The sequence below is a fragment of the Mya arenaria genome, chromosome 14, assembly GCF_026914265.1.
Source record: "Mya arenaria isolate MELC-2E11 chromosome 14, ASM2691426v1".
NCBI lineage: Eukaryota > Metazoa > Mollusca > Bivalvia > Myida > Myidae > Mya > Mya arenaria.
In genome coordinates, this window is record NC_069135.1 from 12302946 (window position 1) to 12447124 (window position 144179).

At 37.8% G+C, this 144179-nt stretch overlaps 5 protein-coding genes and 1 non-coding gene across 9 annotated transcripts; 3 read left to right on the forward strand and 3 right to left on the reverse strand.

The window, feature by feature from the left end:
* The first annotated feature begins 2549 nt into the window (after positions 1 to 2549).
* Positions 2550 to 20949, forward strand: LOC128218148 (uncharacterized). The gene is made up of 8 exons (XM_052925706.1): positions 2550 to 2997; positions 4582 to 4605; positions 6378 to 6508; positions 16747 to 17043; positions 18641 to 18724; positions 19348 to 19392; positions 20134 to 20205; positions 20437 to 20949. Exons 1-8 carry the CDS (start codon positions 2568 to 2570, stop codon positions 20596 to 20598), a joined length of 1245 nt encoding a protein of 414 aa, XP_052781666.1. The 5' UTR covers positions 2550 to 2567; the 3' UTR covers positions 20599 to 20949.
* A 737-nt stretch (positions 20950 to 21686) lies between these two features.
* Positions 21687 to 28030, forward strand: LOC128218149 (deoxyribonuclease-1-like). The gene is made up of 9 exons (XM_052925707.1): positions 21687 to 21799; positions 21931 to 22138; positions 24339 to 24427; positions 25012 to 25086; positions 25255 to 25364; positions 25935 to 26050; positions 26326 to 26480; positions 27440 to 27536; positions 27896 to 28030. Exons 2-9 carry the CDS (start codon positions 21932 to 21934, stop codon positions 27941 to 27943), a joined length of 897 nt encoding a protein of 298 aa, XP_052781667.1. The 5' UTR covers positions 21687 to 21799; position 21931; the 3' UTR covers positions 27944 to 28030.
* A 2845-nt stretch (positions 28031 to 30875) lies between these two features.
* LOC128218603 (centrosomal protein of 41 kDa-like) lies at positions 30876 to 61225 on the forward strand. 3 transcript variants are annotated; one of them, XM_052926313.1, is made up of 12 exons: positions 30876 to 30923; positions 31053 to 31116; positions 34915 to 34962; positions 48060 to 48121; positions 48723 to 48771; positions 51813 to 51960; positions 52207 to 52349; positions 52851 to 52918; positions 54061 to 54175; positions 56373 to 56561; positions 57909 to 58054; positions 58279 to 61225. In XM_052926313.1, the coding sequence occupies exons 1-11, from the start codon at positions 30885 to 30887 to the stop codon at positions 58028 to 58030; spliced, it is 1047 nt and encodes a 348-aa protein (XP_052782273.1). In that variant the 5' UTR covers positions 30876 to 30884; the 3' UTR covers positions 58031 to 58054; positions 58279 to 61225. The 3 variants fall into 3 exon arrangements, with proteins under 3 accessions (XP_052782273.1, XP_052782272.1, XP_052782274.1); XM_052926312.1 differs by lacking the exons at positions 30876 to 30923; positions 31053 to 31116; positions 34915 to 34962 and adding exons at positions 39035 to 39607; positions 41171 to 41188; XM_052926314.1 differs by lacking the exons at positions 30876 to 30923; positions 31053 to 31116; positions 34915 to 34962 and adding an exon at positions 39036 to 39607.
* Positions 61226 to 83877: 22652 nt separating this feature from the next.
* LOC128216902 (uncharacterized) lies at positions 83878 to 97859 on the reverse strand. Its single transcript, XM_052923603.1, has 20 exons — positions 97422 to 97859; positions 97033 to 97169; positions 96534 to 96714; positions 96038 to 96239; positions 89496 to 89613; positions 89213 to 89287; positions 88971 to 89059; positions 88756 to 88829; positions 88446 to 88522; positions 88070 to 88153; positions 87887 to 87957; positions 87515 to 87592; positions 87285 to 87345; positions 87045 to 87102; positions 86637 to 86800; positions 86281 to 86441; positions 85822 to 86095; positions 85652 to 85717; positions 85246 to 85380; positions 83878 to 84429 (listed from the first exon to the last, which is right to left on the reverse strand). The coding sequence occupies exons 1-20, from the start codon at positions 97531 to 97533 to the stop codon at positions 84271 to 84273; spliced, it is 2376 nt and encodes a 791-aa protein (XP_052779563.1). The 5' UTR covers positions 97534 to 97859; the 3' UTR covers positions 83878 to 84270.
* Positions 97860 to 105347: 7488 nt separating this feature from the next.
* Positions 105348 to 120894, reverse strand: LOC128218217 (uncharacterized). Of its 2 annotated transcripts, XM_052925825.1 has the most exons (19): positions 120224 to 120894; positions 118623 to 118702; positions 118389 to 118436; positions 117456 to 117570; positions 116338 to 116412; positions 115990 to 116078; positions 114516 to 114589; positions 113415 to 113491; positions 111576 to 111659; positions 110803 to 110873; positions 110433 to 110510; positions 109007 to 109067; positions 108695 to 108755; positions 108273 to 108513; positions 107949 to 108094; positions 107678 to 107796; positions 106776 to 106853; positions 106359 to 106493; positions 105348 to 105880 (listed from the first exon to the last, which is right to left on the reverse strand). In XM_052925825.1, the coding sequence occupies exons 1-19, from the start codon at positions 120695 to 120697 to the stop codon at positions 105710 to 105712; spliced, it is 2277 nt and encodes a 758-aa protein (XP_052781785.1). In that variant the 5' UTR covers positions 120698 to 120894; the 3' UTR covers positions 105348 to 105709. The 2 variants fall into 2 exon arrangements, with proteins under 2 accessions (XP_052781785.1, XP_052781786.1); XM_052925826.1 differs by lacking the exon at positions 118389 to 118436.
* An 18304-nt stretch (positions 120895 to 139198) lies between these two features.
* Trnae-uuc (transfer RNA glutamic acid (anticodon UUC)) lies at positions 139199 to 139270 on the reverse strand. The gene has a single exon. It is a non-coding gene; the product is annotated as a tRNA-Glu (tRNA).
* Between the last annotated feature and the right edge of the window lie 4909 nt (positions 139271 to 144179).

Sequence of the window (144179 nt, forward strand, 5' to 3'; positions counted from 1 at the left end):
TTCCTTGCATAGTGACCATGAACAGGACACTCCAAAAGTGGTATTGATATGAAATGTGTTGGCTGGGCAGTGCTCGTTACAAGTCATATTGTAAACATATGTTTCAGCGGGGCATGCGTCAACACAGCTTGCATTGAACATATATTTTGTATTGCTACATGAAGGAACACAAACAAGTTTTTCATCAAATCTCTCTTTCAATGAACTGATTTCTGAACACCTTTCAACACATGTTTCATTTTCAATAAATGGGCGATCACTTGGACACGCACATGATATATTAAACGTTTTAGGAGAACACTCGGCATAACAGCTCCCACCATTTACTAAGACTTGGTGCGTTAATGGACATTCGCTTAAACATTGCTTTTCTTCAATCACGTGCACAGTTTTACATTCTTCAATGCAAAATCCATTACTTATATAACGGTTACAACTGTTTCTGCATTCCGTGTAGTTAAAACCATCGACGGTGATGTTAACTTTATAATTTTTGTTCGATGGACACCTTTCCATACATATACCTTTCCACCAACCCTGGCGGTCTAAGAACATTCTATCCGGAGGGCATATTTCAACACATTCCTTATTGAGAAGAAATTCATTAGCATTACACCATTGAACACATTTCTTATCGATGATAATGTCACGTCCAATGGCTTTTACGGACTCTCTATAATACTGATCATCATGACACTGTTCTATGCACACGCCATTCAAGCCGACAAACATTTCACCGCAGTCGTAGACACATTTGTTCCCATCCACATTGAAATTGTCGGGGCAGTTCAAAACGCACCCAGCCTCAGTACAGTATGGCTTATGGGCCGGACACGGCTTTGTGTCGTTGCACGAAATGATTCCATCAACCTAAGTTAGAAAATAGATACATCATATATTTATCTGTATATGCAAACCTGCAGCTTAAATCTAATACACGCTTTAAAATAAAATAATAAATAGTTCCACTGTTATCTGTCGTTGTAAAGACATAGCAAATAAGTATGCAAAGGACCTCGGACGGTTGCGACATGAACCCTTTCAAACCTGTCAAAGAATTCGAACAGACCTGCCTCATGCATTGCCATTTTATCTAAACAAATATGCAATTCTACACAATACGTCCCCGACCTTGTGTAAAGAGAAACAACAGTGTAAGTAAATGTGAAACGAAACATGTTATTTAGAACAAGCATGAAGCGGACTATTTGAGAAGTCAAATAACTGGAGCATTAAAAGTTCTGGCCTGTAGAAAACACAATCGTGGCTATACAGTGTCTTATTTTCGCCTCGCCACTTGGCACTTTTTTGTCTTGTAAATTGGCGAATATTCGCTAAGCAACTTGGCGCATTTTCGCTCCGCTACTTGAACCATATTCGCCCCGCCACTTGGCGCATTTTCGCTCCGCTACTTGACCAATATTCGCCCCACCACTTGGCGTACTTTCGCCCCGCTGCTTGACCAATATTCGCCCCGCCACTTGGCGCATTTTCTTCCCGCTACTTGACCCATATTTGCCCCGCCACTTGGCGCATTTTTGCCCCGCTACTTGACCCATATTCGCCCCGCCACTTGGCGCATTTTTGCTCCACTACATGACCCATATTTCCCCCGCCACTTGGCGCATTTTGCATTTCCGATTTGCAATAGGGAAAGCACGAACTTGCAGAAATCAGCCACCACGTTATGGTCTTTATGAGTCGTTCAATGATTGCTTTTATTATTTATTGCATTGTTCCAGATATCATATTTTTATGTCAACATGTACCCATTTCGAGTTGGGTTAAGTTCTCACTGTCATTATTTGCATTGTATGCCAATGTTACAGCATGTGTATGTTATATGAGGATCGCCGTACGGATTCTGATTTAATCATATTGTTTTCAAAATTAAAACAAAATGTGCTCTATTTCACCGAGAGCCGTTTGAAATGCTATTGGAAATGGAATGATTTTAAACTGGGATTTACCAAATTCTGTTTAATTTGAGAACCTGCAAGTTACTCTTTGGTAATTGTTTATCAAACAAAGTAAAAAGCCCAATTTTAACAATATTTATAAAGAAAAGTGCCACCATAAAATTTGTGAACGAGTCCTAAATAAAGTATAAAAACAGCATTGACGTATTTCCGGAATTTTGTCGTAGTTCAAAGTTCAATGTTATGATCAAAACCTTTCCTACTCTGCACTGGAAACTCAGTTTTATAATTTTTTAAACCGTGATTCATGTACGTATATCAAGACTTCTCTAAATATACCCATATCTAATAGAATTAAATATGATACGCGTTGTTTATTAATCTTATACGGCTGTACGTTATATATGCGCTTAAAATGTACATACCTTAGCAATGTATAGTGTTATTAAAATAAAAACTATTATGACTTTATCCGACGCCATATCTTTTCAATATTGATCAAATATAATAGTGAATGTAAATAGTTTATAAACATAATCAGCGTCAATCGATTGCATTACAAAAGCGAATTCATAAACACATAATGGCTTAAATATAACGTAGAAACTTGCCATAAACCAACTTCGACAAGTGTGTTCTTGAAGGAAAATGGAATCAGTAACCGCCCAAGAACTTCCCTATGGAAAAGACTACCACTTATTCGTGTGTTATACAAGTGCCAATTTGCATGAGGTTCGTACCATCGTGGATAATTTAGAAAACGCGGGATTTAAATGTTGCTACCATGAGAGAGATTTCACAGCTGGACAATCAGTGCTTGAAAATATCAATCAGTCTATGAATAGAAGTCTCCATATGCTTGTTATTCTCTCCGAAGCTTTGTCTACCCAACCATATGCTCTACATGAAATTGAGGGAGCACTGCATAAACGGATTAGTGACGGATACTTTATTATACCTATTCGTATAGAGCCATGTGCCGTTCCAGATTACCTCAAGTCCACTACGTGGATAGAGGCCTCCGAGGACGAAATCGATGAGATGCACATCAAAATTATAGATGCAGTCGTCAAACATGGTAAGTTGTTTTTATGAGAAACGTAAGTCGTTTTAACGAGATAAAAAGAATAACACGTATGTCTCCTCCATGCATCCTTATTTATATTGATATAATTGAACTATTGAAGAAATGAAAATTTAAAAGTGTAAGACTTCCTTTTACAGATACTTTTTTCTGGTAAAATATTTATCACAATTATGTGAGAAAGTATTTCAATAGTCACGTTTAAGTTTTTGAAACAACATGATGATAACTATTAAAACTGTTCTGGTTTCTTTTGTGCTTTTAATTTGAATTCAAGTACATTTATCGGATCGGAAAATATCGTATCGTAATGAAGTTTTATCGATACGTATCGTATCGCGTAATGACCGTATCGTCATTTTTCTACTCTGAACATATCTGATATATTTACCGTATAATATATGCAGTAACACACTGTAAAAGTCCAAAGAAAATTCCGATTTGCTTTAGGGTTAAGAGAGGTATAAATCATGTTGCTTTTTGTATTTGTTTGATTGTCATACCAAATTTTGGCGATTTACAGAAAAAAGAGCTGACTACTACGACTTTTGGCGTGATTTGTAGATCATTAATTGAAATCTCATTGGAATCTTATTTGTTGGTGCATTCCTCAGAATCGATCTGCGTAAAAGTAATGAACGGAAAAAAAAGCATCCTCGTTTGTCATTGGTTCAAACAAAAATGCAAACACCAAGTATATGCTACCTTTCAATACTGACACTAGTATATATATAACAAGGAAGCCTTGGTGGAAAATAGACGGACTGTTACATACTCGATGAAACTGTTTTTGGTGCATTCTTCAGAATCGATCTATGTAAAATTAATGAACAGAAATTTTCTATATGTATAACTTAAACTTCATACTTAAACGAAATCTACGCTTGGATGACATTCAAATACCGTAAATAATACTTAGTCAAAATTAGTCCATCCTCGGACAAATGTTTCATTACCATGATATAAAGATATAAACAATTTAAACGACTTACGTATCACGTAAAAACGATAAAACGACCAACGTATCTCTTTTACACGACTAACATATCTCGTTAAAACGACTAAGTAATTCGTCAAAACGACTTGCGTTTCTCTTTTACACGACTAACATATCTCGTGAAAACAACTTATGTATCTCGTTTAAATGACTTTCGTATCTCGTTTAAACGACATTATTGGCCAATCAGATTTTTGTTATTATATCACTCGAATTCGCTACCCTGTAAATATGGCTGATGCAAGAGATTATGTTAGTTTAATTTCTGTTAGGATTTGGCCTTGTGTCTTTATACATGGTCATCGTTAAATATTTGTCTACTGGGGTTGTCCCTGAAATCTGATTTAATTGTTTAAGTTAACAATATTATCGTAGAACAAAATTAATTGTGTGTTGTTTGTGAAAACGTATCATTAAGCATGGATTTCTGTTTATATTGTATACGTATCGAATAACGCTCATACAGTATCAGAATATACATTTAGGTACATTCACCTATCTATCATCACACTCCTTGTATTTGGTAAAGCATGAGTGATATGTGTTGATATTAAGAGATATCATTTATATGTTTTCTTTAGATATAGCATCTGGACGGAAGTACCGTGAGTCATTTTCTTTTTGTTCTCGTTGAATTATGTAGTAGTAGTATTAGTAGGAGTAGTAGTTGTAGTAACAGTACATTTCACTTCATTGGATTTTTTTCAAGTATAATCAAAGAAGCTAGGGGCTCTTTAACAGCACATAATATACCGTTTTAAAGTAATGAAACATTTTTATTATTTCTTAACGATGTGTTTTCACTTTTATTGCATAAAAGACTAATAAAGACTAAAAAATGTTTTTGTTGTATTCATACATTGACTAATTCAATACAGTTATGTCCTATTTCAAATTATCCGTATACAGATAAATATGGTAACGCTATCAACTCAAACGGTATGAAAGTATGAATATCAACAACATTTTTTCAATATTCTTGACTATTCAAACATCGCCGTTTGAACTCAATAAGTTAATATGTTTGGAATAATCTCTGTAGTAAATTTGCATCAAATGTATTGGGTTTACTTATGCGTTAATAAACACTAAAATAAATGGACCTTGTAGCAAAGATTCGATCACAGTCGGATTCGAATCAAATCAGTAGATAGTTGAGCGTGTGTTTACACTCCCCCACTTATGCTTGAAATTACAGAAGCAATCCTGATACATTAAATCGTAGGCCAAAACACAGCTAACCGGTCTGAAACGCCTCGAGAATTGCCTTGTTTATCAGGCCTCAGACCAGTTATTTTTAGTATATGTTTCATATAGACACTAATCTGGATTTTAACAATTGAATATATATGCAAAAAGCTACAGAAACATGCTCAGTAGCAAAAAGTTAAAACATAAACCCGGTTTAGTGGCAATGGGCAACGCCAAAGACATAGAACACAAATTCACAGACAAGAAACATAGAACAACACACAACTCTACAAACAGCACAGTGCATAAATACTATATATATATTTATGTATATATATATGTATATATATATAATTGGTATGTTTATCAAGAATTGTTAGGTACCGCCTTGGAACGGTCAGTAAAATGTAAACCAGTTTATGTGCACAAACCTCACTCTTATCCCAACAATTCTTAATAAAGATAAAACGCAAAAGATAAATCTTATCAAAGTATGCATTAACTTGAGGAAACTTATTAATAAAACAAATAATAATAATAAACCTAAAGGTAAACCCCTATTACTTCAATGATTAGAGATCCCAACTCTATCTGCAGACGGAGGGAAACAATTCAGAGCACCTAATGCAAATACTTTTCAAAGATACGAGGAAGCCCACGAAACGGCAGTTGTAAAACAATCCAAGAAACAAAGTTAAATCCTCATGTTTACCCTTACCCTATCATGGCTGTCTAAATGGAGTTTTAACACATAACCCTACGGTCATGTCGTTCTTGGGCTACAAACAACCAATTTACAGACTTCCAAGGCAATGATTATTACAATATTTACTCTTGAAACTATCATTTTTTTGCGATTCAGGGCAAATTGCAAAAATGCCAACTGTTTCTTCCTTTCATTCACCTTATATAAATTATTGATACTTTAACAAAAGCACTTTTTCTTCTGTATTATCATCTAACTTTTGATCAACGTGGGGCAGACACGTGTGGTCTTAAGCCAATGGAAACACGTTTTCTCGCCGTTTCATACTGGTTTTCGCAACATTTTTAATACCTTAAAGGGATGTCAAAAAGGGATATTACGCAATAATATTTTACATGAAACAATAATCAAAACATATATTAAAAAATGATGTATTGTTGTTCTTCAATTACCAAACTTATTTCATTTCTCAAATCACAGCTGACAATGGTAAATCAGAAGTGTTTCCACTCATGACCAGTGGTGGTTTGCGCAGTTTATCAATTCCAAGATTCCAGCTAAAACTAAACACTTCGGAAATACAAAGACGTTTATGGGAAAACGGATTTCAGGTAATGCAAATCGTAGGATGAGGTGCGCCCGCGTAAACAGAAGGGCAATGGCAAAGCATTCGATTATTAAATAGTTTTTAGTACAGATTGATCATACAGTTTACATATGCTTGTATTTATGTATTCACTCGTATAGTAGTTCAAAAGTAATACGTCAATGATTGCCCGATCATTTGTATGTTATTAATATATTGCATATTTGATAGTGAGTGTTGTAATAATTGTAATACGTGAGGCATATCACGTTCCACTGTATGTAAGTGAAATGTTTGATTATGGGTAATGTTGACTTATTAAACAAATCATTTTATAAACTGATAAATGATGAACCAGAATAAAAATATTTTTCTATTTGAAGAAAAAAAAGTTTAAATGTGCATTTTAATTCATAGGGTGTTGTCATAAATCGCAAAACAATGATCTTGTGAATATTGTCTTAACTTTACATTTATAACGTGTTTTTGAGGGAAGGCGCGAAACAAAGACTACGATTTCCAACTTTTGTAACAATTACCGCTGGTATGGTGAATTAAGCACTAAATATTGATTTAATAATATTTTATTTCAACACAATTTTTAGACCGACATTATAAAAGCAAGCATGCAAAGGGCCACGATTACTGAGCGGATGGGATTTTCGAGTCTTTTTGAAGAGATTTAATCGCTGGTCGGCGTATAGTGATCACAGAAATAAGAAGTGTTCTGCATCTTCTTCTACATTGCAATTAATACATAGTGGAGAGTCTCGAAGGTGGTTGTTAAACAAGTCGGAATTTAGGTCACTTCAAAGTCGCGCATGATATACCGAGAAGCGACGTTCTCCACAAGTATAATAAGATGGGATGGGGTTTTGTTTAAATTGATCTTTTAATTGACCCTTAACAATAGAGAGAGTTGGTGAGTGTCTTGTTTCTATATCTAGGTAATTCCACGATAACAAGGATGACGGTATCGTTCAACGATTATATATTTCTAGGCGTCTATTCATTGTATTTTTTTTTTTATTGTTTCTCAGATTATAAGGATTATAATTATTGACTGTTTGTGGAAAGTGTGCTGATAAATACGAAGGCAGTTCACCGTGGATATGTTTGTAAACTAAAATTAACTCTTGCATTTTTCTTCTATCCGACAATGAAATTCAGCCGATTTCCTTAATCTATCTAGCGATTGAAACTAAACGTGTGAGACCAGTCACAATTCTTGCTGCTTCGTATTGCAGTTTTTCCAAGGTCCCCTTTTCATAAATAGTACAACTATCCCAGACAAATGAGGCGTACTCTATAATTGGTCTTTAATATGATATATAAATTTGATGAAGTTTGATGAAATTTGATGAGTTTTACGATGAAGTTTATATTTAAGGGCTTGCATAGAACCAAGAACCAGCAGAACTAACGATTGAATCTATATGATGGTGCCACTTACCATCAGGATTCAACGTGACTCCTAAATGTTTGTGATGATCGCAAATTTTTAGCGGCGTAGTATCAAACAAGAGAGATGGTCGTTGCTGGTTAGTAAGTAAACAAATTATAGCTTCTGTTTTAAAGGGTTGAATAGTACCAGCCATTGTCTAGATTAGTCGGAGATTTTTTGTAGATCGGTATTAATTGTAGTTTCTATGTCAGCTGTGTTAGAAGATGAAACGGCGAGAGAGCTGTCATCCGCAAAAAGCCTAGTTGTGCTCCTAAGGGTATCAGCTATATCGTTCACGTAAAGAAGAAAGAGAAGTGGACCTAGAACATACCTCTGTGGGACCCCAGCTGTGACGGGCTTAAAATTAGAGAAGAATGTACCTATGAACACTCTTTGGGACCTATTCAGTAGATAATGAGACAGCCATCTTAGAACATAGCCTGAAATTCCATATTCTTTGAGTTTAAAAATAAGGCCTCTGTGCCAAACCCTGTCAAAAGCCTTCGATATGTCGCAAAATACAATGCTTGTGGATTGTTTGTCGTTGAAAGATTTACAGATTTGGTAATATATATCTATTAGTTGTTGAACCGTTGAGTGTCCGGGGATAAAACCCGACTGGTGCTTATAAATAAGATTGTTTTGATGCATATAATTGTAAATGTGTTTGAAAAGAATGCGTTCCATTACCTTTCCAGCACAACCTATCAAAGATATCGGTCTATAGTTGGACAAGGATTTCCGATCACCCTTTTTATGCAATGGCATAACATTTGTGAGTTTCCATTTTGTAGGATATAGACATTCTCGAATCGATCTTTCAAAAAGAATACAGAGTGGAATACACACGGAAGATTAGGTATTCTTTAGCATTCTATGACTTACTTCGTCAGGATCACTAGCATTATAAATATCAAGATTATTAAGGATGTATTGTGCCGTGAGTTTTTAACTATTAAACCCGTTATTTGGGCACTAATGGGAATTAGCTTTCAAGTCCAAAACAAAATCCTTTTCACGACACCAAGTTCTTTTCACGATTTTATTCTGTTGTTCTTTCCTTAACAAATACTTGATGCAATAACACAGTATGTGCAGTCTAAAATATTAACACCAAATGTATCGTATAACAACGACAACGCTAAAGTTTGCTGGTCTGATGTAAAACCACCTTCGAGCTCAGACAAATTTCAAGTGTCCGTGTTCTATTAACAACTTCCTCTCTTCCAAACATTTTAAAAGTCTGTTACCTTATATTGTGCGGCCCGGTCATGCATTACATAAATTAAACCAATAGAAAAACAGAATATACTTCAAAAAGACTGACAGCTCAGCTCAAACTAATTACTTCTGATTTCAGGCGTTTGCTAACCTGTTACAAACACAGTTGCATATTTCAAATAACAGATGTAAAAACATCTAACAAATAATTTGTAAATAGGCAAACGCTGAAATAAAGAAACTGGTTTCAATTAACAGAAACATTTTTAACACAAGAATGGCATAATGTACAGCAAAACATATGTCTTTTACTTCGGTTTCAATAATGTTAATGTGGCTTAGTTCACTATTTGTCTTCATGATTAAGTTTGGTTAAGGCACATTATCATCGTCGATACGCGAAATGGAAACGAAATAGTCATTCATGGAATTCGCCTTTTCTGTATCAGTGAAGGAGTAAGAATTATCAAACTTTTGCAATTGAGGTATTGCATTGATTTTGTTGCTGTTCTGTTTCACAAGCATTCGAACAGTTTTCCAATATAGACGAGGATTGGATGATTTAAACTCAATTATTTTGTCCTCTAGGTTACTCAAAAATAGTTCCTTTGCATGTTTAGTCATATTTGATACTTTATGTTTTACTTTTTTATATTAAATCCAATCACACATATTGCCAGGTGGTGTCGCTTTGATTTTTAGTTTGTCGCGTTTGTAAGATGTTTTTTTTCTAATTTCAGAGTTATACCATTGTTTATCAGAATAGCGAATAGATGCATAGTAGGTAGGGATACACTTTTCGGTAATCTTGATAAATGTTCTGGTAAAAAGATTGGTCTCTTGGTCGATATCTCCTTCATTTAAGGGGTTCCAATTGGTATTTCTTATTAGTTTGTTCATATTATTGAAATCTGCTCGTTTGTAGTTCCATACCCTTCATGTTGTGGTAGAGCTTGACAAAAAAACTACTTTTGATATAAGCATGAGCACAATAACGATCACTTATATGTTGAGGAGTTTCAAATACACCAAAATTTAATACGTTTATGTGCTGTGAAACGACAATTGGGTCTAACAATGTCCGCGTTGAGCGTTGGGGTGTTTATAACATTTCGCAAATTATTAATTGTCATAATATCTCGAAATTTACGATTTCAATGGTTAAGTTGGTCTTCGTTTATATCGCCAAGAATATCTATATTGTTACATAAATCGTGTGCCTTTTCTAGGCAAATGTTCATTCTATCCCAGAAATCAACCATTAGATGAGGATTACGTGAATCGTGCCTATTTCGTTTTTATAATTCAATGCAACCCATAAAGATTCAAGTAAATAATTTTTGTAAGTCATAATTGCGAATCGGTCGGAAGTATGCTGGGCGTACATTAAAAAACCACCAGAGTGGGACGAATTATCTTTTCTAAACATAAATTCGTGACCACCAATGTGTAGAAAATCGTAGTTCACTCGTAAAACACAAAACGTCAAAGTCGGTTAAATGACTTTTTATGTAGTCCATTTTTGAACGAATACTTCGAATGTTTTGATGTAACATTGAAATACACGAAGCCTGGTCTGAATCGGATACAGGATATGATTCTATGTTACCTGACAACATCAATAAGATAAAATAATATTTAATAATATCAAAAATATGCCAGATTCAAACTATTGTCAGAAACAACAGATTGTTCAGCTAATATACATCCTGTTCATATTTTAAAAACTGCCAAACCAGATAATCATGTAGCCATGTTCGATAACATGGTTTTAAAACTATCAGTGAGACACGTACGTATTTCAAAAATAAATTAGCATAAAACGTAAGCTCGCGGCTGTGTCCTTGAATGGAGTTATACGGAATGTACATATACTGGAAGTTCTAAAGAGTCTTGCGTTGTATACCCCTATGGCAATTCTATAAGAATTTATGTCAGGCGCTATACTGTTGACTACTTAATGACGTCAACTATCAAAAGTGGTTGCCGTAGGAATAAACATATGTGCAGATCAGTAAACAGGAGCAAAGAGAAAGATAAAAAAAATCGAAGAAAGATAGAAGATTGAGAAAAAAACGAGCATACAAGTGATACCATTATTCGCAAGTAAAAGTGAACTGAGATGCCCGCTAGTATTTACTTGAATTCTTGAAAACGAATAATTATTGATCGGTTAGTAACATATTATGTATCTGAGTGGAGAAGAATAACTGTATGTTATAGCAAAAAATGCTTACATATCTTAAGAAAGATACTGTTGTAAAATTAATATATATATATATATACATTGAAATATTAACCTAACAGACTATTGTCCAAGGGAAGTAACTAGCAGGTTTGACCTAAACTAATTTAAAGCATGGTCTCCCATTGTCATCTTATAATCAGATCAAACAGATAATATAATAATAAACGTCATAGTGGTGTAAAAGTGCTATAAAAAGATGCACTGGGTTGTGACAACAACGTATATCAGTAATTGACAGATACATTTAGCATTAACCGTTATAGGTTACACTACACTGGTTAGTTAGTATGATCATTTCACTTCATAAGGTAATCCAGCCATCTCTATTAAGAATAAGAATAAAAATCAAAAATGCTTCAGGTCTACCTTTACGGTGGCATCTGTCAATGCCAGTAGCCTTTAGTTCGACACCTGCTTTGACACAACAGTCAATTATTTTATTTTCTACAGGCTCGTCTGAGGAACCGGTATTGTCGGGGATGCCGCATACGTCTAGGCACATCCTCCTACTATACTCGGCGAGTTCATCGTGCTCTGAGCGAGCTACTAGGAGCTCGTTGTAAAGTTTGGAGTTTTCCTTCTTAGGGAGTCAATCTCGTTTTTCAGAGGTTTTGTCGTAATGTCGATTGTAGCTGCGATTTCCTCTCTGATTACCGTCAAGACCTCGTGTTTAAGTTCAGCTCGAATATCTTGGACAATAAGAGGTGCAAGCAGGGCACCCAAAGCTTTCAGGTTCTCCGTGGAACATTTGGTCATGTTTGGAGCGACGGGTGGGGAAGGGTCAGGTGTACTCACAGTTTTTATATCAATCTCTTTCACGAACTCGGCAATGTTTTTGTTCGAGTCTAGGTACACGGACACCTCACTATCACTTTCCCCAGATTGTAGATGTCTGTGTTTTTTAAAAGAAGGTTTTTGTCCAGGTGAAGATTTGGTTCATTTACGCCGTCGCCCAAGCATGTATACAGGTAGACAGTTGAAATAATCCAATCATCCAATCATCGACTGTTTTTCAATTATTCCATATTTTGAACAGTTAATATATCAAATAATCATTGCTAGTTCGTTTTTCGTTGATTAATCCAGGCTCAGCTCACATATTTTAAAGAAAATTACATTTTTATCAGCAGTTCAATATCACCACCATTTGCTTGGATATGCGCACGCAAAAATCTATTGATGTTGTTGGAAGTCAATGCATCCTGTCATCCTGCAAGGGTCATTCAGCATATGCTAGCAGATAACAACATACGTGTTTCGATTAACCTGCATAGTCAATATCTAACCTTTTCACTCATGCGTAGCTCGTCAGATGAGGGAGATTATTCAACAAAGTCACATACACAGATATGCGTTTTCAATGAGGTCTTGCAACAATTGCTGCAAAATTTGCACATATAGATAACTGAATTTAAAAAAAATCTCCTAAAAGGTACTTGTACGTGTTGTTATAATCCCTATGAGTAAAAATGTGATACAAACTCTACTGCTAACTACGTGATATTTTGTTGTTAAACGTACTAAGTAAAATATCTACTTTTATTTTATGTAACGTGTATCTTTTTATGTTTATATTTACAACAAGATTTCCTAGTCTCAGACCGTATTTAGAGAGGGATGACGCACTACGGACAATGCTTTATTTTTTTGCATTAGCACAACGCAATTGATCTATAAAGGGCAGAATTCTGTTTGTGTTATTTATGGATTTTCAACAAGCTTTTGATTGTGTTTATAGAGTACGCCTATTTAATATATTGTTAAGAAATGGCATTGCCGGATGACCATATTCTGCAATAACTTCGATGTAAAATTGTATGAAAGCCCGAGTTACCTCATGTGTTATCTCAGGCATTTTTGTTTGTCCAAAAAGTTTAAAACAAGGATGCGTACGTGGCCTTTCCAGTTTTCTTTATATAGTTTATATGTTTATAAATGACTGTATAACCTTATACAAACACAAAATACAACGGAACACAAATCTTTTAAATTCTTCATTCTTTGCTGACGATCTTACTATACTAGCGGGTTCCCTTATGTGGTACCCAGCGTCTACTTAATGCAATGACTTTTGTGACGAACATAAACTATTTGAGAACATAAAAAAATCTAAAATCATGGTTTTTAAAAATGGTTGCACATTATCAAGAAAAAATGGTATTATCGCGGTGAACCAATAACTAGTTTTACATATGTCGCCGTTACCTTAACGAGGCTGTTATCACTACCGAAAATGGCAAGAGAACAAGCAAAAAAATCGCAACGAATTCTAATATCTTTTTTTTTCAAAACTATATGAGAATGGCCAATGATCTAAATCACCATTTAGTAAGACATATGATAGTTAAGTTACACCAGTATTGTTATATGGTTCCGATAGTTGGGGTGTAAAACGATTATGTGTGGTCGAACAAGTCCACATTAATGCCTGGAAGCGCTATATGAGTTAACCACTAAAAACAACAAATCCTGCTGTATAAGGCGAGTGGTCGTTTTCCTATGTATGTTGAACCTGAAAAGCGTGTTGTTGATTATTGAATTAGAATTTTGAAGGTAGGAGATGATAGATATATTGAAAAGGCGTATAATTTGCTAACGATGGCAGACCAACATGGTCATAGAAAGCTCTTGATTTGGATAAGTTTATTATAATCAACAAAGTATAAAAGGAAAATCAATTTATTGTTTTGTTGAAACATTCACTTAATGACCAGTATTGCCATTAATGGAATTTTTCAATTTTAGATTCAAAAAAATACACTATTTTTTTAATTAAGTTTGTGTCATGATATTATCTAAGACTACGTAAATATACACACAGAAAAATGCTCTTGCTTGTTTGCCGATGTTTATCGAATAACCTCGAGATGGAAAATGGTGGACTACGTAAATATACACAAAGTAAAAATGCCCTTTCTTGTTTGTCGATACTAATCGTATAACTTTGAAATTGAATATGGTCGATTCTCTGTTCATCGAGATCAAAGGTTTTGTTAATTTTGTAAAGATGATGTTAAAATAGAAAAACTTATTTTGGTTAAATGTCATATTTAGCTCGACTATTCGAAGATTAAGGATGGTTTTTACTACTCGCCCCGGCGTCCCCGTTGGTGTCGGCATCCGGTTAAAGTTTTAAGGCAGGCTGGCATTTTCACTAACTTACTTATTCCATTAACTTAGTACTACACGAAGTTGTACAGGATCATCACACAATGAGGTTACATTACTCCATATAATCCTTAATACAAATTATGACCCCTGATTCTCTTAGGTTAAAGTTTTAGGGCACATTTGGTCAGGTTAAAGTTTAAGGGCCAGCTGAGATTTTCACTAATTACTTTTATACTCTTCATTCAATAGACTTAATACTTCACGCAGTTGGTTACGGCTATAACACAATTTACTGACTCCATATTGACCCTAAATACAAATTATGGCCATTGATTGACTTTTTTCATTTCAATTCCATTGCTTTTGACAGGCTCATATTTGTATTGTATATTGTATTTTTGACCAAAGTGAAACCTGTTTATTAGAATGAAGTATGCCGTTGTTGGGGCGGACCGGTATGAGGGCGGCGTCAAACTCGCCTATGATATCGAATATTTAAGTTAGGTTTGACATATACATTGAAAGGTTTATGGAGACCTATCATGGGATCGCATTTGGGGTCGCTAGGTCAAGGTCAATGTCACTGTAACTAAAGTTAAAAAATGGTGGGTACGGAATTACTTGAGTTAGGGTTGACCTAACTTGGTATAAAGGAAGAGTTAAAAGAGACCTTTCATGGGATTTTGTTTTTGGCAAGGTCAAGGTCACTTTTACTAAACAAATGGTTAGTACAGAATAACTTCAGTTAGGATTGACATATTGAGACCGGTTTTGGTAAAGAGAAAGAGTTTATTGAGACCTTTCATGGGCTTTCATTTTTGGCCCCTAGGTTCAATAACTTAAGTTAGGGTTCACGTGTTACTACCAAACTTTCTTTGTAGGAAGTGTTTATGAAAACTTTTTATGGGATGGCGTTTGAGGCCTCTAAGATCAAAGTCAAGGTCACTGTTACTATAATAGATAACCGTTTGGTACTGATTAACTTAGTAAGGGTTGACATATTGTGACCGAATGTGGAATGTAGGACGAGTTTATGGAGGACTTTCATAGGATTGCATTTGTCCCTAGGATAAGGGTCAGAGTCACTGTTACTAAAAAATAGAAAAATAGAAAACAGTTAAAGCTGAACCTCACAACAATTTTTTGTATTCATTTCAAATGACAAATCGGTGTATAGTCGAGCGAGCTGACCTACGACAGCTCTTGTTATTCTAATATTCGGGGGAAAAAATACTTACAAAGAAATATTATGAAAATGCTACATTTTACAAGTGTATCATTTTGATGTGTACATAAAAATGAATATGTCGGATATTGCTATGTATAATATATGTTGCTATGCAACATAGAAATCTTTTACTTCAAGCTTTGTAAAAATGTTATAAATATCGTTAATACTTATTTAAAATATTTAGTTATTTTAGTCATTTGAGTATTTTTGTACGGTAATGATTGTAGTTGTGTTACTTCTGTAATTACTTGTGATCTCGGGGGTCATTGGGGTGGATTACTGTCATAGGTTTGATTGACCATCGATGGGTACAACTAAATCAACCGCACTTGCGTGAGTGACTGTCTCGATAACTTAGTTGGGAAGCAAGATATTGAAGCGTTATTTTTGAGTTGAAATGCGCTGTAGGATTTTGTATAAAATTTGATTACAATGTTTACTCTTTAAATCCATTCTATTTCGAAAAGGTATTTAATGCATGATACTCATTCAAACTTGTATTCAGACTTGTACTTCCTTATTTCTTTAGATTTTTTGTAACTGTGCTTGTATCATACTTTGCACATTTGTAATATCCATATTTGTTTGGACCGGTGGCCTTTGGCAAATAAATATTGAACTTCAAATTAATATTGTGTCCATCCAATTGCATTGTATAATGTTAAATCGTTTTTGTATTAAAGTATGAAAATAAAAAATATACATTACTGTTTTGATTTGTATTTAAATTTAAAACACAACTAAGTCAACCCTCCGTGATATAATAATGCATCTTTGTACAACATATTTGATCGAAAGCAGCACAAGGCATATATACCTTAGTATGGTACTCATACATACAACTAACCTTTATACTTAATGTATTATCTGAGAATAAATTATATTTTCGAAAGCTGTAAAACGTTATGAACAAGTTTACAATGTACTTTGTAAACAGAATGTCAAACGTTACCTATAGCGGGTTAGTCTTTGCTTTATATGATGTTGTTTCTTTTTCTTTAATTCCAGCTGAGTGTAGAAGAAATGGACGACATTGAGCGGATGGTAAATGGTTCATTTATTGTGAAACACTTGCATATTTTACATTTCTTTTGTCTGATAACAATGCTGATCTACGTTGCTCTGACCGTCGGAACAGTTTCTATCACGATGTTGCTGGTGTACTGTTTGTTTGGGGATAGCCCAGAGGAGATGGAATATGGCTATACAGTGGTGGTCGTGTTCAGCAGTGTTGCGTTGCCAGTGTGGCTTGTCCTCTCTTGTGGTATTGGACGCATTTATGGAATCCCAAGAGTACTCGAAAAGGTATACATGATTTTTGAAAGCTGCGTAATAACGTTAACTGAGTAAGTGGAAACATTATTTCATTCGCCAGTACCGATTAAGATCAGAAGTGTAGGGGTCGCTTAAGGATTCACGCATTGTGCATGCACGGCGGCCATTTTAGATGACGTCACAAATCGGCAGCAAAATTTAAAAAAAAATCGGCGGCAATTTTTGACATTTGTTTCTGTGTTGTTTTTTTAAAAATATGGAGAACTTTTGTATAAGACAGTAACGAGACGTATCGAGTTTCCCACTAAGCAACGTGTTTTCGCAATTAAATGAAATATGTACAAAGTATTATAATGGCGTTCTTTTTTAACATATAGTATTAGTCAGTATACTTTTCTAGACAATCTTAGTTTTAGTTTCAAAAGTATACAAATAACAGCTGACATGTATACACGTTTTGGGCTTGATTGCGAACATTGATGGTCAGGCCTCGATCCTATACGGACTTGACATAATGTCCGTATGCTCAGAGAGTAAAACTAAAGAGCCCCATGTACAATTGTAAATTTGTCCCAGATTTGTGATGTTACAAAAGCATCGGAATCATGTGCGTGAAGTAAGCGGCGTCGCTGATATGCTGCTAGCAGCTTGCTGCTATATTTCTTTCTTTCATTGAACTATTTATGTTATAACATATGGTCCTATTTTTCGCTAGTAACAAAATGGATCTCTCCAGTTTAGGGCTCTATTTTGGGCTGCTCAGGAAAAAAGCTGTATGTGCCATTTCGTAGGACTGGTCGCATAGTTCCAGTAATTGGTCCCATTTTTCGATTTTACCTCATATTAAGACACTTGGTTAGTAGTATATAGAAAATATATATTATTATAATACAACTATATTTATGTGCTGCTAATTACACGCATATGAGAAAATTCGCCTCTATCTTCGACTTGGCATTTTACATGGAATAGACGGTGTTATTTAGTGGAAATCCAAACACTTGATTTGGCTATAATCTTGAATAACATCGAAAATTTGTGTTATCTCAGGCAATAATAATTTCATAAAATGTAGAGGCTACATTCCTACTTACTTATTTAACATACTGATCGAAATACCCAAATCTGAAAACTATCGCAACATCAAAGAGATGTGGGACAGAAACTTGTTAAAATATAAAAAACATATACTTTTAACTTTGCCAATCTTTGCCAAAAGTACAAAAGCTTCAATGTACATGTTAAAACGTAGAGTGTAAGTATGTAATGTCTAGGCCAAAACTATTGATATGAATAAAGAGTTCTTCTCCTGTATTGTGTGTCGGCTAATTGTAGGATATAAAAATTAAACTTGTGTCGCATGTTCTACACATCGCATGTTGTCTGTTGAAGGTAATAAAGTGATAATACCATGTACGCTGATGTTGAGGCTTCCTTTTCGTGTTCACTCAATATCTCATGTTTTTACTTATGAGACAAATGGTTCAATAGACTAGATGGTCACTTTTTTACAAGCAGTTACCTTGGGATTGAGTGGAACTATCTGAAATGCATTAAAGGCGGCGAATCAATGCTTTATTTTTTATATTTTTTATTTGTTTGATAATGTATCTTTATTTTCTCTCAGGGACAAGAAGAGATATACAAACGATTGTGGAAAATAAACAGTCAATACAAAACAAAAAATCTATTTGTTTTGTATAAACATGAAGTATCCTTTGTGTACAGATCCTTGTATAATTACAGAATATATGAAGCTATGTGCTATCCACCAGTCTTATTGTTTGTTGCACTGGTTCAATGTATTGTTCTACATAAATAAATACGAAAAGTTGTGCAGTTTGAGGGTATAAAGAAGTTGAACCCATTTTGCAAATATCGTCAAATAAGTATGTAAATCCTTCAACAAATGGATATCGGCATTACTCGTTTTAATGTTAGTTGCAAAATTAAATTGAATTGCAAATTGTATCAAACTTTAAATCTCTTGACCGTCAAGATTATTTAACTCTCTTTTTTCAATTGTATTGCTCCTTTTGTTGTGAAGCAATGCATTATTTTTTGTATTTGTTTTTTTTTTGAGACAAGTCGGAATGTCGAGTCAATTAGACGCTGATTAAAATAAAAAATATTTGACGTACATGCGCTGTAGATTTGGTAGGAACAAGGGTTGTTTCATATGTTATGATATCAGATCTAGAAAAAAACGGAATATTGATGAAATAACCAAATATTTTATTTTTCTCGATTCTGTTATCATTCAGCGATTTGCTAAAAGAAGCAAATCAATTTCGACCTAACATTTTTTACTTATAACTGCCTTAACATCACCAGATACGAAGTGTAAAGATTATCAAATACAACACTAAACCCTGTAAGGTAGGTTTGCTTTTTTCAAGAAATATTTCATTATGTACATTGACGATATATTTACAAACTGGTTGTTATCATATAACGTTCCCTAAAGTAAATAAAATGTTTGTTGCCAATTGCGCCCAAAAATGTAAGTGGTACATTAAAACCGACACCATTTTGTCTGAATTAACGTTAACAAGAGCGCGTTTTACATTCGGAACACTTCGGATTACGTGTAAAAGGACGGTTTTCAATGTCAGGATTTTTTACATTTAACTACGCTGCAAGTAGATCGCGTAATTATTTCAATTTAGCAGTTAAACTTAATGACTTTACCTTTTATAAATTTAATAATGTATGAAAACATAAACTTCACTGACAATCAATTTAAACTTATTACTTAATATTAAATACGTGTCAAAACACTACAATAAATTAATACTATTATTTATATTTTACGAACTACTTCTACTTATATACAGCATACATCCGAGGTTGTTTTCGATGGAAAATGGCCGAGGTGTTCCACATTCGCTCTATAAAAGCATATTTACGCGTCTTAGAAGCAAGAAACTACCGATAATATTTACCCAAACAAAGAAATATATGTAATTCTGAATAAATTTATCCGATGGCAATGAATAAGTTAGGGTCAGACAGAACACCAAAAACAAACAACCTTTTTCTACGCCTTAATCAAGTCTTCATTTTCGTATGTACCCTCTGGCATTATACAAAATGACAAATAGTGTATTGTTTATTCAGATATATCTGAAACGATTATTTGGAAAGAACGAGAAATTGAAAAGCAAACTGGTGCATGAGCATGATGTAGAGGTAATACAGTTGATTGGGTTTTGTATGTTGTAGCTAAAATTTATTTTGAATACTGTTACTAGTATAATTTTTTAAATCTAAATAACATATCATCACTGCATCCCTAAAACATAATTATGGTGAAAACATGATCATAAAGCTCATATATAATTATAAAGTAATACCAGTCGGATTTTCAGCAATAACAATTAAGTTAAGAAAGTCATTAGTATGGATTATTTTCTATTTCAGAAAAGTATTGAGAAGCTTTTCGAAAGGATCGTCAGAAGTAGATATATTGAGAAGGTTGACGAAATGTACGGGAATACGAGGCATCCTTTAATAGGCGATTTGCAATGCCTATGTGTGGGAATTGAGCAAATCATTCAAACGGCTCCCGACCATGTCTTGTAGTCGTAAGCGATACATTTCTATTCGCTATAAACGTTAGATCCGCTGACGAGTGATATAAAACACGCTGCCTCGTATATTCTTTTATAAACAAACAATGCAGAGTTTTGTTCAAGATATATTATAACATGTCACCCTTATACAACTTTAAGATAGTATTATCAAATGTATCATTTCCAGTGTGTATATTTTTTATACATATTGTAATAAATATGGCTTATAGAAACATACAGAAACAGCATCATTCATGCCCAAAATTTGTTCAGAAAAACGTTTTATCGGGACCAACAATAGTTTTAATAACAGTGTTATTTATTAGTCGAACGTTCTAAAGCGTTCTAAAGCGAAACAAGCTTGAGCAGTTACTGTCATTAAGCCACATACTTAAGCTTGATTTCACTTAAAAACTCAAAAAATAGTTAATCGTGATTATCATCAAGTTCATAATTCCTTTTAAGTCCAAACACCCTTAAACATTACACAAATTATACCAGAACAAATATGGTGAGCTACGCTTTATCCTCTTATGGGGAACTTAAGGTTTTTCGAGAAATTGCGGCCGGAATGTCCTTTATTTTTTTTTAAATTCAGTAAATAGTAAAAAACATTTATTTCGGTTCCAAATCACTTGTCATGAGACCCTTAAGCATTCTTTAATATGCAATGCAGATGAGGAGTTTTAACCCGTTTACAACCCGTCCGAGTGTTTATGTTCAACAATTTATTACTTTTAACGATATGGGTGTTAACTTTCAAAATCATGCTTTACTCTCCTACGTTCAAGAGAAGTTTCATACCGGGGAGATAAGAAATGACCCTGGCCTAGACACCAGTGACATGACAACATATTTGTAAAGCAAAAATGACAATCCAAGACAGACACAGTACAGCATGTCTTTAGAAATGATAAATTTAACCAAAACGGAGAAACAAAATGCCATAAACCCTCATGTTTTAACAATTACTTTCTTAATTGTGTACGTTGAATAAAATTTCGATTTGATACTTTACTTATCACTATTCTACATTTACAATACACGTTCGACTTCATTTTAAAACGATATTGTGCACAGTACTAATTACTTTCACAGGCTATAGCTGTTATGTATACTGGAGATAAACGTTGGGCCAACTGCGGCCGAATATAGAATAGTCTCGATAAAATATGGTCTTGGACATGCTGACCGTATAAACTTCTGATCAGGTAAGTCCAAGGTTGAAACTTAAAAAGATATAATTCAAAGACAGTTATAACATATCATTAACACTAATTGGATGTAATATGTTTTTGATATTCGAATCACTACAATACACTATGTGAGAACATTTATTCAGAATGTCTGCGTGTCTGCAATTTCTTGCGCTGTGCCTCCTGGTCGGAAGTTACAGTTGTCTGCCGGCCGTGAACGCCACTTCCGGTGCTCATGCAGTTCAGGGTCGGGCGGCGCGGCTCCCGCGAGTGCTTAAGTTCGGTGCTTTCAACATCAAGATTTTCGGGCGGAGCAAAATGAGCGACCCGGTCATGGCCGCTCATATTCGTGATGTAAGCTGTGGCTTTGTTTTATTTGTTTGACTCTAAAGATGATCGTTTTGTGGTATTGCACATTTGCATTATGATATACTCAAAGACAAAAGAAAGAAAAAACTTCCGATTTTCCCGATGTCTTTATTAAAATATTCTAAAGTACAAGGGCAAAAATGTATCATGGAGAGGTGTTTATTTTCTTCAGACAGGGTTTCATTCGGATTCGTAGAATATTGCAAAACAAACAAATCGAAATATACAAATGAAGGTTGCTAAGCGTTTTCAAAACAATACTCCTTTGTTATTATTTTTTACAATTATTCATAAATGTTGGGACACGTCTGAGGTTGTGTCGAGTGTAACTGGGCCCGTTGTTTTAAAAGTACTATTAAATCATTAGCTCACCTGAGCACAAAGTGCTCAAGGTGAGCTTTTGTGATCGGTCTATGTCCGGCGTCTGTCGTCCGTCGTCCGTCGTCCGTCGTCAACATTTGGTTATAATCATCTTCTTTTCCTAAACCGCTTGAACAATTTTGATTAAACTTCATAGGAATGATCCTTGGTAGGTGCTTATTCAAAATTGTTCAAAGAAATTATTTCCATGCAGAACTCTGGTTGCCATGGCAACCTAAAGGAAAATGTCAACAATTGGTTATAATCATCTTCTTCTCCTAAACCGCTTGGACAATTTTGATGAAACTTCATAGGAATGATCCTTGGTTGATGTTTTTTTCAAATTTGTTCAAAGAAATTAATTCCATGCAGAAGTCTGGTTGCCATGGCAACCTAAAGGAAAATGTCAACAATTGGTTATAATTATCTTCTTCTCCTAAACCGCTTGGACAATTTTGATTAAACTTCATAGGAATGATCCTTGATTGGTGCTTTTTTAAAATTGTTCAAAGAAATTAATTCCATGCAGAACTCTGGTTGCCATGGCAACCTAAAGGAAAATGCCAACAATTGGTTATAATCATCTTCTTCTCCTAAACCGCTTGGACATATTGATTAAACTTCATAGGAATGATCCTTGGTTGGTGCTTATTCAAAATTGTTCAAAGAAATTATTTCCATGCAGAACTCTGGTTGCCATGGCAACCTAAAGGAAAATGTCAACAATTGGTTATAATCATCTTCTTCTCCTAAACCGCTTGGACAATTTTGATGAAACTTCATAGGAATGATCCTTGGTTGATGTTTTTTTCAAATTTGTTCAAAGAAATTAATTCCATGCAGAAGTCTGGTTGCCATGGCAACCTAAAGGAAAATGTCAACAATTGGTTATAATTATCTTCTTCTCCTAAACCGCTTGGACAATTTTGATTAAACTTCATAGGAATTATCCTTGGTTGGTGCTTTTTCAGGCAACTGTGACAAGTCCTGTCAGTGATTATCCAGGCAACATGTGTATATCTTGCCATATGTATTTGACACATAAAGGCAAGATCAACTTTTTATGTACTTGTTCATAGGTCAATGTCACATTCGGAGGCATTTGTCACATCACCACTGTGACAGCTTTTTTTCAATATTCTTAGAGAAACAAGCTATATTGATAACAAAGGTTAAACTTTTTTACTCTGGTGAGCGATTTAGGGCCATAATGGCTTGTTTAATTTACACTTTAGTTTTGTCCTTACAACAACGGCTTAGCTTTACCGCAACTATTTTTTAGTTAATGCAAAAATCCGTATAATGATATTGACCGCTCCAACTGTTAGAAAAAGAATCGAAAGAATGTCAAAAACAACAACATTCTTTGTAAAGCCATGTTGCATCGACAGCTTTCGAAAGTCTTAAAAATATTTATAAAATGAATACTTCCGATCGAAAGGTATTTACTTAAAATTATACCTCAAAACTAATTTTATTCAGGATTGGCCTTCTACAGGAACAAATGGTTTCAATTTTTCCAGCTCCGGTTTTTAAAATATATTTGTTTTGTTTTGTTTCCGCTCGTTCGATACAAAACATAACGGACAAAATCCGTAAAACAATCGAAAGAGTTGGTGTGGCCTAAACAGAGTTAAAACGATAACGGAACTTATCAAATTTGAAACAAAATCAGTTAGTATTTCCATGTTGTTGTTTTTTTGTCTACGGGTGAGAAGAACAAAGTCAAGTAGTTGGGTAAGCTTTTAACTTAATCAATTCGTGAATATTAACAAATCTTCTGACCAAGGACGCGAATGGTGCGCCAACTTACTTTCGTTTACAGATTGTGCGTCTGTACGACGTGATGCTCATCCAGGAGATCAGGGACGCCACAGGAGAGGCCATACAACAACTTTGGGACATGGTCGGCAGGTCAGGGAGTTCAGTAGTATACTGTTACAGAGGTTGTTTGTATACGTCGTATGTAATGTATGTATACAACTATGGGACATTGTCGGACGGTATTGAGATTAAAATTCAAGAACGTTCAGAACCTTTTGCAAATGGTCGTCAACGTATCGTTAGTAAATACAGGGCGATACACTTACATCATTGTTCTGAGACATGGTAGGGCGACACACTGATTTTGGATCTGATGGCAGCAAGTAAGATTTAAATCGAAGTCTTTGAACCGTTTAGCCATAAACCAACCTTCTTGGAAGTGGTCGATGGAAATAATAGGCAGATGTCATTGGTCTGAATGGTAGTGCATTTCATAATATTGTCGAACATCATTCAGCTTTATCCAGTTATAAAATGGACACTTAACATAACTTAATTATTGAATGAGTTAAAGGAGGATAAGTTCATGAACGGAATATAAGAAATGCACACGTATCTCGGAAGTTATCGTGTCCAGTTGCCTAAATGTATACGTCTGAACGTCATTTTGGAAATGGAATTATCACTGATGAATATGTTGTACATATTCACTCAGACAAGAAATTGAATTACAGGTTAGAGTACGGCATGGTGATCAGTGAACGTTTGGGACGGACAACGTCAAAGGAGGAATACGCCTACTTCTTTAGGTATTCCTTGTCCCCAAGTTAAGATCTTAAATTACAGCGCTTCTATTATTTTTCTATATTGCATATATTTTAGCCAAATAAATATTGCGAACAGTATGTGATAAAGTCCTTTTATGATAATACTACCGTGTATAAGTTTGCACCACTCACGTGTATCGCCCCCTCCAGACACAGCACCATTTCCCTGATATCCACCCACCAGTACGACGACGGACCGGACGACAACAGTGACGCCTTCGAGAGGGAGCCCTACTGTATCCTGGTCAGGCCCGTTGGAGGTGAGGTCTCTAATCGCACAATTGTCCAAATGTTTGTTCAATAACAATGCGTCATTGATGATTCCCCGAGTGTACTTAACCTCGTACCGGTACACGTATAACAATATATATAATACAAATACAATGAAAACTACAGCGACAGTCCAATAGTCAAACCTTTAAAAGGATACCCTTGGTAGAGCCACAAGATAAAGGCCCAATTGACACAAAACTACATAGATCATTATACCACAATGATTTGAATATTGACTTCCGGTTTTATACCCGAAGTCTGATTGACGTATAGTCGAATATCATTGGCTCGAACTCCCAGGGACCGGCGAAAATACATCGAGCCTCGGAAAAATCGAGACAAGCGGGAATACTTGCCTTCAGTATATAGATATCGGTCTTTTACATTCAGGTCGAGTCAACGAGAAATTCGAGCTAGGCGAGATGGAATCAACAGGGTTCGAGTATAGCATAGTTGTTCGGATATCTGATTGAATAAGAATTATAATTGTCCAATCTGAGCAGGAAGTATTTCAACCCTACTTTTGTTCGTGATTCCTGGTCCTCTTGCCTCTACAGGTACCTACGACATTGCGTTGGCAGGTGTTCACATCAAACCCACCGAAGCCGTTGCTGAGATTGACTCGCTGATCGACGTATATTACGACGTTCTGAAAACGTGGCCGGCTATTAAGGTGGGTTTTAAGCGGAAGATTGAAAATGAGAATGAATAGTATCCTATCTAAAGAATGCCAAGTACGGCTATACGAAGAACAAGCAATAGAGTTCGGAGTAAAAATAATTATTCGACACAGTTTTTACCTTCAATTAATTCGCTTTCATATTAAAGAAACATAATTTAATATGGGAAAACTACTTTTAAACATACCCCTGTTGAAGTTGATGAACAATAGCGCTACTAATGTCATTGAATAGGAGAAAGTAGAACACATTTCGTTGTTTTTCTCAGGACGTGATAATCATGGGCGACCTGAACGCGGACTGTAGTTACGCCTCGGAGTCCGACTTGCGCAAACTACCCATCTATAATGAGCAGCTATTCTACTGGCCGCTCGGCTTTGACATCGACACCACTGTCTCTTCAACAGATTGCGCTTATGACAGGTCCGTGCATGATCTATAGTGCAAAAAACTGATATGGCATTTTACGCAATAATCGCATGTCAACCTTGGTTTTTACTTCCCAGGCTAGGTTCATGCAAGAAGAAAATATACTGACGTCGTACTAACGCCGTTGGCGAATCCGTGCTGTTCGATAGCCAATCGCGTTGCTAAGTATATGTCGCATGTTAGGTCTCGATATACCCATTCAATTTGAGAGAGTCTTCTGCAGAGTGGGATCACTCTAGATGTCATTCATCGCAGGTTTCGCGGCATTTTGGGTACAAAATTACTCCTTTGGCGAATAACCCATCAACCGATGGGGGTAAAACTCCCCCCTTGGCTTCAAAATTCTGTTTAAGTCACACGTGGGGATGTGACGGGGTCAAGCCATAATGCGGCCATTATAGGGCGCGGGCAGACCTTTATAAACTCAACAACAACAAGAGTCTTCTGCAGAACGTAATCGCAGACCGAGATCATACTATCTGTTCGGACAAAAATGGTGTAAGAACGGTTCATACCATACGTAACTCAAACAATTTTAGCACTTTTGGAAAAGTAAAAACTGTGTTTGGACATTAGCTAAAGATGACTGCTTAGGCCGGGGCTAGGATAAGTTAAAAGTGTTGAACGTTTCATTACTGACAATTAACAGTTTTAATCTTGCATTTTAACGTTGTATTTAGTTTGTGATTCCAAGTTATCTCCCTGCAAGATTTGTTTATAATCTGTGGCATGTCTGAACAAGCAAGAAGCTACTGTCGAACATTATTTAAGTGTTGATGTTTCGGTTTGCACGGAACGGGCAAAATAGGCATACGAACTTTGAGACGATCGTCATCGACATGCGGTTGCAATTCTCTTGCTGTTTCCAACCCCGGATGATTCACATGTAAGCTATAACTTCTAAAATACGGCATCGCAGAAAAATATACAACATATGTTGCCTATTTTTGCAGGTTCATTTTGTCCGGTCCGAATATTCGTTCTGCTATCATCCCCGGGAGCGAAGGGGTGTTTCTATATGATGCCCACTTCGGAATGTCCTACACCAAGGTATTCTTGATAGCGCATAACATCAGGCCTTTCATTTGCTGTCGGTCGAGAATTTAAATGGAATGTAGCGGATTAAGCAACCATTGCATATGATACTATTCTTTCATGTCGTATCTTGTATGTGTACTGTATGATGTTTGAATAGTTTGAACTTAGTACATCATGTACGCTACAATAGCTATAGTGATTTCTTTTCCCAACTGCCATGTCTTCATATTTATATAGGATATAATGACCGTTAATGCAGATCTAGTTTTAAGTAGTTTGAGTTTGTATTTCTCGAATTATGAATTCCTTATTGTTCTATCCTATATAAAAACAAATGAAAGTGCTTGTTTAGTTGTCCATAAAAATTTCAGGCATACGATCTGAGTGACCATTACCCTATCGAGTTGGAAATATGGTGACATGCTGGACCAGTCCGTACTCCCTATTCGTATTTTGAACATAATATGTACACTGTGGAACTTTAATAAAAGAATTGTTTTCTTTTTGCTGCAAACGGTTTGTTAACTATATCTTGCCACGCGTCTTATGTATGAATCGATAACATATTCAATGCTCCATTTATAAATCAGATTATAATATAATGTCGGTATATTTCTGCAGTTACTCGTTGAGACTAAACAAATTGTATGTATCTTATACAATAACCAGAAATGTGTACTTCTATCAACAGTGCAATTGGTAAATAATACATGTAATAAAAACATCATTGTAATACAGGTGAGCATTTTTAGTTAATAATCCAGAGATGGATCATACGTTTTTAGCATTTTCTGACTTAAAAGGTTTTATACCTTTTAAGGGTTGTTGGCAATAATATTTAGGTATAATGATTTCTTCAATACATACAATTGACATTCAAAAATAAATAGAAACTCGTCTTCAAGTGCATATCATATAGACATAACATATAGGACAAAGTCGTTCTATATTATCTGCCCACGTCTACGTTCAATCTATGCAGGGCGTTTATGTTTTGTGGTCCATTATCTAGTTTAGCTTATTCATTGTTTAGTGCAATTATATATCTTGAAATTTTCAATGCTATTCAAATAAGGTTTTTAAAATTAGTATCAATAAAATTCTGATTTCGGATTCTGTTAAAAATAAATAGTTTCCAGTTTCATGGGAACAGGGTGTTATATCCTCAATGATTCAATACATACCAGATTAATTACATTTTATCCCACTACAGCCGATCATCCCATATATTGGATGATGATAATGATGTCTACTCTCTGCACCAAATGCATGCTTAATTAAAGTACATAAACAATTCCTTATCATGACCCTAAAAGCCTACTGATTACTGGTTGGCTGAAATGTTGGTTATGTGTACATAGTATACAATTGATACTGCTGAAGGTCGTTTCCAGATTGAGCCTTACATGGGTGCCGTTCTTGGTCAGCACGATTTAGGTTTAGGTGGCGTACTTGACCTTGCCGAGCTACCCCCATATCGAAATTATCGTATATACGTTTACACTCTATTTACATGCATAAAGACTCTTAGAGAGAGTATCTGAAATGGGCATTGGAACATTGGAACAGTGCGAGCGAAAATAGTGTACTTCTCACTTGTGTCTTAATTATGTCCCTTGCTAAAGCTAACAATAAGCACATTTGACTATATAATTATATGACAATCATTCCCTGCTTGTTGAATGGAATGACAATAATGAAGTCCACATTGCCTAAAATTGAAATCCACTTACGCCAATCAGCCGCCTCAGAAGATAGTCAAAACAAGATCGGCGTTATATTGAGATAGAACAAACCAGTCTTGTCAATGAATACAACTGTTAGGTGGACGGAGTCGACAGAAAGGACCAAAACATTAGCACATATAGGATCTCTATCAGATCAAAGAAGAGGCGGTGGCCATGTTTCGCATTCATTCCAGATATGGTGATGCAAAACGCACACCTGATTTTGTACAGGATGGAACCACGTTACCGTAATGTACCATTGTACCTTAGGGACTTATAATTACGACGAAATGTCTGTAAAATATATCTGATGAGATATTATCAAAGGGTACCTGCTGACAAGATCCATGTATCTTTACAAAAAAGACCTCTGGGTACAATAAGGCGTGATAGTATAAATCATTTCATTGCCCCTATACTTACACAGAAGGTTTGTGAACACTGAAGAGGCAAATCCACCAGAATTTGGGGAATGTGTCCAGTAGAAACCCACGATAAATACTTTGCCGCATTGTTATGCGCTATTTTTTACAAAGTTATGTAGACGATGTCATATTGTTTTCTAACTAATTCAGTGGTGTTATGATTCGCATACCATAATCGTGCTGTAGGAATATGATATCAGTTTTAATGATGTATTACTCAACAATGACCAAATGCAGCTATACTAGTTTTTGCAGCGTATAGAAACTATAGTACAAAAGGATTGATGCAAAAGTGTACTTTTTAAATATGTATACATGTGCCTCACAACCCATTCGTGACTAGTATTCCATTTTCGGAATGGGATAATAGATGATTAAAGGCCGGGGTGCATGACCCCAAATATCCTACCGGACAGCCATCGGTTTATGAGGTCTGCTCACAGGGCTTGTTGTATTGTGTGCTCCTGATAGAGTGGTACAAAAGAATTTGTCCATTGGTTTCTCATTTGAGAATAGATAAATAAATTTCATATACCATGACCAATACTTCCACAGATGATTGTGGTATAATAAGCCATTTGATAGTATATATCAGCCAAGATAATGGATGTTTCCCACCACGTGTTAGTTAACAGGATCTGGTAGTGAAACTCAGTTGGCTGTTAGAGGGTCGTGAACTTTAAAAAAAAACTGTCAATTAACATTGCTGGGTAAATTGAATTTGTTTGACAGTTATGAAATAAATATTTGAAAGTAGTATTTTTAACTGTTTGAGAAACTTGAGATTTACAAAATATGTTTACGATACATTAAATAAACCATATGACAAATTTAGCAAGTTATGTATGTAAATTTCTTATTTATTTGATAAAAGTACTAGCAGACAGCTCTTTGAGGTCAAATAAAATAGCCATTTTTCTGACTGTCTGCTTTTTATGCTATTACCCCGGCCTTTAAAAATGCAAACTACCTGTTTTTCAGCAAAAGAAACTCAAACTACAATTTCGGTTACATTTAAAAAGTATGTAATGGTCAAACTATACATAACTCCCACATTCCGATTATAAGCTTACCGGTAAGGGGAGGTCACTGTGTAGAAGTCTTTTGATTGGAATGCCTTTTGCCGCATTTTAAACATGTTCTTATTCAAAGCACGCGCGTCAAGCGTCTGCGCAATCGCACTTGCATCGTTACGAATATATACAAAGATGTCTTCCGTCAGTACTTCAAGAGCGAAGAAATCGGATGTAAATATGTTTTTTGAATAAAGTAATAACAACATATTATCAATTCTAAACAGATCCATAGCCTTGCAACGGTTTTCTATCAAAACTAATTTGTAAAATCTGTTAAACTGTTGCATTTTGCTTTTTCAGCCGATGAACCGAAAAATTCCAGAGAATCCAAAATACAAACATGTGCGAGCCACAGTCGATACAGGTACATCTCATTTAGTTCTGTGCGAACGTAAACTGTTTTAATTGTCACTGTTGTTTAGAACTAAATGGTTGAGAATTAAGTATTCCCAAACCCTGCATATCATTTTAGGGAGGTTGTGGAACAAATCTATACCCCTATTAATTTTATTAAATTTATGTCAGAGGCTGCACACCAGTATAGTCCAAATAATTGTACTTTGGCGGATTTTTTTTTAGATTTTTGATATGGCAAATCCTTCACGTACAAATTGTTTAGTATCAAAAGTGGGTAGTTGTTCCGATCAGGATTCCGGGTTAAAGCATATAGAGTCTATAAAATATCATAAAAACAAGAAATATTACCAGATAATGTTATTTTATATTAGTTCCGTACACAAAAAATAAATATCCAACTTATAATTATGAGTTTGACGGCTTTTTTTCATTTCATTCTGTCAAAACATAACGATATATACATACATGCCATATTTTCTGGAGACCATTCAGGGGGATTTGTTCAAAAGTCTGAAAATTCAGGGGGATTTTGGTAGTATTCAGGGGGATTTTTTAGCAGGTCTAATTCGACAAAATTTCAAAGTATTTTAAGACGCAAGTGCAAAAAAAACAAATTGCCATAATTTTGAAAGGCTCCCGAGGGGATTATGTCCAGAATTTAAGGGGATTTGGGTCACATACCAGAGAATTTTCATCATCGCCATGTAGCATTACGGGCATGACACACGTGCCAATTTACCTTGTCTACCCCTTTTTCCAGCACTTCATCTATATTTTTATGAGACACAGCCATATTGCATAATAAAAGCACTCAATTGCAAAATAGAATACTTCACAGAAAAATATGTTTCAGAGACAATTTAATGGGCTTACCTTCCTCTAAAATCGGATACAAAATCTGCTCATTATGATCATAAATGATGACTTTCAGACTAATAGAGAGAATGGAATGAATTATCAATATTTTTCATTTCAATTCCCAAATAGTCAGATTTGTTTGCTTCTGATAAAAAGCAAATGCACAATTTATTGTTTAAGTTCATAAACATATCATCTTTTGGCATTCATCAAAAAATAAAAACATCACCACCATAATATTAAAATAAATAAAAGTCATTTCATCCGAATTGTCTACTTTCAGTTTCTCTTCTGGAAGTTCTGTTATTTTCCGATATTTGCGATGAAGGTCATGTCATGTATATAAACATATTAGTGGGACATAACAAAGAACAGCATTGTCTTTTAGTTATTTTAATCCTTTTCTTTACTAAATAATGTACTGTCACCTTTAAATTATAAATCCTTTTGATGACAATGACACTAGTCATTCTAAAATGCCGTCCAGGCTTTTTTTTAATGATGGTTAGCCTGGACTAGACAATGACACGTTTTGAAGAACACTTTAATTTGTTACATCCTCTCTGATTGGATAAAACCTATAGTTTTAACCAATGAAAATCGACCTTTTATCTGACCAGTCTAATTGACATTTCTTACCAAATTCTGTCAGTTTCAATCAAAACAATGCATGAAATGTGCCCTGCTGATTTATTAAGTGTCACCCAATAGGTGTTGTTAAAACACACCATCAGTTGATAATCCAATTAAGACAGGAAGGGCATTATAACTGTAAACAGGCATATATAATTAAACCCTGTGATAATTTTGCATAATTTTAAACACACTTTTTTTAATTCCGGGGGATTTTCACCCCTCTCCGGGAGACCGGGGGATGGGTCGAGATTCCAGGGGATTTTTTCCCCCTCCGGGGGATATGGCATGTATGTATATACATGAAGGGCACCTGCAAGGCTTCAGGGCACAGTTTTAAATCGCTCAGAACATTTCGGCCATGGCTGAGTTGTTACGATTGTATAACAAGGTCTATCTCGAAGCTTTGTCGGAGGAGGGCGAGTTATTACGATTGTATCGAGTTGTTCCCCTTCGCATAATTGTTTTCTTTGTCAGTCAACTTTCGTTTTGTTGGAAAGGTAAACAACTTGTTTAAATGCATTAAATGCTTGTTTAGTGCAAAATAACTTTTCACTTACATGGTAAAATGTGTATATAACTCTTTATGATCAATTTCAACCATAAAATACTTCACTTCCATATTTTTAAAACACCCTCTTTTTTTGCACATTCCCGTTTAGACGTTAGGGATTGGAAGAATCCCGTATAACACGCCTATTATTTTAGACTACACACCAGTATTGAGCAGGGATGTTATTTCATGACATTGTAAATTTATACTTCTGGGGAACAATAATCTGGATCTGAGTTCCTCCGAGTGGCTGGCTTACCGCCGAGTTTAATATGAAAGATAGCGTTGGAAATCCACCTATTTATGACCCCGCAGCGGAACTCCGTGTCTAATCAGATAGGCAAGAAATCTTTCTTGTTCAGAAGTTATTTGTTTATATGCTTATGCACATTGTTAATCATAAAAGATTCTAACCAATGTTTAATTTGTATTTGTGTCCGTAAACGCCAATTGAATATTGTCTTGAAAAACAAACATTGAATCATAAAATATTGCCAGTAATTGTATTGCATCATAAAACAGTCGACATTTTACATGATTCTGAACCATGAACATGCGCTGTGAACTTTGAATGCATGTTTAACCTCCTGATTTTCCGAAAATGTGTAACCGTAAGGGAAACGGAAAGTGGGTCTAACTCGTTGAGTGTACTTTAGCATCCACTGTGCCAGGTTAAAAAGTTTTGAAATTGCGTCACCAAAGTGGCATCACAACATAATGTTTATCATATGATTTTTCAAATAACACCTTTTTATTGTCATGAGCACAGAAAATAATACCTTTTCTGAAAAGATTGTTTTGATCACGCCCAAAAATATCGATCTTAAACAAAATTCAACAAAAATCTGCTATATGTCACTCCATGGACCAGGATTACAAACAGTCTCAAGTCTAAATTCAGACTCAAGACTCAAAATTACAAATCTTCATCTTATCTTCTAGCAGAGCATGGATGGTGAACTTTGTTGAATTATATTATTATTTGAATGAATTAATATAACTTACATATATATATATATATATATATATATTTGTTAAAGAAATGGAATAAAGATTATTTCTTGTACAAGATTAAAGAACCATAAGCTCATTGAGCTATTTCCAACATAATAATAAACATATATCATATGACATACTGTATCAAAACATAACAATGAGCTTGTGACTTGGAAATAAAAGCATATAGTTTAAAATATTGGAACAAGTACTGCTGTTCCTTATTATATTCATGCATACAATTACCAAACGTGAGAGTGTCAGATGGATTAAAGCATTGAAAACAGTGATAACACCAACAAGTTATGGAAAACACATTATTACATTTACTTTATTAGATTTGCCTTAAATGGTTTGTGTAAGAAAGAACCAGCTGCCTGGACAGTCCAAACGTGCAAGGATTTTCATGCATCTATGAAATGTTTTAAGACAGATGTACAATCAAAAACCTTATAATAATTTTTTGAATTGCACTTAATTGTTCCTTTTTAAAAATGCTTTTCTGAGTCTAGTCTCAGACTGTTTGTTATCATGTAGGGCCTGTATTACCCTGTTATGATATAAACAGTTTCTGAACTGAGGCTGAAAGAGTGTGGTATGCAGTATACAGAAACTGGACAATATTCAGTCCTACAACGATCCAATTATGCAAATAGATATGTAACATGTTTAAACAAAACATTTTAGAGCTTCAGATTCATCAGTTCTGGTACAATGAATTATGATGGCCTCTGTTTTTTTAATTTCTCACAAATTTTCTTCCAGGTGCCAGCATTACAAAGTACATGGAGAAGATTGAAGACATTCGAAGTAGTAAGTTCAATAAGTTGTTCACTCATGGTACAAAAACAACAACATAATAATGAGGGGAAGTTACAACTCATGAACCTAAAAGCATCTTGTACAGTTTATCTCCCTTTATGTGGGAGTTATTTCCCTGTAGTTTTATTTATTTTTTATCCTGCTCATAGTTCAATTTGATTTTTGTTGACTGTCATCTGCCCTGATTGTTGTTGTCATGTTTGTTGTTGGCGTATGATGCAAGCCTTGTATATAGCAAGTCAAGCATTCTGACTTAAACACTGTCTATATCCTGTGTTATTACAATCAATTATAGTCAACTGAGAAAAACAAAGGAGAATTGGCATCCATACTTGTTTCATCACAGCTCGGAATTTTATTGTTTGATCATTGAGTGATGTCACTTAATTGTGTTCAATCATCAATGTTCATTATTGGGTGAACAAGCCTGAATTCTTGCACTAAATTGAAAAGCTTATAAAATATCAACAAACACTGCCATATAAAGCCAAGAAAGCATTGTGTTTATTTTTGACCACTGTAAAATGTGCCGTGACAACAATAGAATATTAAAACTTGACTAACTTGAAACTGACAATGTGTTATTTATGTGTAAGAATGTTAACATTGTTTTGACGTTTGTGTATGTTTGTTTCAAGACACTGTTTACTTCCTTATCGTTATGAGCTTTGAGTTGGCACAAGTGAGATTGTACTAAAACATAAAGTGACATTTAGAAAACAATGAACCTCATGTATGAAATGCAGTACTAATAACTAATTTATTACTGATTTAGATCACTGAAAAAATTATATTTCATGATAAATTCTATTTTAATGACACAATCCTTTTGTTATGCTGTCATTTTAACAACACTAAATTATAGTAATGTTATGACATGACATCAGCAAAGTGGAATACGGACAAATATATTTTGTGATATGGATTGTCCAAACCATGGAATGTGGCTTTAACAACAAAACACATTATAGTTTGCTGAAAGTTAGAATACTGGTTGATATTAAACATTGATAAAGTTTTTTCACGAATCAATGGTTATGCTTATGAAATTCTCAGGGTAACATTCAGGGCAAGTACAATTGTACAAGTGGTTATATTCATTAAAATAGTTACCATGGCTGATGGTGACTGTCTCCCACCCAACTTGAGTGTCGATGGTGCGATGGTCTAGTGGTTAAGGTGACCGTCTCCCTTCCTTGGTCCATGGTTCAAACCTTTTATGACTGGAAATGGTTTCTGCCAGGGATGAAATAATTCAAGTGAATAGCACACATGTATGATACCAGCTTAAGTGATGTTTAAAATCAGTTTATTTTATAGACCATTAAGATTTGCAAACAAATGGCATTCAGTTTCATGTAGTGTTGATTTTCTTGTTTTTCATGGTTTCAATTGTTGTTAATTATTATTTTTGGAATACAAATGTAAAAACATTGCTAAAATGTTGTGAAGGGGTGTTGTATTATGTTAGAAGACTGTTTTTAGATGTAAGATGTATTATCATTCTTCTGCTGCAGCTAGTGTTAGTGCCGTTTGGAGGCAGTAGAAGTCATTCACTGTAGTTGTTTATTTTCTGGTCGATCAGGAGTAAATACAATACAGCTTAGTTATATCTCCCCCATTCATTGGGAGACATATTGTTTGGCCCTGTCTGTCAGTCAGGTTTTAGTCCAGCAAAAAACAATATTTAGTAAGTTATTGCTCAGGTTTGCTTTGACAGTGTTAATGCATTTATATTATCAATAAACATCTAAACAAAAGCTGAAATTGCAACCTTCATTCAGGTTCTCAGCATGTCATGTTATGTTAGTTCTAAAGAATAACTATCCTGATTTCGTTATTAAGAGTCGGCAGTGATGCAAAAGTCAATGGAGGGACCAAAACTTTAAATGTTTTAAAAAATCAACTTCATTTTAGTTTTGAGGTTCAATATTTAACAAGCATGACTTACATATCCGATGCAACATGAAAAGCTGTAAACATGACCTACATTATGTATGCTTAATTACAGACTTCCGAAGAGGGACAACGCATGTCAGTACAAGAATGTAATGATTAATTCAAATTTGAGTTGCCTCCCTTGGACTAAAAAAACGGTTTTAGGTTTTACCATTTGCTTTTTCTAAAATTGAACTTAAAATACAGCAATATGTGGTATTTGAATAATTTATCTCCGGTTTATACTTAAAAAAGACAAATCAATTATGTCTGATAATGCAAGGTATAAGGAAAATTAAAAAATCCTTACAGGGCCTCATGCAAATGAGTGCGCGCGTGATGACGTCATCCCTCGCGTGCAACTTACAAGGCCAGAAGTGTAAACAATGTTTATTTGGGTCGAATTCCACATAGTACTTTCATTTGAACGCAGACAACAGCTGATATCTGTCAGAAAAGATGCCGCAATGAAACGCCAGACTGATTTGTGTAAAATATATTGTTTTGACTGGTTTTAAATGGGTGGGCGAAAAAGTGGCACAGGCGAATAATAGGTCACTAACCAGTATGCATTTTTGTAACCCAGAAATAAATTTCATCAACAAAATTTCATTATTTTTCTGAATAACTTTCTTATTTGACAAGTTATCACCAAGATCTCTCAATACATTGTTGAATGACAGTCTGGGGCATTTTGACATAAAAACCAAGTACTAATGTCATCAGACCTTTCTGTAATAATGTGAGTGCTTTTGGATCCAAAATCTGTTAAAATCATTTTTTGTAAAATTTGTTTAACTCCGTACTAAACCAAAACATGTTGGCAAGAATAAATGTTTCACTCTCAAAAAAGATAGTTCCCCAAAGCTAAATAAAACATGTATTTTTTAAACGTTTTAGTTTTTGACCTTCCCCACAAATTGCATTGCTGCCTACCCTTAAAGGCCATGGGCATCTTCTTCTACTGCATTCAAAGCTTGTAAGCTGATGACATTTATGGGCAATGAAATTCTTATTATAAAACAGTTGACTGCTCCTTTTACTCAACTACATTTCATGCAATTGTATTTTATATTTAAGTAGATTAATCATTTGATATTAACTTGGCCTTTGCATTATTTATATTGAACTTTAAATACCAGCTTAGCACAAATGTTATGATAATCCAGATAGGGTGTGTAATATTTGATCTACCCGACTGAAACCAGTCAGGTTTGGAGAGGGATTTATTTTAATTTTTATTTCATGAATAGTTTATTATTACACTTACTGTATTTATTTAACAATAATTCTTTATGTTTATCAAAGTTTTTAAAAATAATTTACAGAGAAAATTTATCTTGGTATTTAAAGCTTTATTTAGTCATATTGTACCATTAACTGAAATTTAAGATATTTCAAAGTTGATCTCTTAGAAATAAGAGTATTGTTTAAGAATTTCCGAATTCTTTATTTACTTGTGAAAGAAAAGAAAGTCCTGAAAGTTATTAAAGACTCAATAGCAATTGAATTAACATAAGTTTAAAGTAAATTTTGAGCAAACAAGGTGTGGTGTACAGTTTGTATACATGTTGGCCTGTGTGAATGAGTCTGGTCCCGCCCTGCCTGCTGGAACACTGCCCTGTGTGTCAACACCGGCTGACTCTCAGTCGTAGAAGGTCTTATCGTATTAAGGACATACAAAAATAATGGTTGTGGTTCTGGTTACATGCAGACAAAGAATATGAGCTAAGTTTGTAGGGATACCATTTTCTTTTTTGTAAATTATTTTATTGCGTTTTATTACAATTTGTATTTGTCCAAGCAATTTCTATACTTATTTTACTGATTTTTCTAAAATATAGGTTGGGATGGGACTGATATCAAGGTCAGTCAGGTAACTGGAAACACAGCAAAATTTTTGTCTTGCCTAAGTATTTAAACATAAGTTCCTTAGATACTGCCACCGTTGGGTTTTCATGTGTTGAGGCCTTCATTGATTATGTATGAAATTTTAATGACAAATTTAATTGTGTTACATTCGGCTTAGATCTTGGTTTAGTTTTGAAAATTTATTATGCAATTACATGGATTGCCACTTTCAGAGATAATCTGGTAGTCATGTCCTACTGGAGGTTGTAAATTGTGTTTTCACTGCTTCGAGCGTTGTCAATAAATCTGAATTGAAGTTTATGAGGATCTGATTTGGAATATTATGCCATTATTTTTCTTATAACCGACCAGTGAACTTGTTTTTTATTCTATAAAGAAAGGGCTTAAGATATTTGAAATTTGATGAACACCGATTGTTATTTAAATCTACAACACCTGATACATATTGAACAGCACATAAAAATTTCACTAACATTTAATGATTATTAAAGTGTTGGTTTAAACTGTCCAATAAGTAAAAATTTATAGATGGAGGAGAAACAGGAATAACCGTGCATGCATTGAAGTAATTATAACAAAAGTGAGAGTGTTAAATGAGTGATCACCATATAAACCTGAGAGTAACGAAGACATTGTAGCAGGTGGAATTACCGGAGACATTGAAGCACGTGAGGATCAAGGTTCAGCATGCCCAAGAAAGGGAACCCGACTGCCAGTGATAGCAACTTCAAGGAGCCGAAGCCAGTGCCCCGGTTAAAACTGTTCAAGGAACATAGACTTAACCTCTTTGATATCCTGAAGGATGCAGATAAGCCTGTTAGCAATGGTAGGTCTCTGAAGGATGCAGATAAGCCTGTTTACAATGGTAGGTCTCTGAATGATGCAGATAAGCCTGTAAGCGATGGTAGATCTCTGAATGATGCAGATAAGGCTGTAAGCAATGGTAGGTCTCTGAATGATACTGATAAGCCTGTTAGCAATGATAGGTCTCTGAATGATGTAGATAAAGCCTGTTAGCAATGGTAGGTCTCTGAATGATGCAGATAAGGCTGTTAGCAATGGTAGGTCTCTGAATGATGCAGATAAGGCTGTAAGCAATGGTAGGTCTCTGAATGATACTGATAAGCCTGTTAGCAATGATAGGTCTCTGAATGATGTAGATAAGCCTGTTAGCAATGGTAGGTCTCTGAATGATGCAGATAAGGCTGTTAGCAATGGTAGGTCTCTGAATGATGCAGATAAGGCTGTTAGCAATGGTAGGTCTCTGAATGATGCAGATAAGGCTGTAAGCAATGGTAGGTCTCTGAATGATACTGATAAGCCTGTTAGCAATGATAGGTCTCTGAATGATGTAGATAAGCCTGTTAGCAATGGTAGGTCTCTGAATGATGCAGATAAGGCTGTTAGCAATGGTAGGTCTCTGAATGATGCAGATAAGGCTGTAAGCAATGGTAGGTCTCTGAATGATACTGATAAGCCTGTTAGCAATGATAGGTCTCTGAAGGATGCAGGTAAGCCTGTTAGCAATGGTAGGTCTCTGAAGGATGCAGATAAGGCTGTAAGCAATGGTAGGTCTCTGAAGGATGCAGATAAGGCTGTAAGCAATGGTAGGTCTCTGAATGATCCAGAAAAGCCTGTAAGCAATGGTAGGTCTCTGAATGATGCAGATAAGCCTGTTAGCAATGGTAGGTCTCTGAATGATGTAGATAAGGCTGTTAGCAATGGTAGGTCTCTGAATGATCCAGATAAGCCTGTAAGTAATGGTAGGTCTCTGAATGATGCAGATAAGCCTGTTAGCAATGGTAGGTCTCTGAATGATCCAGATAAGCCTGTAAGCAATGGTAGGTCTCTGAATGATCCAGATAAGCCTGTTAGCAATGGTAGGTCTCTGAATGATGCAGATAAGCCTGTTAGCAATGATAGGTCTCTGAAAGATGCAGGTAAGCCAGTAAACTGGCCATTAGAAAGACATGATTAAAACTATATGGTCTACTTTCTTTAGAGGGGACAGTTGGAGTAATTTTTAAATAAATTTTGGAATTAAGTATTCAGAGATGACCTTTCTGATGGTTGCTCTGAAATATAAGTTTAAACTTTTTATTTACATGATATTGACAGTCTTTGTTTTGCATGGCTTCCTGACTTGCTGAAAACAAATATTGTTAAGTTGTTCAACTGAATATTGTTTGCATGATACAGTGTTTGATAAAGATCTTATGAAGGATTTGTAAGACAGTCTGTCAGAGTGCTGACTGGAAGATTGCCATAGACGTGCTGATAACTAATGATCATGCTTCAATATGTACACCTCACCACATTTGTATGAGCTCTTAATACCATTCCCGATGTTATACTGTCATCTCTTTATGACATGTATTAATTTCATCAGGCCACAAATGGTACAGAGGTAAGTATTTGTGATAGCTGACGGCCTGAACATGCTGTAATTGATTATCTAAAACTCGTTGTGTGACAGCTCTATGATAATGAAAGTTTAACAGGACTTGTGTTTGTTTTGGACAAAGTTGCCATCTAATTATTGGTTCTAGGCCAAACTAACCAATACCTTGGTCATGGCCTTCTGCTCTGGGCCTTAAATGTTGCATGAGAACCCATCCCCCTAAGCCCTAGCTGTGCGACTGATACCTGATTATAAACAGGCAAAATCATTTTCCTGAATAGGCAGTCTTGAAAATGCCCTAAGCTGATTATTCTGTTATTAATTATGTGTGTACATGTAGACTAATATTTGTTTTTCTCTAAGTATGGAGAATGTAATCTTATTTATGTAAGACATGTAATGGATTGTTATGAGGTTTGTCTGGCATAGTGACAACCCATTGCACTATAGTGGCCATTATAACTATTGTAGTTGAAGCTGTTAAAACAGTTATTATTGACCTTGGTCATGTTGTATGAAAAACAATTCAAGAGTCAGGTCTATTTATTGTTTTTTTTCCTTATTGTTTTGTTATAAGGAACCATGTGTTTATTCCCCCCCCCCCCCCCCATAGCCAATGCAACTCTGCTTCTCAACGTTGTCAGCTATCAAGTTAAATCTGTTAAAGTGATGATAAGAATTTTGGATTAAGAGATTAATAACATTTCAAGGCTAAAAATTGGATTCATGTGAACATAAAAGTTGATGAGGATTTTTATATAGATGACTATGATATGTTCGCTTGTAAAAAATTAAAATCACTTAGAAAGAATAAAGCGCTACAAGTATGTTGGGCAGATGAGGAAGAAGTCATCAGGGCCCTATAATCTGACTGGTGTAAGCTGTTCCAGGCCATGCAGAAAGTATTAGTTGTTCTGCCGAGGCCATGAAGATAGTATAAGTTGTTCTGCCCAGGCCATGGAGACAGTGTTAGTTGTTCTGCCCTGGCCATGGAGACAGTGTTAGTTGTTCTGCCCTGGCCATGGAGACAGTGTTTGTAGTTCTGCCCAGGCCATGAAGACAGTGTTAGTTGTTCTGCCAAGGCCATGAAGACAGTGTTTGTAGTTCTGCCAAGGCCATGAAGATAGTATAAGTTGTTCTGCCCTGGCCATGAAGACAGTGTTAGTTGTTCTGCCCTGGCCATGGAGACAGTGTTTGTAGTTCTGCCAAGGCCACGGAAACAGGGTTAGTTGTTCTGCCTAGGCCATGGAGAAAGTATTAATAACAGTGTCATGCCACGGAGACGGTTGCAGGTGTTCTGCCCAGGCCATGGAGATGGTTTCAGTTGTTCTGCCAAGGCCATGGACATGGTTTCCGTTGTTCTGCCCAGGCCGTGGAGATGGTTTCAGTTGTTCTGCCCAGGCCATGGAGATGGTTTCAGTTGTTCTGCCCAGGCCATGGAGATGGTTTCAGTTGTTCTGCCCAGGCCATGGACACGGTTTCCGTTGTTCTGCCCAGGTCGTGGTGACGGTTTCCGTTGTTCTGCCCAGGCCATGGAGATGGTTTCAGTTGTTCTGCCTAGGCCACGGAGATGGTTTCAGTTGTTCTGCCCAGGCCATGGAGATGGTTTCAGTTGTTCTGCCCAGGCCATGGACACGTTTTCCGTTGTTCTGCCCAGGTCGTGGTGACGGTTTCAGTTGTTCTGCCCAGGCCGTGGAGATGGTTTCATTTGTTCTGCCCAGGCCATGGAGATGGTTTCAGTTGTTCTGCCCAGGCCATGGACACGGTTTCTGTTGTTCTGCCGAGGTCGTGGTGACGGTTTCAGTTGTTCTTCCCAGGCCATGGAGACGGTTTCAGTTGTTCTGCCCAGGCCATGGAGACGGTTTCACTTGTTCTGCCAAGGCCATGGAGACGGTTTCACTTGTTCTGCCTAGGCCATGGAGATGGTTTCACTTGTTCTGCCTAGGCCATGGAGATTGTTTCAGTTGTTCTGCCCAGGCCGTGGAGATGGTTTCAGTTGTTCTGCCCAGGCCATGGAGATTGTTTCAGTTTTTCTGCCCAGGCCGTGGAGATTGTTTCTGTTGTTCTGCCCAGGCCATGGAGACGGTTTCAGTTGTTCTGCCCAGGCCGTGGAGATGGTTTCCATTCTTCTGCCCAGGTCGTGGAGATGGTTTCAGTTGTTCTGCCCAGGCCATGGAGACAGTTTCAGTTGTTCTGCCCAGGCCATGGAGACAGTTGCAGGTGTTCTGCCCTGGCCATGGAGATGGTTTCAGTTGTTCTGCCCAGACCACGGAGACGGTTGCAGGTGTTCTGCCCAGGCCATGGAGATTGTTTCAGTTGTTCTGCCCAGACCGTGGAGATTGTTTCTGTTGTTCTGCCCAGGCCATTGAGATGGTTTCAGTTGTTCTGCCAAGGCCATGGAGACAGTTTCTGTTGTTCTGCCAGGCTGTGGAGACGGATTGGTTGTTCTGGCAAGGTCATGGAGATTGTGTCAGTTTTTCTTGCAAGGCCTTGTAGACAATATTATTTGCTCTACCCATGCTGTGGAAATGGTGTCAAACGTTCTGGCCAGGTCATGGGGACAGTATTAGTTTTTTGCGGATGCCATGGAGACGGTGTCAGTTGTTCTACACAGGCCTGAAGATGGTTAAAAATGTTTATGCCATGCCATGGTATTGTTGTTCTGGCCATGCCATGGAGATGGAGTTAGTTGTTCTTCCCAGGCCATGGAGATTGTGTTAGTTGTTCTAGCCAGGTTATGGTGACATTTTAAGTTGTTCTGCCTCGACTATTTAGAAGATTTTTTGTTCCTCTGGCCAGGCCATGGAGACAGTGTAGGTTGTATTGGCCAGGCCATGGAGACAGTGTAGGTTGTATTGGCCAGGTCATGTAGACTTTTTATGTTGTTTTGGCCAGGCCATGGAGACAGTGTAGGTTGTATTGGCCAGGCCATGGAGACAGTGTAGGTTGTATTGGCCAGGCCATGGAGACAGTGTAGGTTGTATTGGCCAGGCCATGGAGACTTTTTATGTTGTTTTGGCAATTAGGCTATAGAGACAGTGTAGGTTGTATTGGCCAGGCCATGGAGACTTTTTATGTTGTTTTGGCCAGGCAATGGAGACAGTGTAGGTTGTATTGGCCAGGCCATAGAGACAGTGTAGGTTGTATTGGCCAGGCCATGGAGACAGTGTAGGTTGTATTGGCCAGGCCATGGAGACTTTTTATGTTGTTTTGGCAATTAGGCTATGGAGACAGTGTAGGTTGTATTGGCCAGGCCATGGGGACAGTGTAGGTTGTATTGGCCAGGTCATGGAGACAGTGTAGGTTGTATTGGTCAGGCCATGGGGACAGTGTAGGTTGTATTGGCCAGGCCATGGAGACAGTGTAGATTGTATTGGCCAGGCCATGGAGACAGTGTAGGTTGTATTGGCCAGGTCATGGAGACAGTGTAGGTTGTATTGGCCAGGCCATGGAGACAGTGTAGGTTGTATTGGTCAGGCCATGGAGACAGTGTAGGTTGTATTGGTCAGGCCATGGAGACAGTGTAGGTTGTATTGGCCAGGCCATGGAGACAGTGTAGGTTGTATTGGCCAGGCCATGGAGACAGTGTAGGTTGTATTGGCCAGGCCATGGAGACAGTGTAGGTTGTATCGGCCAGGCCATGGAGACAGTGTAGGTTGTATTGGCCAGGCCATGGAGACAGTGTAGGTTGTATTGGCCAGGCCATGGAGACAGTGTAGGTTGTATTGGCCAGGCCATGGAGACAGTGTAGGTTGTATTGGCCAGGCCATGGAGACAGTGTAGGTTGTTTTGGCAGTTAGGCCATGGAGACAGCGTAGGTTGTATTGGCCAGGCCATGGAGACAGTGTAGGTTGTATTGGCCAGGCCATGGAGACAGTGTAGATTGTATTGGCCAGGCCATGGAGACAGTGTAGGTTGTATTGGCCAGGTCATGTAGACTTTTTATGTTGTTTTGGCCAGGCTATGGAGACAGTGTAGGTTGTATTGGCCAGGTCATGTAGACTTTTTATGTTGTTTTGGCCAGGCTATGGAGACAGTGTAGGTTGTTTTGGCCAGGCCATGGAGACAGTGTAGGTTGTATTGGCCAGGCCATGGAGACAGTGTAGGTTGTATTGGCCAGGCCATGGAGACAGTGTAGGTTGTATTGGCCAGGTCATGTAGACTTTTTATGTTGTTTTGGCCAGGCTATGGAGACAGTGTAGGTTGTATTGGCCAGGTCATGTAGACTTTTTATGTTGTTTTGGCCAGGCTATGGAGACAGTGTAGGTTGTATTGGCCAGGCCATGGAGACTTTTTATGTTGTTTTGGCCAGGCTATGGAGACGGTGTAGGTTGTATTGGCCAGCCAGGCTATGGAGACAGTGCAAGTTGTTATGGCAAGACTAGAGAGACATTGTAAATTGTTCTGGCAAGGTTATTTAGATTAAGTTGTTTTGATCAGGCATTAGACAGTGTTAGTTGTTCTGGCCAGCTTATGGTGACAGTATTAAGTTGTTAGCTTGTCTGATGAGTTTGTGGTTATAATTTTTCATGACTTAAAAGTTTCAGTATACATGTATATTAACATTGGAGACCTAGCTGATGTCATTAAGACTTCAATGAATTTCTTACTTTCTTCATTTTCATATGATTGATGTATTATGAATCGTGCTGACTCAGAATGTGTGCATTATTCTATGTTAAGGTCTGCCTTTGAAAGTTAAGGCTCCTCACCTAGACTCTTTTGTTCACCAGTAATTCTTTAGTGGACCCATGCAGATTGGGACTCCATTATTTATCATGCCTCAAGAGGCTAGGGATAACCCTTACTTTGAACTTTAAGTATGTTTTGGCATTCTGTCCTGTGAAATGTAGCTTTCATTGTTTATCAGCTGTTAAAAGCAGTTTGTTATGCAATGATTAGGTGGCACTTTGATTGGCAAGCTCATTTGTCATTCTGCAGAAACATAGGTATGTTAAATACAGGAGACTAGTGTGATGTTTGCATTGTAATCTGGCAGATATAATGAACAATGTGAGATATTTCACCTCTTTTAATGCATTGGTCTGATTGGCTTTGTTACTTAGCTACATGTTGCTATATTTAACATGTCTGGTATGCTGCATTCTATGTTTTTAACCTTTAAGCTGGGCCCATATTCAAATGTCATAAAATGTCGTAAATAATCTTTAATATCGGCATTTTGGGCAGAAATGTGTACATAATTGTTAAACATTGGATATCAAATGTATATGGCCAGTAAAACCATTATCACTCTTCTAATAACAGCTGTGCAATAAGAAGATTTGCTGCTGTGAGTCCCAAACTCCCATGTTAATGAATATTGCTCCAGGCCTCAAGCTGGCTTGTTCATTAACACTGTGGTTAATGAATATTGCCCAAGCTAGCTTGTTCATTAACACAGTGTTAGGTCTACAACTGCCTGCATATTGCCCCAGGCCTCAAGCTGGATTGTTCATTAACACAGTGTTAGGTTTACAACTGCCTGCATATTGCCCCAGGCCTCAAGCTGGATTGTTCATTAACACAGTGTTAGGTTTACAACTGCCTGCATATTGCCCCAGGCCTCAAGCTGGATTGTTCATTAACACAGTGTTAGGTCTACAACTGCCTGCATATTGCCCCAGGCCTCAAGCTGGCTTGTTCATTAACACAGTGTTAGGTTAACAACTGCCTGCATATTGCCCCAGGCCTCAAGCTGGATTGTTCATTAACACAGTGTTAGGTTTACAACTGCCTGCATATTGCCCCAGGCCTCAAGCTGGCTTCTTCATTAACACAGTGTTAGGTTTACAACTGCCTGCATATTGCCCCATGCCTCAAGCTGGATTGTTCATTAACACAGTGTTAGGTTAACAACTGCCTGCATATTGCCCCAGGCCTCAAGCTCGCTTCTTCATTAACACAGTGTTAGGTTTACAACTGCCTGCATATTGCCCCAGGCCTCAAGCTGGATTGTTCATTAACACAGTGTTAGGTTTACAACTGCCTGCATATTGCCCCAGGCCTCAAGCTGGATTGTTCATTAACACAGTGTTAGGTTTACAACTGCCTGCATATTGCCCCAGGCCTCAAGCTGGCTTCTTCATTAACACAGTGTTAGGTTTACAACTGCCTGCATATTGCCCCAGGCCTCAAGCTGGATTGTTCATTAACACAGTGTTAGGTTTACAACTGCCTGCATATTGCCCCAGGCCTCGAGCTGGATTGTTCATTAACACAGTGTTAGGTTTACAACTGCCTGCATATTGCCCAGGCCTCAAGCTGGCTTCTTCATTAACACAGTGTTAGGTTTACAACTGCCTGCATTTTGCCCCAGGCCTCAAGCTGGCTTCTTCATGAACACAGTGTTAGGTCTACAACTGCCTGCATATTGCCCCAGGCCTCAAGCTGGCTTCTTCATTAACACAGTGTTAGGTCTACAACTGCCTGCATATTGCCCCAGGCCTCAAGCTGGATTGTTCATTAACACAGTGTTAGGTCTACAACTGCCTGCATATTGCCCCAGGCCTCAAGCTGGCTTCTTCATTAACACAGTGTTAGGTCTACAACTGCCTGCATATTGCCCCAGGCCTCAAGCTGGCTTCTTCATTAACACAGTGTTAGGTCTACAACTGGGCCGCTTCTTGTTCTATAATACAAAATGGTTATGACAAGGCATGGCCAATTCTGAAAAACTTGCATTAAGAGATAGCAAAGTAACTTCCCCTCATTTTAATTCAATTTATATGAAAATATTAATAACAGTTCTAGTGAGTTCTGATTGCTTTTGAATATAATTTTGTACTGAAAAAATGTGTTGTATTTTCTGATTTTTTTTCCGTTTCCTTGCTAATCATGTAAGATTCATGCTGATTTAGATCTGTGTGTGTTACAGACTACCGGTACAAGAAGGATGAGATCTTCAAGCGGATGAAGATCACCACATTTATTCAGTTGGTGAGTGGGACCTACTTACACTGTCATTGCTCTGAACATAAAACAGAGCTGTTAGAAGATTGGAGCATAACTCTAGTTATTATCTCCAGGATCACTGTCAATAACTTAAGGCTTTTTGTATTAAAGGACAAACAAGTTTATCTTCGATTATGTGAAATGAGCATATTACATCAAGGATTTAAAGAATACACAGTGTTCAAACAGAGAATCCAACCAAAGCATTGATCGATATTGTTGGCAAGTAGATATATCCAATCTTGATGCTTACCTGTATGACAATATTCTGGTTAAAACAAATTGGACAGAATAAGGCAATGAAGACTGTGAATGATAACTGTTGTACCGCAAAAAAAAATTAAAACCTTACATTACAAGGCAAATATCATAACTTGATTTCTGAAATGAATGGTGTAGGTTGAGATATATGATGAGACAAGAGTCTCACATCAATTCACATTGCAAGGTCTCACATGAATATAGCAATCGGATTAAAAATCAATAATGTAAGCATCAATATGCCTATTGTACATAGGAGTATTTAAAGTAATTAATACTGAGATATTCTACACATACAAGTCCTGTACATGTATATGTGTTGCAGGTTGTGCAAGTTGCTGAATATGACATGGTAGGGACTCCCTCAACTCAAGGTAAGGCTGCTCAAATATCTAGCCTCTGGGAAATACAGCCCACTCAGTTCAGACAAGACTTTCATATTATCAAGCATACCATACAATTGCCATATATTTTTAGCTTGACTATTCGAAGAATAAGGAGAGCTATACTACTCACCCATGCAGGAGTTTTATATAGAAGCATAACCATGAAGCAATTGCAAACAGTAGCATAGTCAGGCAGCAGTTTTATACAGTAGCATAGCCAGGCAGCAGTTTTATACAGAGGCAAAGCAATGAAGTAGTTTTAAACAGTTGCATAGCCATGCAGGAGTTTTATACAGTAGCATAGCCATGAATCAATTGTAAACAGTAGCATTACCATGCAGGGGTTTATACTGTAGCATAGCCATGAATCAATTGTAAACAGTAGCATTACCATGCAGGGGTTTATACTGTAGCATAGACATGAAGCAGTTGTAAACAGTAGCATTACCATGCAGGGGTTTAAACTGTAGCATAGCCATGAATCAATTGTAAACAGTAGCATTACCATCCAGGGGTTTATACTGTAGCATAGCCATGAATCAATTGTAAACAGTAGCATTACCATGCAGTAGTTTTATACTGTAGCATAGACATGAAGCAGTTGTAAACAGTAGCATTACCATGCAGTAGTTTTATACTGTAGCATAGCCATGAATCAATTGTAAACAGTAGCATTACCATGCAGGGGTTTATACTGTAGCATAGACATGAAGCAGTTGTAAACAGTAGCATAGCAATGCAGGAGTTCCATACAGTAGCATAGCCATGCAGCAGTTATAATTATACAGAAGCATAGTCATGAAGTAGTTGTATACAGTAGCATTGCCATACAGGAGTTTTATACAGTAGCATTGCCATACAGGTGTTTTATACAGTAGCATAGCCATACAGGAGTTTAATAAAGTAGCATAGCCATGCAGGAGTTTTATACAGTAGCATAGCCATACAGGAGTTTTATACAGTAGCATAGCCATGCAGGAGTTTTATACAGTAGCATAGCCATACAGGAGTTTTATACAGTAGCATAGCCATACAGGAGTTTTATACAGTAGCATAGCCATACAGGAGTTTTATACAGTAGCATTGCCATACAGGAGTTTCATACAGTAGCATAGCCATACAGGAGTTTTATACAATAGCATAGCCATACAGGAGTTTTATACAGTAGCATAGCCATGAAGTAGTTGTATACAGTAGCATAGCCATGCAGTAGTTTTATACAGTAGCATAGCCATACAGGAGTTTTATACAGTAGCATAGCCATGAAGTAGTTGTATACAGTAGCATTGCCATACAGGAGTTTTATACAGTAGCATAGCCATACAGGAGTTTTATACAGTAGCATAGCCATACAGGAGTTTTATACAGTAGCATTGTCATACAGTAGTTTTATACAGTAGCATAGCCATGCAGGAGTTTTATACAGTAGTGTGCCATGAAGTAGTTGTATACAGTAGCATAGCCATGAAGTAGTTGTATACAGTAGCATAGCCATGCAGGAGTTTTATACAGTAGCATTGCCATACAGGAGTTTTATACAGTGGCAAAGCCATGCAGGAGTTTTATACAGTACTATAGCCATGAAGTAGTTGTATACAGTAGCATAGTCATGCAGGAGTTTTATACAGAACTATAGCCATGAAGTAGTTGTATACAGTAGTATAGCCATGAAGTAGTTTTATACAGTGGCATAGCCATGCAGGAGTTTTATACAGTAGCATAGCCATGAAGTAGTTGTATACAGTAGCATAGTCATGCGAGAGTTTTATAAAGTACTATAGCCATACAGGAGTTGTATACAGTAGCATGGCCATGAAGTAGTTGTATACAGTGGCATAGCCATGCAGTAGTTGTATACAGTACTATAGCCATGAAGTAGTTGTATACAGTGGCATAGCCATGCAGGAGTTTTATACAGTAACATGGCCATGAAGTAGTTGTATACAGTAGCATAGTCATGCGAGAGTTTTATAAAGTACTATAGCCATGAAGTAGTTGTATACAGTGGCATAGCCATGCAGTAGTTTTATACAGTACTATAGCCATGAAGTAGTTGTATACAGTGGCATGGTCATGAAGTAGTTGTATACAGTAGCATGGCCATGAAGTAGTTGTATACAGTAGCAATACATTATTTTAGTACTGTTGCATATATATATTGTCACTTCACATATATTCAGTACTTTGCTTAACATTTTCTGGGGTTCTTCTTTTAAGCTGTGGAATGTCCACACTACCTTTCTTTAAATGAGCCAGTACTTTTTCATTATTTCAAACCATATTTGCTAATGGCACATCACTGGCAAACTACTGATCACCATTAAATTTAATGTCTCAGAAAATCTTATAAAGTATTTTAAGAATAGAATGACATGTTTTCTATATTCGACTTTTGATGATCGCATTAGTAATTGCAGCCTGTCAGATATATTCTGAAATTGGAATCAACGAAGAATTAGTTATATTAATGTTAAATGGGGGATAAGAATAAATTAAGAGGTTACAGTAAATATGTCTGTTTGAACTGGGAGATTAAAAGATTAGAATTGATTAAGCTTCGTCACCAGAATTAGAATACATACCGTAAACCACCTCAAGGTACTCACTGTATGGGGTTATATAAATTTCGGCTTTTAACAGAGAATGTTCTCAATAATAATGTTATCTTAAAAATTAAAAAAAAGGGGGAAAAAAGCCATATGTATGACAATAAAGTAAATATATTATTTTATTCTTCAGTTTCACTGCAAGGTTATTTCTGTTAATTGATTTCAAATATTTATACTGCTTAAAATGTTTATACAAAGAATAAATGGCAGGTTAACATCACAATACACACAACACACTTAGTTTTCTTTCATGATATATTAATTTTTTCAATGTCATATTTGTTCTCTGCTGCCAGGTAGTCTCTTGTCATTGCAACGCAAAGAAAGTATACTTGTTCACATTTTTGATTCCATTGACATATTTATACTATTGGTAAAAGTTCACATTGCTTCAGTCTGACCTATTGTATGGTGTTACAGATGGGTCATACCGGCCAGACACCGCTGATGAGGAAATCCTGCGTATCCAGCGTGGGGGCGGTGACCGATCCCCTGCTCCCTCCCTCGCTCTTACAGAGGGGGACTACGGGGCCCCAGCTCAAGCCACTGACAGATCTACATTAGCGGGGTAGGCTTGGTTCTTATCTGTTTCATGTAGTAAGTCATCTTTAGTTGACTGGATACTGTTTGCAATATAATTGTTTCGTAATACTTATTTTTTAATTCTCTAGAGTGGGATTTTCAATTGCAGGCCTGATATTTCCCTGAAATAAAGCTTTCTATAAGAAACATGTTTGTCTTTGACGCAGCTAAATGATTTTAGTATAGAAGAAAAAATAAACTATTCTTAATCTTTTATTCCTTCCATCTCCAGAGTCATAAAAGGACAGGGCGAGCTAGATCGGCCCGGGCCCCGTAACAATGGGTCCCTGGAGAAACGGGTCCTGGAGGGCTGCCCCTACCTGCTCCTTGATGTCCGGGATAAGGACAGCTTTGATCAGTGCCACATCATCACAGGTACCACACCCATGAGTTTTGGAGCACAGGCCCTAATATCTCAAAACTTCACCATTCAAATCATACTGATTAGTTACTTTTAAACACTTCAAAATAAGAAATTTACCCAGCATGTGCTCAAACAAAAATAATGAGCTTAGCTTGATCCTGTTGTGAAGGATGTTTGACAGCGCAGATTGATGTACTCTTCAATAAGAGGGTCTCTTGTCTGTACCTATTGTACATATTCCTTAAACACTACATATGTACCATGGGAAAATAAAGAAACAATGTTTGAAAGAATTTTATTTAAAAACTGATATTAGGACAGCTAGTTGAAAATGGCAAAGGTTGAAGAATTAACAAAAGCAAAATCGAACAGAAACTGAGCTTTAAGAATTAAAACAAAATAAACTAGCTTAATATGTTTAGTAGTTCATTCAATACAGGCCAAATGTTGATATATATTTGTAGATTCATTACTGTTACATCATTGTACTTGTAGCTTTTGTTTTGTTTCAGCAAAGAGTTATCCATCAGCTATGTTGTCAAGAGCTTGCAACTATGAAACTAAAGACATGCTAGCCTTTGTATCCTTTCTGTGGACAAATTCCTGAGGAATAGTTGTACACTCATCGAACAGTAACTTTGGTAATTAATTCTAGTTAGAATAATGAACATGTTATATGTTTTGGTAAGTATTAAAAAGGCTTGCTCATTTACCTATTAGCTGTTGACTTGCTCAATGACCTATTAGCTGTTGACTTGCTCAATGACCTATTAGCTGTGGACTTGCTCAATGACCTATTAGCTGTTGACTTGCTCAATGACCTATTAGCTGTTGACTGCATCAATGACCTTTTAGCTGTTGACTTCATCATTGACCTATTAGCTGTTGACTGCATCAATGACCTTTTAGCTGTTGACTTCATCAATGACCTATTAGCTGTTGACTTCATCAATGACCTACTAGCTGTTGACTTGTTCAATGATCTTTTAGCTGTTGACTTGCTCAATGACCTTTTAGCTGTTGACTTGCTCAATGACCTTTTAGCTGTTGACTTCATCAATGACCTATTAGCTGTTGACTTCATCAATGACCTACTAGCTGTTGACTTGCTCAATGATCTTTTAGCTGTTGACTTGCTCAATGACCTTTTAGCTGTTGACTTGCTCAATGACCTTTTAGCTGTTGACTTCATCAATGACCTATTAGCTGTTGACTTCATCAATGACCTATTATCTGTTGACTTGCTCAATGACCTTTTAGCTATTGACTTCCTCAATGACCTTTTAGCTGTTGACTTCATCAATGACCTATTAGCTGTTGACTTCATCAATGACCTACTAGCTGTTGACTTGCTCATTGACCTATTAGCTGTTGACTTGCTCAATGACCTATTAGCTGTTGACTTGCTCAATGACCTTTTAGCTGTTGACTTGCTCAATGACCTTTTAGCTGTTGACTTGCTCAATGACCTTTTAGCTGTTGGCTTGCTCAATGACCTAATAGCTGTTGGCTTGCTCAATGACCTACTAGCTGTGGACTTGCTCAATGACCTACTAGCTGTGGACTTGCTCAATGACCTACTAGCTGTGGATTTGCTCAATGACCTACTAGCTGTTGACTTGCCTTATGTCATATTAGCTGATGACTGACAGCAACACTATTTATTGTTTTATTGACTTAGATGTATTGCATGCATGTATTTTCCTTGACTTTCCTGTGTAGCGAAACCAGGCAGGTAAGATCATCATTGTTTATGACGAGACAGAACAGTTAGCGCCAAACTGTGTTACCACACTGGTACAGAGGGGATATGATAACATCTTCCTGCTCTCTGGAGGTTAGTTTTAAAAAAATATTTATAAGCTTGTCTGTCTTGGGGTTTTTTTTGTCATTGGCCTTTGCGTTTTGGTTGTTTGAAATTTTAACCTTTGCAGATCCCCTAAGTGTTCAAAATATTAAAATAAAAATGGGTAAACATTTTGGCAGGCAAAATATGTAAAGTAAGTAAACCAGCTTTGGTGTTGGTTCTGGGGCACCCATGTTTACCTTGACATTGAGTTTCGAAATAAAGGAAATATTATATAATAGGGTTATAAGTACTGCGTTTTGATCAGGAAGGTTGTTCAACTCGAGTGGATTTTTGCAGATTCGGATTTCACGAGGCGCAAGCCGAGTGAAATAAAAATCTTCAAAAATCCACAGAGAGTCGACTACAACCTCTCGGCTCAAAACGCAGTACTAATAACCCTTTTATTACATACATTACTGTTTAGATCGCTTAAAAGCCACATGTTTTCATAATAAATGTGATTTTAACGACACACTTTTTATACGCCCATCTTACGATGGCCGTATTATGGGAACACCCATGGCGGGCGGGCGGCGGCTCCACAATGTTGTCCGCTCTCTAACTTGAACATTTCTCATCCAATTTCCACCAAACTTCATGAAAGTGTTTGTTGGTGAAATATCTAGGTCAAGTTCGATAAGCAGCCAAATCGCTTTAGGCACTCCAGAGTTATGGCCCCCTGAATTTGTCAAAATTGGCCATTTTAGCTTTGTCCGCTCTCTAACTTGATCATTTCTCATCCAATTTCCACCAAACGTCATGAAAGTGTTTGTTGGTGAAATATCTCGGTCAAGTTCAATAACCAGCCAAATCGCTTTAGGCACTCCAGAGTTATGGCCCCTTGAATTTGTCAAAATTGGCCATTTTAGCTTTGTCCGCTCTCTAACTTGAACATTTCTCATCCAATTTCCACCAAACTTCATGAAAGTGTTTGTTGGTGAAATATCTAGGTCAAGTTCGATAACCAGCCAAATCGCTTTAGGCACTCCAGAGTTATGGCCCCCTGAATTTGTCAAAATTGGCCATTTTAGCTTTGTCCGCTCTCTAACTTGATCATTTCTCATCCAATTTCCACCAAACGTCATGAAAGTGTTTGTTGGTGAAATATCTCGGTCAAGTTCAATAACCAGCCAAATCGCTTTAGGCACTCCAGAGTTATGGCCCCCTGAATTTGTCAAAATTGGCCATTTTAGCTTTGTCCGCTCTCTAACTTGAACATTTCTCATCCAATTTCCACCAAACTTCATGAAAGTGTTTGTTGGTGAAATATCTAGGTCAAGTTCGATAACCAGCCTAATCGCTTTAGGCACTCCAGAGTTATGGCCCCCTGAATTTATCAAAATTGGCCATTTTAGCTTTGTCTACTCTCAAACTTGAACAGTTTTTATCCGAATTTTACCAAACTTGCTACTATAAATGTTTGTTGGTATATATTCTTGGCAAAGTTCTATAACCAGCCAGGCTCTTCAGGATTATGGCCCTTGAATTGGTCAAAATTTGCCATTTTTGCTTTGTCCACTGTCTAATTTGAACAGTTATCATCTGATCTTCACCAAACTTGCTGAAAATATTTGTTGGTAAAATAAATCGGTCAAGTATGATAATCAGCCAAATGCCCCGAAGCACTTCAGGATTACTGCCCTTGCCATTTAAGCTTTGTCTACTCTCTAACTTGAACAATTCTCATCTGACCTTCACCAAACTTGCTGAAAATAAAAAATTTCTACTGTTAATGCCATATTGTGCCAAATCATTTGCTTCTTGAAAAGCTTGCTTCTCGCGCAACGAAACATGTTATGACATGATGTCACTGGAGAGGAATACAGACCTTCGTATTTTGCGATATGTATCGTGTGTGTATTTATGATGGGTATATAATAAATAGGAGTATTACAAACACTGATCTTGAATGTTATATTATGCCTAGCTCAAAACTAAATTTGACTAATTGTTTTGCACAGAAGCTGTTTTGCAGAGTTTACGTAGCAACTTTTCTATTCCCAGGGTTTGGAAACAAGATTATGTTAAAGAGCTTATACTAAGAGTCTTCTAAATGTTTCTAAATTGTTTTGCTGCTATTTAGTGAATTGACTTACCATGTCTTAAAGCAATGTATAGATTGGCATTGTTTTACTGTACATCAATGGAAAGGGTGTCTGAAACTTATTGCCTTCTCCTTTTGCAGGTATGAAGGTGGCGTACAAGATGTTCCCGGAAGGTCTATTTACTGGTCAACCCCCTGTGGCAGTGACAGAGACCCCACGTAACACAGCACGCACTCCGGACATGGCGAACCGGGACAGATTCTCCATGGAAGATCTAGAAAAGATAGGAATTTACCTGGACAACGCCCTCTGTGATAAAAGTTCAGGAAGTGAGTATTAGCAAGTTAAAGGTGTACAAAAGAACTACTATGTAACAATTATGTTGGTGGTAACATTAACTGATACATTGCTGTGAAAGATGTTGATTCACAATTTAATATTTACTCTCCTATTGTGTTCCCAGGGATGAATGCATATCCTTTCAATTGCATTCATATTCTGATGAACACAGCTTCTTCAGATTACCTCTGGCCCCCAATATCAAAAACATATCAATATTTAAGTCAGATCTCCATCTCAATCTCAACTCATTTTACCACACAAAAGCACTGTATGATAAAAAAAATCTTGCATGATTTTATACTTTTTGAAAAAGTATTTTCTCATAGAATGTGTTGATAAAAATATTGTGCCAATATTTCATAAAGAAATACTTCTAGAGCAAAACATATACTTGAGTTACTGTTAAAAAACAATGAATTGTACTCAGATACATCTTTGGCTGTAGAATATTTTTATCTTTGAATCTTGACCACAGGCCTTAATCAACTCATTAAGTGTTAAATGTCATAATGTGCTTTTAATAGGTGTAATTACATGTTTGACTTTTAATAACTTTTGAAGCTATGTGGTAAAATGAGGTGAGACTGAGTTTGAGATTTGATTTAAGTATTTTCGTGATATTGGGACCAGATTGAACTAGAACAAAACTCTTAACTGGCCGTTAAGGACGTTTTATTAAAATGAATGTGATGTTGATGAAACAAGCGACATCTTTGACCACTGTTCAAATTGCCAAATTAATTCTACCTCCAATATTGTTTTAAAGCCTTATTGTCAGCATTGCAGATCTTGGATTATCCTAGAGAATTGTTTTCATATTATTGGTGTAAATCACTGGCCTTTTTTTCTGTCCATCTCACAGGTCGGACTGTCTGACCCATTCCCAATGCCAAATATGTACAATTTTTCCCAATTTCTTAAAAGAAACACCCAATGCGATCATTTTTTTGTCACTTAAAGTCTGGCTTCTAACACCATGCCAGCATTATTGCAGAACCAGAGTTATAGCATGGGAACAAATCTTTTGGAACATTTGTTCATTTATGAGTATAAATACATTTATCAACATTTATAGTTAAATACACTAATTTCACAGAGAAAGCTGCCCAAAATGATGATTTTATTGATGATTTTTATTTCTAATATTGCCAATTATTGAATCACTTAAAAGATATTGCATCTGCTTAATCCCAGAATTGACAAAAAAATGCCTGAAATTTCAAATTTTCCCACTTTGTTATATTTAAGAATTGCATTCCATCCATGATTGTGCTGCCCAGCTGATACTGACAGTCATAACTAATGGTACAATTTCTTGCCTTTCTCATTTTCAGGTCGGTTATCAAAAGCCAGTACAGCATCTAGTCGTATGAGCAACTTCTCCTCATCATCCAAACTCAAGACTCCGCATTCTGTGGCCCAGGGACGGGCATCACACCAGACACCATTCAAATGACCACTCTAGGGCATGACTCACTGAGTATGTTGATGATAGACTGAATTATTAAGAAGGGTGTTTATAAGAAAATCTTTTCAATTGTATATTATAGCAACTAATAAACCAGTTTTTCAATAATTTTGTTGAAGTGAAATATTTATTTTGTTGCTTATTTTCATTGCATAAATATTATAGAATAAACATGCAGGATTAGTTTTCAAGCAAATTTTAGCTGTCCTAATAATATTGTATTTAAATTTTTGCAGCGCTGGTTAGGGGAGTGAACTTGCCTGGGCACCTGCAAATACAACAAGAGTTTCCTTTCTTGGATGTGCAACATTATCTGAAGCTTTGTGTGAAGTGTTGGGCAGTGTTTACATTCTACTGGTGATCCATCTCAATTCTGCACCTCATCCTATATTCTAAAGATTGTGTTGTCCTGCTTCACATATTCATCTCAAGTATTACTGATAAATCATAATGCACTAGTTAAATGTACATCAAACAAAGCACATTCCGACATATATTATATGTTAAGCAGTTATTTTCCTTCATATCTTAAACTATGTACTTTTCAATATTGTAAACTTGCAAACTGTCTGTTTGTGTGCTGGGTGCTGGTTGTCAGTATTGTATGTTCACATTATGGGTCTAGTTAGGAAGTCTAGTATTAACTCAATTATCAGATGTGTAGACACTAACTGTCAGTGGTTTGGCCATGATATTAGTTGAAAAGTAGCTACATGTAACTAACTAATGTGATGTGAATATAGATGATTTCAGACACGGTGAAGGCGAGTTTTAATGTTTTATTTTAATAAGGCGACTTTAAATAAATTGCTAGATTTTCATCTCTTTTTTCTGCCACCCCTTAAAAATTTTTGACTCTAATAAAAATGTTGAATGAGGGACTGTATTTATGTATCTGTCCGGTACTATCTGGGAATGGCGTTTATTCATACCTACAGCGTTGATGTATTGTGATCGTGGTTCGTCTAGAACACATGCATATAGTCCCTTATGCTATAAGAAAGAGCATGAACACATATTCAAAGGTGAAACAGTCATCGATGAAATATTGGAAGTCTAAACCCCACCCCAATTTACAAAAAGAAATTGATGAAACTCTAGCAATTAATGGCCTAAGAAACATTTTTTAACCTATTAAATTATTAAAAAACAAGAGGTATGGCCCCTCCATTACATGTATATGTTATTGTTGTGCTTAAATGGAGGATGGTGATTATTTATTGTCTGTGTGATATGTTTTACTGATATGTGATATGTACATTTATGTTTAATAAGATTGCATAAGTTATTGAAGGGAGTGTACATACTTTTGACATTTTGTGAAACAGCTTTTTATTCTTAAACATTTTCATATACATTCCAATCGACTTAATGGCACTTTTTGATGTTGATTGGAAAATGGGTTTAAATGTGCTTTTTGTAACAGGTAACTGTTAAAGCTGCTAGCTTGAAGCTGGTATTAGGTAACAACGAGTACATTCAGTAAGTGGTTTATTTCTATGAAGTAACTGGTTCTACAATGCAACTTTACTGATTTATTTTATTGCATAAAATCAAATTTCCATATATAGTGTTTTCTTATGAATCAAGTGTAGGATAAAATTGCTGGATATGATTCTCATCCCACACTGTGAATGTGTCCATCTATTTATACCACAAGTGCGTCGATCTTTTAAGATATACATTATTGCATGCTATTCAATCAATCTCATTATGTTTCTTATTTTTTCTGATTGTCTCGTATTCCTGCAATGATTCATTTTAGCTCTATATTCTTCTGCGTTCAGTGGTAGAATCCCATCTGTGCTTGATGCTGTAATTACTTGCAAACCCACCACATGTTACATCCAGGATTTCTATTGGTCAATGTAATCCCTACATTATTGTATTGTTAGCAGTGTTAAGTCCACATTCCTACCAAGAACGATCTCTTCTAAGCAAATAATACCCTCTATGTAACATCTTGTGTAGTTGCTTAATGATGCAAAAACTGTTAACTTCATTGGAGTTTTTAGTGAACTCGTATTAAATAATGTTTTGAAAATTAGCAAAAAATAAAATCTTATCCAAATATCCATTCACTTTATTGAAGTGGTCAATTCAGTGCCTTATTTTATAACTTCCAATTTCGAAGGGTTTATACAGGAGAACATTATCTTGTACTACAATTGTGTTTATCAATGAGGTATCCTACATCAAACCACTTACTTTATTTCACTTGTTTTTGAATGTTAGGCTGTATGGTATTATTCTGCCAGTGTACATGTAGGGCTGTGGCACTGCATTGAGCGCTAAAGGGCTGTGGGGGTTTACATGTACTCCTATTCCGGTGCACATGTAGGCTTCTACTAGTCCACAGGTAGGGCTCGGCAAGTACACATGTAGGCCTCGACTGGTGTACACACATGCAGGCCACTGCATGTTCACATGTAGGTCTTAGTAGGGCTCTGCGGGTGTACAAATTGCTCTCTGCAGGTGTACATGTATGACTGCATGTGTACATGTTGCGCTCTGCAGGTGTACATGTATGACTGCATGTGTACATGTTGCGCTCTGCAGGTGTACATGTATGACTGCATGTGTACATGTATGACTGCATGTGTACATGTTGCGCTCTGCAGGTGTACATGTATGACTGCATGTGTACATGTTGCGCTCTGCAGGTGTACATGTATGACTGCATGTGTACATGTATGACTGCATGTGTACATGTTGCGCTCTGCAGGTGTACATGTAGGGCTCTGCAGGTGTACATATTGCGCTGTGCATGTGTACATGTTGCGCTCTGCATGCGTACTTGTTGCGCTCTGTAGGTGTACATGTTGCGCTCTGCAGGTGTACATGTTGCGCTCTGCATGTGTACATATTGCGCTCTGTAGGTGTACATGTTGCGCTCTGTAAGTGTACATGTTGCGCTCTGCAGGTGTACATGTTGCGCTCTGCATGTGTACATGTTGCGCTCTGTGGGTGTACATGTTGCGCTTTGCAAGTGTACATGTTGCGCTCTGCAGGTGTACATGTTGCGCTCTGCAGGTATACATGTTGCGCTCTGCAGGTGTACATGTAGTTTGACTGTTGATTCCCCATCTGTTACTATGCTCATGTTTCTGTGTTCAGAAGTGTGAAGTTTTTATTCAAATACAAAGATATGTTTTGTCGATGGTTTTGTGAATAAAGAAAATGTGAATGTATTTGTCTTCATGTCTGCTTTCCGAAGAAAGGTCCAGGTATTGCCTTGGTATTGGCCTAGTCCGGCAACAGCTTTACCCTTAATAATCTTAATAATTAAACCATTCTAGGTATTGAAATGAAACTTGTGCATACCACACATGTTACCCGTGACAATACGCACGTGGGTACCATGGCCTGTAACTCCGGCTTGGTTGTCGATTCCCCTCAAACAAATGAAAATTGCGCGATGTTTAGGTGATCTTGAGATGTTTTATATTCATATTGAAATAAATATGGTGTGGTATTTTTAGAAAAGATCATTACAATGAAATCCCAGATTTTTCACGATTGGTTATAGCATGACTTACAATATGGCGTATTTACTGTCGGCTGGTATAACAAACATATGTTAAGTTCAGACAGAATGTTAACACAGAAACGATACGTAACAATACGGTAGGTCAAAGACTTCTGTATGTTTTAATGTTTGCCTGCAATACAAACAAAACTGTGTCCATTTCCGCTCGTCATAAAATATTATGCAATAAGGATATTCATCCGTCGTCCCAAACGTTTTAAGTCTTATTTCGACATAAAACAGCCTATTAGGTTACTCTCATACAATTATTTTCTGAATGTGAAGCGCAGGTATGTGAGTTTTGTGTCGACAGTTTACAAAGCTACTCTATATTGATGTAAAGCTGTTTATACATGTGTGCGAAGATCATTTCTTTGACTGTAATGGAGTCAAATATTATTTTAAGACGAGGTTTCTTTATTCTTTACTAAGCTGAAAATGGGATTAAAAGTTCGATTGAAGTGTGTATCGATCATAGACAGCTTGCCTTTTCAGCGTTTAGCGGGCCTGGGACAGTGTGGGCATTGGGCAAAGTCGGATCGGATTATTGGCGGCATCTTTTACTGACGTCTGTAAAGCCTGAAATACGCAATGTCTTCACAACGACATTAATATCCAATTAACAACAGTTGCTAATGTTAAGCTGCTTAACGCAATGCCATGTACTCAGTAATATGTTGCACATTGCGTAGTTTGTATGCACAAATATATTCAGACGTAATTGTAAGTATTGAAAAGTAGGCAAAATGTATTGAAGTAAGGACTCAACGAAGATAAAGAGCGGAAGCAAAACACTACGTGTACGTTGGCGTGTAACTACCCCGGTAAAAGAAAACGTTGCAGTAGCAACCCCCGTACAAGTAAACGTTGCAGTAGCAACCCCCGTACAAGTAAACGTTGCAGTAGCAAACCCCGTACAAGTAAACGTTGCAGTAGCAACCCCCGTACAAGTAAACGTTGCAGTAGCAACCCCCGTACAAGTAAACGTTGCAGTAGCAACCCCCGTACAAGTAAACGTTGCAGTAGCTACCCCCGTACAAGTAAACGTTGCAGTAGCAACCCCCGTACAAGTAAACGTTGCAGTAGCTACTCCCGTACAAGTAAACGTTACAGTAACTACCCCCGTACAAGTAAACGTTGCAGTAGCAACCCCCGTACAAGTAAACGTTGCAGTAGCAACCCCCGTACAAGTACACGTTGCAGTAGCTACCCCCGTACAAGTAAACGTTGCAGTAACTACCCCTGTACAAGTAAACGTTGCAGTAGCTACCCCCGTACAAGTCAACGTTGAAGTAGCTACCCCCGTACAAGCAACGTCGCAGAAGCTTCCCCTGTACAAGTAAACGTTGCAGTAGCTACCCCCGTACAAGTAAACGTTGCAGTAGCTAACCCCGTACAAGTAAACGTTGAAATAGCTACCCCCGTACAAGTAAACGTTGCACTAACTATCCAAGTAAAAATTGACGTTGTAGTAGCTACCCCTGTACAAGTAAAAATTGCAGAAGCTACCCCGATACAAGTAACCGTTCAAGTAGCTACCCCAGTACAAGTAAACGTTGAAGTAGCTACCCCCAGTACAAGTACACGTTGCAGTAGCTACCCCTTACAAGTACACTTTGTAGTAGCTACGCCCGTATAAGAACAATGTTGCGGTAGCTACCCCCCATACAAGTATACATTGAAGTAGCTACCAACGTACAAGTAGACATTCTAGAAGCTACCCCTTACAAGTACACATTGCAGTAGCTACGCCCGTATAAGAAAAATGTTGCGGTAGCTACCCCCCATACAAGTATACATTGCAGTAGCTACCCCCGTTCAAGTAAACGTTGCGATAGCTACCCCCCCCCCCCGTACAAGTACACATTGCAGTAGCAAACCCCGTACAAGTATACATTTTAGTAGCTACCCCCGTACAAGTAAACGTTGCAGTAGCTACCCCCATACAAGTACACAATGCAGTAGCTACGCCCGTACAATTGAACTTTGAAGAAACTACACCTGTATAAGTACACATTGCAGTAGCTACGCCCGTACAATTGAACTTTGCAGTTGCTACCCCCGTACAAGTAAACGTTGAAGCAGCTACCTTCCTAAAAGTAAATGTTTATGTAGCTACCAACGGACAGGTACATGTTGTAGAAGCTACGCCCGTACAAGTAAACGTTGCAGTAGCTACCAACGTACAAACAAACGTTGCAGAAGCTACCCCCGTACTAGTAAACGTTGCAGTATCTACCCCCGTTTATGAAGACGTTGCGTCAGATACCCCCATACAAGGAAACGTTGCAGTAATTTCCCACGTAAAAGCAAACGTTGCAGTAGTAAACCCCGTAAAAAAAGACTGTGCAGTACCTAGTCCGTATAAATGAACATTACAGTAGCTTACCCCGTTCAAGTGCACGTTGCAGTAGCTACCCCCTTACAAGTACACGTTAAAGTAGCTACCCGCGTACAAGTTAACTTGGAAGTAGCTTCCCCCCTGTACAAGTACACGTTGCAGTAGCTATCCCCGTTCAAGTAAACGTTGCAGTAGCTACCCCGTACAAGTGAAAACGTTGCAGTAGCTACCCCGTTCACATACACTTTGCAGTAGCTACATCCGTACAAGTAAACGTTGAAGCAGCTACCTCAGTACAAGTAAACGTTTATGTAGCTACAAACGTACAAGTACACGTTGCCGAAGATACCCCCACACACGTTGCAGTAACTCTTCCGTATAAGTAAACGTTGCAGAAGCTATCCCCGTACAGGTATACATTGCAGTAGCTACCAACGTAATAGTAAACGTTGCAGTAGCTTACGCTATTCAAGTACACGTTGCAGTAGCTATCCCCGTAATAGAAAGCGTTGCAGTAGATACTAACGTACAAGTAAACGTTTCGGTAACTACCCTCGTAAAAGCAAACGTTGCAGTAGTTACCCCCGTTCAAGTAAACGTTGCAGTAGCTATCCCCGTACTAGTACATGTTGAAGTAGCCACCCCGTACAAGTAAACGTTGATATAGCTACCCACGTACAAGAAGACGTTGCGATAGCTACCCCCGTACAAATAAACGTTCAAGTTGCTTACCCCTTACAAGAAAACGTTGCAGAAGCTTCCTTCATACAAGTAAACGTTGTAGTAGCTACCCCGATACAAGTAAACGTTGCATTAGCCACCCCGCACAAGTAAACGTTACAGTAGCTACCCACGTACAAGTTAACGTTGCTGTAGCTACCCCTGTACAAGAAAACGTTGCAGTAGCTGCCCCCCGTACAAGTAAACGTTGCAGTAGCTACACACGTACAAGTACACGTTGCAGTAGCTACCATCGTATAAGTAAACGTTGCAGTAGCTACCCACGTACAAGTAAACGTTGTAAAAGCTACCCCGGTGCAAGTAAACGTTGCAGTAGCTACCCCGGTACAAATAAACGTTGAAGTAGCCACCCCCACACAAGTAAACGTTACAGTAGCTACCCATGTACAAATATGCGTTGAAGTAGCTACCCACGTACAAGTAAACGTTGTAGAAGCTACCCCGGTACAAGTAAACGTTGTAGTAGCTACCCCGGTACAAGTAAACGTTGTAGTAGCAACCCCGTACAAGATAACGTTGCAGTAGCTACCCACGTACAAGTACCAGTTGCAGAAGCTACCCCGTACAAGTACACGTTGCAGTAGCTACCCCGTACAAGTTTACGTACGTTGAAGTAGCTACCCCCGTACAAGTATGCGTTGCAGCTGTTACCCCCGTACAAGTCAACGTTCAAGTAACTTACTCCGTACAAGAACACGTTGAAGTAGCAACCCCGTACAAGTTAACGATGATATAGCTACCCCCAGTACAAGAAAACGTTGCAGTAACTCCCCCGTTTACATTCACGTTACAGTGTCTACCCCAACGAAGTACACGTTGCAGTAGCTACCCTGTACAAGTACACGTTGCAGAACCTACCCCCGTACAAGTACACGTTGCAGTTGCTACCCCCGTACAAGTACACGTTGCAGAACCTACCCCCGTACAAGTAAACATTGCTGTATCTACCTCCGTACAAATAAAGTTTACAGTAGCTACCCCCGTACAAGTAAACGTTGCAGTAGCTTCCTCCGTACAAGTAAACGTTGCAGTAGCTAATCCCGTACAAGTAAACGTTGCAGTAGTTTCCCCCGTACAAGTAAACGTTGCAGTAGCTGCCCCTATTCAAGAACCAGTTGCAGTAGCTACACATTACAAGTACACGTTGCAGTAGCTACCCCCGTACAAGTCTAACGTTGCAGTAGCTACCCCCGTACAAGTACACGTTGCAGTAGCTACCCCCGTACAAGTTATTGTTGCAGAAGCTACCCATGTACAAATATGCGTTGCAGTAGCTACCCCCGTAAAAGTCAAACGTTCCAGTAGCTACCCCCGTACAAGTAAATGTTGCAGTAGCAACCCCCTTACAAGTAAATGTTGCAGTAGCCACCCCCGTACAAGTAAATGTTGCAGTAGCTACCCTCGTATAAATAAATGTTGCAGTAGCTACCCCCGTATAAGTAAATGTTGCAGTAGCTACCCCCGTACAAGTAAATGTTGCAGTAGCAACCCCCTTACAAGTAAATGTTGCAGTAGCCACCCCCGTACAAGTAAATGTTGCAGTAGCTACCCTCGTATAAATAAATGTTGCAGTAGCTACCCCCGTATAAGTAAATGTTGCAGTAGCTACCCCCTTACAAGTAAATGTTGCAGTAGCTACCCCCTTATAAGTAAATGTTGCAGTAGCTACCCCCGTATAAGTAAATGTTGCAGTAGCTACCCCCTTACAAGTAAATGTTGCAGTAACTACCCCCTTATAAGTAAATATTGCAGTAGCTACCCCCTTACAAGTAAATGTTGCAAAAGCTACCCCCTTACAAGTAAACGTTGCAGTAGCTACCCCCGTACAAGAAAATGTTGCAGTAGCTACCCCCTTACAAGTAAATGTTGCAGTAGCTACCCCATTACAAGTAAATGTTGCAGTAGCAACCCCCTTACAAGTAAATGTTGCAGTAGCTACCCCCTTACAAGTAAATGTTGCAGTAGCTACCTCCGTACAAGTAAACGTTGCAGTAGCTACCCACATACAAGTAAATGTTGCAGTAGCTACCCCCCTTATAGGTAAACGTTGCAGTAGCTACCCCCGTACAAGTAAATGCTGCAGTAGCTACCCCCATACAAGTAAATGTTGCAGTAGCTACCCCCCTTATAAGTAAATATTGCAGTAGCTACCCCCTTACAAGTAAATGTTGCAGTAGCTACCCCCTTACAAGTAAACGTTGCAGTAGCTACCCCCTTACAAGTAAATGTTGCAGTAGCTACCCCCTTACAAGTAAATGTTGCAGTAGCTACCCCCTTACAAGTAAATGTTGCAGTAGCTACCCCCTTTCAAGTAAATGCTGCAGTAGCTACCCCCTTACAAGTAAATGTTGCAGTAGCTACCCCCTTACAAGTAAATGTTGCAGTAGCTACCCCCTTACAAGTAAATGTTGCAGTAGCTACCCCCGTACAAGTAAATGTTGCAGTAGCTACCCCCTTACAAGTAAATGTTGCAGTAGTTACCCCCGTACAAGTAAATGTTGCAGTAGCAACCCCCGTATAAGTAAATGTTGCAGTAGCTACCCCCTTACAAGTAAATGTTGCAGTAGCTACCCCCGTACAAGTAAATGTTGCAATAGCTACCCTCGTATAAGTAAATGTTGCAGTAGCTACCCCCGTACAAGTAAATGTTGCAGTAGCTACCCCCTTACAAGTAAATGTTGCAGTAGCTACCCCCTTACAAGTAAATCTTGCAGTAGCTACCCCCTTACAAGGAAATGTTGCAGTAGCTACCCCCTTACAAGTAAATCTTGCAGTAGCTACCCCCTTACAAGTAAATCTTGCAGAAGCTACCCCCTTACATGTAAATGTTGCAGTAACTACCCCCTTACAAGTAAATCTTGCAGTAGTTACCCCCTTGCAAGTAAATGTTGCAGTAGCTACCCCCATACAAGTAAATGTTGCAGTGGCTTCCCACGTGCAAGTAAATGTTGCAGTACCTACCCCCTTACAAGTAAATGTTGCAGTAGCTACCCCTTATAAGTAAATGTTGCAGTAGCTACCCCCTTACAAGTAAACGTTGCAGTAGCTACCCACATACAAGTAAATGTTGCAGTAGCTACCCCCCTTATAGGTAAATGTTGCAGTAGCTACCCCCGTACAAGTAAATGTTGCAGTAGCTACCCCCATACAAGTAAATGTTGCAGTAGCTACCCCCTTACAAGTAAATCTTGCAGTAGTTACCCCCTTGCAAGTAAATGTTGCAGTAACTACCCCCATACAAGTAAATGTTGCAGTAGCTTCCCCCATGCAAGTAAATGTTGCAGTACCTACCCCCTTACAAGTAAATGTTGCAGTAGCTACCCCTTATAAGTAAATGTTGCAGTAGCTACCCCCTTATAAGTAAATGTTGCAGTAGCTACCCCCTTATAAGTAAATATTGCAGTAGCTACCCCCTTACATGTAAATGTTGCAGTAGCTACCCCCTTACAAGTAAATGTTGCAGTAGCTACCCCCTTATAAGTAAATGTTGCAGTAGCTACCCCCGTACAAGTAAATGTTGCAGTAGCTACCCCCTTACAAGTAAACGTTGCAGTAACTACCCCGTACAAGTAAATGTTGCAGTAGCTACATCCTTAAAAGTAAATGTTGCAGTAGCTACCCCCTTACAAGTAAATGTTGCAGTAGCTACCCCCTTACAAGTAAATGTTGCAGTAGCAACCCCCTTACAAGTAAATGTTGCAGTAGCTACCCCCTAACAAGTAAATGTTGCAGTAGCTACCCCCTTACAAGTAAACGTTGCAGTAGCTACCCCCATACAAGTAAATGTTGCAGTAGCTACCCCCCTTATAAGTAAATGTTGCAGTAGCTACTCCCTTACAAGTAAACGTTGCAGTAGCTACCCCCGTACAAGTAAATGCTGCAGTAGCTACCTCCTTACAAGTAAATGTTGTACCCCCGTACAAGTAAATGTTGCAGTAGCTACCCCCTTACAAGTAAATGTTGCAGTTGCTACCCCCTTACAAGTAAATGTTGCAGTAGCTACCCCCTTACAAGTAAATGTTGCAGTAGCTACCCCCGTATAAGTAAATGTTGCAGTAGCTACCCCCCTACAAGTAAATGTTGCAGTAGGTACCCCCTTATAAGTAAATGTTGCAGTAGCTACTCCCGTACAAGTAAATGTTGCAGTAGCTACCCCCTTACGAGTAAACGTTGCAGTAGCTACCCCGTACAAGTAAATGTTGCAGTAGCTACCCCCTTACAAGTAAATATTGCAGTAGCTACCCCCTTACAAGTAAATGTTGCAGTAGCTACCCCCTTACAAGTAAACGTTGCAGTAGCTACCCCCTTACAAGTAAATGTCGCAGTAGCTACCCCCTTACAAGTAAATGTTGCAGTAGCTACCCCCTTACAAGTAAATGTTGCAGTAGCTACCCCGTACAAGTAAATGTTGCAGTAGCTACCCCCTTACAAGTAAATGTTGCAGCAGCTACCCCCTTACAAGTAAATGTTGAAGTAGCTAACCCCTTACAAGTAAACGTTGCAGTAGCTACCCCCTTACAAGTAAATGTTGCAGTAGCTACCCCCTTATAAGTAAATGTTGCAGTAGCTACCCCCTTACAAGTAAATGTTGCAGTAGCAACCCCCTTAGAAGTAAATGTTGCAGTAGCTACCCCCTTACAAGTAAATGTTGCAGTAGCTACCCCCTTACAAGTAAACGTTGCAGTAGCTACCCCCTTACAAGTAAATGTTGCAATAGCTACCCCCGTACAAGTAAATGTTGCAGTAGCTACCCCCTTACAAGTAAACGTTGCAGTAGCTACCCCCGTACAAGTAAATGCTGCAGTAGCTACCCCCGTACAAGTAAATGTTGCAGTAGCTACCCCCTTCCAAGTAAATGTTGCAGTAGCTACCCCCTTACAAGTAAATGTTGCAGTAGCTACCCCCGTACAAGTAAATGTTGCAGTAGCTACCCCCTTACAAGTAAATGTTGCAGTAGCTACCCCCTTACAAGTAAATGTTGCAGTAGCTACCCCATTACAAGTAAATGTTGCAGTAGCTACCCCCGTACAAGTAAATGTTGCAGTAGCAACCCCCGTATAAGTAAATGTTGCAGTAGCTACCCCCTTACAAGTAAATGTTGCAGTAGCTACCCCCGTACATGTAAATGCTGCAGTAGCTACCCCCTTTCAAGTAAATGTTGCAGTAGCTTACCCCGTACAAGTAAATGTTGCAGTAGCTACCCCCTTACAAGTGAATGTTGCAGTAGCTACCCCCTTACAAGTAAATGTTGCAGTAGCTACCCCCGTACAAGTGAATGTTGCAGTAGCTACCCCCTTCCAAGTAAATGTTGCAGTAGCTACTCCGTACAAGTAAATGTTGCAGTAGCTACCCCCTTACAAGTAAATGTTGCAGCAGCTACCCCCTTACAAGTAAATGTTGCAGTAGCTACCCCCTTACAAGTAAATGTTGCAGTAGCTACCCCCGTACAAGTAAATGTTGCAGTAGCTACCCCCTTACAAGTAAATGTTGCAGTAGCTACCCCCGTACAAGTAAATGTTGCAGTAGCTACCCCCGTATAAGTAAATGTTGCAGTAGCTACCCCCGTACAAGTAAATGTTGCAGTAGCTACCCCCGTACAAGTAAATGTTGCAGTAGCTACCCCCGTATAAGTAAATGTTGCAGTAGCTACCCTGTACAAGTAAATGTTGCAGTAGCTACCCCCTTACAAGTAAATGTTGCAGTAGCAACCCCCGTATAAGTAAATGTTGCAGTAGCTACCCCCTTACAAGTAAATGTTGCAGTAGCTACCCCCGTACAAGTAAATGTTGCAGTAGCTACCCCCGTATAAGTAAATGTTGCAGTAGCTACCCCCGTACAAGTAAATGTTGCAGTAGCTACCCCCGTACAAGTAAATGTTGCAGTAGCTACCCCCATACAAGTAAATGTTGCAGTAGCAACCCCCATACAAGTAAATGTTGCAGTAGCTACCCCCTTACAAGTAAATGTTGCAGTAGCTACCCCCTTACAAGTAAACGTTGCAGTAGCTACCCCCCTTACTAGTAAATGCTGCAGTAGCTACCCCCTTACAAGTAAATGTTGCAGTAGCTACCCCCTTACAAGTAAACGTTGCAGCAGCTACCCCCTTAGAAGTAAATGTTGCAGTAGCTACCCCCGTACAAGTAAATGTTGCAGTAGCTACCCCCGTACAAGAAAATGTTGCAGTAGCTACCCCCGTACAAGTAACTATTGCAGTAGCTACCCCCGTATAAGTTAATGTTGCAGTAGCTACCCCCGTACAAGTAAATGTTGCAGTAGCTACCCCCATACAAGTAAATGTTGCAGTAGCTACCCCCCTTACAAGTAAATGTTGCAGTAGCTACCCCCTTACAAGTAAATGTTGCAGTAGCTACCCCCTTACAAGTAAATGTTGCAGTAGCTACCCCCTTACAAGTAAATGTTGCAGTAGCTACCCCCTTACAAGTAAATGTTGCAGTAGCTACCCCCTTACAAGTAAATGTTGCAGTAGCTACCCCCGTATAAGTAAATGTTGCAGTAGCTACCCCCGTACAAGTAAATGTTGCAGTAGCTACCCCCGTACAAGTAAATATTGCAGTAGCTACCCCCGTATAAGTAAATGTTGCAGTAGCTACCCCCTTAAAAGTAAATGTTGCAGTAGCTACCCCCGTACAAGTAAACGTTGCAGTAGCTACCCCCTTACAAGTAAATGTTGCAGTAGCTACCCCGCACAAGTACACGTTGCAGAACCCACCCCCGTACAAATAAACGTTAATGTTGCTACCCCCTCACAAGTACACGTTGCAGAACCCACCCCCGTACAAATAAACGTTAATGTTGCTACCCCGCACATGTACACGTTGCAGAACCCACACCCGTACAAATAAACGTTAATGTTGCTACCCCCTCACAAGTACACGTTGCAGAACCCACCCCCGTACAAATAAACGTTAATGTTGCTACCCCCTCACAAGTACACGTTGCAGAACCCACCCCCGCACAAATAAACGTTAATGTTTCTACCCCCTCACATGTACACGTTGCAGAACCCACCCCCGTACAAATAAACGTTAATGTTGCTACCCCCTCACAAGTACACGTTGCAGAACCCACCCCCGTACAAATAAACGTTAATGTTGCTACCCCGCACATGTACACGTTGCAGAGCCCACACCCGTAAAAGTAGACGTTGCAGAAGCTTCCCTCGTACAAGTCAACGCTGAAGTAGCTTAACACTCCAGAGGTAACAACAAAACAATAATCCACACATACAAGTTTTCCCGTAACCCTTCACGTGTTTCGCAACCGCTCTATTAATTGAAATGTTTAAGAAGGCGTTGTTTGTGTGTATGTGTGTTTTCTAACAAACGTGTACAGTGCATCAAATTTAATCTCGTGCAACATTGCAACACTAATCGTAACACCTGGCAAATGCAAACACTACCCTGCGGAGCAAAATCGAGCAAAGATTAGTATGTGCCTTAAATAAATCAAGAAAAGTGACATAACTCCTGCCAGCGGGACCCCTGGACTCGGGTGTCATCTTTGCCGGGGTTGAGTTACCGCGTGCTATACGGAATCATTTGATACTGTCCCATATGCTTGGAGATAATAATGACGCAGGTCCAAATTGAATTTTCATATTCCTACACATTGGTGGGATCTTAAACATAGCTTACCATTGCTATTGTTGACGCTGAAGACAATTTAAGACTTCAGCACTCGAGTACAGAAGCCTCTAGTTGCTCAAAGTATGCACGGTTGTCATGTTTATCGTCTTATGTTTTTCTAAAGACACATCAGTCCAGAGAGTAAAAGACAGAGTGTGAATTCAGACACAAGGAGATCAGTGCAGCACGTATATCTTCACCTTGGCAGCAGCTTCTCTGTGTTATGCTGTGCTATGACTGACTACCCAAAAAGCTTCTTAATTTCGAGTGCATAAAACTGCATGCAAACTTACATTGAGACCTACAGTATAAAACTCACGCATATTTCTATTCATTACACTTGGTAGTATCCATCAAAAGGAGTGACTTCTTCTGTTGAGGCTTAAACAGATAGAAGAAGCTCATAATTGAAATCTAAATATCTGAGTTCAAATTGCTTCAGTTACTTTTTATGCAAATGGTTCGCACTAGGGCGACCGAATACACACCATCACTATGAAAGGCCGGGCTCCATCCTCGTTGAGTGTATCAGTGCCGCCTGTAGGAGCACAGCGGGGGCTGTCAAAGGTCGGGCATCACCTTTCAACACATATAGTATACTGATCGTAAGCCGCCCTTCAATGTTTTGGTTACTTGACTTTTTTCGTTATTTTCCAACCGTTCTTTAGGTATTTACATGCTTGTGTTTTACGAACATCTTGGCTAAGTGCTATTGGACTACTTTTTCAATTACTGGGTATGTTACTCCGTAAGAACACATATTCTATACAAGTATACTTACTTTTCATTTTATAATTAAAATTACTTAATGAATGAATTGAGCGATTGATATGAACGCAGATGGGCTTGTTTAAGTGCGCGTGGAGTCCGAAGATTGTTTATTGTTTATTCAGTGTGCTGTGTTTTGTCTATTCTTCAGTGACTGTTATATATGCTTGTTACTCTAGACTTTAAAAATATGTGTTTTTCTTGCCATTTATACACTAGTGTTGTAAAATGCATAGTTTATCAATTTTCTGTGACCTCGGTGCATGTACCAGCTTATCGAGTGCAGGTGAATTAAAGTCTTTAATTTAGCCTCATGTTACGGTCCGCTGTAGGCGGCGGATGTGCGTTCATAATATAACATTCCGTTATAGACGGAAGTACGTTCATAGTACGTATGTTTACTTGGTTGGTAATATGCAAATAAGCAAAGCCCAGGTTCTGTGTGGATTGAGAATTTACTGTTTATAAAGACCAGCGGACCCCCTAATAGTCGAGGATGCTTTTCTCTGAAGGGATCTGTTGGTGTTTGTTGGCTCGCACGTTACACTTGTAACATCTAATTAAAAAAAAAACAGTCAGGGGCGTAACTGACTTACGCCTAAAAGTCCGGGCATGCACAATATTTTCCCGATTTTATTTTTATCCAATTCAATTATTTATTATTTAAAATACATGAATGCTTTCTGTATAAATCAGAAGTCACCATTTTCATTCTAGGGTTTCAAAATTTTACGTGGGGGGGGGGGGGGGGGGGGGCATCGCGCCTGTCATTCAAGTTGCACATAACTTTATAGCATAAACGCATTACCCGCAAGAATATCAAGATATGGGGCCAAGATATAGTCAAATGGAACAACACGGACAAGCTCAATCGTAACAACTCGGCCATCTCCGGCAATCTTCGGGATAGTCATTATGTAAGATAATGGCCGACAGGAACAAACTAGGCCGCACACAGTCGGTATTATTAATTTGCGATAAGTGTCAAGAAAAAAAAAATGTGTCTGTAATGATAAATAAATAGTTTGTTTAACATTCTCGTTCAATAAGACAAGGCTATGATCAAATCTTAAAGGAAAACCACAGAAAAATAACGCATTTAGAATAGGTTTTATCTCATTAATTCAAATGCTGTCAAGTATATCAATTACATGTACAAATAGCTATTCAACGTCAAATAAACTTATACATAAAAAACAACATTAATATCCTTTACGCGAATTTCGTGACGTTTCGTAACATTTCGTGGCTTTGGAGGTCTATAAGCCTCCAAGCTTCTCATAGTCATGTTTAGAAATGAAAAAGAAAATCTAAACATTAATATAAATATGACATATCATTAGCTGAACGTTGGTTGTGAGGACAGTTCTATGATTACCACTTGAAAGCGTTACCCAATTATTAAATCCCGATGTTTTTATTTAACATTTCGAAAAAATGGTTTTCTGATTTTGAGTTCCGTTTCGGATTTAAGACCGTTCGTTTACATTGGCCCTGTCGGCAACCGTTCAGTTAGATGTATATAAAACCCGACAGCGTACACCGCGTGCTTCCCGACGACAACATTACCCTTACCAAGGTACCACCTGGGGAGATTTGCCCTGATTTAGCCGCAGGCAGACTTGATCTTTGCAGGGAAAAAATATTTAGCATCACCTCGTCGTCGGAAAACAGCCGATATACCTCGTAGAGAGCTGGCATACCTATTACTATATACAGAATGGAATCAGAATTCGGAAGTGATAAAGACAGTGGGTGATTACATTTATACCAAACACAATATAGACATAAGACATGCTAACGGCCACGTGGCCACATAGTTCATTCATTGGGAAATAGAGAATCCCAGAATTTAGAGAGGACATGTTCTTGTGGCTAGCTCAGTCTTATCACCGCCATCGATCACAAGTTCCAGCATTATAGCATTATATTCTATGATCAGCTTTTAATTTTCTCCTCAATATCAGCAGAGTATTAAAGCGTAACTAAGTTTTTTCCATATTTGGTGTTAATTAGGTTATGGTCTCCCTGATTAGTCAATGAAGCGCGTGCGCGAACTCTCTCACCTCACGAGCACACTTTCCCTGTCAATATCGAGCAAATGTCTGGAAATCAAAATCGTGCATGTTAAAACATTTACATTAAAATGCAGTAAACAGTAAACAGAAAACAGTTCCGGGTTCTGAATTACGTTTGCTGGAAAATAAAAAGTAGAAAAACTGATCTTGCTGTATGCGTCAGGATAAGCACTAAAACAAAGAACAGACACTTTACATCGTTTTGTAACCTGAATTCAACAAGCAACATGGTACCCTGTCTACCCGGAATGTTCTCGACACACTCTACATTTTAACTAATAAGAATGTCTAAAGGGTGTGCTTTAGACTGCCACGTGACAGCATTTATACACAGCCGTGACATTTAAAGTGCATACTTCATTACAAACTTCTATTCATTAATGCACTGCGCCCAAATTCGGTCGTTGTTTCTTAGGGACGTCAAAGTCTGACGTAAAGGTTGCCCATGAACAGTTGACAATAGATGATATAGCATGGGTTGCTGGCACTCCTTACAATTGTATACGCATCATTAACAGAAAAATGAAGTCTTATACAATCAATATAGTCCTGTGTGCAAGTAAAGCCCTAGTCACATATAGCTTAACGTGTGCTGTTATTCACTGAATGTGAATGTTTAGAAAACTTCAACAAGGTTATTTTATGACTGTATTTTTTTTAATGCTCCTCCGGGTGGGACCCCCCCCCCCCCCCGCCCGCCCATCTCCTCTCCCCTCCCACTACTACCCCAGGTGACACTTTAGGATACAATCAATGATACCGACACTGCTTGAGTACAATTAAAATTGGCAAGGTACGCCCCTGTCTATATGTGTTTTCACAACGCGCTAAGATTACTAGAGTGACAGAACTGCTTGATCTCAGGAGAAAACTATTTAAAAAGATAAAGCTATTTAAGAATATATATTTTCGTTTAATTAAAACTTGTATTATTTCGTTTTTATATCATATTGTTATTATAAATGTTTAATGCATTTCTTGATTATCGTGGTCAGGGTTTTGTCCTTTAATTGTCTGTGTATTTATAATTGTATGCAAACTGGACGTTACATATATATATGTATATATCTTGCTTACATATATTTCTAGTTATTATTGAGAACAATGGTGAAAAGAACATACGCATTTTTGAACATTTTTTGTTCAACTTTACTCAACCTGTCTTGGCGCTCTGTAAGTGCTCGTAACGCGCCCAGATAACAATAGTTTTCTCCATAATCAGATATTTGGTACATGTATATGTGTCTGTACGAGTTAAAATTATAAAACCTTTTTTGATGGTCAATTCGAAAACCACATAGGATCAAGTTTTTGAAACAGTCATAAGAAATCTTAAATCACGGACTTTACTACAAACTGTAGTGTTTAAATCAGAAAAAGATCTGCCAAGGTGACAGATGATCACTCGGACTACCGGACGTTAATGCTGACGTTAAATTGTATTCAATTATAAACAATTGCATATGTTACCACGGATCTTTATACGTATAACAGATTTTCTTAAGGCGTTATTCATTGGCTATTTCAATTAAGAATTCAGTTTTAGCATCGACCGCGCGACACCAGGTATACATGAAAGGCCGGGATTTTCTGCCGAATGCTCACATCACTGTAATAACCCGCGGATTAATAGAAACACTCACACACGTTAAGGCAGCATTAATTCAAATCTGTTACAAGTGCTGACACATTTGGTGGTTTTATTTGGCTGTGAATACAGGTATATAACTGCGGTAGAGTGCGAGCCACGTCTCCGTTCCAGATTGGTCCCGGCTGTCGTACACGTGGTCACGAGGAGCGGGCTGTGCTGGGCTTCCTCAGGGTACTCCTGGCAGACCAAGGGTGGAGGTCAGTAGTTTCTTCCGGAGACTGTACTAGTGCTGTTGCTGTCTGGTCAGGGTGTTTGAAAGGGTCAGTCAGACACAAGGGGTTGCTCGCGGGTATGGGAAGAAGCCGGCATGGCAACTGGCCAGGAGGGAGCCGGAATAGAAACTGAGGCTGCTTCGTTGGGGACGTGGGATTTATACTGCCCTCATGCTTGCATGTAAGATTATTTTTACATTGTTTGAAAATTTGAATTAAATTATTTAGTTTTTTTAGTGATAATAATTACAAAATATTGGTAGGTAAGAAGTAAAGTTTATGCTAATATTATTGAAAAATACAAATCAGGATTGTCATATACATGTAAAGCCATGTAATATTTCCTATCCCTCACTCTCTCTTTCTCTGTCTGTCAGGATCTGTCATGTTAAAGCATTTAGACTTTTATCATTCTGCAGCCATAATGTTCCCATTCACTCGTACTCTATACGGAGCCCATTTTTATCAAGCCTTTATAGTCGTACATGCAATTAGCTGAATCTCATATTGATATTACATTTACCTTTAATGGTCTAGCAAAATCCCACGTTTAATAAATCTGTTTTTAAGTGACAATGATACAATACACAGATAAATGTAGCTCCCAGCAATACAATGACATTGTTTGGTGATGTATATTCAATAAAACAAATTATGGAACAGACAGATACTAATTAGTAAATTACATGATAAAACCTGTTAGTTAAATTTCTCTTTTTAACATTTCACTTTACGAAAACACTGATTTTTTCAGAGATTAAGAGAGAGTTTCCAGTTATGTATGGATATTAATGTAAGTACAACTCTGTTTAAAGAAGCATATTTACCGAAAACTGTGCATACACTATCTCATATATATTCGCATGGATTGTTTATTAAGGCATTTGATTTTTTTCATTGGTCATTATATTAATAAAATAAGCAGAAGGATTTTAAAGTGACAAAAATTACTTTCTTAAACTATATTACACTACATGTGCAGCAGATCTCGCCAGTGTTGTATGTATCAGTCATTCAAACGCGTATACCGAGTTCATCCCTATGTTTGATCATAAACATTTATTCAATGCAAAATCAATATAAATTTTAATTGGAATATTCAGTTTAACCAAAATCATAATCATATAACGTCAGAAACTCGTGAATTCTAATCCGTTACGAATTTATGATCTTTTCTTACGAACAGAAGTGAATACTGCAAAAGGCAATTGGTTTTATATGTTTAGAAAAGTTTGAAATATTCAGTAATCATTCAGGTGTAAAATTTAATTTGATGTGGTATTGGTGTTCTAACGGAAGCCGATGCGGTCCGCTGGTCCAGGTGAGCGGCTGTATGGACGCTCTCCCGGCGCCTTTCTTCCAACCTGAATATTGATAGGCATGGTCTATAGGCGCGTCACGTGATACAGTCAATCAATATAATATCATATTATTTTGACCCTCAGCTCTATTCAGAATCTTAACAGCTAAAATATTTCACTTGAAGAAACATGAATGAACATTATACTGAATACAAATGCATAATTTATCCCGATTTAGTTTCGATGCAAAGGCATACATTTTAGATTTGATGAGAAAGTGATGTTAAGTGAAGAACGCTGAAATATTAAGCCTTTTTGAAGCGATCCATCATAACCGTGTCTGTGTTCGAAAGGGAGATATAAAATATAATAATACCACTTTTAATTAGTATTATCAGTACCAAGAATACGCAACCACGTGGAAATAAAACTAGAAGAGGTCGGAAAGATGTACGGGCACACACAGAGCTTGTAACATGGCTGTTGAGACGGACCGCCCAGAGCGCCAAGGTGAAACACTACATGGATGGCAAGTAGTTCCACCATATATATATACATTTGTTATCTCAATTATATAAACAAAATATATACTTTTTGTGTAATAAGAACGTTTCCAAGCCAGTGTAGACGTAACGAATATATAATTCTAAATCGGAGGTAAATTTACACGTGAGCATTTTAAATATTATTGTATGTATTGCTTCTTACAGTGGTTTAAAATGCTTTAACCGTGTGCTAGATAGCGTTACTTCTTAAACGGTTATGTATTTAAAAATCTCAGGGTTAACATTTACAGCTTTTCACAAAAATATTGCAATTTTATAACAAAACGTTTATATTACTAGTATATCTAGTTTACATAAGAAATAAATAATAAAATCATGATAATTCTTTAAATAATCAGCAACCTAAAGGCTTCGAAAAGGCTTATCATTGTTTTCCTTCATTGACTGTTCGACTTGTAAGAGAAAAAATAAGCAACTTCGTCAGCTCGTCAGCAAATCATTAATAATATTTTATTTCCATTTCTGATAGTTTCTGAAGTATTTCCATTTCGAAAAGGACCCATTATACCTGACAACGTTGCACTGCTTACCCAAAAGAAATGTTATGTTACCTGATAAGAACTCAAAAGCACAATGGGTTGCCATTTTTGGAGACATACACCAAGAATCAATGTGAAATGGCAGTCAAATGTGTACGGGTCCAATGTGAAATGATTTAGTAAATCACACAATATTTCTATCTTAGGTTTCTTATTGAACTGCTGTCTCTTCAACGACATCACTTTGATTATGCAAACAATAATGATAATGCAAATGATAATTATAATAATAACAATAAAATAAATTAAATTAAATAATACTAATACTAATACTAATACTAATACTAATACTAATAATAATAATAATAATAATAATAATAACAACAATAATAGTAATAATAATAATAATAATAATAATAATAATAATAATAATAATAATAATAATAAAATAATAATTAAAATAATAATAATCTATATTTAAGGTATAGTACATAATTGTTATCAAATTATAATCTTTTTGAAAAATATTGATGTAGGCGTAGTGCCGAAATGTTAAGATATAAAAAGTTTTAAAACAAAACGTGTTTGCGTGATTTGTATTTATTAGTTGTGATGATATGTTTATGAATCATTTATTACCAGACTACAATCCCTATACAACCCCTATACAACCCCTATAGCTGCGAGAACCATGTAGGCGGGCGACTCTTGTGTAACTCTATTTTTTATCATGGCTTGTTAACATAAAATAGTCGTAAGCTTATTGAAACTTTATGCTTTCAAAATATATTTTATTTCAGATGTTATTTAATTAAATTCATACGAATGATTGATTCATACTTAAAAGCTGTTTAAACAAATGAATTTAAAATTTTAAATATATGGAAGATATTGTTGATTACGTCGTAATGCAGTTGACATTGTACGCAAACAGTGAAATTTCAACGATAGTTTTCAGTTTTAATTTAGTAAGCTTATCGTATTGCTGTATAACTTCTTTAATGATAACAGAGGATAAGGCAGCTCAGTTTCGGCTGTGTATGTCAAGGTGAAAGGTGAAAAGTTCCTTCCCTTGTCATACGATTTATTCATATATATATATATATATATATATATATATATATATATATATATATATATATATATATACATATATATATATATATATATATATATATATATATATATATATATATATATATATATGGTTGATTTTAGATCTGTAACTGATACGATTTCTGGATTCTTTTACAAACGAGGTTTATTCTTACACACATGGACAAGTAATGTCTTGAAAATTATTAAACTTATCTTAAAAGCTTGTGTTCATAATGATAACAAACGCAGCTTATAATTTTCATAACATCTAAGTCTACAATTAAATGAGCAGACATCGACTTGTCTAAAATAAAATGCCGTTTGACGTTGAAATTTAATGAATTATATCACTATTGTCTCGTAATCAAAATGCAAACTGCAGTAATTACTAAACTAAATACGTAAATATACCAGTACACTTCAATAGATTTAACATTGCATTTGGCTTTACCCATGAGTCTGTGCGTTGTCAATATCATAGATGCATGTTTAAACAGAAAAGAACAGATTCAATGGAAGAAGGGCGGAAATGAGCTTCAATAATGAGGTAGATATAAGAATGCACTAGCGGATCAAGGGGGGGGGGCACCCGGCCCGCACGCCCCTAAAATGGCCCAAGTTTACTTTTCATTTCAACATGGGAGAAAAAAAGTAATAAAATTCGCACAAAATCACCCATTCGGACAAGGCTTGAAATTGTTAAAAAGTAGTTCTCCAGCCAGTATGAAATTATCAAGTTATCATTCACCAATGTATCAGTCTTTCACCCATACATGTACGCATGAAATAAACTGTAATGTATACTTTCCAGGACTTATTTTACAACCTCAGGATTGTATCTAATTCTATAAATACCACTTCTTGCTTCAAGTTTTACATTTACAATTTAGTGGACCAAAAATACAGACTACTTTGTGTCCACATTTTGTTCCGCCACGGCCAAGCCTACCCGGGATTTCACTGTCGCATTTCAGCAACAGCTGGCGATCTATTGACGGTCTCTTAACATGACTCTCTGCCGTTCAAATGTGCAACTGGTCGATGGCATACGCAATGTCTTGGTACCAGACTGTGCGGGAAGTGCAGCGTTTCATTACAAATCTATATATTGTATTTAATGTTGTGTCCATGAAGTTAAGAAACATCTGGTTTCCATGTTTCTTCAGTCTTAGAGAGCAGTTCAAAATTCTTGAAAACATGCGATCTGTGTGGCCACTATGAAGGCATACTACTAGGAGTTTCCTGAAACATTCATGATGGATACATGTCTGCTTGGAGGTTTAAGCATACACGTGATACATCGAAGCACGCTCCACTATTTTCCGTGACAACCGTAGACTTCATCAGAAATTACCGAGGTGTTGCAGATAAGTTTAACAAGAATTACACTTCCAGCGAATTCGAAGATAAACAGGAGTAAAAAATCATGTTTAACTGTTTAAAATAGTTTTATTATGATACCATCATTTCACAGCAAGTCAATTCAATACAATTCAATTCGAGAAAGGTATAACTGAAGCATTTACCGAAAATGATATGATATAACACAGCAGAGAAAGTAGTATTAAATATAGTTACGTATATCAGAAGCTTAATGGTACCAGATGAATAACACAGCAGAGAGATCAAGTTGATATTACACAGCAGAGAGATCAAGTTGATATTACACAGCAGAGAGATCAAGTTGATATTACACAGCAGAGAAAGCAGGACAGGAAAACGTATGACAATCCTTAACCGAACAAGTTGATATGTTATAAACAGCAGAGAAAGCAAAACTAGAAAACGTATAACCTAAACCGAGCAGGATGCTACTACCCAACAGAAGAGTAAAAATAAAGAAACGGACGCCAGACGCCTCAACAGTTTAACGTAACACAGCAGAGAAACTAATACTAGATCTTGTATTAAAGCAGAAGCATTAACATAATAAGATGATATTGCACACCAGAGAAAATAGGATAATAAAAACGTAACGAAGAAGTCTGAACCGAATGAGAAAATACAGCAGAGAAAGTAAGACTAGAAAACGTACAAAATTCCTGAAAAAGAACGTATTACAGAGCAGAGAATGTAAGAAAAGAGCAACCATAGACGAAGCCTTATTAAATAATATCAAATAAGTAAACAACATGTTATTGTTGTTGAACCATTTTATATGAAAGATAGGATGGCAATTTTTGAACACATGGAGTAAAGAGTGTAAAGTGAAGGGATATCAAGAGAAGCAATTCTCCCCATATTTTGATTGTTGCTCAGAAAGCCGTGATTTGTTTGTGGCGTTTGGGCTGCAATCAAACACTGACGGAGATTTGACAACAGCTGTAGTATAAATGTTACAATGGAGACAACGGGGAGTGTGTGGAACAATAAGAGGACAACAGTGGAGCGTACATGTAAGCAACAGGACGGACGAATGTTTGAGAAGCAAATATGACGGAATACAAATGGACTAAGATGGTTAACAAAAGATAGAACAGTAAATGCACTATTTTTGCAATCATTGCTTTAAGCCTCAACGTGTCGCTTATATATTGTTTTATGTCAGTCTGTTTCGTTTCCTTAGAATTATATTAGGTTGGAAGCCTTAATGACATTAAATGTTGACTTTTCCCGGCATGTGTTGCGAAAGTCTTTCTTCCTGGAATAATAAGGCTGTCCTTCTGAATGTCAGGTCTCGTTTCTTCATTATTGCCAATACGGTACAGTTAAATGCATGAAAAGTCGACAAGAAAATCATTTTAGACTTTCCAGTTTCTAATTATTAAGTTGTTTCGATCGGCATTCATCAACTTAATAGAAAAATACCCTGCATAAAAGCCGTAATTGAGGGATTAGCTAGCATCTCTCCCGGCAGAGATGGCTGTCGTGAGTAATGGCTGGCTGGAACATTCGCTACTTAGCAACGGCTCACGTCTGGAGCAAATGGTGGATGCAAATGATATTTATGACGTTGAAACGGAATGGGTTAATTTTATCTTCTTTGGGTTTTGAAAAGTTTAATTGACTGAACAAAAGGTAAAAAAGCGCTTAGCAATGAACAAAATGTTTTATGAAAACGTATACACAGATAACCGAACTAAGTTAAAGGTATGGAGAACAGACAAAAACGTTCCGTGACTGGGTGAGCGATCTGTAACATATAATAAGAGATACGTACTACATGTTTGTATTTGAATGTATTCACTGCATGGTAGCGGCAGTTTCCGGTTGGTAAGAACATGCATTGACCTGCTGCAGGTCGACACACTGGAGCGAGATGGGAGTGAATACAGCTATTTATGTGTGGATGAAGTCAGGTGTAGGGAATTTAATCCATGGCTAAGCTTAACAGAAATCTGTATTAATTGACAGCAATTAATGTTTTTCAAATTATCTTAAAACGTCGACGCATCCAACGCTGCTAGAATGTGTGAAAAAGTATCAGTTTAATACATAATAAAGTAAACACCCCGTGCCGGTATGTTTTTGCTCGTTTTTATTTATATTATAAAACGACGGTGCAAATTTATTCACATGATACATGACCTGGATGATCCGGAATACCTAGTGCAGTAAGTTAACTAGCAAATGTTCTATCCATTGGTGCAACTAACACGGGTCTCATAGTTACTGTCATCAAGCATCAAGCTATTGTGGTAAAGCGGTCGACATATGCTGACGTAAAATAAGTATAAGGTACACATACATGTATGTCATATATATAATAGGCTACATCTAAACAGCTCTACAGTGGATGGTAAAGTAGATATTGGCGCTAGAACACATCTGTAGTAGGCGAATGATATCAGAAACAGATCAACCCCGTCTCCTCTTCCTCACGTATAGATATTCTGCGACATTGGGCGGTCGCGGTCGAGGCGGCCTGAGCGGACGTGGGAAACGGTGTCGGTGAGCTCGTACTTCCGGTGGGCGTCCCAATCTACGGACACCTGCAAGCTTTCTTGCAGACTGTCATCACTCGGGTACGGGCACAGCTGAAGGGGAGAGTTAAACCACTTGTTAGATGACATATTTTCATCAAGCTCAGGTCTGTGCTATGCGGTGAAATGTGTATTTAAGACCAATGCAGTTCTGAGAAGTATTTAGTTAAAGACATGGTAAGGACACAACCTTGAACCTTTTGGTATTTAAGTTTTTCTCCCTGGTAAACGTGCCGAAAATGTGCGAATGATCGGATTGACCATGACGAAATTATGTTTATAATCCGATGAAAGGCGAAATAAATTGAAATTAAATAAGCTTGAAGTGATGACTTTTGAGTCCTTTAAGGAAGATGAACAGTACGTATCGTCCTTAAAGGTAGCTGATCATTACATGATAGCACTGTAAGTTTTGACATTAAATGAAGCCCTATAAGTTTAAAGATATTGCATTTAGCCCTTATCATATCCAAACATAATATATGGCCATTTAAGGCATGTGCACATGTATCCGGACATTACATATGACCTTTTAAGGTATCTGAAAATTACTTTAAGCACTTTAATTTATTCGAACATTAGATATAACTTTTAAGAAAATGCAAATATTGAAAACAAATCTTGTTTGTCTTTGGAAGATTGAAATTCAGAATTTCAGATGAAATATAGAACAAAAAACCAACGAGGCAATAACTTTAACTTCGGTGCATTTTCGGTGATTGATTTAAAGTATAAAAAAAACAATGATACCAAATGATTCCTACATTAAATGGTGTCACCAGGGCTATAAAGTAACATTGTCATCAATGCCTCAATAAAATGACATTTCTTTGTACGTCGAAAAGATCAGTACACTGGGAAAAGGCTTACATCTTGTTTGAGCTGTCTCTGCAGCCCCTCGGAGCAGTGTCGACTGTAGAAAGCCTTGTTGATGAGGACACAGTCAGCGCCGTTACTCACCACCATGAAGCTCGGCTGGGCCTCCAGCATCAAGTCGGCGAGGCCCTAGGAGGGGGATAGTGCGGACAACAGTTTGAAAATAGTTAGTTATGAACCTTTGTTTCAAGTACTTTTTGGACTGTTTTGTTTGCATTTTGATCGGACATTATTTATGGGCACTGGTCATGAATGGTCAAAATTAAATACGTGTCATGTTTTCTTTGACTTAAGGAGCTTTTTATTTACAATAACTCTTGTCAAATTATTATAAATGACAGTATTTCCCTGTTTCCTGTTTTGCTTATATAAGTAAAGTAGTATAAGCAGAAAAACGTACCCATACGTCGCCTTTAATCAACGTCTGTATTTGAACAAACTGCGGATTTAGGTCTGACTCCGAAAGCTGAAATAGTCCATTCATTTATGTTTTAACTTAAAACGGTTATTCTTTATGAAAATCATATTGTTTTTGCAATGGAGTTATATTTATGAATATATTTTCAATACCGTTTCATAGTAGTTCTCGGCCGCCAGACGCTTGAGTCGCTCGGAGAAGACGCTGCTGGTCGTCTGCAGCGAGGCCTCGGACGCTTCCGGAGACAAGATGGACCGGAGAGATATAGATGAGTCTGGGCGTGACCGTGCCTCCACTGTCACATCCGGTGGTAATGCGGACATTGAGCGCGTGATGGGGGCTGGGGCCGTGGCGGGAGGCTGAATGTCCGATGTAGTACCCTTCTTCTGGCCAGCCGCACCTTTACTGTTGTCAATCTTCCTTTGCCTTTAAACATACCCATTATGTATACAATAAATATATAATCGTAATCAATGTTTTCTTATTCAGTTTTTAAATTGTTGTCAATGAGTAGTAATTTAGCGTTTATCGACGCAATTGACATCAGTACTGAGATGGATTTAGCCCGGAAATCAGGATACTGCGTTACGCTGCATTAGCCTTGTTCTTACCCTGTGCTGGACATGATGTAGAGAAACTGTTTGTTGATGTTGGAGAAGGCGGTGTCATGCTCGTGCTCCTCCTTGTCTGCCCGGGAGAACGTCCACAGGTTCGGGTAGTAGTACTTGCCGCCCTTCCGCTCTTCCTCCAGGTGCACCTTGATGTCAGGGTGCTTTAAAGCGGATAAATGTGACGCTGTTGCAAAGTACTACCAGTAGGTATATATTATTTTATACCAGACTACACCATCTGTATTCTTTACAAACTCCAGCCATTCCACAATGAAGACTAGTCTTTAAATCTCAAATTTAAGAAGCAGAGTGTTGCTTAAAGGAAAATGACTGTTTGAAGACAGTCCGTCTCTTACTGTAAACGCTTTTGGTCGGCCATCCACTCGCTCCTCGACTTCCTCTACGTCCGCCCGTGCGCGCAGCGGCAGCTTGAGTTCCGGTAGCACGTAGCGCCGCCATTGCTCCTTGGCATTTTTCCGATCACGACGCTCCTTCTCCGTCAATGGTTTGATGTCCGACTCTGATTTACAGCAGATATTTTTTATACAATTTGAACTTAACATAATGTCAAGAAAAAGTTCGACAGGCAATTTCATTTTTTATGATTTTTTTTTATATTGCGACGAGTTAAAATGCAACCTTCCTTAGAAAAAAGGAAACATATCGCGTGGAAAACGCCAGATGTGACCATGACGTTTGCATGTTGATATTGCCGTCACATTTTTGTTTATAAACTATGAATGCCCCGCATGTAAATGACGTACTTTTCCTCCATTCGAAGGGTCCGACCTTCTTCAGCTTCTTCATAACAGACAGGCTCCCCTGTGGAAAGGAAAGCTGGTTTATATTCACACTCTACTTAACTGTTGGAGCATGCTTGGCAATAACCCTTAGTTTTACTTGAAGTTTGATATGAACACAAATTGCCATTCTGTTTAGTATGTATTAGATCCCTTTTCGTCAATAGCCTGGAATGTCTTTGTGTTATAAGGCAGAATACATACAGATTTGACGATGATGAGCCAGGGAGTTTTCTGTGTGTTCTCCGACAAGATTGCCCCACGTCTGAAATGTGCATGACCAAGTTATGGTTATCGTAAATATCAACATTCAGTTGTTTGATAAAATTTTCAAAAATCAAATGGACTGGTCACAGTCAAAATGTATTAATTGTTTTCGATGTTTTTGTTCCCTAAAGCAGTTTCGCAATGTATTTCACGTATTTTGATCTCACCGGAAGTAGTGGAACCTGCACTCCTGTGGGTGGTCCTGGAGGACTTTGATTGGCCAGCTGTGTAGAAAACTCAGGCTTCTACAATAATAATAGAAAAAAGCACTATTTATGTAAAATAAAACAGATCGCTGTCATAAAAATATCATACATAGAGCAGTATGTATTTATTAGTCGCAAATTGTTTTAGTTTCAGATATTTTGTCAAACACTTGTCTTACATAGAACTAGGTACGCGGGATACTAACTTGAGGAAGCGTTCTTTGTCAAATATTGATCTATAATACTATTGAATCTTCGGCAGGACTGATACTATCTTGAGGAAGTGTATCTTGTTTTATATGGCATCAGTGTGTAGAAAGGCGGGATACTAACTTAAAGAAGCTCTCCTGGTCGGGGTCATTGAGGTTCTTCACGCCTCCCTGCATGTAGATGTCCCGGTAATCCTGGAAGTAGGGAGCGTTTATTATGTAGTGGCGTCAACTACATTTAACGATATACCGTACTCAAGTTGCTTATTAAATTAAGGGAAAGAATTTTCTTTGTCCATGTACTTACGGATGAGGAGATGCTGAGGAACTCACAGGGTTCCTTGGTAAGGACGGTCACCTCGCGGACCGTGTCGTGCAGAAGCGGGGATTCCTGAAGGAAGGACACACAGATATATGAGAGGTTCTTCAACATTGTGGTAAAGGTTGACAGTGTCTATCAGTAGTGAAGATTGATTGAATGTGAATGTTTCCTAAGTTGCTTAAAAGACTGTTAAGGCATACAGAAATACTGTACTGTGTTTTTTTATACAATCTAAAGATTAATGTAGTTGTGATTTTTTCAACATTAGCATTTGTGTTGCCACCTGTTAAATCATTATGTACTTTGACTAGTGATGGTAATGCTGCATAGAAATACCCGGATCTGGCCTATAATCACGTACCTCGAACGTGTCTCCCTTGCTGTAGTGCTCTACGACGCTGGCGATGTCGCGATCAGGGTCCTTCTTCATAGCTACCACTGTAACAAACCAGTTGACATGTGGGCATTTATTGTACATTTTTTTTTATACATTCTGGACTGTTTTCTCCTATCATATTGTCGTAAAAGGTGTTCTGCCCTGTAACAACAGGATACACACTGAGGCAAAGTTATTCAGAAATTGTCTACAAGTATTAAATATTATTTGAACAATTCAGGTCCATTGATTGTAATCACATATCTAACTGATGCAACTATCGAGTGGTACAAACCTGCCCCGGACAACAGGAAGTAGAATGCCGCCGGAAAGTGCCCCTCTCTCGTTATCACACGCTTAGATTCGTACCTAGAACAAACGTCCTCTTTAATAACGAGTAAAAAAAAACAATGTTCCAACTTAAAACGTAAATTTTCCTTGAAAATGTTATAACTTTAAAAGGTTAAAAGCATCAAACTGTTTGTCGAATATATCGCCCCATTTACTCACGACTCGTAATGCCCGGCGGCCGCCACCATCTTCTGCATTCTGACCGGAAGTTCCGCGAAACTCTTGATGTTCCGCAGAGCGATCTGAGCCTGCATTGGAAAACGCACTGTCGAAATTATGTCAACGTTACGATGGGATATTAGAAGCGGAGCATTACAATCATATCCCTCGACTGGTTTATTTTTGAAAGGCATGTAAACTGAATTAAGAAAATGTGGTGCAAGAACAGATAGATGACTAACGGTGTAAATTTCTTGCTCTGTTCGGTCCTGCATTCTGGTGGCGAGAATTTTCTTTGTTTCCTCAGAAATGCGCATCTGAAAGAGTGGCATGTAACAATGTAAGTATTCCTGTATATACTTCTGGAATACTGTTGTGAGAATAATTCATTTTTATGGCGGTGGAACATTTTGCTCTCTCACCTCGGTTACTCCTCGAGTTTACAATGGTTGTTGAAAACACTGATCACGTTATCTTTATACGATTTCTACTGCATGTACCCTTTTTAAAGAAACCCCTGAGTACCTGTCTTTTGGCTGTGAACTTGGACCTGTCAAACATGAGGTTGGTGGGCTGGCCGGCATGGTAGTCGATGTACTGTAGCGTGTTCAGGTACGGGGACAACTCGATCCGCTCGCGGAACCTGAGCCAGGTAGAACATTGGTTAGGCCAAATAAAAAAATACCTGTGTTTCCGGTAACATGGTGAAAAAAATTAGGGTCGGACGGTCGGGATTTTTTTTTGAAGATATTGGACAGAGTTCGCCGAACTCCGCCATTTTGATTTCCTGTTGACAAAGCGTCTCGGTAATACATATTCAGGAATGAAAGTTTATTTTTATCGGGGACAGAGACAGACAAACAACGAAATTAATAGCGATAGATTAAAAAAAAATATTTTTTAACTTTTATGTCGAAAACAAAATTAGGGTCGGCGAGGAAAAACTAGGGTCGGTCGGGTCACAGGAAACAGAGGTATTATGTTTTTGGTCTTATTGTAATATCAGTGTTTGTATACCACGTGATAAATTACGTCATGAATGCTACATCGGAAGGCAACATTTTGGTTCGAATGAAGACTTGAAACAAAGATAACTTTTCCTTTACTACTCCATTTTAAAGAAACAAAAGACAGTCTATAAAAGAGCCCCGCCTGCGTTTTATTACCGGACTTTGATAAGGTGCTTAGTTTCATCAAACAATTCGACAAACCTGTTTCCAAAATAATGTTTTGACAATGCGCCGTCAGACAGCCGTATTGTGAAAAGGTTTGTTGAAGTGTTTTAAGAAATTTAACTCTCAATCAAACTCTGGTAAAATGCCAAAGGGTACCCAAAATGGTTTTAAACAACATTTTAGTGACAAACTATGATTCAGATGCCTGTGATGTCGGAGGGCAATAATTTGCTTCGAATGAAGGCTTTAAACAAAGATAACTTCACTATTTCTTCACCATTTTAAATGAAACAAAGCGCCGTTTACGGAGCCCCGCCTTTGGCATTTTACAAGAGTTTGATTGAGAGTTAAGTTTCTTTTAAAAAAAGTTTTAAACAACATTTTAGTGACAAACAATGATTCAGATGCCTGTGTCCGACATAGCATTCATGACGCAATTTGTCATGTGGTATACACACACTGAATAAGGGAGTTGATGTACTGTTGCGTGTACAAAAGGTGTTTTAAAGGGACTTCCTCGTGGAGTATAAAAGCTAAGCTACTGAAAGCTTGAACCAATCAGCAAATGTTAAAACTGCTCGAATATCGTCTATGAAGACATCAATTTTCAATCGCGTAACTAACGGGTTTGAGGTCTTTGTTGTTGCGTGATTGGGTGATTGACACCTGACGACATCAATGTATTGTTGAAAGGGAAAAGTATCCATATTTATTGTATATCGAGGGGTGAAAGCGAAAAGGTTCTAAGTGACATTAAATAAAGAAGCAGATAGAACCTTTTCGCTTTCACCCCTCGATATGTCCTTGTGACTTAGTGGTTTAAGCGGAATAATAGTAGTTTTTTACAGATGCATCGAAGGGAAAATTAATGTCTGGCCCAAAAAATACGTGCGAGTCCTTTAAATATGGCAGTCGATGTAGTGTAGAGTGTGCACGCACAAGGACATCTTCCTCCGCTCATGGAGCCTGTGTCAGATAAAACTGTAATATGAAAGTCGATGTAGTGTAGAGTGTGCACGCACAAGGACATCTTCCTCCGCTCATGGAGCCTGTGTCAGATAAAACTGTAATATGAAAGTCGATGTAGTGTAGAGTGTGCACGAACAAGGACATCTTCCTCCGCTCATGGAGCCTGTGTCAGATAAAACTGTAATATGAAAGTCGATGTACAGGCCGATTTTGACCCTCTCTTACATTCCTGAATAAGTGCAGTGCGTCAAATTAAAGTTACTTTTTCAGAGTTACCTACCTTATAGTATATAGCTACTAATTAAACTGCTTAACGCAGTGGAAATATTGAGGTAGAACATAATAGTGCAGTAGGTAAGGTAGGTAATGTATAGGGCTTCAGTGTGAACGGTTGCGAGTTCGATTCCTTTGACGGTGGCATTGTTATTGTTTGGGTCTTTGCTTTTCTTTTCATAATCACAATTCATTTTACAACACATGAATCTTACGGGGTTATATTTTATTAAAAACATGTACACTTTTTAATTGCTTTTTTTCCGTTTTCATTCATTCATATAACAATATATTTTAAAGAAATCAATTCATTTTTATTTTTATTTTTTTAAATAACGTAAGCTTCGGTCGCGATATCTGAGAACAAAGTTTTTGATCTATTAACGGTCTCCTCAATATGTTTAATAAAAAGTAACTCTAAATTGCACGACTTTCAAAGCCATACATACATGTACATATTGACATTAGGACATTAAAGATAAAATACATTTTGTGAATAATATGTTTAACTTTACCACCGTAATCTATGATTAAAATAAGCAAATTACTAATTTAATGGATTTACCCAAAGTTCTTTAAAAACAAAAGTACATTGACGGCTGAATGGGTAAAATCGGACGGAGACAGCTCGCTAAATGACCCAGACACACATGGCTTATTGTTATATGGTAGTCGATGTACCACGTACAGTACTCAATATATTGAGAAATGACAACTTATTATTGTATATGCCATGATTGATGATTGTGAATATGTGTTGTCTAAAAAAAAATTTGTTTACACGTGTGAATTGTTGATAATTTAGTTCAAAACTTTATTGATGTGTGTGAAGTTGGCTCAGCCATCGGCAATCGACATTCGGTATTCGTAGCTCGACAGTCGATATTATATATATATTGTTTACTGAAACGTGGTTGAATGATAATTTAATTTATGATGTGGATGGATTTAAAGATGGATTTAAATATTTCGTACTTAGTAGAAAAGATAAAATTATTGGGTCTAAACGAGCCAGTGGTGGTATAATAGCGTATATACATGACAGTTTGACAGGTCAGGTGGAACTAGTGAAAGAAACTGAAGACTGTGTTTTGTGGTTGAAAATAAATGGTAATTTATTTAATCTCAGCACTGACATTTTTTGTGTTTAATTCATAATGTTCCACATGTTAGTAGTAGGAAAATGTTTTCCGATACAAATATATATTTGATTTATTGATAAATTACATTATTTATTTAGAAAATATGTACGACTATGGTTGTAATTTTGTAATAAGTGGAGATTTCAATGCACGTGATGGTGAAAAGCCGGATTATGTTGAAAATGAAAATAGTCATGTTGTGAATTTATTATCAGATGATTATATTATGGATGATTGTATTCCAAGAGTCAGTAAAGATAAGACTGTAAATGAGTATGGCAAACAGTTGTTAGAATTTTGTGAGGCGACAGGGTTAAGAATTGTGAATGAAAGGTGTGGATTAGATAAGGATATTGGAAAGTTTTCATTTGTAAATTCTCAATGCTGTAGTTTGATTGATTATGTCTTTTGTAAAAGTGATTTTTTTCAATGTATTTCATCTTTTGGAGCCTAATATTATATCCGATCATTGTGTTATTAGTTTTGGTATAAAATCATGTACACAGACTAGTATGGATCAAGGTTTGCAAGATGATGTTTTTAATATACCATTTAAATATAAATGATAAAAAGAAGGATTTGTATTTGCAAGAACTTTGTTCTGATAATGTGGTTGAACAATTAAAGTTATTGTGTGGAATTATAGATTTATCAAGCTGTTATGTTTATTTATATGTTAATCTTTTGTCTTTTACTGATATAGTGGATACTATATGTAAATCTTTATTTGAAAGGAATATTTGTAATAAAATTGATAACAGAAAATAAAATATTTGCAAAGATGCTGAATATTTTGATAGTGACTGTTTTGATTTAAAGAGAAATTATTATAAATGTTTGAATTATTATAGAAATAACCCTTGTGATGTTACAAGAATAGATATGGTGCATGCAAGGAGAGATTATAAGAATGAGATTAGAAAGAAGAAATTTGTATTTGACAAGTCAGAAACATGTAAACTAGAAAATGGTAAAATGAATAATGCAAAATTGTATTGGAAGACGCTTAATGGATCTTTTGTTAACAACTCATGCTCCCTTACATCCGGTGATTTTGTAAACTATTTCAGATCTATAAATGATCCTGAATCAGTGTTTTTCCAACCTGATGAAGAAATATTGTATTTCAATGAAAGATATTTAGAAGGAGAATTAAATGCTATGTTTGAGGAGCTTAATGTACCTTTTACTATTGAGGCTACCAGAAAGGCTTGTACTAATAATTGTAAATCAGGTGGCCCTGACTGTTTTATTCATGAAATTTTCAAGTATGGATCAAACAATGATGCATTTAGTACAGCTTTATGTGAATTGTTTAACACATTATTTGACATTGGTTATTTCCCTGAGAAGTGGTCTGAAGGGTTCATTGTGCCTTTACATAAAAATGGAGATGTTAATATTGCAAGTAATTATAGAGGTATTACATTATTGAGTACCCTTGGAAAGTTATTTACTAAAGTTTTGGATGATAGACTTACTGATTGGGCTGAAATTTGGCTGGCTTTAGGCAAAATATGGGAACTATTGATAATGTTTTTGTTTTACATGATATAATAAATTATTTCACAAATACAAATAAGAAGTTATTTACTGCATTTGTGGACTTTACCAAGGCATTCGATTATGTTGTACGGGATATTATATGGTATAAACTTATTAAACTTGGTGAAAGAGGTAAGAGGTAAGAGGTAAAATGTTAGATATTATACGTTCAATGTACAGGAATGTTAAGCCTAGAGTAAAATATGACAATGTTTTAAGTGATAGTTTTACATGTTTGTTAGGTGTTCGTCAAGGAGAATCCTTATCTCCATTTTTATTTTCCATGTATCTAAATGATATAGAAGAGTATTTCATGACTAATAACCATCAGGGTATAGATTTAGATGTGTTTAAACTATATTATTTATATTATTGTATGCTGATGATTGTTTTGTTGTCAGAATCAGAGGCTGGTTGACAAGAAGGTCTTTTATTGATAGAGAGATGGAAGTTAAGTGTTAACTCACAAAAGACAAAGGTCATGCTATTTAAGAAAGGCGGTAGATTAAGGAGGAATTTAAAATTTTGGTATAAAGGCCAGGAGTTAGAAAATGTTGACAAGTTTACATATCTTGGAATTGTATTTGCACCAGTTGTTTCTTTAGTACATTGTCAGGACAGGCTACGAAGGGTATATATAAACTTAGACAGTGCTTTATAATATCCAAATTTCCGACGTTGTCTGTGCAGCATAGATTAGATATTTTTGATAAACTCATATATCCAGTTTTAAGATACGGGTCTGAAGTGTGGGTTTTTTTAATAGTCAGCAAATAGAAAGAGTTCACTTAATTTTTTGTAAAGAAATATTAGGAGTTAGAAACTCAAAATAATTTTGTTTATGGTGAACTAGGTAGGACTTCATTGTTTAGTAAACGTTCTGTAAATGTGATTAGATATTGGCTTAAAATAGTAAATATGCAAACCATAAAATATGTCAGAATTTATATGATAAAATGTAATTAGAAGTAGATAGAAATCCAAATAATAGATCATGGATATATATGTCAAGAGAATTATTACAGAGGCTTGGATTATATATGTATGAATAAACCAAGGAGTTCGGGATATATATTTATTTTTGAATATTTTAAGCAAAGAGTTACTGATATTTTTATACAAAGTTGGATCTCAGAATTAACAGAGTCTACCAGAGCTAGTACCTATGTACTTATTGCAGATTATAACATTACAACGTATTTAAAGGATGTTAACATTGATAAGTATAGAATTGCATTGTCAAGGATGTCTGCACACAGATTACAGGTAGAGGCTGGTAGACGGATTAAACCAGCTACTATACCTTATTCGGAAAGAAAATGTCATTTATGTGATTCACTGGAAGATGAATATCATTTTGTTCTTGAATGTAAATATTACTGATATAAGAAAAGCTTACAAAGATAAATATTATTATGCAAGATCTAATATGCTTAAATTAATAGAATTATTCACCTCTCAAAATACTAATGTAAATAGAAAATTATCTATGTTTGTTTATAAAGCTTTCGAGTTGAGAAATGCCTACTATAGATATTATTGATAATATTTAGTTATTCCTCTCGCTATGTTTATGTTGTTCTATGGAACTGTGATTGTTAAACCAATTTGTAACTGTATGATTGGAAGATTGAGTGACCATTGACTATGTTATAAACATTAACGTATTTCATTGATTGTGTACGCATGGGCGTATTGCCTATTGTATTCTGAAATAAACTCTATATAGTGAAGTTTCAATGTTGAGCTGGAAAGTCGAGCTGGACGGAGTCCCAGCTCGGCATTCGATATTGTTTTATCTAGTGAATAACACGACGGTATTGCTTGAGTATTATGCAAACTCATAACACAAACGTTTACATGCAAATTATGTTTTTGTCATTTCAACATTGCAGACGATCTTTTTATATTTGCAAAAACGCGTTTTATGCACTGGCTACAAAGTTTTTAAATATGTACTTACTTAAAACAATGTTCTTGGACACAGCGTATACAAAACACAATGATGCGAGATTTTTTTCGGAACCGCCGCCTCACTTCCTGTCTCCTGAGCATGCGCTGTTCTTCCTGGCGCTCCATCTGCTGCCGCTGCCGCTGCCTCCGGATGTTTTGGACCGCATTATCCCTGCCCCTAGCCGCTTTTGCAAACGCTGCCAACTGAGAACCTGCAAGCGACGGGAATGGCCCACAATGAACGCGTTACTTGTTCTACGAGATGTGGAATGAATTATTGATAATTTCAGGATATTAAAAAAATATTATCATTATCAAAGTGAATTAAAGATTGGGGAAGGAGGAAAGATTACCAGTTCCAAATATAAAGACACTTTCACCATATAAGCATGTAATTTTGTAAGATGTTCATTCATGTGTTGGGTCAAGGTTTCTTAGACCCACTGAAGAGTAAAACTTCTGAATGTATAAGGCTAAATACAGGCCATAACCACAGTTTATCTTACCTGCCGTGTTACCGTCATCATGCGGCGCTTCCTCAACTTCAACTTTCGGGACGACTTTGGCAACCGGCCGCTCTAGCTCCTTGATGAGGCGGCGCCGCAACGCCTCGTTGTAATAATCCATGAAACGGCTTACTTTGGAAGAGTACCGGGATGCCACTTCCGGTGCATCTTCTTCTCCTTCCTGGATAGATAATGGACACAGTAAAAGGCAATTTATGTATATGCTAAAACACAATAACTAATGGTAATTTATGATAAAACTCATATCCAAAAGGCACAAATCTTACATAGGGATTGTTATCTAAACTCACACTTAAGAAAGCATGCCTTCATTATTATGAAAATAATAACCCTTATGCATTGCACAGAAACATTCGGCAAGATACAAGTACCGTATCGTAATACCCCCTCGTCCAAACCCTTGCACAAATATACACTTGGCAATCAAGTGAAAGGCTATGCACACGCAGACGCTGTACAGCGACATTCCGACACTCACCTTCTCACGTTCGCCATCTGTCGGGGAGTCCCCACGAGGTCCGAACACAGAAGAGCGGCGCCTATGCTGGTTTAGAGGGGGAGTCCCGGCCGCAAGACGCGCTACCAGGCTGTTACGCCTACTGGTGCTCTGAGCACCTACAAATATACCAAAGTCACTTTTTAGGTAGGAACTTTATTAGAGATAACACTGTTACCAATTTAAAAAAAAATATAAATATATAACATTCTTTTTTTTCTTTATTTTGCTAAAACAAACGCGGTTTCTTTTTGTCCGCTAAGAGTCAGTGCCCTAGAAGTACAATTATGTTTATCAAAGTTAAAATCCTCAAAACCGATTGTATGAAGATTGTTTTAAATCATCATGCGCTACCAAAAAAATGACTGTACCTGACTCATTGCTGACGGGTCGACTTCCGGTTTCCGTCTCGCGGCTCCTCAACCCCGCTGCGCTACGGTTACGCTGCCTCTGCTGGGGCGACGTTATCGCAACACGCGACATAGCGGTGCCAACGGCAGTAACGTTAAAGTGTGACTAGCGCTGTGACATTACTCCTCTTCCATATGTGTCATAAGTATCCGAAATGTGTCAGTTTGAATAATTTTGCTGATAATTTATATAACTTTAAATCAATGTTTTGTTATTATTGTTTTCTAAATAATACTGTGAATATCAGTAGAAGCTCCAAATAAACCACAGTAAATCTGGTTTCAAGTGTTCGTCATGTTTAGCAATGATAAACCGTAGATAAAACGCATGACTATTCCGATAATGGATATTTATTTGGCGTGTTTGCAATAGAAATGAATTTCAAACATGAAATTATGAAGAAATGTCTCAAAACTTAAACTTCTTTAAAAACAATGGAAATTGTTAATAGATATCGATATTGAATAAACAGTCTTTGTTTTTATTTGAAGCATACCCTCATTCGAAACGGATCGTTGACTTCCATTGTTTTGATTGAGAAATAGGTAGCAAAGGAAGAGTGTGTTAAAGGTGCATTCTGTCATATCGGTGACAGTCTAGTGTTTTATTAAGTAGTACGTTGTTCCTGTACCGTTCAGTAGGTGCTCCGTTTAGTCGGTGTTCTTGTTCCGTTCAAATGTGTTCCTGTTCCGTTCATAGGTGTTCCTGTGTCACTCATATGTGTTCCTGTACCGTTCATAGGTGCTTCGTTCAGTCGGTGTTCCTGTTCCTTTCATAGGTATTCCTGTTTTACTCATAGGTGTCCCTTTGTCACTCATAGGTGTTCCTGTACCGTTCATAGGTGCTCCGTTTAGTAGGTGCTCTTGTTCCGTTCAAATGTGTTCCTGTACCGTTCATAGGTGTTCCTGTTCCACTCATAGGTGTTCCTGTACCGTTCATAGGTGCTCCGTTTCGTAGGTGCTCTTGTTCCGTTCAAATGTGTTCCTGTACCGTTCATAGGTGTTCCTGTTTCGTTCATATGTGTTCCTGTTCCGTTCATAAGTGTTCCTGTTCCGTTCATAGGTGTTCCTGTTTCGTTCATAAGTGTTCCTGTACCGTTCATAGGTGTTCCTGTTACACTCATAGGTGTTCCTGTACCGTTTATAGGTGCTCCGTTTAGTAGGTGCTCTTGTTCCGTTCAAATGTGTTCCTGTACCGTTCATAGGTGTTCCTGTTTCGTTCATATGTGTTCCTGTTCCGTTCATAGGTGTTCCTGTTCCACTCATAGGTGTTCCTGTTCCGTTCATATGTGTTCCTGTTCCTTTCATATGTGTTCCTGTTTCGTTCATATGTGTCCCTGTTCCGCTCATATGTGTTCCTGTACCGTTCATATGTGTCCCTGTTCCGCTCATATGTGTTCCTGTTCCGTTCATATGTGTTCTTGTTCCGTTCATATGTGTTCCTGTTTCGTTCATATGTGTTCCTGTTCCGTTCATATGTGTTCCTGTTTCGTCAAGTAGGTGTTCCTGTTTCGTTCATAGGTGTTCCTGTTTCGTCAGGTAGGTGTTCCTTTTATAGATGTTCCTGTTTCGTTCATTGATGTTCCTTTTATAGATGTTCCTGAATCGCTCATAGGTGTTCCTGGTTGTGTAGTAGGTGTTCCTGTTTTGTTTATAGGTGTTCCTGTTTTGTTTATAAGTGTTTCTGTTTCGTGTAGTAGATGTTCTGTACATAGGTGTTTCTGTTTCGTGTAGTAGGTGTTCCTGTTCCGTGTATAGGTGTTCCTGTTTTGTTTATAGGTGTTCCTGTTCCGTGTATAGGTGTTCCTGTTTTGTTTATAGGTGTTCCTGTTGGGAGCAAGACAAATCGGCCCCTTACCAAATCGGCCTACTACCAAATCGGCCCCTAAGACGTTTCGGCCCTGCCATTTCGTCCCCTTAATTGAAATGACTCGAGACGTTTCGGCCCCTTAGTGATTTTCAATAGAGACATTTCGGCCCCTTAATTTTATTTTATTTTTTATCTTGAGTATAAAGAAAAACATTGTAGGTCGTCTTATAAATGTCAATGAGATCTGTAAATAAGTTGTAAATAAAATCTTTAAATTTAAAAATAGACAGATATGCATGAAAAACATTGATATGACTGATATAAAAATATGATTAAAATCTTTTAATATAAAATGTTAGAAAATCTAAGAAATTTTATTTGTTATAACTGTTAATTATTAATTGATCATTAAAGACTTCAAAGAAAATTTGTCTTTGAACCATGCGTTCTTTTTTGCAAGGCAAACTGTTAGTGTTGTGGGTGTGAAAAAGACATTCAAAGACGTGTGAATGAATAATTGTCCTTAATTTGTTAATGTTATTTAGAGTTGATTGAAGAAGATTTGAGTAATATAAACAACGTAAGTATACATATTAAATCGTTTCTAAAAGTGGGTACCATTTGTTTTAAACGTGTTGCGTTTTTTAAAAATGCCTTTACATTTCAACCATTAATTTGTTATCTATGTGGTATACTATTGCTCCAGAATAATTATTAATTATTATTTTTGACAATTAGTGTTTTATCTAAACATAATTAGGAAATAATGTTTGTTTTATAGATATGAATTGCAAACAAGATACAACTTGATAGTTCAAATGCATTTTAACAAGAGTAAAACAATATATACGTAATAAAAAGTGAAATAATATTCTGTTTGAGGTGCGAAGAGATATTTGGTATTAATCTAAGTGTGAGAATTAGCGGTTGGGAAAGTCGGAACAAACCTTGTAGACGTATTTATAAGCTTGTAAACACAAAGTGTCACAATTTCAATGCCTGATACCTCTGTGGAATGTGACAATTCGCCATAAGACCGTCTGTCTAAAATCACCGTTTAAGCCAGTATGGTTTTGCATACGTATTCAATATAAGATTAATAATAGTTTTTTTTCATCCTTATATATACCTGATTTGAATATAAATAACTGAATTTCATAAAATTTATAACTTGTATCGAGAGCGTTACAGGAACATCAACGCCAGGATCATGGATGAGTGGGACTCATACGATTCGCATAAGGTCACCTGCGAGGAGTTCCTGAAAAATGTTGGTGCCATCTACGGCGGGCGATAGGTGTTTGGTCAAGACTGATGTTAGACAATGGACATGTCATTATACATAATATTAGCAACATAGCTATGTAAAATATTTAAAGATTATTTAAAAAAAATGAAGTTTATACATTTCTTCTTCAACTCTATTTCGTCTTATAAAAATATCTCGTGAATAAATCTTTACATGTTTTCAAGTGTACAGATATTTTCTTTAAATCTATTTTTATCTATATCTTTGTATGCATGTATATAGCTTTGTCTCTTAAAATAAAAAAAAAATGAAATTACATGTTTTTTACTTATATCTAGAAATAAAATAAAAATATGTTTTCAAGTGTACAGATATTTTCTTTAAATCTATTTTTATCTATACCTTTGTATGCATGTATATAGCTTTGTCTATTAAAAAAATAAAATGAAATTACATGTTTTTTACTTAAACAATGTATTTAGATATAAAAAATAAAATAAAAATAAGGGCCGAAACGTCTCGGTAATCAGGGGCCGAAACGTCTACGGGATGGGGACGATTTGGTAAGGGGCCGAAAAGGTAACCGTTTGAGCTAGGGGCCGATTTGGTAAGGGGCCGATTTGTCTGGTAGCCTTCCTGTTTCGTGTAGTAGGTGTTCCTGTTTTGTTCATATGTGTTTCTGTTTCGTCTAGTAGGTGTTCCTGTTTTGTTCATATGTGTTCCTGTTTCGTCTAGTAGGTGTTCCTGTTTTGTTCATATGTGTTCCTGTTTCGTCTAGTAGGTGTTCCTGTTTTGTTTATATGTGTTCCTAGTAGGTGTTCCATTCATAGGTGTTTCTGTTTCGTGTAGTAGGTGTTCCGTTCATAGGTGTTTCTGTTTCGTCTAGTAGGTGTTCCTGTTTTGTTCATATGTGTTCCTGTTTCGTCTAGTAGGTGTTCCTGTTTTGTTTATATGTGTTCCTAGTAGGTGTTCCGTTCATATGTGTTTCTGTTTCGTGTAGTAGGTGTTCCGTTCATAGGTGTTTCTGTTTCGTCTAGTAGGTGTTCCTGTTTTGTTCATATGTGTTCCTGTTTCGTCTAGTAGGTGTTCCTGTTTTGTTTATTTGTGTTCCTAGTAGGTGTTCCGTTCATAGGTGTTTCTGTTTCGTGTAGTAGGTGTTCCGTTCATAGGTGTTTCTGTTTCGTCTAGTAGGTGTTCCTGTTTTGTTTATATGTGTTCCTGTTTCGTCTAGTAGGTGTTCCTGTTTTGTTCATATGTGTTTCTGTTTCGTCTAGTAGGTGTTCCTGTTTTGTTTATTTGTGTTCCTAGTAGGTGTTCCGTTCATAGGTGTTTCTGTTTCGTGTAGTAGGTGTTCCGTTCATAGGTGTTTCTGTTTCGTGTAGTAGGTGTTCCGTACATAGGTGTTTCTGTTTCGTGTAGTAGGTGTTCCGTTCATAGGTGTTTCTGTTTCGTGTAGTAGGTGTTCCGTACATAGGTGTTTCTGTTTCGTGTAGTAGGTGTTCTGTACATCGGTGTTCCTGTTTCGTGTAATAGGTGTTCTGTACGTAGGTGTTTCTGTTTCGTGTAGTAGGTGTTCTGTACATCGGTGTTCCTGTTTCGTGTAGTAGGTGTTCTGTACATCGGTGTTCCTGTTTCGTGTAATAGGTGTTCTGTACATCGGTGTTTCTGTTTCGTCTAGTAGGTGTTCCTGTTTTGTTCATATGTGTTCCTGTTTCGTCTAGTAGGTGTTCCTGTTTTGTTTATTTGTGTTCCTAGTAGGTGTTCCGTTCATAGGTGTTTCTGTTTCGTGTAGTAGGTGTTCCGTTCATAGGTGTTTCTGTTTCGTGTAGTAGGTGTTCCGTACATAGGTGATTCTGTTTCGTGTAGTAGGTGTTCCGTTCATAGGTGTTTCTGTTTCGTGTAGTAGGTGTTCCGTACATAGGTGTTTCTGTTTCGTGTAGTAGGTGTTCTGTACATCGGTGTTCCTGTTTCGTGTAATAGGTGTTCTGTACGTAGGTGTTTCTGTTTCGTGTAGTAGGTGTTCCGTACATAGGTGTTTCTGTTTCGTGTAGTAGGTGTTCCGTACATAGGTGTTTCTGTTTCGTGTAGTAGGTGTTCTGTACATCGGTGTTCCTGTTTCGTGTAATAGGTGTTCTGTACGTAGGTGTTTCTGTTTCGTGTAGTAGGTGTTCTGTACATAGGTGTTTCTGTTGCGTGTAGTAGGTGTTCTGTACATAGGTGTTTCTGTTTCGTGTAGTAGGTGTTCTGTACATAGGTGTTTCTGTTTCGTGTAGTAGGTGTTCTGTACATAGGTGTTTCTGTTTCGTGTAGTAGGTGTTCTGTACATCGGTGTTTCTGTTTCGTGTAGTAGGTGTTCTGTACGTATGTGTTTATGTTTCGTGTAGTAGGTGTTCTGTACATAGGTGTTTCTGTTTCGTGTAGTAGGTGTTCTGTACATCGGTGTTTCTGTTTCGTGTAGTAGGTGTTCCTGTTTTGTTCATATGTGTTCCTGTTTCGTCTAGTAGGTGTTCCTGTTTTGTTTATTTGTGTTCCTAGTAGGTGTTCCGTTCATAGGTGTTTCTGTTTCGTGTAGTAGGTGTTCCGTTCATAGGTGTTTCTGTTTCGTGTAGTAGGTGTTCCGTACATAGGTGATTCTGTTTCGTGTAGTAGGTGTTCCGTTCATAGGTGTTTCTGTTTCGTGTAGTAGGTGTTCCGTACATAGGTGTTTCTGTTTCGTGTAGTAGGTGTTCTGTACATCGGTGTTCCTGTTTCGTGTAATAGGTGTTCTGTACGTAGGTGTTTCTGTTTCGTGTAGTAGGTGTTCCGTACATAGGTGTTTCTGTTTCGTGTAGTAGGTGTTCCGTACATAGGTGTTTCTGTTTCGTGTAGTAGGTGTTCTGTACATCGGTGTTCCTGTTTCGTGTAATAGGTGTTCTGTACGTAGGTGTTTCTGTTTCGTGTAGTAGGTGTTCTGTACATAGGTGTTTCTGTTTCGTGTAGTAGGTGTTCTGTACATAGGTGTTTCTGTTTCGTGTAGTAGGTGTTCTGTACATAGGTGTTTCTGTTTCGTGTAGTAGGTGTTCTGTACATAGGTGTTTCTGTTTCGTGTAGTAGGTGTTCTGTACATCGGTGTTTCTGTTTCGTGTAGTAGGTGTTCTGTACGTATGTGTTTATGTTTCGTGTAGTAGGTGTTCTGTACATAGGTGTTTCTGTTTCGTGTAGTAGGTGTTCTGTACGTAGGTGTTCCTGTTTTGTTCATATGTGTTCCTGTTTCGTGTAGTAGGTGTTCCGTTATTAGGTGTTTATGTTTTGTGTAGTAGGTGTTCTGTACATAGGTGTGTCTGTTTCGTTTAGAAGTTGTTCCTTAAAGTAGGTGGGGTTTTTAATTTAGTATTCCCGTGCCGTTAAATGGTATTCCCGTTCCATTTAGCTGATATTCCATTTCGTATGTGTTATGTTGAGTTGACCTTCCTGTTCCGTACATTATATGTTCCTGTTCCGTTAAATATGTGTTTCGTTAAGTAATTGTTTGGTTTCGTAGATATACCGATTAGTAGATGTTTCGTTTAGTGAGTAATCCTAATTGATTGAGCCTGTGTTCCATTAAGTTGGCGTACCTATTTCGTTAAGTAGATGTTTCTGTTCCGTTTTGTAAGAGGCCCGTTTATATAGAGTTGGCGTTTCCGTTCCGTTAAGTAATTAGTCCGTTAATTAGATATTTCCGTTCCGTTAAGTAAGTGGTCTGTTTAGTAGGAGTTTCTGTTCCGATTAATAAGTGGTCCGTTAAGTAGACGTTTCCGTTCCGCTTAGTAAATGGTCCGTTTTGTATACATTTCCGTTCCGCTAAGTGAGTGGTCCGTTATGTAGACGTTTCCGTTCCGTTTAGTAAGTTGTCCGTTTAGTAGGCGTTTTCGTTCCGTTTAGTTTGTGGTCCATTTAGTAGATATTTCCGTTCCGTTTAGTAAGTGGTCCATTTAGCAGACATTTCCGTTCCGTTAAGTAAGTGGTCCGTTCAGTAGATATATCGTTCCGTTTAGTAAGTGGTCCGTTTAGTAGACGTTTCCGTTTCGTTAAGTTATTGTTCCGTTCAATAGGTCTTCCTGTCCCATTAAGTAGGCGTTCCTTCTCCGTTAAGTAAGCGTTCCGTTAAATTGATATTTGTTTTCGAAAATGTTTCGTTAAATATATGTTCCGTTAGGTAGATCTTACCGTTCCGTTTATTGGGTGTTTCGTTAAGTAAGTCTTCCGTTCTGCTTCAGGGGGTGTTCCTGTTCCCGTCCGTTTAGAGGGCATTTTTATCATGAAAGTCAGGGGGATTTTTCCTAAAAAATCTTCGGAGCAGAATCGTACTTAAACGAGATTTTCAAAAGTAAAAGGAGTCTTGGTAGAACGGAGCAAAGAGGTTACCCGTGCAGTCGTGCAGGGTGTTTTATTGAATTTTACATATATTTTTGACAAATTATTGCAATTTGTATGAATATGATATATAAATGAATACATGTTATATGTATGGTGTGTACATAATCAAACCTGTGGTTCATTTAAGCAAGACATATCGATATTGTGTAGCTTATTGTGGAGTTGCAGTAATTGAAAAATGTGCACATTACAAATAAAGACATAGCTATAACATTCTAGTGTTCCGTGGTATACTTCTTTTGCACATGACATACCTCCTTTCATCAGTAGAATGAACATTAACTGGAGTGTTGTCCATCGCCGATTTGTTTTCAGCAGAGAATGACCAGTGCATATGCAAAAAGGGTACCGTTTCAGGAGATTTCGCAAAGAGGGTACCGATATGGATACGCACCGTGGATCAAATAGGAATAAAACAAGAGTAAGAGCGATAGTTTAACACTTTATTAGATAAATATAATAATTAACTATTTACCAGAATGAATGGGTGAACATGAAATACAGGATAATGACGGCACTTTCACCAAACAGCACTATGAATGCACAAAACTATCACAGAAATGCTTAAGAAACCGGCAATGTTCTAAAAGAAATTGTTTAGTTGGTACGGCAACTCATTTACATGTATGAACATTAAATTGTGGACAATTGCATTCACTAGTAGTCCTTAAAGTCTTAATATATATAATTTTATTGTCACACGAAATGTTATTTCATTTCTTGTAGATCGAACCAAATGCCACATTTAATGCCCCGTGGTTTTCCAACAAAATCGTCCAACAATCCCACAACTCAGAAGGCAAACGCCTCCTGTACCTTCGTCCCCTTGAGTGAGTGTTTCATCTGGCGCCGGGCGGTTACGGCTTCAACAGAGCGGCAAAGGGTCGCCTTCCGAAAATGGTGCCAGTCAACGGACACCTGCAGCCGCGCCTGTAGCTCCTCGTCACTCGGGTACGGGCACAGCTGGGAAATAATAAGGCTTATCAGTATCTTCCATGGCGGAGAGTGTAAAATCGGTTCATTCCAACCCGAGCGATGTGTGTTTTGCGAAGGAGGTTTACCGAGGTTCCGTAGAACACCCTGTATGAGGTTGGGGTGAGCCTATCTTACACGAGCGGCTATGGAAGATGCTTTCCTCCCACTTCAGTGAAACAAAATAATGTAAAAATGTATTGGTGCGTAGTGAAAATAGTGTGCGTATTGATATGTGATAATTCGTGGTTGTGTGAAAACAATAAAAAAAGGAGTTTCAAACGGGCTGGCCAACTGCAGGATTCCATGCCTACCCTTAACATATCTTACGCAATCATAATCAATACACCGTTGTCCGTGCCCCGTAACAGTTTGTCTTAAACGTACTAAAGATGTACATGTTAAGTATTTGTATATTGCATTTGCCCGCTTGCACCGATATAACTGTGTACATCTTTCTCTGCCTTACCTCATTCCTCATATCTCTGAGAAGTTTTTCCGATGCGTGTTCGAGGTAGAATTGTTTGTTGAGTAGGAGAACGTCCGCCCCGCCGCTCACCACGGACAGGCTCGGCTGCTCCCCCAACACCACGTCCGCCAAACCCTGGAATCATACAACATACATGTATAGGGCGTACAAACCATGGAAACATACAGTAAAGATGGCGAACCCTGTACTCAGACTGTATTTTATTGAGGAATGTGTTGTACAAAACTACAATTGAAACTGTCGACAAAACATAATCTGGAAGGTTACTCTGTTGAAAGAAATTTGCTATATACTTGACATGTACACCTGTCACGACATATCAGGTTGCAATGTTACTACGTTTAGGACTTCGTTCAATAGGTTGTAGTTTAAGCAAAATCACTCGGGGTTACTTACAAACACTTGACCCTTGAGGAGCGTTTGCACGTTCACGAACTCCGGGTTCACGTTTCGTTCGTCTTCCGCTTCCTCCTCCTGCGGAACACACATTTATATTATAGCACAGCAATCGTTACCTCCAATAATCAGCCCCGACAATACATTTACATCGACTTTTCCCGACTACAAAAGTTCAAACAACGTCCCATATAGATAGCATTAACCATCTTCAATTACAAAACTCAGTCATTTTGACTTTAATAAGAGCTTTTCTCCCACCTCAGATAAGTAGATCCAAAAATTTAACCATGCTAAAAATTCTTATTTTGCCCACGGGCAGAGAAAAAACGCCCGTATGGAACTCCTTTTAATGGTCATCACATTGTAATTACCTCCCTTGTTGAAGACTGTCGTCTGTAGCATCATAGAAACCTTGTCTTGTTGCAATATTAAGAATGCTTTTTAGTTATTTCTCGTTTCAAATGTCACCATACAGAAGTTTTCACGCACCTTTCAAGAAATAATGCCTCACTCTCCTTAGAACTATTTAAAGACCGATTTCACTACTAACATAATCTTAATAACTGCGCGCATATCCATGAAAACCACGAATTATCCATATACATGCGCATTTATTTTCACTACGCACAAAAGAGTTCCAGCAAAGAATACATTTTTACCTAATTTTGTTTCACTGACGTGGGAGAAAAAGCATCTACCATAGCCGCTCGTGTAAGATAGGTTCATCCCAACCCTCGCGCAGGGTGTTTTGTAGAAACTCGGTAAACCTCGTTTCCGCGAAAACCCTGCGCTCAGGTCGGGATGAACCTATCTTACACCCCTGGCCATAGAAGATACTTAAATTCTTCATATTAGGATGACATTTTTAATTTAGACTAGCTACTGCCATTGAAGAATACCTTCCGTTTAAGACTGGGGTCTATGTCCTCTATGATGGTGCGTATGTGAGGCTGGTAGCCTAGCAACTCTGTCTCCTCCTCCTTTATGATGCTGGCACTCCTTTCACGCGAGCCCTTTCCTGCAAGGGTAAACGGCAAATACACATTAGAAAGGTTGATGCTTCAATATTTCTTTTTAAATGAAAGACCAAGACTGTATTGAGCTATTTATAAAATTTGCTGAGTAAAAGTCAGTGGTGATGGTACCAATGTCTATGCGTTCAATACTAACTATTCTTGACCCTAGGTAGAGTCCCACCCTGGCCGTCTGCGCCTGGTGGTTGCAGCCCGTCGGTGGTGCGGGCCCTGTGCATGAGGCTGCTGTGTGTGCGGTACTCGTCGAGATACTGGACGGGCTTGATTTCCGATAAGTCTACCCTAAAACACAGAAATTATCTTAGGAAAAAGAAATCTAAAATGTTTTATTTGCTTAAAATATTGCCATGTACATATCTTTAGAATGCATATAGATCAAGATATATCGGCGTTTAAAATATCATAATTAGCATCTAAAGTTGTATGACAATTATTACAATCTAGTTTTGGGAAAACAAACTTAAAAGGCCAGAGGTTCGGTATCTGAGGCGCTCGTTTTGTGGGCGTGTCCTGACTGCGTGGCGTGGTGTCTCCACTCCCGGGGCCCGGGTGCTGGTAGGGGACTGGTCGCCCCGTGGACAGCAGCTCTACCTCCTCCCCGTTCTCCAGTGGCACACCCACTTCCGGAAGAAACCGCCGCCACTCAAGCCGCCGTATCACCACATCCCGTCGCTGTCGATCGGTCATCGCTTCGGGCTTTTCTGGAGTTAAAAGAAATTTACGATGATGAGTTCGCACTCTACATATTTAAGAAACAATTTCATCATTTCAAGTTGAGTTAAGATGATTATCAAATTACAATTAAAAAAAAAAAGAAACGGTAAATTTGCAGAAAAAGCTACTATATTATGTTAAAAAGACATCTGTTCAAACAACACTCACTCTTTTTCTTCCATTCGAGCGGTTCTACCCGTTTGAGCTTTTTTAAAACTTGAACACTTCCCTGGAACGTAGATGAATGTAACTGAATTCATCAGCATGGTATATAGGAAGAGGGACTCTTTTGATTTGCATATGTTAGAGATGACAAATAAATAACATCTTTATCCTAAGCCATTGAAGTTGCTAAACATGGTATACATTGTGAAGTGTTGTAAAATACCTTTAATACCCAATGACCATTGGCTTTCAAAAACTAAAGACATTTTCATGTAATGGTTCTTCAACTCTTTTATCGATTTGAAATTTACTTACGGATTTGACAAAGATGAGCCAATCTGAGTACAGGGAATCCCGCACGATCACCTCCTTATTCCTGAAATACATACAGTCTGAGTAAATGAAATCCCTTTCTTTCACCTCCTTATTCCTGAAATAAATACAGTCTGAGTACAGGGAATATTGCACAATCACCTCCTTATACCTGAAATACATACAGTCTGAGTACAGGGAATCCCGCACAATCACCTCCTTATTCCTGAAATAAATACAGTTTGAGTACAGGGAATATTGCACAATCACCTCCTTATTCCTGAAATACATACAGTCTGAGTACAGGGAACCCGCACGATCACCTCCTTATACCTGAAATACATACAGTCTGAGTACAGGGAACCCCTTTCTTTCACCTCCTTATTGTTGAAATAAATACAGTCTGAGTACAGGAAAACCCGCACAATCACCTCCTTATACCTGAAATTCATACAGTCTGGGTATAGGGAAACCCGCACAATCACCTCCTTATACCTGAAATACATACAGTCTGAGTACAGGGAAACCCGCACGATCACCTCCTTATACCTGAAATACATACAGTCTGAGTACAGGGAAACCCGCACGATCACCTCCTTATACCTGAAATACATACAGTCTGAGTACAGGGAAACCCGCACAATCACCTCCTTATACCTGAAATACATACAGTCTGAGTACAGGGAAACCCACACGATCACCTCCTTATACCTGAAATACATACAGTCTGAGTACAGGGAACCCCTTTCTTTCACCTCCTTATTGTTGAAATAAATACAGTCTGAGTACAGGAAAACCCGCACAATCACCTCCTTATACCTGAAATTCATACAGTCTGGGTATAGGGAAACCCGCACAATCACCTCCTTATACCTGAAATACATACAGTCTGAGTACAGGGAATCCCGCACAATCACCTCCTTATTCCTGAAATAAATACAGTCCGAGTACAGGGAATATTGCACAATCACCTCCTTATTCCTGAAATACATACAGTTTGAGTACAGGGAACCCCTTTCTTTCACATCCTTATTATTGAAATAAATACAGTCTGGGTACAGGGAATATTGCACGATCACCTCCTTATTCCTGAAATACATACAGATTGAGTACAGGAAACCCCTTTCTTTCACCTCCTTATTCCTGAAATAAATAAAGTCTGAGTACAGGGATTCCCTTCTTTCACCTCCTTATTCCGGTTATAAATACAGTCAGAGTACAGGGAACCCCTTTCTTTCACCTCCTTTAGTAAAAGATGCGATGAACGGGGGCAATATAGGATCTAAAGTACTTATTGACCACTCCCCTCCACTGACGTAGGGTGCTTCCATACTTATATAGTAGAGGAGTGGCCATTTATTGTTTTGCCGCTCGTTGTGTACGTTGGTACGTTTTGCTTATTGTGGGCTAATAGGCATGGACTACTTACTTGAAGTAGAGAAACTGTGACTTGCTCGGGTGCTCTGGCAGGAGATGCAGAGGCCAGCCGGAGAGACAGCTCAGGTTCCTGAATTGTACAGATTACACACAACCATCAGGTAAAGAAATATCAGTTTATATACTGTCAACTAATTTTACGCATCGCTCGAAAAACGAACCTAGCAATCTTATGATTATTTTTTTACATATACATGTAAATCGTAAGGCTACGATGATGTGCCTCGGACAGATTTAACCCAGCAGTTAGTTTTAGAGTATAACCCGAGCATAAGGAAATAGGTTTTTATCACGAACACGCAACACTGACAGTATTGGGTAATTCTAATGGTCTTACAAGACAAAGGAAAACAGACTCGTACCTGAGGAATATTTCCTGGTCGGGATCGTTGATGTTTTTCACCCCGCCCGCCATCAATATTCTATGGTAGTCCTGTGAACAGTGAAGAACACTCCTATGTATATTGTAGACTTTGTAAGTACTTTTTGTATTTGAAATACGTTTTGACATCCATTTTAACAATTAGTATAGGCAAACGTCCATGTTTTACGAATTCAACGATTGTTTTCAAGGGTTGCGATAGCGACCGCAGGGATAAGTTCGTTTAATTTCTAATTTACATTTATAACTATAACCGACTCATTAATCAATGAAACTCAGGTAATGCACCAGTCAATTATAATCACGCCCAACCCCAGGTCCGGGGAAGAGCAGAGTTTTTGACTTTCGGTCCAGCCAATCAAAGGTAGAATCCCCGCCCTGCAAGGACAAACTGCTGGTAAAATTCCCGCCAAATGCCCCCGAGCCCCGGGGACATGATAGATAAGGCCCATTTCCCGCTATTTTTGGCGCGAAAACAAAACCACCGCATTCACTCGGCACTGTGGGTCCACATGGAAGGTAAAAAAATGGCCCATTTTCTCCGGTTTACCCCCGGACCCGGGGCGGCCGTGGTTACAATTGACTGGTGTATAAGTATGACAAATTATATTATAAAGCACAGTCTGAAACTGAAATAGCGGATATATAAAGGTTCTACGTGTGCTGATTGGCTGGATAACACTCGATGAACTATAATAAAAGTAAGCAACTATACAAAATATTATAAAAGATGAAATAATAGTAGTGTGTAACCTGGGCGGAGATGCTCATAAATTCGCATGTCTCTTTACATATGACGGTCGAGTTCCGCTTCGTGCCGTTAATGATCGCCAGCTCCTAAAACAGGTAACAGTGGGAATGATGACATGGCGTGTATACAGTAGAAACGTTAACCACACTGTATACAGTAGAAACATTAACCACACTGCATACAGTAGAAACATTAACCACACTGTATACAGTAGAAACGTTAACCACACTGTATACAGTAGAAACGTTAACCACACTGTATTCAGTAGAAACGTTAACCACACTGTATACAGTAGAAACGTTAACCACACTGTATACAATAGATACGTTAACCACACTGTATTCAGTAGAAACTTTAACCACACTGTGTACAGTAGAAACGTTAACTACAGTAGAAACGTTAACCACACTGTATACAATAGAAACGTTAACCACACTGTATTCAGTAGAAACGTTAACCACAATGTATACAATAGATACGTTAACCACACTGTATTCAGTAGAAACGTTAACCACACTGTATACAGTAGAAACGTTAACTACAGTAGAAACGTTAACCACACTGTATAGAGTAGAAATTCAATTAAAGGCTAAACGTTTGTATGACCTCAGTTTATTTTAATAAAATGAGTATTATTATTTTGTATCTATGTTCAGTAATTCAATTTCTTTGACTATGAACTATGAGACAACTATTTATCAACTTTAAAATCGTATTCGAAACGATACATATAATGGGTTTTAAAGTAAACTATAATCACAATAGCTTGTACTTTTGTATTCATTTACATGCCAGCAGAAGTAATTGTATCAATAATTGCACAGCCAGCAATGATCGGGCTGTTGGCGTTTGTTTTACAATTACATGTTAATAATTTCTCAGGATTTCTGAACATTCTTATTGTAACAGGATCAAGTGTTACCAAATATGGTTTATGGAAAGAAAATATTTCAATTTTGATTATTTGAAAAAGAATATAAATTCTGCGTGTTTGCAAATATTGATAACGATCGGTCCGACGGAAACGTTGGCTTTACCCGAAAGTGCATCATTAGCAGACGTATTTGGCTCAGCGTTTGGTACGATATCACTTGGACTTTATACACGAAAGCCTGGCCCTTGTAAAGGTGAGCCACATGACGGGCGTACCGACCCCGCACGCATGGCCCTTGTAAAGGCGAGCCACATGACGGGCATACCGACCCTGCACGTATGACCTTTGTAAAGGCGAGCCACATGACGGGCGTACCGACCCCGTACGTCTGGCCCTTGTAAAGGCGAGCCACTGAGAGGGAGTACCGACCCTGCACGCCTGGTCCTTCTGAAGGCGAGCCACATAACGGGCGTATCGGCCCCGCACGCCTGGCCCTTGTAAAGGCAAGCCACATGACGGGCATACCGACCCTGCACGTATGACCTTTGTAAAGCCGAGCCACATGACGGGCGTACCGACCCCGTACGTATGGCCCTTGTAAAGGCGAGCCATCCCGCACGCCTGGCCGTTGTAAAGGCGAGCCACATGACGGGCGAACCGACCCCGCACGCCTGGCCCCTGTAAAGGCGAGCCACATGACAGGCGTACCGGCCCCACACGCCTGGCTCTTGTAAAGGTGAGCCACATGACGGGCGTACCGACCCCGCATGCATGGCACTTGTAAAGGCGAGCCACATAGTGGGCGTACCGACCCCGCACGCCTGGCCCCTGTAAAGGCGAGTCACATGACTGGCGTACCGCCCCCACACGCCTGCATGGCACTTGTAAAGGAGAACCACTGAAAAGACGTACTTACCCCGTAATATGTGGCATTTGTAAAGTAGATTCACAATACAGGCGTACTTACCCCGAACGTCTGACCCTTGTAAAGGTGAGCTACGGGACGGGCGTACTTGCTTTCTTCGTCCATCACCATGACCACCACTGGAACGTGAAAACATCAGGTATAACATTTTTGTACACCAGAGCCATGATGCAACCTCTGATAAGTGAGAATGAAATGATAGTGTTTAACAAATATTTGTAATCAAAATGAGGACCTTGGTTTCTCACACATATTATAGAACATCTGAATTTCTTTAGTGTAAAAATACTGCCTTAAACTGCTCGTTATTTGATTTTAAAGTAAGATGATGTTTGTTTTGTTTTAAGAAGTACATCATTTGGCCAAAACTCGTAACACGATTTATTCGGTGGATTTAAAATTGTACTTTAGGATAGTTGTTCCAAGATATATCTGTCTGTGGTACTGCTTGGTAGTTTTGGTATTTGTTTAGATTAATAAATAGAATAACTCAATGCTTACATTTGGGAGGGGGGATGCAACCTACATGAACTATGTGAGAATCAGAGAGCTACCCTAAAATGTATAAGGAAAGTGCGATTCATAAATTTGATCAAGTGGTGAGTTACCTTATGTTCAATTAATCTATCTTATCAGGAGGCCTAAGTTCTTTTTCGTAAAAGGAATTTTTCGGCACGAATTTTATCATTATTACATTCGTGTCTCATCTATTGAATGAGAAATCCACACGCTTTGCCATACTGCAATAGAATTACAATATAATGTGAGGCCCTGTGAACTTTGTTGAGTGCATATGGCCGTATGCGCAATTTAAATATTTTAGATTTATCGAGTTGGCCGGAGTTCCAATGAGTACAAGTAGAATATGTCAGGTTCAAGACAGGGGCTAAAATAACAGTTTCCGTTACCTCTACTTATGCAAAATCAAAAGTCTCGTGTATAACTTCTTACATATATATAAAAGCTACATAAAATACACATATTTTAGATAATGAGATAATTAAAACTTTAATTATATTTGAAAGGATGCTTTATTATTTGAATAGTCAAAGGGTTTTTTTTCAGTTTCTGACGAAAAACAAGCACACCATATCTCTACTATCCTGGTACACGTCAAAAAGAAACAAAGCTTTCCCTAGTTACCTGCTCCTGACAGTATGAAGTAGTAGGCGGAGGCTGGGTGTCCCTGCCGCACAACCACCCGCTTGGACTCGTACCTGGGGAGAGGCAATGTAATCAATCATTTGATAAAATAGTTAATTAAATCAACATTTTAAGGTTAATATCAAATAGAGACATTCGTTGTTGATATTCATACTAGTTGTTGATATCCATACTCGTTGTGGATATCCCTATATATCTACTTATTATGGATATCCATACTCGTTGTGGATATCCCTACTCGTTGTAGTTATACATACTCGTTGTGGATATACATACTCGTTGTGGATATCCCTACTCGTTGTGGATATCGAAACTCGTTGTGGATATCCTTACTCGTTGTGGATATCCCTACTCGTTATAGTTATACATACTCGTTGTGGATATCCATACTCGTTGTGGATATCCATACTCGTTGTGGATATCCAAACTCCTTTTAGATATCTCTACTCGTTGTGGATATCCATACTCGTTATGAATATCCCTACTCGTTGTGGATATTCACACTCGTTGTGGATACCCATACTCGTTGTGGATATCCATACTTGTTGTAGATATCCATATCCACAATCCATACTCGTTGTGGATATCTCTACTCGTTGTTGATATCCATACTCGTTGTGGATATCCATATTCGTTGTGGATATCCCTACTCGTTGTGGTTATACATACTCGTTGTGGATATCCACACTCGTTGTGGATATCCCTACTCGTTGTGGATATCCAAACTCGTTGTGGATATCTCTACTCGTTGTGGATATCAATACTCGTTGTGGATATCCCTACTCGTTGTGGATATTCACACTCGTTGTGGAAACCCATACTCGTTGTGGATATCCATACTTGTTGTGGATATCCATATCCACAATCCATACTCGTTGTGGATATCTCTACTCGTTGTGGATATCCATGCTCGTTGTTGATATTCACACTCGTTGTGGATATCCATACCCGTTGTTGATATCCTTTCTTGATGTGGATATCCATACCAGTTGTTGATATCCTTACTTGTTGTGGATATCCATACTTGTTGTGGATATCTCTTCTCGTTGTTGATATCCCTACTCGTTGTGGATATCCATAATCGGTGTGGATATCCACACTCGTTGTGGATATCCCTACACGTTGTGGATATCCATACTCGTTGTAGATATTCCTACTAGTTGTGGATATCCATACTCATTGTGGATATCCATAATCGTTGTGGATATCTCTTCTCGTTGTTGATATCCCTACTCGTTGTGGATATCCATACTCGTTGTGGATATCCCTACTCGTTGTGGATATCCCTACACGTTGTGGATATCCATACTCGTTGTAGATATTCCTACTAGTTGTGGATATCCATACTAGTTGTGGATATCCCTACTCGTTGTGGATATCCCTACTAGTTCTGGATATTCATAATATGTCAACAGTCAACAAACACAGTGACATATGTCCGTTGATGACTTACTTTTCGTACAGGCCGACCTGGGCAAACTTGCGCTGCATGCGGTTCGGGTACTCTGCTATACTCTTCAGATTCCGCATCCCCAGCACCACCTGGAACAGACGGACAGCTGGTGGCTACTTGTTCGTGAACTTTGAACCTCCAAGACGCTTTTACATTTCAACTATCATACTGTTTTAGCTTGCAAACTCTTTGTCTGCGATGACGGAAATGTGAGTTTTAGACTAGAAAATAGAATAAATTACAGGATGTCTTTTTTTCTTTCAATGCGCGCAGTATTTAATCTAAGACTTGTAGATGTATACATTCTTTCTCAACGTAACAGCTTCGAATGGACTTATGTTTACTTACGTGGTAGAGCTCGTCCTCTGTGCGCTCTGCCTGCGGCTTTGACAAGATGTGCTTGATCTTCTCCGGTATCCGCATCTACGACATTAACGACAACAACAGCAACTTTATCTTGTGTGAGGCAAGCACTAGTGTACACCGCTAAATTCGTGCATTCACATTATAATAATTATAATAATCATTCAGATCATAATAAGCATCATCATATTACTTTAATATCAATACAGTCTTTATGTTAATAAAATTGCAAATAATGATATTATGACAGTATTGACTAATTTGCCATGTGAAATAAAAGAGTTTTGAAATAAATTATATGGTTGTCCGGTTAGCGCAGTGGTTAGCGCACTCGCTTCTCACCTAGGCGACCCTGGTTCGATTCCCGGCCTTGGCGCATGTGAGTTTGGTTTGTGGTCACCAAGCCGGACAAGTGGGTTTTCTCCGGGTTCTCCGGTTTCCCCCACAACACAAGACCACACTCTCGCGTTAAATCGTGCCAACGAGAGTGATTAATATAATGTTGTAATAACTTGTTTCACAATCGTTGTAAAACAAATATGTTTAAACTAAATAAATTATAAACAACACTATTCACTTACAATGGTAAAAAGTTAAGTCATGGAGATAGATGGTTTATATGTCCGCGATATTGAACAAACCGTGTCATGGAACAGTGACATGTTCTGTTTAAACATAATTATGAGAACTTAAACTTTATGCAGTTTCGAAAGGTTTTCACTTTTATTTAAGAGGCAAAAAAAGTTGTAAGTGATAATTTATGTTTGAAGGGTATTTTATTTATAACTAGATCTATTTCATGTTTTGAATTAAGCGTTGACCTTGTTTATATATTGTAAATCATAATTACTTGATCGTGTATTATAACTATGTGGGTAATAAGCCTATAAACTAATAATCTATGTCCATACATCAGTATATATATATACGAAACATACGCCATCAGATTGCATGATTTTAGGCGGGAACTTACGTTCTCGTTTGATGGTATATCGTTTGTGAAACTAACCCCTGTTCCTGAGTATATGTCAAAGAAAGCTTGCATCAAATGAGTATTGTGAAGTACCATGACAACAGGCCATTGACCTACACCCGAGTCATACCTGTCTGTTGGCCTTGAACTTCGAAAGGTCGATAAGTAGGTCGTCTGTCGCCTCATCCTCGTGGAAATGCAAGCGTCTGATGTATGGCGCAAGCTCGTCATCCGCTTCGTTGATCCTGGTCGAACCGGAAATGATTACCACGTGATTTTAAACTTATGCATTTTCTTCAAGAGTTACAGATGAGTTGGGAGTTTGATACTTTTAGAGCAAGCGACATCATGGGCGGTTCTTTCACAATCATTTTATATAGTTATACAATTTGTATGAATCATTTAAATATTACGTGCATTTTGGTTGCTTCAGTTATATGAGAAACCATTATTTAAATAGCGAATCTATTTTTTTTAAAGTACTGTTTTGTGTATTAAAATTATACATTATAGATATGTGGTATATATATATACACTATTTCATATAGTAGCAAAATTAAGTATCGTGCCTCCAATGGTACATGTACATTCATTTTTCAATTAATACAAGTTACGTAAATAAACAAAACCTGATAAACCGAAAGAAGTATGTAAACAAAATGATATTTCATAAAAACGGGGACCTGTACTTAACCGTGATAACGGTTAATAAATTTGAACTAAACTCTATTAAGTCATTAGGCTTAGTACCACAACCAAAAGCAAAGGTGTAACATTAATTCTGCAAGGTCGAGTATTTCTGACATTTGTAAGCTAACTCCACCATTTTAAGGCAATTTGCAATAAATTGTGATTTATACAAGCAAAACGTGGAATGTTAATGCAAGCTAAGGTCAATGACCCCTTCAAGAATGTGTGTGTTTTCTTCTTCAAATTAGTGAAATAAATCAAGAAATGTGAGCACATTTAAGAAAGCCAAAAGCTTGCGACAAAGCAAATAACAACTGTAGAAAACTAGTGCATGTGCATGGAACGTGCGAAACCCCGTCCAAACATACGCTACCTCGGTCCGTCGGGGAGGCTTTCAAACCACCCATCAGTGCTTCTCACTCTGCACAAACGGAAACACATCCATTTCTTAAATATATATTATGCTTAAGCGTCCAATTGTTATAAATAATGGTGCAATGCATTTATGCAATTGTATAATCAATTACGTAAAAAACAAATAATGTAATAACAATACGTCCAAGTATTCTTAGTTTCATCTAACCGTATCTATCTGAGTTCCACTTACCTGAGACAGTGTTGCTTAAAGTTCCGGGAGCAGAACACAGCTAGGCGACCCGCCATCCGAAATTTAGCCATCAGCCGCTTCTGAAAATCGAGAGCATGCATCTGGTTAAAGCGCCGCCGCTCTAAAGCCGGGTCCCGCCACCATCTCTCCCGAGAGAAGAGTAGTGGCCTGACGGCAGCGCCAGAGCGTTTCCACAGCCGCCGGGGACTGGCGGTCGACAGCGACACTCGCAGCCTCGACCCATGGATGCTAGTTCTAACAATGGCTTTAGCGCGAACAGTCCACTGGTCATTTAATGTGTGAAATGTCATTAACGTTGGTAAATGGACTTGTTTCGAGGCGACACACATTTAAAGCAACACCATTAACTATATGTATATATATAAATCCCTGACTAAAACATTTACTTGTAACGACTTTGGTTAAATAAACAAATACTCTCATCTAATAGAAACAATATTTTCATAATTAACGATTAACGAATTAGGTAAATTCTTTAATTTGAAGGCCGAACTGCAAAAAAAGCCTTCTGGGCACATTCCCTCGGTATTTTCTCGTAAAGCCATCACCCGCCGCGGCTTTCGGGTTCGCTCTCTAAGGCTTGGACAGAAGTCCTTAATGATTTTCTGTCTAATGACTCATCTCTCAAGTTAATACCGGAATATATCTTTGATACTGTCATAGCAGAGATAAGGGGCGATCAACCAAAGATGATCATCACGAACGTAATCCGGCAGCCTATCGCGCGGCCAAGGCTAGTACCATCTGACTCGTAATCCGGCGGGCCTACCGCGCGGCCGGTGCTTGCATTATCTGACACGTTATCGAGTGGACCTACCGCGCGGCCAGGGCTAGTATCATTTGACTCGTAATCCGGCGGGCCTACCGCGCGACCGGGGCTAGTATCATCTGACACGTTATCCAGTGGACCTACCACGCGGCCGGGGCTAGTATCATCTGACACGTTATCCAGCCGACCTACCGCGCGGTGTCATCTGACACGTAGGAGAGGCGGGGAATAGCATCATCTTACACATTATTAGGCGGACCTACCGCGCCGTCGAGGCAAGCGTCATCTGGTACGCAATCCGTTCGGCCTACCATGCGACCGGGGCTAGCATCATATGGTTAATCAGCGAGACACGGCAAACCGTGTCACTAGAGGCCGGGCCTTGTATACGCCGGCCACCAATAAGACAACAACATGTTATCACACCGATATGTTAAGAATTTCTGACAGGTCACGACCTCATGCGCTTTTAGCGTTGTAATGCAAAACAAACTCATAAACAGCTTTAAGTGCTTACTAGAGAGTGTCTGATACACCAATTTGTTTGGTCTTTTAAGGTGATACATTGGAGATGTATTGTTTATCATGGGTTTTTTTATTATATGGAGCCGGTGTTATTAAGTCTCACAAAAAGGTCTAATGGCAGGAAAACGTATGCAATAAAAAATGATGTGTATACAATGTATATCATAACACATTACGGTACATAACCCCGAACGACAACGTCCATTTTCTACCATTCGTTGCAAGTCTATATGAAAACGGATATGTATTCACCGCAACCTTCCATTTCCGGTCCCGTTTCACCCACCTTTCTATCCAGCCACTCCTCCTCCGTCACCGCCGGAATCTTTGACTTCCGCCGCTGACCGGAAATACTTCCGCCTCCATGACTCCCCGTGTGAACCTTCAGCTGAACTGACCCGCGTCTGTGGGAGAATTTCGGTACGACCGAGAGCGCTGCTGTCAGGTGCGCGTCTGGCTGACTAGAGCTTCGCCGCGTTTTGATGTTTGGTGGAGTAAATGAAAGACGTCTAGGTGTGGTAAGACTGCCCGCCGAAGAATGGATGTTCTTCGATGGCCTTCTTTTGGCGACTGGAGTCAAGGATTCCCACCTAACGGTCAGGTGACGTATAGGGGAAGCCGTGGACCGAGAGAGCTCTAAGGCGGACTTTCCACGGTGGAAAGATGTCACATGGAGTGTCTGACGCCGTCGTGTTGATACCACATGGTCCGGGACAAGCATTGTCCTCGCTTTGAGTATATCAGCACCGAAATTATCCATGATAACAATCAATAACTATTCAGTAAAATTCTGTATATTTTTGTGCGGGCATTTTGGCGTCCATTTTAGCATCTATGATACGTTTCGGACTTAACTATCACGAAAATCCATTTGGAGTCGATATTTGATGACATAAAATCCAATCGTGTGCCCTATCACTTAGTTTTAGTAATCCCGACGACATTATTCCTGATTTCCCTGGCCATCTATCTAAGCACGAGTCTTCAAACTAAGTGTATTGAGATAGGTATAGATAGTTTATTAGAGGCTATGTAGGCTAGCGTGAGCGTAATTAAAATAATTGTGATTCAAATGATAAGCCACTGAAAAATGAAGGTTTTATTTCATAATTATAATATCGCTGTGACTTGAGTCAACAGCGGGTGTATCAATTGAACGATTTAAGTGTTCTTTATGAATTTTATGTATTCAACGGGTCAAAATATTATTTGACTAACTTCTTAAGAAACCATCTAACCATAGTTTCTTTCGTTCAAATTAAATTTAACGTAGTCAACTTAGACAAATATTTTTCACAAAAAGTTCAAATTATTCCAACATGGCGAGTTTCTGGAGGTGTTATGCACTGCTCTCGTTATGTGCATTGATCAAGGTAGATAGGACTCTTCCAAGATATCTGTTTAAGCCCAAACCGAAGAGACCATCAGTCGTATCTCCGCATTCCCGGGTTGCCAATGGGTTTTATACCAGCGGTATGGTAATTATGGACAATTAAAAGAAATGCCGTCAACACTACAGGGAAAAGTCAAGAGCTAAACAAACAGATCATAAAACATAACAGGGACTCATCTGTCTATCGGCATGTGATGGTCGCATACAATAATGGTCATTCCTTACCATAGTACCAAACCAACAGAGAAAAGTGGTTTCGAGAAATGTCTTACTTCCGTTGGTCGTAACGATCACTAGTGAATATATGTAGCCTCATTTGCGAGCTATCTATAGCAATCTTGTCAAGAAGATGAAGAAGTTAATTTTCCTTATATTATGTACTTAGTTTTACAGAAAGGCATGCAATGACGGTCAATGTTATCAACGCCGACAATAGTGCAAGGCTGTTTAGTTGAGCAAGGTGCATTGGACCATTTTGGCTCTTCAAATTCGGCTCGACGCTAGCCGTGGCTCTTCACAAATAAAATGATGAAATCAAACAAACAAATGACTATTCGGATTGATTTGTAAACATAACGTTTAGCAAATCAAACAAACAAAAAAGGACAGCTTTGTCCTAAACGATTTACAGTGATCAACTATCGTCTCATGGGGAAGAAATACCGTGTTTTCTGCAACTTTCTTATAAATTAAACACAGTATCCTTCATAAAGACCACTGTTTTCAATTGCATTAATTGTGGTACATCTTCTTTGGGAGTAAGAGTGCATCTTTAAACGTTTCCGATATTATAGTATGATCTGAGTTGTATCATGCCATTGGCCGGAGCTTTAAATGTTCCGGTAATCATTCAATGACTTTGTACATCAGAAATATCAGAAAGAACAGTTGAAAAATACAAAACTTTCAAGTCACACCGAAAGTAAATCATACACTAAATGTCATTTTCAAATGAGTTTTTGATGTTGTTATTTTGCTGTATGTGGACAGTGGATTTATAACGTTGATTAACGCATCACAGTGTCTGATGATGTAAAAGTGTCGTTCCATGATGTTCTTGAAACCCCCACAACACAAACCCTTCACTCTCGCTATTGAACATATTGTTTCTCAGTATGTTCTCCCGTACGTTCGTTCCTTCATTCATTCAATCAGTCATCATTCAGTCAATGAGTTCCGTTACTTAACTCACCTATTTATTCACTTTCCATGCTAAATAAATTGTTAATAATAACCGCGGTATGAAAGGGCACTAACTTATAATCAAAGCTACCAGGGTAAACATCGGGTTATCTTTTCTTAGATCAGGTTAGAAGGAGAATAATGTAAACTATTGATAAACGGGAAAAGATGGTGCAACGTTTTGTTTCAAGAGACCAGTTAGTTACTGAAAATACATATATTACAGACACGAAAGCATTACCCGATATATAAAACGTACTACATTATGTAGGATGCAACATATGTTGCAACAAAGACAACCGTTTATGTCCTCAAGGCCATTTACAGTTGTGTATTGAAAGTCTACGTAAAAAAATAGAATCGTTGACGGCGACAAACAAACCAAAACAAAATATTTCAGATACATGAACAACTATTTTCAGAAATGTAAACAAAACGTCTATTTCAAAGCATACAGGAAACCTACAAATAATTTAACTCTACAAATATTGTGAGGAGCATATTGCGCACAAGGATCTTACGTTACCTTGTGAAGAAAGGTCTTTCGCTTAAGGTCCCGCAACACCTTCCGCTTGTCCGAGTCCGGCCTTTTCATCATCGCTACCTTCATGTAGTCGCCCAGGGATGGCCGCCGAGTGAGCGCCCTCTGGCCGGTGTCGGTGATCCGCTGTCGCGCCTTGGTAACAATAAGACTCACTTGGAAGCTATTCTGGCGATTCAAAAACTTATTGACATCGATCTCCGCCTCACTGCGAGACCTGGGTTTATCGCCGCCGGCGTCCTCGTGACGTTTACGCGGCAAATGTTTTATATCCGGAATGGCTACGCTCGTGTGCCGAATCTCCGCGGGCGCAGAATCGCTGACTAACTTCCGCTCTCTGGATTTCGCAGATCTCAAATCTAGTAGAACCTCCGACTCTCGCGTGACGGCCGACGACACTGTCTTGAACTTGGAGAGCACATCCCTGATGGACTCCCGGCGTCTGCGCAACAATCTATACTCAGTGTCACCCATTCCTTCTTCTTGGTGAATCGTTTGTGCAATTAATGGCACGGTAAATATTGCGTGCAAACGTCAATGAGCGGTCGGCGGAACCATTCTAGCGTGCTTCAGGCATGGAAGTCTATGAAGAGCCCTCGACTTCACAGTTAATGTCCACAGCACCACGCTCGTAATTGACATGGGAACGTCCCCACTTGCTTCGTCCGTGAGGCGGAAACGGATTAAGGCAAGATATCCGTTATTCAAGCAAAATTACGATTGATTCATAATTGACATCAAAGAAATTGACAAAGAAATCACATTCAAGTTGTTTTTTTCACCTTGGAATTCCTTTTATCAAAAAGTATTTAATGAGTCAAAGTAAAATTCAATGTTTTATCATATAGAACAGGATTATATTTTCAATAATTAGATATGTTTCGGTAAAATAACTCCGTTGCAATGAAATCTCGAATACAGTTGTTTTAATGAACAGGTGGTCTTGAGTTTTAAAAGCCATTATTATACTTAATATAGATAGGGAGTTAGTCAATAAGGATTCAAAACAGTGACCCGAGTTCATAAATATTTTGGGAAAGGTTTTAATCTTTTAATTTTCACCTTAAGTAATACCGTAGGTATAGTTGTTAGAATTAAGACCAAATTAACAATTTCTCCAAACAAACTGAGCCCGTATGCAAACAAAGGTAATATATTTTTGTTTCAGATATTCCGATTCCCAACAGAAAGTACATTTTGCATTGTGCTTAAAACTAGTTTAATCGCTCATTTCAATCACTTATTAAGGATTGATTTAGTGGTGAACATAGTGTTCTCCAATGAGGTGGCAGTATGCTTCGAATTTGTCAAAATATTATTTCTGTAAAGCAGCAGTCTGCCGTTGGTTGTAATCCGGTAATGCAGTAGACATGAACAGTGGTGGTGGGTAGTTTACACAATATTATGTAGACCGCCAAAGGTAAAAGATTGTTAGTATTAACTTAGACAAAATAAATGGTTTCAGATTGTATATTTTCGTAAGAATATATACTGCAAATTTTCCATTACTTAAATCGCCTCCTTAATGGCCATCAATAGTATAAATTATAGTTATTCATGAAATGCATAGTTTGTTTATTTCATCAAGAACGCTTTAATTATGATATCCGATTTTCAAGTAAAAAGATTGTAAGTATGGAATTACAAAAATAAAAGGTTTGATGCGACGCTTAACCATTTATTTTGTGTTAGTACATACTTACAATAGTTTAGTGGTCTACATTATATTGAGTAAACTACCCACTAACTGGACCAACCACTCGTATTCACCATTTCACCTGATTAAACTCAATAACGGCTGACTGCTGATTAACTGAAATAAATGTAATGGAAAACTTGAGAAATAATGCCTTCTCATTGAAAAAAACATCTTATTATGACCACTAAAAACGTTTACAGCAAAACGTCTTCATCAACTTTTTTTAAACTGTAATGCCTTTTTAAAAATCATATCAAGTTTGAAAGATTGCCCTAAATCTAAGTTTTAAAACATTTAAGATTAACTAATCCTGTTGTGGTTATGATTTTTATAAATTTAACGGATTATATATATTTTCATTTTAGTACCTTCAAAAAAAGAAAATAGATAACAGGTTACTGTCAAAATCATAAAACGGCAATAATGACATTCGTTTGCCTAACTTGCATAAACTATGCTCGAATACTTCACCTCAGTCACATTTGTTAAACGACTAGGCTACGGCGGCCGTAGGAACCCGAAATCGATGGATACGTGCGGCGGTCGCAGAATAACTTTTCATTTCTACGCTCGCTGTAGCAATAGACATGCCGTATCCATGTCGTAGTGCGGTTACATGGCCGCACGGTCGTAGTTTTGGCACCCATGCCACCACCGTGGTCGCCTTGCGGCTACCTTGCGTCTGCCTCGGTATTTGTCAAAGATTTAGTGTCATCACTTCAAAGGTCGTACGGCAATCGCAGATTTTCCGTCTCCACAAATTCAAAATACTCCGCGCGACTACCTGAAAATGTTTGACCTGCTACATAAAGTGAACGTAAGAATGTTCCGGTGGTCGTATCATTGCTTTAGGCTGTAGATATTTTAGGCCCTACGGCCGCCGTGGCAAATATGACAGAGACATTTAGCTTATAAAACACAAGAAAGTAGGTCAATATCCATACTCAAATTCACCCATAATAAGACTGACTAGTCGATTGCAAAGTTGTTCACATGGGGCAAGTATCACGAAATATTTAGGAAGACAGCCATTTGGTCGCACGTTTCCAATATAGGTTTAGGAAGAAAGCCATTTGGTCGCACGTTTCCAATACAGGTTTTGCTAGGTGACTGTATGTTACGGCTTTGCGTGTATGTTATAATCATTCAGACTAAGTTTCATAAACGTACGACACACAGAGAAGCTTCTACAGTGTTACAAAGTGTGTCGAGCAGTTCACGCAATGGTTTACTTTCTATCCGACATGACACATACAAAACTTGACCTATTTGTTGACTTATTTTATCAAAACATACATTCTGACTAAGTTTCCTCTAGATTGTTAACGATTGTGTTTTGTTTTATTTTACCTGGTGACCAAAATTTTACTGGACTTTAACCATGTTCAACCTTGGCCGATAATTATAATATCAGGACAAGTATTGAAGTGTCATCAACATCAAGCATAAAAAACAGCATCTTCAGTGTTAACAACAGTTGAAATACGTTTTACCTAGTAACCTAGATTGATTCGACTTATTTCATTAGGACCTACATTTATATCTAGTTTTATAACTAAGAACAGATAAAAAATGTCCTTTTAAATGTTAAGTTTAACCCATCATTTGACCCCGTATAGTCCAGGCAAACATTCCGACCAAATACCATTGCAAATGGGCCACCTTAAGAGCGTGACAAACAAATGGGTGGACGGTGGACGGGCGTAAGACATAATGATCCTGAAAGCTTACCAAGAATTGAGCTAATACAAGTTGTTTCTGAACGAAGACTAGTAGTTTCATTCAAATACAAGTGATCACTCCCCGATTGTTCAATATTATGACAACTTATCCGGCACGTATATTCTCACTGCTTCATGTTATTGCATGTGTTTTTTTCCAGAACCGAAGACGGCCCAGTAAATCCTTGCAGTCACTCGAAACGCATAAGGGGAGCTCACCGTGTTAAGGTATAAAATTAATGAATTGCAGTTACTTCCCTTCTTATAAGTACCCGACCTCATGTGGCACTAACTCTTTCATTGTTGATGTCATTCATTTTCACAGTTGTAGCCCTTCACAATAATAAAAGTCTGTTGAATGTCGACTGAATTTGGAACTCCAGAACCACTGATATAATAGTCAGTCAGTGAATTCTAACAGTGCCAAGAGCAGTTGGTGACATGATTTTGCCGGATCCACAGGTTCCTTTCTTCACCGAGGATTTCCTGATATACGTTGAAGCACTTCTTCGCCTTTTAGCATTGCGTTCACCTGGAATGCTTTCGTTTCAGTAAAATTCGTATGTTGTATTTTGTCTTCAACCGACTGTGGGTATGAAATCAGCCACCAAGGTCACACAAGAATATGTCAATGACAAAACCTGACGACACCGTCACTGACTTTACCAGAATTGCTTGGTTTTACAGCTTACAACATTTTTATACATCTGTTTATATAAACAATAAAAAGGTATGAATGCTTCAGAAGTTTTACCAAATGATATTGTGTTTTGTTTTGTTTTGTTTTCTTCTATATATTTCGCAACAAGTTCTCAAAGTAGAGCTCAGACCTTCTGAAGTCGCTGATATAGGTACAGCTCAGCGCACTATGTATGGTATGATTTTTGCAATATTGTCATTTTAAAGAGTTGTATTGGGATGTTATCTCTATGATAATAATGATAAACTATTTGTATTATATAAAGTCATGTTAAGTTTGTAACGTTTGAAATATTTCAAGAAAGTGGGGCTTAAACAAATGTATGCATACAATGGTGATTTGGTGTTCACTGTAATACGATAAAAGCAACTTTTATACTGGACATGCACGTGTAACTTGTTGTGACATGTGTACCGTAGTGCATTCATCTCCGTATGCACGTCGAGTATATATTTGAGTGTATTTATATCAGAGGTTTTGACTTGCGCCCCTCCCTCAGAAACGAAATTTATTTGGTTTAAAGTGTTGGCAGGGGGTTCAGGGTCCTCCTCAAAGGAGATTTCTAGTCCGAAATGGTCCATTTGGGCGTATTTTATTACTTTTCTTCTCCAATATTGAAATAAAAAGTCAACTTGGACGTTTTTAGGGGGAGGGGGGTCGTGCCGGTAGCGGTGCGCATCCCCCCCCCCCCCTGAATCCGCTAGTGTGTAGTATGCACGAGTATAGTGTACATTTGAGTGTATTTATATAGTATGCATAAGTGACAACGCATGCAGATCACCTTGTATGCATTTGATAATGAGTATAGGTCACTGACTTCGTATGCACATTACCCTTAGATAAAAATCTGCTATATTTGTCTGTTTATAAAGTTGTTTCAAAACGACCAGGGCACGCACATGTCGCAAAACCATGTGGCATGGCAGTGAGATTAAACAATGATTAACAGAAAGAGCTTTGTACAAATCCTTCATTTAAAATTTCATTCCAAAGCATACTTTGTTGTCCGCTGCCTTTTGTGTTATGTGTTAGCTTTAAAGGTCAGCTTTTAGTTACGTTAACAAAAAGCGTAATATTCATGTCCTGGCGTGTTTCAGATCTTAAAAAAATATTGACCCTCGCTGAAAGGCGAGTGTATAACAAACCGACCGATGTTGATTGAGCAAACTAAACATTCAAAAATTGCTGGATTAACTTCTTTGAGACGATTAGAATCAAAATCACCAATGTAATTGACTAAACCTGGCATTTTAGCCAAATACAAAACATTACACAGAGTTGAGCTGGTTTACAAAAGCATTGCTTGCAACATTGTATCGTTTCCTGTCATGGAGAAGAATCTTGTTCGTTCATGCTTCTTGTTTAGTTTTAGATGTTTTATACACTCCACTTGAATATTCAAAATACGCATGTCTTGTAATTATTCAACTATAAGCTTTATCAAATAATATCTGAAGTATAATGGCTGCTCTCAAATGACAGAATCTTATGTTTTATATCAGACAAATAAAAGCTGAAGTTGTTTAAACAATGAAGTGGCGAGCACGAAATACTGAGGGTGACTTTATTTGAACTTGTTAGAACATTTATAATGTACAATTTGAAGAGGTGTTGGCATTTTTAGTTTCAACTGACGTCGATTCTTTGAACATGTCATTAATAACTATAACAATTGGCGTCGACTTTTTGAATAGGTCTTACTTTCCCATATTTGCCGATTTAAATAAAAAAATAATATATTTTCATATATATATCTAGAATAAATGGCAATGCTGGAGCTTGATACAGGATTGATGGCGTTTATCTTATAAGTTATAGGGACTGATTCGTTATATAATATATATATACTAGTATTATATGCATGTGTCGCCTGCATACTTGTTACTTGGGGTCTAGAACCGTCATGTTAATACTGCTTTACACATGGCTTAAGCATAGCTGAGCATCTTCGTATTTTGGCAGCCACATAGTTGTTATAATACGTATGATTAGTACTTAAAATCGGGTGTTACTGCATTGGAAATGACCCTATAGCTATAATAGAATAACATTGGCATATCACTTCGACGTGTTGGTCCATAACGTTTTGTTCATAGCAAACGGTGCAAGTTTTGCCAGCATACTTATAACTACATTTATTTTTGATCTCAAAACTATAAATGTCGGTAAATGGTAAAATTAAGCCTACGAAATTAATGGTTTGACTGAAGTTGCACTTCCCCACAATGGATAGGTGTTTTAAACATGATGTTTGGATTAAATGACCAGAAAATGCGTTGTGAAAAGAAAGTAAAGGGTAATCATTCCTCCACAGCAAATAGCAGCCAGCTCAAAGGGAGTGGATTTCAAATAAAGACTTGTCATGTGCCATACCGTTTACGACCTAAAATGAATAATTATAAGTAACAACCCATATTTCCAACACCGGGAATCGTAATTATCGGCGAATAGATTGCGATGTGTTCTACATGGTTGCTTAATAAACAGACTGGACGAAATGTAATTAACATGTTGTTTTCAATTCATGCCGTAATCTCAGACAATTACCACATTATTGTATACAACATATTGATTCCCGGCGTTCGGCTTGTAGCCTGCGAGCTCGAAAAAAGGAAAATAATCGCCGTGGTCAGTGTCCGTTAAGTTAATTATTAATATGTAAATGAGAGCTCGTCGGTTTAATAAATTATGTAAATAAGTGATGCGAATATCGCATGTTGATGGCCAAGATGACATTTTTGGACCTTGCGGGCTTGTCGACCGTCAAAATCATTGCACATAGGCCATGTGGTTGAAGCCTGGACTCGAGTGCAGTGTAGTTAAACTATAGTACTAATTACATCGTACAAACATTCATATTTGCCCTCATCAAATAAAAACGTCCTACAGTTTTTCTCTGTGTATTTTCCAGTATAAGGTGTTCAAATATATACAACACCGGCAGTCAGAGGAAGATCATTAAAACGTCGTGAAGTTTTGTGAACTGTTGATTATACTATTCATAAGATCACCTTATTCCCATTTTCTTATATTAATATATATTAAATTACACGTGAATGTTGAGTTTATCTAGCCTCGGACCCTGAGTATACATGCCCTTTCACACTCCCTGTCACCGGAGATAGATTCACCGCCAACACAGTTCTGACAGTTTCAATTATCATATCCTCAATTGATATCACAGAGTGTATTGATGTTTAAATCAACATCCAGTTCAGTTTACTCTCAGCATCAGCTACGGTCAGTAGATCTGTGCTTGCAAAATATAGAAAACAAACTCAAATTATCTCGAGTACTTTGATTTTATTAGAAAAGACAATATGCAATATGATACAAAATGAAAATAAGATGTGTTCACATTCCCGCGCTGAATGGCGCTATAGTGTCGAGAGTTCGTTGTTTGATACAGCAAATTATGTACATCTCGTCTGAATTTGATTTCCCGGCATTCCTCCAATTAGCCAGCTTCCAAGCCTCCCTGCGTTTTCAGTGATGAGATATCTAGCATACACGATGGAAGGCCATACGTCTAAAGCCAGCACATTTGTGTAACTTGTCCGCTAGCCATGTGAAAGGTATGTGTATGAAATTGTCGGCAAAAGTGTACCGACAAATTTTCAGGATTCAATCAGTAACCACAGCGACGCTACCCTGCAAGTTCATGTCTGAACAACCGCCTTCTTCATTTCCCCTCGACTCCATGCTACCTTTAAGGCCATCATGTTCATCCCCAGTTTGATTTCCGGACATCGTCGAAGTGAACAAAACTGCCAAGTCTCAAACCTCATGTCTCCAATTCGTCTGAACTTCACCCATAAACCCCCCTCATTTTTCTCGTGGTTTCTATGTCGACTTACAACTTGCACTTGATGACACCGGAGAACCACGGTATGAAATAACCCCGTGAATTCTACCAGTGCCATTCAACGCAAAGTTGCCCATTTCTTTCATACAGCCATTTCAACGTTTTGCTAAGTACGTCCATTCTCCGAAGACTTCAACTGTATGAGCACACCTTTTCAATATCAATACCGCGCCTCGAACAAACGTCAAATGATTTCTCGTACAAAAGTTTCGCCCCGGAAGTTTGCGCAAACGTAATAAACAGTTCCAGGAAAAATCAATGACAAACAGTGAAAATAATATGAGTAAACACCGCTGTGTGTGTAGAAGTTCCTATTTTCTGTTAACACGTTCGGCACGCTGAAGGCGGTGCCGTGAAAACAGAGAGCAGGAAAACAAGAGGAGTGTGAACCGTCACAATGCAGCAAGCAGCAGCCGCAAACTTCACCATGGGTAACGGCACACTTCGTATACAACCTTTCAACAATCGATACACCTTGCCAACAAAATCATCAGTTATATTAATCCAGTTATCCTATGGTGTGTCAAAGTTAAAAGTAACTTAAGAAAATAAATTCTAACTCTTGAAATATCTGTGAGCGGACACCAGATGGTCACAGCAAGTATGCGATCACTGCAGGAATGACACTACAAACTAACAGCTCATGAAATATGCAAGCTATGAAACTATAAATATTCCCCGTGATCAACAAGCGTAATACTCCCTAGCGACTGACAACTGACCAGTAACTACTGTATATACAATTACTAACGACTGACCAATGAAAGAAATGACCAATGTAACGACTGACTGACCATTTCTCTGCTAGAATATCGATATAGTCACATGAATGACCTAAGTCTTTACATGAAATATGCGAATGAAAGGAGGATTGCCCCCCGGCAAAAACCTTTATTCAATACAGTTGATCTCCTTTACCAACTTCCATTGTTCAACCCACCCGCGGAGTCGGCTATTTTCGCATTATTGTGTAGATTTTTCAACTTGACAAGTTTTAGACGGGTTTATACTTAATGGTCACCTATTGTTACGTGGGTATGCAATATTCGTTGTGCAACTGACCGTGCCGTAATTTCAGGTGTATGTGGCAGTTTCTTGTCCATACACAACCCTCTGTGTCTGGCCACGTCCATGTGCAACTTCCAAAATTTATGGAAATAATAACATTCTTTACCCCGAAATAGAACAAACTGAAAAGTCACAGCCAAAACCATGTCAAGTACTATGCGGATGATAATATAAATGTTTTAATTTTGTATAGAAAACTGATAGCAGTAACACTAACTGTAATATAAAACAAACAGCGCTTGTTTGAACAGCGCAATATCTTAACATAGGTCGCCGGTTTTCTTGCAAAACACAGAACAGCTCGTTGTCTGCCAATGAAACACAATGAGGATGTATGTGATCGACGGAAATAAAACGTAACGTTTTACTAAAAAATACTGGTTGAAAAGAGGTAATTTAACAGGGATACTATGTTGAAGAGCCGAGATACCGTTATTTCATAATTATACAGATAACGCACATATACATAACGTACAATTATAAGTAGTTAGCGTGCATAATTAAACAAGTATATAACGCAAATTCACAAATCGTTTGATAAAAATTACAGACCGCTAAACATTCCCCAGGTCACGGTCATTTCAGTCAGGTACAAAACATATACGTAATAAAATTGTAATAATATGAAATTGCTTCTAACTCGAATTTGAACGAGCAATGTTTTACGACTAATCATCAGTTACAATGCAAACAATACGGCTTATAGAATAATCCTCTTTGTGAAAAGATTAGCCACAATGTTTTGTCCAAATTAGCAAAAGAGAGACTACCAATAAAGAGTATTTATATTGAGTTTTAACCCTAACTTATACCATGTACAAATAAAGCTTAAGCCTCGTCACCATGTAGCACCAGGATTTTTCCCGCCTTAATCACCACTGTATCGTAGTTCTTTAAGCTATATATTACATTCAGCAAGGAATTAAAGTTGTAGCTTGCTTTTTTTCAAATTGAGCTTCCATTTATGAAGTATACAGTGTGGTGATTTAATCATGTACATTTGTTTAATAAACTCATTGAAATTCATAAAATATCATCGACTCTATATACAAATACACGCATTAAGAAGTAATAAACTGAGACATTTTGAAATCGAAATTATAAAACGAGTGTGTGTACTTTCGGTCAGATTTAGCAACAAATATTTTATAAAATGGGCCTAGGCTCGTAGTCTTATTATATAAGTATGTTGAACGTTTTTAGATATCATTTAAATAACGGATAGTCCTCCAATCAACAGAACAGAACAAAGCATTATCGACTTCAGGTATATGCACATTATCGTCATTATAAACCTACTATATAAAATATAAACACATACTAGTAAGTGAACGTTTAAAATACACAAATGAAAATGGATCACGTGTAATATTTTGTTTGGCATCGCGAGAAGACCCATCGTCGAATATTACCCCATCCTCCACTCATATAATACTACTATAAGTCGAGAAATACAAATAATGTGAAGAATATTGTCAAACAAGGTGGCTGAATTTTTAATGAAGTCAATAAAAGAGACTGAATCTCCATAGAAACCGAATCACCATTGAAATAAGACATCTACATCGGTTTGAGCTCGAACCCTTATATTCAATTTCAATGTAATTAACACCGTCGATTATGACGATAATAAATCTGATTTTGTCTAAATTATGTATGACGTGTATTGGCAATGTAACGGGTAACTACCATACTTAACAAACACGTCTCTAAGGCTAGCGTCAACTGCAGCAGAGTAAGGTACCGTGGACACATACCTGCACACAGATGTGAGATGATGCCCAAATTATTGATTTTTTTATATTGTCCAATTACTTGGCTAGGTATTCAATAGATACTAAGTGCCAGTTTCATGTAGACTGTGAAATCAGATATAACTGAAACGGAACTTTTCACGGACTCTTACATCGAAAAATATTAAATCTTGGTTATCGAAATCAGGCGGAACTCGCATAGACAATTGTTTACGTAACGTTAAATAGGTTACAACTTGTTTCGTATATTTTTATACAAGTTCCAGCAGATGAGAGGTTGTCCCAAGATTAATGATGATTTGACATAGACAAAGGAAATCTTCCATCTTATATATAGGCTTGTATCTTCTATTTATTGGCAATGGGATTGCCCACCTCATTGGGTTATAATCATGTACACCATCTAAATGAGTGGTAACATGATAATATAGAGCAATGCGACAGAGTAATGTGTACGATGTTAATACCTGTATACAGAGTAACTATCATTTAATATAACATGTTTAACAGACCTTCGCAACTGCTGGCTGCACCAGGGTCACACACTACCATTAGGTAACACTTATAAAGGATCTATAGACTATACATGCTATTAAACCACAATTATTTAAAACACGCAGCGTTCAACACGTGGATGAGCCAGGCCGATATTCAAGATTAAAATCGTAAATGTGAACACAATTTATGAACGCTTGACCTCGCGATTTCCGCCTCTCTTATACGCAGTGTAAATATTGACCAACTGACCAGCGCGGTCAGTTTGTTCCCAGTCGTTACGTAATACATGAATATTTAGATTGTAAATGTACTTACATGGCAGTGTACATGTAGGATTCAGTACGCACTAATCTCGTGACGCTTAGTATCAATTATCAGTTTCCGTCCAGGAATGTCCGTGTGTAATGAGCAACTGGTAAAAACAGACTGAGAAATACTAGTAGCACATAGTACAGGTAAAATTACTAATAATAGCATCAAACGAATGTTAAAACCGCACTGACCTTTCGCTGACTTTATCATATTCGCAATTTCCTCTCACCTCAACCGAATCCATCTCCGCTTCGTTGTTTTCTCAATCACATGTCAAACATTTCAGTTTCAACTACAAATATTGGGTTAGGAATGTCCATTCGCGCAACTTTTCGAGTACGATGGTCAGCGGTTTGTGAGGCGATGTACAGATACCGGTGTTGGAAATCAGGCGAAGCCCCCACGGGAATTATACAACTCCACGTGGGATTGCGGCCAATTGTTGGCGGTTATGTCATCGCGTTGTACAATAGATGCTAATTTGCTAGCCAGAGTGGTCAATACATGTGGAGGCGCGCCCGGGGTCGCCACCCGAGAGCGGACGTAGCACCTAGTTTATGTGCCTTGTTTCCGCCCATATGTTCATTGTTTTCGCAAAACTATTGATGCACTACCGAATACATTTAACATGTTTAAGTAATCTCCTGATTTTTCAGGTAGTAAAATAGATCTACTAAGAGTGTACAGTGAAGCCGGTGAATGGTGAAGACGTATACGCATCCTCAAATTATGAAGCATTGAAATCTGAAGTTTTCTAGATTTTTATTATTATCTGAATTTGACAAACATTATAACGTAATCGTTTCGTGCACGTTGACATTATATGTTATATCATTATGTGTTGTTGACAATGTACATTGTACAAGTCAAAATAAATTGCCTGTCTGTCTGTCTGTCTGTCTAAAACAGTTATCTTTGTCAAAAACGAAAAAGCTATCATGCAATTGATATTTTTTACGCATTATAATCAGCCTATGTTATCGAATGTGGAACGCCACTACGATTGAATCGTTATTAATCGACCGTGTCCGGCATTTTCAGAAGATACATTGTAAATTTCGCGCCAGAATTTCGCACGCACTTTTATTTGGCAAAGAATAGAGCAAATCTTATATAATAGTTATGGTAAATCGAGAAGATGTACAGAATACATTTGTATATATATTGATTTAATTATAATTAAGACAGTGTTTCGAGTTTATAATAATTTATTATGCATGTACGTCTCATAAATTGTAGTCTGCTGTATACATAAATATGCAGAAAAAATGACATATTGACAACAGAGATGATAATAATTGGTTACATTATCCATCTAAGATCTCTCTGAAGATATCCACTGGACGGGCCTCCATGCTAGCCGCTGGCTATGTTGAAAATAGAAAAATTTAACTTCTGTGATTTAAGTGGCCAAAATGGCTTGACGTGATAATAAAAAAAATCTATTATCAGATTTAATTGATAAAATTAATTAAAATGTTTACCAAATAAGAAATAATGTTTATGTCAAAATGAAATTCTATTTTACTTGGTCTGAATACATGCCCAATGGCAGAAATGCATTAACACATTTTTATATTTCAATTAGAAATACTGTTTGAAGTTGACATCCGAACAGAATAAGATTGATTTCATTACACGTAATGTAACAGTTTTTAAGTTTTGCATAAAAAAACTGTTATGCTTGAACTGCACGTGTCACACTAATAAACATTTTACGAACTAATTTATCAATATACTCGACCAAACTGACATGACCCTTGTGACCTTTATTAGCGTAAGTTCACAGCCGAATTATCTCCGAAATGTTGTCGAATACATCTTTATGATGATACACTTGGTAACTGTTCGCATGGTCACCAAATAGTCTGCATCTCAGCGAAGGTGGTAACCCTCTTGTCAGGATGAAAGTGTTCCGTGAGTTCGAGCCCCTACCACGCATGTTATTAATTTTCTAATAACTTAATAGATAACAGTTTTTTTATTTATCAATCATATATCAGGGAGAGTAAGGGGGGGGGGGGGCGTAATGCCAAAAGGTACCATGCGACATTTAAATATAGAAGATTCTGTTACACTGCTGCGAATGATAAGTTGTTGTGTTTCGAATTTGATCGAATTGTAATGTTCAGGATTACTATTACAAAATAAAACAACATCAAACAAAGTTTAAGGAACCTAGATTTGTATTTACAAAATATTAACATTCCTAATATCGATCAGACCTTTTCTTGAAAGTCACCACTGATATATAGGGCAGTGTATATCATACCTGCTCCGTGACGTCACCACTAGGGTTTAGGGTAGTGTATGTCATACCTGCTCCTGAACGTCACCACATAGCTATAGGGAAGTGTATATAAGACCTGCTCCATGACGTCACCACTAGGCTTTAGGGGAGTGTATATCATACCTGCGTCGTGACGTCACCACAAGGCTAAAGGGTAGTGTATATCTTACCTGCTCCGTGACGTCACCACTAGGCTATAGGGTAGTGTATATCATACATGCTCCGTGACGTCACCACAATGCTTTAGGGTAATGAATATTTTGCCTGCTCCTGAACTTCAACACTAAGCTATAAGGTAGTGTATGTCATACCTGCTCCGCGACGTCACCACTAAGCTATAGGGTAGTGTATATCATACATGCTCCGTGACGTCACCACTAAGCTATAGGGTAGTGTATATATCATACATGCTCCGTGACGTTACCAGAAGGCTATATGGTAGTGCATATCATAGCTGCTCCGTGACCTCACCACTAGGCTTTAGGGTAGTGCATGTCATACCTGCTCCGTGACGTCACCACTAGGCTATAGGGTAGTGTATATCATACCTGCTCCGTGACGTCACCACTAGGCTATACGGTAGTGTATATCATAAATGCTCCGTGACGTCACCACTAGGCTAAAGGGTAATGAATATCATACCTGCTACTGAACGTCACCACTATGGTATAGGGTAATGGATATCTTACCTGCTCCGTGACGTCACCACTATGCTATTGGGTAATTTAGGTCTGAGCCCAGGCGAAACGCGTATGATGGCCGTCAGTAGGTTTAAAACTGTGCCATCGCAGATTAACCCTTTATAACAACTTTTTATTCTTTTGTCTTGCAATAAGTCAAATTTTGCGTAAATATCTAAAAACTGGTGTTATAAGAATGCTGATAGAAGATCAGATAGAAGTTTTTAATATTTATGTTCGAAAAATGGTGCTTTATGGCTAAGAGCGTTACTAACCCTACTTATAAAATTATCGGCGGTTTCCCAACAATCGAGGTTTGTTCTATTGTGAGTTATCTTATATGACTGAATTGAACATTGATGCCAAAAACAGCTGTTTCTGCGACAAAATAAAAATAAAGAAAGTTGTCAAGTCGGCCAATGTGTGAGAGTGCAGCTTTTAATGTACGATATTCTTACAATTATGTGCATTGGGCCATCTGATCGATGATCGCGGCTTTTTCAAGTTGTTATACTAACTTTGTCGATATATATATATTAGAAATGTGTATTTAATATTGCAAGTATAATCTTTGATCTAGTTTTGACCACAAGCTTCATATTCAACATGAACTCCTGATATACTATTTTGTTGAACTCTCGATGGTAGGCGACCCGGCCCCTCTATCCTAGACAATAGGCCGTAAGTTATCTAAATGGAGGAAATTGGTATGTATAACATTAACAAATATAAAATGTCATTGATATTCTAAGACGACTCTAAGGCGGCTGCCAAATGCACGGAAAAGTTAATTTCTTATCAAACTTTAATGATATTGATTTTAACAAAGAAAATAAACTTTAACATTGAAACATCCTTTTGGATAATATCAAAATTAAAGGTAAGGTATTTCACATCAATTTTACATCAATTTCATTCTAACGCCGAGCAGCGAAACAATTCGGAATACAATATGTGTTGATGTTCGTCACACAGATGATGGACACCATACCTCAGTGATGTTCGTCACACAGATGATGGACACCATACCTCAGTGATGTTCGTCACACAGATGATGGACACAATACCTCAGTTTCTCTAACATGTTTAAGTCCCCTATCAAATGACCAAACTAAGCTCACTGTTTTTGTTAAGGTATTATTTCTGAAAAAAAAGGGTTTTGAGACTTTTAAAGGACAATATATTTTAATAATTATACCAAACTCTCTATATTTTTTTTAATCAAGTTTGGAGATGTTGTTCCATGTTTCTGGTTTGTGATTGTTTGTTTTTGTGTTCTATGTCATATTTTTTGGCGTTGACCCTGTGTCATTAAACAGGGTTTATGTATAAACTTTCGACTACTGGACTTTCTGTAGTTGTTCATATACATATTTAGTAACGTACGAGACAGATGTCGCCAACTACTGGGTAGGCTTTAGCACGATCTAAGACAATACAATTTAGACCGTATATCCATTTTCAAAATAAATAGAAAGGAACAGTTCCTACCTGAATCATACTAGGAAAATAAACAGATTAATGATAACAATAAGGATTAAAAATGCAAAATAGTAAGTTCCGGTGCCGGGAATCGCACCCGGGCCGTCTGGGTGAAAACCAGAAATCCTAACCACTAGACCACACCGGACTTGTAATATAGTGAATGAAAAGGTTTAACTTATACATGGCTATAGTGCTTTTCTATAAATAGCTACAAAGAGAGACAACTATATATATACATATCTTAGGTTCTGTCCCTTGTCACAGTGTATTAAAATCTCGTATTCAGTCCGTGTTACATTGAAAAATCAGTTCTTACAACATCTTGCGGGATGGGCTCAATTAAATAAGATCTCAAAAGGCTTTCAGTTTTATTCAATCATACCAAACAGTCAAGTGAATTATAATCACCATACCATACTACACATAGACGAAAAATCACTAACGGATAACTTCAATTCAAAGCTATAAAGTACAATCAAGAATTGTGTCCCTTGGTTAGCAGGTATAGCAATAAATAAAGGTTTAAATATTTGAGTAAGGGATCTCAGATCATTTTGATAACAACATATTAAAATAATTCCAGGGAAATCATTATCATCATTATTTCCTATGGCTTGATTTAAACATTACTTTAGTTTCTATATAATAAGCAACAGCTGCAGCAGAAACACTGATATCAATGTCTAGATGTTTAATAAACTCTTACTGCCATAATTGTTATAAATGGTTAATCATCCGTTTTATCAACAAGAACCAAATTAACAACAACAACAACAACAACAACAACAACACTACATACACAAGAACAACATAAACAACAACAAAAACAACAACAAAATCCTTTATCCTAGCCACATTCAATCCAAAAAGGGTACTGTATGGGTCGTGTTTTACAACTTTCCTGTTTTTGATATAACATTCAGACATTCGGTCAAGATTTCTACAACAGTTTCATAGTCTATAAAAGGTTCAGCAAATTATTCTTTTACATTGCACATGAACACATTCAATATTTTTTTAACACATAAAATCATGTCATCACCATCCATATTGATATGTTTGACAAATATCGTTTCTCGGGAGTGTTTTAGGATAACTTTGTAAGAAAACATATTGTTTTGCAGATTGTATTGTATTTGTAGTTCAATGCACTCCCGCATAAACAAACGCCAAGATCGACTGACCTAGTACAACATGCCGTGATTAAGCCATTTTAGGGCAAAGTAACGCTGATGCCGCAGAGTTGATAGTCTCCCTCTGTGGGCCCGAAAGAAGCCTTGTGGTACATCATCAAGTTGAACTCTGAGCACGTGGACACGTCTGTGCATGCGCACTCGTAGGTGCACGCGCGCTTCCCAGCATTCTCCACCTGAATCCGGTCTCCTCCTGGGATGACTTTGCATTTTCGTCGACGACCTTCATAGATACTCGTGCTTTCAGATTTTGGGTGAGTCACCTTAAGAAAAAGACTATGTTATCTGGGTGACCGTGACGTTACAATCATATTGGACATGATACGTGTGTGACATAATAAAATGTGGTCGAAACCTTATGCTAAGTTAAGGTAATACTTAAACAGTACTTCTAATCATCGATATTTAAGTGACCTAACCATCGTAACTTGGTCCCCTGGTATCTTGCTTGAGCAGACGAAACCTTCGCCAGTCAGAGTAACACGAAACGGTGAATTCTGGTTCTTCAAACCAAAGAACTTGGTTTTCATGCTTAGCCATAGGTACTTGATTGTGTCCAAGGACTTGCGAGTCGGCAGCGTTATACATGTATTTTCCTGTTCATCAAATACGTAGCCAACCTTTTGAAACAGTTCGTCCTGCTTTGGCTGTGGCCCGTATGAATAGAGACCTGCCGCGTATGCTGAAAAAAAAACATAAACACAACAACACATGATATGAACTATTGCCCAGAGTTCATATTATGAGTAATTGAAGTAAAGAGGAAACCTCAGGGACATCAACCAGGGGCGGTTAAAGGGGACACATCCTGGGCGCAACTTACGACTATTGTCCCCAATAACCGAACATAATTATGATTTATATGGTGTCTCAACAAATATTTTGGCCATTTGCTATCTGAAATGGTGCTATCTGGTGAATTATTTTCTTTTTCTTTCTTTCTCCGATATTGATATCCAGATGTTCACTATGACAATTTAAATAAAAGTAATGGTATTTTTGTGTACAATGCATTTAATCCTTCTTGCTGATGTATCACATCGTGGACGACACATGCATCTTTTGCAGTGTAGCCCATTTTTCAAATTCAAAATTAACTGGGGTTGTGAACCACGTTTAATCGAAAAAGATTAAAGATAGCGTCGGTAAATCTATCACTCCTCATCATGTGACTTTCATATGCTAAATATAAACACGTTATAGCTTCCCGGAAGAACGGGCATTACAAGGAAGCGAAAACACTGCTGCGACAACGTATCCATAGGGCCCGACAGATCAACATCGTTGATGCAACTGCTCCATGGAAACTTATGAAAGAGGTTAACTCTGCTAAAAATGACAGCTTTCTAAAGTTTCTAAACTGTTTCTTGACAGTTAAGTGTGTGCAAAAACCAAATGACTTGTAAGGTGTTCGGTAAAACATTCCGCGCTTATTTTACACTGGGAAACCAATGTGCGCTATTTAAAACGGGGAAATTCAACTGAGGCAGTGACATGATTGTTGCGTTTATTCTTTTGAACATGTGATATTATTGTCGGCCGCCCACTAGCTCGCATTCACAAGTCTACGCTTGGTTTGATGTAATGCTGTATTTGCCGAGTTGGTACTTTCTGTTGTCTCGGCCCTTTAATGCTTTATTACTACTGCAACCACGGGCGATGAATGAAACAAATATGTAGCTTGTTTTCGTTTCCATGACGAAAACAACCCTGATGATAGAATTGATAAAAATATCATCGTAAACCTACCATTGATATTATTGCTTTTACGTGAGTAAGTATTGTGAAAATGTGTCTTATGTCAACTTTGATATGCGTTACTTTAAGATTTTGTTTTACATAATGTTATACTGGTTCTTGTAACTCAAATGTTATTTAACAACATTATATAGCCATTTTATTTTTAAATTATATTATGAATACTGTTAATGTACTTTATGAAACACCAGGGTCGGTGTCAAATGTTAAGACAAGGGGTTGGTTTCCCGCGTGAAATCCTACAATCCATTCATACAGTTATTACACTCGAGATAGCAGAACAGGCAGTCCGTTTCTGCTGTGAACTCAAGCACTGATTGATGTATATTTATAAAGCAGTTTTCAAATTTTAACCGTTTTCATTTGCAGCCAATAAAGTCGCGAAAATTGTCAAAAACTTACATAAGATTGACACCGTTGTGTTCAATGCATTAAATCTTACTTACTTAAGTTTCACATCGCATACGACACATGTACCTAGCAGTTTTTGCCTGCTTTTTCAATTCGAAAACTTACCGGGTTTGTCTTCCATGTAAATGCCAGTAAAATTAAACAAAGCGCCGATACATGTATCTGTACTAATCACGTGACTTTCACATTCTAAATATACATCCTATAAACTAGGAAACCATGATACCCTACCCTTAAACAGGTAAAATCAGCTGAGACAGCGACAAAACAGTATTTTAATAGCGTAAAATTATGTATTATCGGCCTCATACTAGTTCGTTTTAATAGTACTATACTTGTTTTGAGGAAATACTGTATTTGCTGATTTATGATTTGGGATCATCTGGTGTCTAGTCCCTTTAAGAATAACGGGTTTACAACAGACATGACACCATGATTTGGTCCTCCGCCTGTTGAAAACACGTTATAAATTGGTTAGAACATACTTTCAATTTGAATGCCTCAAACGTTTCCCTTGCACCACGTTTTTTAATATTAAGATTTTGCAAAAGAGGTTCTAATTATTTTCTCTATATCGTATTTATGTATTTGCTTACTTGATTCGGTTTGGAGAAAATAGTTAACTGGCGGACAGCTATCGTCCTTGACAGCCAGCCGGAAGTAACGCCCCACTAGCGGTCGCCTTAGCTGGAATGTCACTATGTCATTGTCCCAGGTGGACTTAGTAACATCGACCTACAATACAGCATACCGTATATTGTATAACGTCACATCAGCCTACACTACAGCATACCGTATAGCGTTACATCAACCGTCAACACAGCATACCGTATAACGTTACATCAGCCTTTAATACAGCATACCGTATTTCATTACATCAGCCTACACTACATCATACCGTATACCGTTATATCAGCCTTCACTACAGCATACCGTATAACGTTACATCAGCCTACGATACAGCATACCGTATAGCGTTACATCAGTCTACAATACAGCATACCGTATAACGTTACATCAGCCTACACTACATCAAACCGTATAACGTTACATCAGCCTTCACTACAGCATACCGTATTACGTTACATCAGCCTACAATTCACCAAACCGTATAACGTTACATCAGCCTTCACTACAGCATACCGTATTACGTTACATCAGCCTACAATACACCAAACCGTATAACGTTACATCAGCCTTCACTACAGCATACCGTATTACGTTACATCAGCCTACAATACACCAAACCGTATTACGTTACATCAGCCCATAATACAGCATACCGTATTACGTTACATCAGCCCATAATACAGCATACCGTATTACGTTACATCAGCCTTTAATACAGCATACCGTATTACGTTACATCAGCCTACAATACAGCATACCGTATTACGTTACATCAGCCTACAATACAGCATACTGTATTACGTTACATCAGTCTACAATACAACATACTGTATTACGTTACATCAGTCTATAATACAGCATACTGTATTACGTTACATCAGCCCATAATACAACATACTGTATTACGTTACATCAGTCCATAATACAACATACTGTATTACGTTACATCAGCCCATAATACAACATACTGTATTACGTTACATCAGTCCATAATACAACATACTGTATTACGTTAAATCAGTCCATAATACAACATACTGTATTACGTTACATCAGCCCATA

Coding starts and splice junctions, on each gene's coding strand:
- LOC128218148 (XM_052925706.1), top strand. CDS start 2,568: ATGGAATCAGTAACCGCCCAAGAACTTCCCTATGGAAAAGACTACCAC. Junction 18,725..19,347: donor TTGTTTTGTATAAACATGAA/GTATCCTTTGTG, acceptor TAACATCACCAG/ATACGAAGTGTAAAGATTAT. Junction 19,393..20,133: donor ACAACACTAAACCCTGTAAG/GTAGGTTTGCTT, acceptor TTGTTTATTCAG/ATATATCTGAAACGATTATT.
- LOC128218603 (XM_052926312.1), top strand. CDS start 39,469: ATGCCCAAGAAAGGGAACCCGACTGCCAGTGATAGCAACTTCAAGGAG. Junction 48,122..48,722: donor TCACCACATTTATTCAGTTG/GTGAGTGGGACC, acceptor TATGTGTTGCAG/GTTGTGCAAGTTGCTGAATA. Junction 52,350..52,850: donor TCAGTGCCACATCATCACAG/GTACCACACCCA, acceptor GTTTTGTTTCAG/CAAAGAGTTATCCATCAGCT.
- LOC128218217 (XM_052925825.1), bottom strand. CDS start 120,697: ATGGATAATTTCGGTGCTGATATACTCAAAGCGAGGACAATGCTTGTC. Junction 114,590..115,989: donor CAGGTCGGCCTGTACGAAAA/GTAAGTCATCAA, acceptor GCCTCTCCCCAG/GTACGAGTCCAAGCGGGTGG. Junction 105,881..106,358: donor TCAGAGATATGAGGAATGAG/GTAAGGCAGAGA, acceptor ATTATTTCCCAG/CTGTGCCCGTACCCGAGTGA.
- LOC128216902 (XM_052923603.1), bottom strand. CDS start 97,533: ATGTCGCGTGTTGCGATAACGTCGCCCCAGCAGAGGCAGCGTAACCGT. Junction 87,346..87,514: donor TGCAGGTTCCACTACTTCCG/GTGAGATCAAAA, acceptor TGCACATTTCAG/ACGTGGGGCAATCTTGTCGG. Junction 84,430..85,245: donor AGAGACAGCTCAAACAAGAT/GTAAGCCTTTTC, acceptor TCTCCCCTTCAG/CTGTGCCCGTACCCGAGTGA.
- LOC128218149 (XM_052925707.1), top strand. CDS start 21,932: ATGTCTGCGTGTCTGCAATTTCTTGCGCTGTGCCTCCTGGTCGGAAGT. Junction 25,087..25,254: donor GAATACGCCTACTTCTTTAG/GTATTCCTTGTC, acceptor CGCCCCCTCCAG/ACACAGCACCATTTCCCTGA. Junction 26,051..26,325: donor AAACGTGGCCGGCTATTAAG/GTGGGTTTTAAG, acceptor TGTTTTTCTCAG/GACGTGATAATCATGGGCGA.